General features: G+C 34.7%; 14 protein-coding genes, 1 long non-coding RNA gene and 2 pseudogenes across 19 annotated transcripts; 13 read left to right on the top strand and 4 right to left on the bottom strand.

Moving 5' to 3' along the window:
• The first annotated feature begins 2,138 nt into the window (after positions 1–2,138).
• Positions 2,139–6,215, top strand: LOC110629641 (annotated as a pseudogene).
• A 3,281-nt stretch (positions 6,216–9,496) lies between these two features.
• Positions 9,497–10,150, bottom strand: LOC110629432 (60S ribosomal protein L27a-3). The gene has a single exon (XM_021776399.2). It carries the CDS (start codon positions 10,084–10,086, stop codon positions 9,646–9,648), a length of 441 nt encoding a protein of 146 aa, XP_021632091.1. The 5' UTR covers positions 10,087–10,150; the 3' UTR covers positions 9,497–9,645.
• A 2,332-nt stretch (positions 10,151–12,482) lies between these two features.
• LOC110630098 lies at positions 12,483–13,830 on the bottom strand. Its single transcript, XR_002490345.2, has 2 exons — positions 13,549–13,830; positions 12,483–13,075 (listed from the first exon to the last, which is right to left on the bottom strand). It is a non-coding gene; the product is annotated as an uncharacterized LOC110630098 (long non-coding RNA).
• Positions 13,831–14,307: 477 nt separating this feature from the next.
• LOC110630097 lies at positions 14,308–17,239 on the bottom strand. Its single transcript, XM_021777413.2, has 4 exons — positions 16,709–17,239; positions 16,464–16,616; positions 16,159–16,364; positions 14,308–14,725 (listed from the first exon to the last, which is right to left on the bottom strand). The coding sequence occupies exons 1-4, from the start codon at positions 17,171–17,173 to the stop codon at positions 14,521–14,523; spliced, it is 1,029 nt and encodes a 342-aa protein (XP_021633105.1). The 5' UTR covers positions 17,174–17,239; the 3' UTR covers positions 14,308–14,520.
• Positions 17,240–22,558: 5,319 nt separating this feature from the next.
• LOC110629993 (ABC transporter B family member 26, chloroplastic) lies at positions 22,559–29,705 on the top strand. 2 transcript variants are annotated; one of them, XM_021777261.2, is made up of 18 exons: positions 22,559–23,141; positions 23,622–23,749; positions 24,066–24,108; positions 24,351–24,395; positions 24,521–24,643; positions 24,722–24,825; positions 25,199–25,253; positions 25,350–25,420; positions 25,571–25,673; positions 26,348–26,558; positions 27,029–27,102; positions 27,502–27,558; positions 27,641–27,715; positions 27,931–28,005; positions 28,085–28,366; positions 28,492–28,556; positions 28,627–28,687; positions 29,172–29,705. In XM_021777261.2, exons 1-18 carry the CDS (start codon positions 22,686–22,688, stop codon positions 29,250–29,252), a joined length of 2,109 nt encoding a protein of 702 aa, XP_021632953.1. In that variant the 5' UTR covers positions 22,559–22,685; the 3' UTR covers positions 29,253–29,705. The 2 variants fall into 2 exon arrangements, with proteins under 2 accessions (XP_021632953.1, XP_021632954.1); XM_021777262.2 differs by having other exon boundaries at positions 22,737–23,141; positions 23,622–23,760.
• A 724-nt stretch (positions 29,706–30,429) lies between these two features.
• LOC110629854 (filaggrin) lies at positions 30,430–39,313 on the top strand. Of its 2 annotated transcripts, XM_021777020.2 has the most exons (12): positions 30,431–30,972; positions 31,194–31,242; positions 31,883–32,293; positions 34,212–34,588; positions 34,666–34,860; positions 34,942–35,139; positions 35,365–35,439; positions 35,518–35,584; positions 35,712–36,768; positions 36,842–36,898; positions 38,645–38,719; positions 38,868–39,313. In XM_021777020.2, exons 1-12 carry the CDS (start codon positions 30,550–30,552, stop codon positions 38,911–38,913), a joined length of 3,030 nt encoding a protein of 1,009 aa, XP_021632712.1. In that variant the 5' UTR covers positions 30,431–30,549; the 3' UTR covers positions 38,914–39,313. The 2 variants fall into 2 exon arrangements, with proteins under 2 accessions (XP_043805422.1, XP_021632712.1); XM_043949487.1 differs by lacking the exon at positions 38,645–38,719 and having other exon boundaries at positions 30,430–30,972; positions 38,868–39,053.
• Positions 39,314–41,625: 2,312 nt separating this feature from the next.
• Positions 41,626–45,717, top strand: LOC110629855 (beta-arabinofuranosyltransferase RAY1). Its single transcript, XM_021777021.2, has 6 exons — positions 41,626–41,847; positions 41,926–42,269; positions 42,364–42,616; positions 42,690–43,451; positions 43,595–43,841; positions 44,173–45,717. Exons 1-6 carry the CDS (start codon positions 41,842–41,844, stop codon positions 44,601–44,603), a joined length of 2,043 nt encoding a protein of 680 aa, XP_021632713.1. The 5' UTR covers positions 41,626–41,841; the 3' UTR covers positions 44,604–45,717.
• On the top strand, positions 44,937–45,551 carry LOC110629856. Its single transcript, XM_021777023.2, has one exon. The coding sequence runs from the start codon at positions 44,937–44,939 to the stop codon at positions 45,549–45,551; it is 615 nt and encodes a 204-aa protein (XP_021632715.1).
• Positions 45,718–55,658: 9,941 nt separating the features above from the next.
• LOC110629843 lies at positions 55,659–59,397 on the top strand. 2 transcript variants are annotated; one of them, XM_021777002.2, is made up of 4 exons: positions 55,659–55,971; positions 56,115–56,781; positions 57,163–57,250; positions 58,339–59,397. In XM_021777002.2, the coding sequence occupies exons 1-2, from the start codon at positions 55,788–55,790 to the stop codon at positions 56,543–56,545; spliced, it is 615 nt and encodes a 204-aa protein (XP_021632694.1). In that variant the 5' UTR covers positions 55,659–55,787; the 3' UTR covers positions 56,546–56,781; positions 57,163–57,250; positions 58,339–59,397. The 2 variants fall into 2 exon arrangements, with proteins under 2 accessions (XP_021632694.1, XP_043805614.1); XM_043949679.1 differs by having other exon boundaries at positions 57,163–57,284.
• A 1,686-nt stretch (positions 59,398–61,083) lies between these two features.
• LOC110629335 (protein MAK16 homolog A) lies at positions 61,084–64,386 on the top strand. The gene is made up of 9 exons (XM_021776251.2): positions 61,084–61,324; positions 61,445–61,554; positions 61,667–61,785; positions 61,876–61,973; positions 62,923–63,010; positions 63,100–63,234; positions 63,418–63,529; positions 63,868–64,001; positions 64,110–64,386. The coding sequence occupies exons 1-9, from the start codon at positions 61,263–61,265 to the stop codon at positions 64,152–64,154; spliced, it is 903 nt and encodes a 300-aa protein (XP_021631943.1). The 5' UTR covers positions 61,084–61,262; the 3' UTR covers positions 64,155–64,386.
• Positions 64,387–65,353: 967 nt separating this feature from the next.
• LOC110630003 (plant intracellular Ras-group-related LRR protein 3) lies at positions 65,354–73,127 on the top strand. 2 transcript variants are annotated; one of them, XM_021777278.2, is made up of 4 exons: positions 65,354–66,090; positions 66,854–67,020; positions 67,128–67,679; positions 72,998–73,127. In XM_021777278.2, exons 1-4 carry the CDS (start codon positions 65,518–65,520, stop codon positions 73,092–73,094), a joined length of 1,389 nt encoding a protein of 462 aa, XP_021632970.1. In that variant the 5' UTR covers positions 65,354–65,517; the 3' UTR covers positions 73,095–73,127. The 2 variants fall into 2 exon arrangements, with proteins under 2 accessions (XP_021632970.1, XP_021632969.1); XM_021777277.2 differs by lacking the exon at positions 72,998–73,127 and having other exon boundaries at positions 65,356–66,090; positions 67,128–68,017.
• LOC110630004 (protein DOWNY MILDEW RESISTANCE 6) lies at positions 68,601–70,646 on the top strand. Its single transcript, XM_021777279.2, has 3 exons — positions 68,601–69,413; positions 69,498–69,825; positions 69,910–70,646. Exons 1-3 carry the CDS (start codon positions 68,842–68,844, stop codon positions 70,159–70,161), a joined length of 1,152 nt encoding a protein of 383 aa, XP_021632971.1. The 5' UTR covers positions 68,601–68,841; the 3' UTR covers positions 70,162–70,646.
• Positions 73,128–89,496: 16,369 nt separating the features above from the next.
• On the top strand, positions 89,497–95,536 carry LOC110629452 (annotated as a pseudogene).
• Positions 91,382–94,800, top strand: LOC110630081. Its single transcript, XM_021777397.1, has 7 exons — positions 91,382–91,415; positions 91,631–92,160; positions 92,212–92,271; positions 92,386–92,840; positions 93,391–93,947; positions 94,044–94,285; positions 94,387–94,800. The coding sequence occupies exons 1-7, from the start codon at positions 91,382–91,384 to the stop codon at positions 94,798–94,800; spliced, it is 2,292 nt and encodes a 763-aa protein (XP_021633089.1).
• A 119-nt stretch (positions 95,537–95,655) lies between the features above and the next one.
• On the top strand, positions 95,656–97,502 carry LOC110629454 (non-functional NADPH-dependent codeinone reductase 2). Its single transcript, XM_021776424.2, has 4 exons — positions 95,656–96,048; positions 96,362–96,605; positions 96,741–96,920; positions 97,055–97,502. Exons 1-4 carry the CDS (start codon positions 95,723–95,725, stop codon positions 97,277–97,279), a joined length of 975 nt encoding a protein of 324 aa, XP_021632116.1. The 5' UTR covers positions 95,656–95,722; the 3' UTR covers positions 97,280–97,502.
• An 8,458-nt stretch (positions 97,503–105,960) lies between these two features.
• On the top strand, positions 105,961–107,632 carry LOC110630483 (ethylene-responsive transcription factor ESR2). Its single transcript, XM_021778001.2, has one exon. It carries the CDS (start codon positions 106,084–106,086, stop codon positions 107,293–107,295), a length of 1,212 nt encoding a protein of 403 aa, XP_021633693.1. The 5' UTR covers positions 105,961–106,083; the 3' UTR covers positions 107,296–107,632.
• A 5,518-nt stretch (positions 107,633–113,150) lies between these two features.
• LOC110630176 (BTB/POZ domain-containing protein At1g67900) lies at positions 113,151–116,642 on the bottom strand. The gene is made up of 5 exons (XM_021777528.2): positions 116,437–116,642; positions 115,732–115,937; positions 115,584–115,653; positions 114,234–115,496; positions 113,151–113,932 (listed from the first exon to the last, which is right to left on the bottom strand). Exons 2-5 carry the CDS (start codon positions 115,788–115,790, stop codon positions 113,435–113,437), a joined length of 1,890 nt encoding a protein of 629 aa, XP_021633220.1. The 5' UTR covers positions 115,791–115,937; positions 116,437–116,642; the 3' UTR covers positions 113,151–113,434.
• Between the last annotated feature and the right edge of the window lie 5,540 nt (positions 116,643–122,182).

The following is a 122,182-nucleotide window of genomic DNA, read 5'->3' as shown; positions in this document are numbered from 1 at the left end:
CATAGCCAACAGCTCTCTACGAATGAAACAGATGAGCCAGTACAGATGCAAGAGGAAACATTGGAGCACACTCCAGCAGCATTAGAGGGACAAGCAAACGCATCATCATCATCATCAGTTCGAACTAGAGGTTCGAACTTGGGACATCCTATCCCATCAAACCCGTCTGATCGGCAATTGATCAGATTGAAACAAGACATGGAGCAAATGCAAGAGCAAATGCAAGAGCAAATGCGAGTGCAGATAGAAAAGCAAATAAAAGATCAGATGAAATCATTGAAGAACAAAAAAATATCTTCACCGCATAATCCAACTGCAGATTGTACTTCTCTATCAGATGGTTCAACAAATTCATAGATTAGTTTTTAGTTTTATGAACATTGTTAAGTATAATTGATTTATTTTAAATTTTATGACGATTGTTAAGTATTATGAATTTATTTTTAATTTTATGAACATTATTAAATATTATGGATTTATTTTAAATATTCTGAATATTATTGAGTATTATGAACATTACTTATAATTATTATGAATGATATTTAATTTATATTCAATATGATTATTAATTATAAATTATTTGATTATACAGGGAATATGTAAATAAAAACAGAGAATTATTTTTTGTGATTGAATTTTAACAGATTAGCGACGGATTAGCGACGGATTAGTGAGAAAATTTTTTAAAATACGTTAATATTTCCGACGGAAAATTTCCGTCGCTAAATTTTTCCGACTGAATTTTCGGTCGGAAAAGCCGTCGGAAATATTTCCGACGGAGTCTAGATCCGTCGGAAATCCGTCGCTAATATTTCTGACGGACTTGTAATCCGTCGGAAAAAATTAGCGACATGACTTTAAGCGACGGACTTGAGTCCGTCGCAAATCCGTCCCAGAAAGTTTCAGCGACGGATTTTTGACTTTCAGCGACGGAAAAATCCGTCACTGATAGTCTGTTTTTTTGTAATGAAAATAAAGTTGTTTGAAATCTGACTTAGAGGGACTTATATAGCTCTACAACTCACGTGAAATATAACATGTGCTCATACTAATAAAAAAGATAAATATACCCATGGCACAATATAAAATACAACAAACCAATACAATTTTGTTGCATTCTCTACATGATTAGTGGACATTTGATGTAGAATCCATTAATTAATTACATATGGTTGCAATCTTTTGGATTTGATCTAGAAAACCGTTGTTTAATCTCTTACTACTTTTAACGTTCTGTGTATTTAAACTGATAATTAATTAATTAATAGAGACCATAAGAATGTAAATTTGGTGAAAAATATATTTTGTGTTATTCACCAAAAGATTAAGGAAACACATCACATTCAAAATAACTTTATATAATTACTTCATTAAAATTTTTAATTAACTTCTTCATGATTCCAGATCTGCATGGAGTTTTCCCAACCTGAAAGCCAACTTCTCAGAAGAGGAAGTGCATAATATTCTTGCTATTTCTTCGATCTCCGATGAATTGTATCGTGAATTTTTTTTTATTTTAGATTTAAATTTAAATGTATGTATAATATAAATATATAAAATTTTATAAATTTCATTCAAACACCATCTCCTGAGTTCAATAATGTGGGATTTTTGTCTGAGTAACTTTCTAATTTCATAATAATTTTTGTATTTATTTAGAAAAACAAACAGGGATTTATGGACAGAGATCATCATTTTATATGAATTTATAATTATATAATTTATAATAAATTGTTATCAATAAATTTATATATAGTAGTATTAATAAAATTTTCAAAATTACTTAATATAATTACTTAATTTTTCATTTGATAAAAAAAATCTATTGAATAAGTTTTTTAGATGTTGCAAATAAAACATTAGAAAAATGTGAAAAATATTTAAAAAAAAAAACAGTTTAAATTTTCACTTTTAATAAAAGAACGTAAATATGAGTTGGCAAATTCTATGATATATCAAGTGCACCACCTTTGCACGATGGACCATATGGAGTCACTAAAAAAATTTAAAATTACCCATTAAACACATTTTATAGTTAAAAGTAAAATTAAAATTATTAATTTTTAAAAAATTTTGTCAATCATATAATAATTTTATTTTATATAATACAATTGGTTTGATGATGAGTTCAGGCAACACTGACCCCGTAGTTATTCACTAGGAAAACTCTACCTCTCTCCCTCTCTACCTCACATGGCGGATTCAAGAGAGCCGCTACTCTCTCCAAAACACGACCAAAACTACATCGTTCAACATCATGAGGATCAAGATCAGCTTCACTCACTTCTCATATCAACAACAAACACTATTTCCTTCGTCCCCGACGCCGACGACATCCCTCCTATCAACGGTATCCGTGATTTCCTCAGAGAATTCTACATCGAGTTCAAGAAACTCTGGTACCTAGCTGGCCCTGCCATCTTCACCTGCATTTGTCAGTACTCCCTCGGCGCCGTCACTCAAATCTTTTCAGGCCAAGTTGGCACCCTCGCTCTCGCTGCCGTCTCCGTTGAAAACTCCGTCATCTCCGGTTTTTCCTTCGGCGCTATGGTAACGACATCAAAAACTTACTCATTTTCATTGTTTTTCGCTTTTCATATGTATAAAAAAGTAAGCTTAGGGTTAATATTAGCAGCTTGGAATGGGAAGTGCGCTTGAAACCCTATGTGGGCAAGCATTTGGGGCAGGGAAGATTGATATGCTTGGAATCTATTTGCAAAGATCATGGATCATTCTCTGCACCACAGCCTCTCTTCTCTCTTTGATTTACATCTTCGCAGCTCAAATTTTGAAGCTAATTGGGCAAACAGAAGCCATATCAAAAGCAGCAGGGATATTTTCAATCTGGATGATACCTCAGTTATTTGCTTATGCAGTGAACTTCCCCATGGGAAAATTCTTGCAGGCTCAAAGCAAGGTCATGGTTATGGCTTTGATAGCTGCTGCTGCCTTGGTTTTGCATACAGTTTTCAGCTGGTTGTTGATGCTGAAGTTGGGATGGAGCTTGGTTGGAGCTGCAGTTGTGTTGAATGCTTCATGGTGGTTCATTGATTTGGCTCAGTTTTTGTATATTATCAGTGGAAGTTGTGGGCGAGCTTGGAATGGATTCTCATGGAAGGCCTTTCAAAGCTTGTGGGGATTTGTTCGGTTATCGCTTGCATCTGCTGTAATGATTTGGTAAGTTATTGCTTCCTAAATTTAACTAAATTTTTATTCTTCTTTTTTTTTTTGTCAGAAAATTTTTATTCTTCCAATTAAGAATCAAAATTTAATATGAGAACATCTTCTGGCAACCAACACTTGCTTGCTTGTAGATCAAATTATAAATTTCATTTATGGTGAATTTAATATATAAATATGTGAATTTTATTTAATTTTTATGCGATTAATTATTATTTTTATTATTATATAAATCTTTGTGCTATGATGCAGCTTGGAGATTTGGTATTTGTATGCATTAATACTTTTCGCTGGATACTTAAAGAACGCAGAAGTTTCAGTGGATGCCATGTCCATATGGTCAGGATCCTTTTTTATGCTCGTCGAAATATTACTTTACATATATAATGACGAATACTTTTATTTCAAATCAAAATTTTATTAAAAAAATTAATTAAATTAAATTTTTATAAAAATTTTTATTTTGAATATAGAAATTTAAAGAATTAATCAAAAGGGAAAAAAAATCACTGAAAGTAACTATTATTTTGAAGAACAAATTTTATGTTAAAGATATACCCTTATTTGAAATTGAATATTTTACTAAAATTTAATTTAATTTTTTATATTAAATTTTTCGTTTGAAATAGAATAGTTTAATTTTTTAATTTATAAAAATTTGTTAAAATTCATTTTGAATATTTTTGCGAAATAAATTCCTGATAGGGTTTTTCATATTTTAATGCTCCTTTATAATTTTTAAAAGAGACGCAAAGAGAAAAGACATAAAGATGTATAAGAAAAAGATATAAAGATAAAAAAGACGTAAAGGTAATTAAAGTTGATGGGAAAATAAATACAGGGACTTGCATGTATGTTGTCTTTGAATTTTTCGTCGTCTTTCCTTTATTGTCTTTATTTCCTCTCCCTTTTGTTTTGTCTTTTCCTCGTACTTCCATGCTTTTTTACCTAATTTTTCTAATGCACAAACCTTTCTTTTTTAATTTTATATAGAAAATATTTTTTTCAAGAAAAATTTTATAGAAAGTCTTTTATAAGGATTTTTTTTCAATTTAAGCAACAATATAAAATTTTTTTATTGCAAAAGTTCTATTACATTAAAAAACATAAATTTATCAATTAATACCAATCTCAATTTAATGATAAAGAATACATTGATAAATGCCAATAAAGTATTAAATTAACAATAATAATAAAGTAAAATGATAAAAAAAATTATTAAATGAATGGAGTATTTGATTATTACATTCAGGAGGACGTCAACTGCCCATGACCATGCAAGAAAATGACATTTTTCGCATTTATCTGCTTCTTAAAAAAAATAATAATTTGTTTAACATGCAAATTCGAAGTAGGAAATTGTCAGATTTTTTATAAAAAAAAAAAAAAAACTTATAAACAGAAAAAAAATTATATAATTTCGATATCTTGCAGCATGAACATCTTGGGCTGGACGATGATGGTAGCTATGGGAATGAATGCAGCTATAAGGTTCGTTATTTTCGTTATCGTGTATAAGTTCCTTTTCATATAAAAATAAATTTAATTTTTATATCAAAATTTATATAAAATTAATTAAAATATATATATAATAAATACATTAAAATCACTAAAAAAAATAAAATTTACTGAATAAAAAAAAAGTTCTTGAATTTTCACAGTCGTTTGTTTTTAACTCTTCTTGGATGATGCAGTGTAAGAATATCAAATGAACTGGGCGCAGGTCATCCAAGAACAGCAAAATTTTCACTAGTGGTAGCTGTTATATGTTCATTTATCATTGGAGTTAGCCTGGCGCTAATTCTCATCCTCACAACAAACCAATATCCATCTTTGTTTTCATCTGATTCTCAAGTTAGAGATCTTGTAATTGATCTAACTCCTTTGCTTGCTCTCTGCATTGTCACCAACAATGTTCAACCTGTTCTCTCTGGTAATTAATCATTTAATTAATTTCACTTTAATTTGTTCTTCTTTTGTATTTATAGTTTATTATTTTTGTCATCAATAGGTGTGGCAATTGGGGCTGGATGGCAAGCCATTGTGGCATATGTGAACATCGGTTGTTACTATGTGTTTGGAATTCCTATGGGTCTTATATTGGGATACAAACTTGATATGGGTGTTATTGTAAGTCATCTCTTTTCTTATATTTTCCAATACTTAACTCATCAATTTTAAAATTTTCATAATTAATTCATTTTCATGATACATGATATATTTTATTTATGTATTTATTTATTATTTAAAATCTAAATACATAACAACTAAATCGAAAAATTATATAATAAAAAACATATGATATAATAAATTAATAAAATAGAAATATTTATATAAATATAATCTAGCTATTGATTTCTCATTTTATGTTGTAATAATTTTGGTTTTTTAACACTTTTTGTTAGGGGATTTGGTATGGAATGCTATCGGGGATTGCGGTACAGACTCTTGCTCTTTTCTTAATGATTTATAGAACCAATTGGAACAAAGAGGTAATCTTCAAATTTCACAGTGCTTTTTATTGCCCTTGTTTGACATTGTCCGTTTTGAAAGAAAAAATAATAATAATAATAATAAATTTCAAATTAAAAATAATTAAATTTTTTAACTCCAAATAAAAAGAATTATTAATTAAATTAAATTCTTATAAAATCTTTAACCTAAATGAAAAAATAATGAAATTTGTTATTTTTGCTAGAACTAAAATCCATCCATATTTTAATATAGTATAGCGTTTGTTTGTTTAGATGTGTAATAATTAAAGAGAAAAGTACGTAAAAGTTTTTGTGTGAAATGCATGCAGGCTTCCATTGCTGAAGATAGGATAAAAAGATGGGGAGGACACAGACTTCCAAGGGAATAACGTTGAGAAAATGACCATGTCCGGAAGCCCAAAGTGATGGGAATTCACTTGCACTATAATTTTTGTTTAGGGACAATTTTCATTGCAGTTTTATTTAATTTGGTAATTCAAATTGAATTTCTTTTAAATTAAATCCAACTTTAATTAGTATTATTAAAATCCTGTAAGTTGCTAAGATAGATTTATAAATTATCACAACTCAAGTTTTACTCTCCAATCCTCATTTCAAAAAATAAAAATATTAAATAACATATAAAAGTTTCAAATTGTTTCAATAATAGTGACTTATAATAATAATTAATATTAAAATAAAAAAATAATATTTAATAAAATAAAGTTAAAAGTTAAAATTAATAATTTTATAAAAAATTTCTAAAAATTTGTGAATTATTGTCGTAAGGACACTTAAAAATAGGTTATCATGTTAAATTATATAAAGTTTTTTATATTTCAACTACTATTTTTTTTCAAACAAAAAGTTAAAAATGTCTTCATTACTATTTGGTTAAATGATCTAAAATTTATTTATTTTAAAGACTTTTTTTTTCGTTTAAATTTTAAGACTAATTTAATAAAGAGTCAATATAAGTGAAGAATAAACATTAGAAAAGCTATATAAAAATATATTTCTTTAACTCTGTCAATTATATTTTTTATATATTTTGTCCAATTCAATAAACATATTAAAAAAAATAAGAACTTAATTTTTTTAAAAAATAAAAATAAAAATATGATATTAAACAAAGAGAGAGAAATGGTTTATCTTTCCCATTAATACAATTTTTGTGCTTTATATATATTTAAAATTATTTATTTATGCCCTTTTATAATTACAAGAAAAATATTTTTTCCTGGTGAAATATTTTAATTTAATAAAATAATAAATCACTATCCTATAAATAATATAATAATAATGTCATGTTACTTAAAATATAAGATCAATAAACTTTAAATATCAAAATTACAAAGTACAAAAGATAGTCACAATATACTCTTCCACAGATGACATAACTAATATCAAAGCCGTAATTGATTATGAATAACTATTGATTTATTTTAAGAAAAAAAATCTCCAAAACTGAAATTCCAACACCACCACGCTCGAATATTGAAAAATTGGCACAATGCAGCTAAATAGAGGAAACTCTAGCAGAAAGATGAATCTAATTTTGACTATAGATTGATATATGAAGTCAGGAAGAGAGGTGGCGTGAAGAACACGTTAGCCTTATCATCAATGTTTTCTTTTAAAAAAATGAAAAATTAATCCCTAATAGTTTTTATTAGTTACATTTTAAATTTCTATAAAATAATAAAATTATTTAGAGCATAAAAAAATCAGCCGTAAATAAAAACATTTTTATTTTATAAATTATCAATAATATTTTTAATTTGTGTTTAATTAGTATTTAATTACTATAAATTTATAAATTTCAATGAGTTCATCTTTAACTCTTTAAAAGAGTACAAAAATATATGTATTGATCAATAATATAGTCTTCCCATTCCATAATTTTTATTTATTTTTTAAAATTATTTTAAAATTATTATTTACTCTGTAACATGTAAATTCATTATTATACCCCATTTAATTTTATTTTATTTCCAAAAAACAACTCAAAACATTTTTGATATTGCGTTTGATTCAATTTTATCATACAAAATTATATGAAATTCAATTAAATTTTAAATAAAATTCATTTAAAATGAACTCCATTATTTGGCATGACACAATTTAAAAGGTAGAATTCAATTGAATTATATATGACTCATTTTTTTCATTTCCTAAACTACTCCTAAAAATAAAATTAAAAAAATTATACTTTATCGAAAAATTTTATTTTTAAATAAATTTATAACAACTAATAAAAATATAAACTCATTAAAAATATATTAATAAATTTAAGATAAAATTTCATGATTGGAAGGTTTACATAATATAAACAGTCATCTTATTAGTTAGAGAAAATAAACTTAGATATTATAAAGTATAAAAAAATTAAAAAAAACATATATTTAATAACTATCTATATATAATAATAATAGATAAATTAAAAAAATTAGTTTTATAGTTTTCACTTTTATAACCAATAAAGTACAAAGATAAATTATTGACAAAAAATTACTTAGAATGGCCATTTTAGTCCAAAAAATATTTAAATTTTTGTAAAATTCATTTCAAATTCTATCAAATTTAATAGGAATTGATTTTAATTATAATCAATTCCATGGAAATGAATTTCTAAAATTGAATTCTATTTTTTATTCAAACTAAACACACAAAATATAAAATTCAATTGAATTCCATAAAAATTTAAAAATTGAAATTAAACCAAATATAGTCTTAGTATTTAATAAAATTTAATATATTTAAAATGAATATAATAAAAAAATATTATTTCTTAACATGCATAAAAAAAATAAAGTGAACAAAAATTATATTATTATTGCATGCAATCAAATGATGCTTTATGGCTTGACTGGAGTGGGAGTAAAATTAGCAATCATATCAAATGATATTCAGATGTAACACATGCTTGATGAAATTGCAGGAAATGGCTGAGTTATTGATTTGGGACGTTTTAGTATATGACAAAAGTATGCTAGACTCATAACAATATTGCAAAACGTGTGATCGAGTTGCCTGTCATACCTATCTAATCAGCTAAAAAGCTTGAAGGGCAGCGACGGGGAAACCTTCCTCTGACACTATGTTTGGTTGGAGTTAAAGAAGAGGTAATCGAGGAAAGGAGGGTATGTAAATAAACAAAGGTGAGGAAGGTACAAGTAAAAGTAAGAAAGGTAATGCTTTCCCCTCCTTCCCCCTCAAATGCCAACTTTTCTTACGCACTAAATTGAGGCGTAAGGAGGGAGAAGTGAAACAATTCCTTCAAATTTTATATATGTTTCCCCCCTCCCCCCTGTCATTAATTCTTCTCTTCCCAAACATGATGCGCTCTTTTCTTTGCAACTCTCCCTACCCTTCTTTATCCTTCCCTTAATTACACTCCACTCACCTCATCCAAAATTCAAACACAATGTAAAGATTAAAATCCAAAACCTAGCCCGCGTTGTAATTGTAAGTGCCACAAATATCATGCATAATTTTCCCCTTTTTCCTCACTATTAAACACATTTATAGCTATAGAACAATACCCAAATGGCAAAAGAATCCATTTCCCGTGCAGAACACAACGATGGCCAACAAGACCAGGTAAACAGGGCCCCTTGCCAAGATAGAAACCTTCATATAGAATGGTTAGTGAAATCGTATAGGAATAAATCCTAGCCTCCCAATTCACTTCAAAATTGCGCCCAGAACAAGCTAAGCATAATAAATTAGTAGAATTTCGGGACCAACTACGCAGCTAAAAGAAATAGCCTCACCACTATGGTTTATTATCAAATAACAAAGCAATCACCAGTTCCCAGATTCTGGGTATAGACAAACCAAGTTCTAAAGCATAAATAGCATATATAATCATCAATGGTACAGAGTCATTCCAACATTAACCTCTAAATATCCAGACAACATAACAAAAAATAACCTTTTAAAACAATTGCAAAACATCATTATGGCAAAACTTTAAACAAAGCCTGACCTAGGCAGTGAGAACGACAGCTCCACCAGCCTCCTTGATCTTCTTTTCAGCAATCTTCGAAACAAGCTTTGCCTTCACCACTATTGGCTTGTTCTCAGGCAAAGCCCCCTTCCCCAAAACTTTAAAGTATCCAAACTGGGTAACATCGACCAAAGGCACATTATCCTTGGAAGTCTTGTCCTTCACCTCTTGAGGAATCATGGACCAGAGCTTGTCGATGTTGACAATGGGGCAGTAGAACTTGTTGCGAAGCTTGTGAAAGTATCGCATACCTACTTTGCCGAAATACCCAGGATGGTACTTGTCGAAGAGTATTCTGTGGTGGTGCATCCCTCCGGCATTACCGCGACCACCGGGATGCTTCCTGTGTTTGCCGATACGGCCATGGCCGGCGCTCACGTGGCCACGCTTCTTGCGATTCTTCTTGAAGCGGGTAGTCATTTTGGGGGCGTGGATTTGTTAGGGGTTTGAGCGGCGAGGGAAGGGGATGAGAAGAGGGGGAGTCGAGGGTTTTGGAAAATTTATTCGTTTGAGGAAAAGGGAGTAGTTTTGTTTGACGATTTTGTCCTCTAGGGTTACCATGATCGAAGGATGCTCATAGGGGTAAAATGGAGTTTTAGAATTTATGGGCCTACACTGTTGTCTTCGCTCTTCATTCAAGTGAATTCTAAACCTTCAAAAACCTTCACATAATTACAGATAAATTATAAATCTGAAAATAGAAATTAATCTTATAAGAAAATCTCTCTTGGATAACTTTACTAATTATTAGTTTGAGGAGGTTGTTAAAATATTCAGGGAGCCTCCATTATTTTTTTCAATAAGTCATAATCAGTGTTATTCTTGTACCGAAAATACTACTTATTCAGGTTTAATTACTATTATTTAATGTATAAATAATATTAAAAAATTAAAATAGTATAATGATTTATTTAAATATTTTTAATTATTTATTAAATTTTAATATTAAAATAATCAATTAATATGAACATTATAAAATATTGTTAGATAAATTTTATAAAAAAAGAAAAAGAGAGAATTCAAAGAAGTAGAAGTGGTATCGATGAGTACTCCGATTTCGGATCTTCGTTTTTCATTGTTTTCGTTTGAATTTTTTTATTATTTGTTCTGACCATTCTTATTTTGTCTTTTTCTTTTCTCCAAGCGAGGAGAGTTAATTTGAGTTAGATTTTTTTTGTTTGTTACCATCATTCTTCTCAAAATTTTTTGTCATAAACAGCTGTGTTGGGATCTTTTCAAAATTTTTCGCCATAAAATATATTTCTAAATTTTTGATGTTGTTCTGACGAGAGATTCAATGTTTATAAATCTATTTATTAGGGTTTCGAATGATGTTTTTAACGTGGAGAATAATTATTTGCATATATGAGATTTCACCGATATATTTGATGTTCATGCTCGTCGGCCATTATCGGTTGGGTTCTACAATATCTCCTCTTTCGATTGCCTCTAATGATGGATTACTCCTAATATAGAAGGTCTTTGACTTGCTTGTGTATTACATGTTCATTGTCTCTGTTTTTTTTACTGCTTCTTCTTTTGTGTATTTTCTACATGGTGTTTTGTACAGTCTATGCCATTCTGATTGTGTCGATACATGTCGCTCACTGTTAAGTTTGTACGTGGTCCTTTTTTATGAGTTTGCTTACCTATTTTGGTATCAATTCTGATATTAGAAAATCATATTGACGAATCGGTGCTTATCAGTGAAATCAGTAAACTTACAGTTGCTAGTTGGGGCATGTAATTGGACCATTCGGTTTTATTTTTGATTTGTGTGTTTTGATTTTAATTCTTTTGATTTGAATTTTTCTTTTAATTTGGGTTTTTTATATTCCGTAACTTCTCTTTTATCGCCATGTGATTCTTATATAAATACAATTTATTTAATAAAAAGAAAAAATATAAAATTTATTTCAAATTCATAAAATTTTAAAATAAAAAATATTTTAATTATAATTAATTTCATAAAATTTAATTTTAAAAATTAAGATTTATTTTTATTCAAACCAACCAAATAAAACATATAATTCAATTGAATACAAAATTGGAGAAATTAGATCAAACTAAACATAATATTAATTTTAACCCACTAAATTTTTATTTGAAAGGTTATATTTTGAGGTAATTAAAAGTTTTTCAAAATTTAAAAATATTAAAGAAGCACAAGTTTTTAAGGTAAAATTTAAAGAAGAAAAAAACTTTTATTTCAACCCACTATAATCGATGGATCGTGAAAGTTTTCCATCACATACCTTAAAAAACTTTCTCCTATTCCCAATCTTCTCTTATTCCCCAATCATATTGTTGGACTCATCAAGCTCCAATCTGATGGTTTAAAGGCGTGTGCCTTGTTCCAAATGAAACGCTCCAGGAAGGCACACCTTCCTGTTCACCGTAAGCAAGTATTTCCATTGACAAAAAATAAAAATCCATTTGAAATTTGTAAATTTACCAAAATCAACTGTCAATAACCAGTGCTAAATAGTCTCTTTTAATTTCACTCCTCAGATGTCAGTATTCTCTTATCATCCTTCTTAGCTTAACTGCATTTTGGACTTCTTTATTTCAATTATCCTTTTTAAATATCCCTACAATTGCCTAGGGAGTGATTTTATATAATGTCTACTTAGATTAAATAAAGTGGAGATAACCTTTACTCACCTTTTTGTTGTTAATATTAAACCCTTATCCGATTTATGAATGTGAATTACACCCCCTTTAATTTTCCAAGAATTATATAGTTGCATTTGTTTTACATCTAGTTTGTTCGACTTCTTGTTTAAATAATTTTAGTCCCAATGGCTCATGAAAATTAAGCAGAGAAAATTGAACCAATAAAAAATATGCATAGTACTCCTTTAAAAGGAAGAGCTATTTTGGGCTATGGTATTAATGGCAACCCACCCAACAGACTATCAAAGTACCAATAACCCCAATGGTTGCAATTGGAAGTAATTCTAGAGAAAGAATATTCCTCTTGATTACTAACCCACAAAATGCATGTTCTTTCTTCAATTAACAAAGCAGAAAAAATTTGCAGTCAATGAACAAACCAATCTGCAAAATGAAAGTAAAAGTCCAACCACTTAAAGAAGGTTTTCTTAGGCCTTTTTTTTTTTGGCTACATATCATTAACTTCAACTGAACCTTACATGGGTTTGCAAGCTCAAAATATAATTTTGGGAATATTTGAAGCGTGGGCCCCTGAGGTGAAGTTTCTTCGTTTCTGCTCCATACAATATTCTCGCTTAAAGAATTTGCGGTTTCCTTTACTATATCTGACCAATCAACTAACATCTCATTTATAAACTTATACAAGGCACTATGCAGAAGGAACTAAATGCATACTTGATTGCTTAAAAAAAGAAAGTTTACCTGGTTTTGAAATACCCATCATCTGCTTCTGCTGCTAATCAACACAAAAAAAAAAAAAATGTTACGGATGAACAAGATATGATAAAAAAAATATTTTATTACAAATGAATAAAATTTTGAAAAATTGTCTATATTTAAAATCATAATTCTTAATACAGGCTCTAGCATAAAAAACAAAAAAAAAAGTGATTCTATAGTTTGTTGTTTCGGGTGTGGACTCCAAATATTGCCGCAAGACCAACAACCCGCCAAACTGAACGAATATCAAATTAAACTGAAAATAATCCCAAAACAATATCATGAGAAAACTGTTTATTTTCCATCTCTATACCGAAAACCATGGAGTAGCCAAAATGCTTATTCATTAACACAGGAAACGTAAAGAAAAAGCAATAGCTGTATGCGGAATATAATCAAGAAGAGAATTAACACAATAACATAAACATAGATATAGTAGAGAAGGAAAAACAATAGCAGCTGCAAGGGGATAATTAAGAGCTCAACTCTGACTTTAGTGGCCAATCCCGGGGCTTGGAACATCAACATACATTTTACAGTAGTCATGATCTCCTTGTCAGCTTCATCTCTTGAATTATCTTCCAATGCCTACATGCTCTTCCGTTCCTCTTCTTTCAACAGCAAGCAAAAGCACAATCCATGCCCATCCTGCTACCCACTTTACATTGAAACATCAGAGACAAAAGAAGCACACCAATAACCCAGCACTCCAAATATTGGAGTAAACACATATGCCCGCCAAATGGAATGAATATTAAACTAAATTGTACATACAAACCCCCCCCCCCCCCCAAAAAAAACATTCAATAAAATGGATCAATCAATTAATTGATAGATAAAAAGCTTTCATCTCCTTAGCTACCAAAGAGAGGAACATCCAAATCAATACACAAAAAATAAGTGACAAAATGATAGAGCAATAGATAAACATACAGCTGGGAAACAAGTGTCGAGCCTACCACCAGCACCACCCTCAATTGCATAAGAGAGGGAAAAGCAAGAATGAAGCAGAAGCAAGAGAAGAAAGAAGCGTGAAAGCAACAAAATGCTGCAGAGAAGTAAACACAACATCGTTCCTCCTCCTGCAGGCGTTGAAAGGGAGAAGGAAGCCCAGCACAAAGATAGTTCTCATGTTAGCCAGAATTAGAAAATATCCTCAATTTCTACTGTTAAAGTAACACTGGAATTTTGCATGAGTTTTACTGTACTTCATGTATTATCTATTATGAATAGCATCCAGCAAAAAAATACAAATACGTGTTTCTGTCATTAAAGGTTCATTGTAGAGGAATACAAAAGAAAGTTACCGAAACATAGGGTCATAAGAATAATAAAATCCACTTCTTTATGCTTTACACATTCAATAGTGATAATCAAACTGGCATTTGACAACATATAAACAATCGAATGAACACATCACAGCCAACAATAACAATAGTGTCTGTTTTGTGCAATTCATTATTGTAGAAAGAGGGTAGCTCCAACTAAGACCATCCATAATGTCAACGCCACCCAAAAAGCTCGGCTTTTCTCAAGTCCAGCTGGAGGTCGCCACACCAGAAAGTCCCCTAAATAGTCTCTTGATGATGGTAGTTGATTGGTTGTTGATCCACTTCTCCTTTGACCCTTGTCCTTGTTTTTGTCAGTCCATGTTGCTGCATAGCTGCATTAAGTACACGCACACATTGTCATTTCTCAAGCAGATAAACTTAAGGATACACGACAAAATTGAAGATTTATTCAGGTCGCCACATAAAACCAAAAAGGTAATTAATTCTAGACAAAGCTCAAACTGAGGGCAAGGCAATATGGAGAATACAGGATTAGATTAGGACTGTGCAAAGTTATCAAGAAGAATATAGATGAATTTGCAACTTGCAGACCCTGCAAGGCACTTCACATGAAATTAAGAGATTTTGACCTAAACATATTTCTTCAGCTGCAGCACACACATGATAAATGGATTTAGAATTGATGTTGACACTATAATGCATGGATGGACAAACAATTCATCAAAATGCACCTACCCCCAACATCCATCATTTATCATTATCAATAATAATAATAATAATAATTTATTAAGAGATTATAATAGCTCCATGCACATCACCACTTGTCTTGCTTTGGAGAATCCTATACAGCAATATGCAGAACCAATTCCAACAGCATGGTATTGCTAACTTAAAAAAAATTGCCAACTAAGGCATGCAAATGACAAATAGCTACTGATAATGTTTAAGCCCCATTGTACCATAAGTCAGGAAGCCTCAAATTGCCGAGAATCTATGCCAAGACATGTCAAAGACATAATAGAGAAAACAAAAATGGAGACAAACTGATTATGCCAAGGACTCATGGCAACATTAATTTGATGCAAAAAAAAGAAAGATTAATATGGGACAAATTACCACTACTCCAGTCAGCTGGGTAAGATGGCTTGAACAATAGAGAAAGTGATCAGTTGAATGCAAAAGATATCAATAAAGGTGAAATACTTAAGCTGAGAGAATTTCATAATTTGGTTGTGTTCCAAACAGATGTGACACTGGAAAAATAAACAAATATACATGAAGGTTACATCATAACACTAGAAGCAGTGCAATAGCCCCTCTTGGATCCCAACAAAACTAGATAGGACAGATGCACACTGATGTCAGCCTTCATAGTAAGTGAAAGAATGGTTAATATAGAAAGCTAGACCCAACTACGTAACTGATTCAGCAGCAGCGCAGCACTTATTGAACTGAAAGGCAAACATAATGTTTTATACCAGCCTTGATAAAAGGGAATTACTGCCAGCTTGAAAAGAGTTACCTATCTACCACAGAGCAGCATATATAAGAAAATACTCGGTAGATATATAAAGTGTTGGTTTAGTAAACAGAAATGAGCTTCTAGTTATTTCGCCAATAGTTTGTTTTGTTGCCTTGTAATAAGTTGTTAGGAATCTTCAAAATGCATATAAATTAAACTGTTTTGATTCATCTGTCATCAATGTAAACAGAGAACGCATTATTCCAGGAGAAGGAATGAAAAACTAAATCCATTCAGACATCGTAAATTTAGATGATTGGAAAAAGAAGCAGCAAAATTTACCTGTCATAACTGGAACCAATCAGTGGAATGGTAACCATCTCTTCCTGGGATATCTTGAGCTTAGGTGCTTGCAAAATATAGCGAAGATCTGCAGCTTGGCGTCGGATACTGAGACTGGGGTGCTGCTTTTCCAATTGCTGGTAAAGAGCAATACAATCTGCATGGCGGTTATTGGCCTCATACGCCATAGCTAACCATATTTGAATCTGAACAATCACATAAAAACAAAGTCCTCTAACTTAAGTCTGATAGAAATATTGTAAAGTGCGTCAGAAGATATCGTTATTGGTCTTCAGAAATCCAACCTCACCACCAAAAAAAGTGGGCCTTGGGATGATTGTGAGTGCGGCTTCAAGAAACTCAATGGCTCTTGCATACATGCCCTTTCCATAAGCCTTTTGTCCTAACTCAAACATCAACTGAGCTGTTGCTCTCCTTTCCGCCTGCTCCTGAGCCACCTGTTCTTGCATAATCAACCAAATCAGCCAAATTGAAATAAAAACAACTCCTTTTTTCAAAGACGATCGATTTGTATGGATAAGGAAGGAACCTTTTCGAGCTCTTTTCTCACTCTCATCTTCTTCTCTTCTTCAGTCTCCTCTCTATCCTCACTTTCGCTATCTTCCGCTTTGTTTTGCAACTCCTCTGCCTTCTTCTCTAACTCTCTCATCTCCTCAATCTCCTTTACTCTCTTTCTCATCTCCTTCTCCCAATCGAACTCCTCTTCTCCCCGCTCTCCGTTACCGTTCCCGTTCCCGTTCTCTTCATGGCTATCAAAATCCACGCCATTCATTTTCGAATTCGCTTTTCCTCTCGCCACCACTCTTTGACTCCTAGCTTCGCCGTCCGATTCAAAGCTCTTGCTGGCCAGAGAAGTAGCGTAAGTGTGAGGATCCCTCTTCGGAAGGTTCAAAACAACGTCTACAGCTACCGGACGGGTCTTCCGGTCCGGAATTACGGCCCAAGGTGAGGCCATATTTAGTAATAAAGCTAAATTTCCAACACTAGCGGACATGGCGGCGTCGGCGGAGAGGAGTCGAATAGAGAGAAGTGTGATATGACTTATAAGGTTCTTCAGCTGAGAATACTGTGGTGTAGATATTTAGCGGGCTTTTAATATGTAATGACTAAAATATCCTTGTCGTAGCCGTAGAGAAAAAATGTGAACGTGGCATTATGTGGACGAGAGCCGTGTCTGGAAACTGTAGCAGGCCGTCCATCGGCACACGGAAGCCGATCGTTGATTTATTGTGAACTCGTGTCAAACACGTCACTCCAACCACCGGTGATTCTACCATGTCGTTAATAGTTCATGTTCAACATGACAAATGGTTGAAGTGAACGTCTTTCCGGTAATATCAGTAGCGGATAGCAGGAATTTAAGTCATAGTTCAATTTAAAATAAATAATTAAAATAAATAAAGCCGTATTCTTTTCTATTTTTAAAACTACTATCTATTTTTTTATTATAGTAATATAAATAGATTATTATAATATTATTTAATTTTTGTTATCATGCAAGAAGTTGCATTAGAAATCCAAAATGGGCAAAATTCATACAACTGGCCCACTAAGACTCATAAAGCCATAGATAACACAGACAAAGCCCAGGAAGCCCATCAGAAAACCCAGAGAAATCTAAGCATCCACCGATATGCCACCGCACCGATTAAAGAAAGACCAACCGACAACAACACCCCGATATCAGAAAACACCTCCCGACAAACGCAGCACAACAATCAAAACATCATCGGGACACGAGAAAAACTTCAAACTAAAAGTAATAAAACCCATTCAGCATAAAGCAAAAGGAAAAAAAAAAACACAAAACAGAGATTGAGCTTCACCAAATCAATAAATAACATCGAAGGCCAACAGAGAGAAGAATTCAGCGCCACCGCAATTTCAATCCATCGTAGCGATGAAGGGACCGACTCGAACTCAACATGCATGTCGGTGCCTATTCCACTGACCTTCCCAAAATTCCGACAGAAATCGATGAAAGGGGCCGATGAGCAAACTTGACCACGCCAACAGCAGGCCAGCTCAACAAAACCCCAACATCAAACACATAATTAACCAAAACAAACAAACAGAAAACATGAGACACACTCTGACTAAGAGAATCGCCAAAGCGAGGACCACTTCCCGATTAGAATAAAATCTAGGCTTCCTCAGAGGAAGCCGATGAGAACACTAACAGTTGCGTTCTTTCTCTCTTTTGCTTCCTTTTCTCTCTGAATCTATTTATATTTAATTTTATGTTATTTTTTTCAGTATTCAAACCATTTCTTAATATTTATAAAATTTCTTAATAGTTATTATTCCAGCTAGAGGGTTGAGGCAGGAGAGTCGATCTCTCTCTATATCTTTATTCTGTGCGCCGAAGGTTTGTTCGGATTGATTATGCATAAAATTTTTCAAGGTGTTTTACGTTGTTGCAATGTGAATAGGCGGGCTCCGAGCATGTTGCAATGTGAATAGACGTATTCCGATATCTCATATCTTCTTTTTTGCGGATGATAATATGATAATTTACTATTTTTTAAAGCATCCTGAAGTTATTGTCATTATTGCTATTTATGTTTATGCGTTGGACCAAGAAATTAATTATGATAAGTTATTTATGTGTTTCTCTAAAAATATTAATTTAGTTATCTGTAGTTAAATTTATTCTATCCTTGATTTTCAGGAATAGCCAGATTTTGAATCATATTTAGGGCTGCCAACTTGTGTTTCAGTTTATAAAAAATCGTATGCTGCAAAAACTTAATTCTTGGAAGCGTCGAATTCTTTCCAGAGCAGACAATAAAGTATTACTCAAGATGGTTTGGCAAGTCCTTTCCAATTATGTCATGAATCTATTTTTATTGCTCAAGACATTGTGTAATGAACTTCAATAGCTTATGGCTCAATATTGATGGTCCAAAGGTATGAACAATAAAAAGAGAATCCATTGGGTCAATTGGCAAAGGATGTGTCGTCCTAAACACTTGGGTGGCATTGGATTTAAACATTTTTATGATTTTAATATTTCTATGTTAGACCGTAATGCATGGAGTCTTTTAACCAAACCTGACTTATTGGTGGCTAGATTATTAAAGGCTCAATATTTTTCGGACTGTTCGTACTTGGATTTAATGTTGGGGAATAATCCAAGTTATACTTGGAGGAGCCTTTGGGAATGGAAATCCTTAATTTCTCAGCGTACGTATAAAAGAGTTGGTACTAGTACTACTATTTCCATGTGGATGGATGCATGACTGTCTTCCATGACATGGTCAAAAGTGGCTAATGATATGCCTGCAGGTTACATTCCACTCTGTTATTAGATTTAATTCAGGATTACAAATGGAACTTGTCCTTAATTCAGTCCGTGTTTTGTGATGAGAATGTTAATGCTATTGTTGCGATTCTTTTAATAGACGGTCTATCTCAGATTATTGGGCATGGAAATAGGAGGCCAAAGGTAAATTTTTTGTGAAAAGTTCTTATCATTTTTTGACAACACAAGTTAATGTTGTTGGCTGCTACAGAGATGACACATCCTTGTGCATAATACTTGCTATTTCTGTTATAACGCATCTGAAACTATAATGCATGTTTTTGTCCCATACCCCTTTGCTCGAGATTGTTGGCTGCATATTGAGGTAGGCTGGGTTCATTCTCATGTCAATACTATATTTGAGTGGCTTTCTCTTGCGTTAGTTCCCGCATTGTTGGAACAGACTGGTGTGATTTTGATCACCCTTTGGGCTATTTGGACACAGCATAACCAGTTGGTTTGGAAACGAGTATGGAAGCCTCCTCAGCAAGTGATCTCTTTTGCTCGACATTTTTTAAAAGATTGGACTGCGGCACAAGCAAAGCCAGCAAGTTTAAATAGAGACGTGACTTTAATGCTGAGTTGGAAAAAGTCTCCTAATTTTAAAAATAAATGTTGATGCAACCCCTTTTAATCATTTTTATGTTGGATTGGGTATGGTGACCCGTAATAGGCTATGAGAGTTTATTTGTGCTAAGTAAATGGTGGTTTTTGGTGATGGAGCAAAAATTGTAAAAGTTTCAATTATCAAAGAAGCTCTTAGTTGGATTAAAAGTGAGGGATGATCCAATGTGATTGTAGAGTTAGATGTTCAACTTAGCGTTCGGGCTATTACTGATCCTAGTTACATGGATTACTCGGCCTTTGATTCAGTTATTGTAAGTTTCTAATTAATAAGACGAATAGTATTAATATTCATTATATTTCTCGATCTCCTAATGGCGTCGCACATATATTAATTACGACTGTCTATTATTTGACATTTCACCTCCTACTTGTATCATGTTGAGACTTGATCGTGCTTAATAAAATTTCTCTACTTTTACTTTAAAAAAATATATATTTATAAAATTTAATGTTTTACTGTTGCTATAATTAAAAAAATTAATAAAATAAATCATGTTCTGAAAATTTAAAATAAATAAAAATTTTAAAATAAAGAAATTATAAAATAAATATATAATTGGAAGATAAATTTTTATAAAAAGTGAATAAATTTATAATTAAATTATGATAATTTTTGTTGATATACTTTCAATAAATAATTTAAATTTTCATAAATAATTTAAATTTAGAATATAATTGTTTCATATAATTGGAATATAATTAAATTATAATTAAAAAATTAATTTATTTTTATAAATAATATATATATCTCAATTGGATTGGATGGAAAAAAAATTATCTAAGTATTTTTTTCTTAAAGTTTATGTTTTTTTTTTTTTTTTTCATTACCGTTTTCATAGTATCATAATCTAAAAACTTAATTAAGCCGTGAATGGCACCTTTTAATGAATTGAATTTGATGATTAATCAATTATTTTAGTAACTTTTACTATCACTGCATATAAACTAAAAATTGTAGTCGTTATAGTTATTATTATTATTAAAATGAAAATTTTAAAATATATATTATAATATTTAAATATAATAAAAAAATTTCATAAAACATATTTTATAAATATATATATATTTTTTATTTTATAATAATTATCATTAATTAATTACAGCAACCGACTCACACTCGGACTAATGAGTCAATACTTCATGAAATTTTTTAAATTACATGTTTAATTCATTTTCAGAGAAAAATTATTATTAAATTTTTAAAAAATTTAATAATTTATTTTTATTTAAAAATTATACCATTAATCTATATTAAATACTTATATTTTTAATCTATATAATTTTAAATATATATTATTTAATACCTATAAATTTAAATATTTATACTATTTGAATTTATTTATTAAAATCTAAATAAATTTACTAATAATTTTTAATAAATTATTAAATAATTTAGTTTTATAAAATATAAATATATTTCTAACCGTATAGTTTTAATATAAAAACAAACTAATAAATTTTTAAAAATCAAGAATTTGATAATTATTTTTTATAAATAAAATTATAACGCTAAATATTATTTTGTTAATAATAAATTTGCTTTTCTATTTTAATAAAAAAATTTACTTTTAATGTTTAATATTTATATATTAATATTTTTTCTTTTAAAAAATACTTATAAATTAAGTTACTCATATTTATTTTTTATAATAATTTTTTAATAATAATTAATAATAATTATTTTTATTTACTTTTATTTATATAATTAAAATTATATATTAAATTATTTAAATTTATAAAAAATAAATTTTAAATTAAAAAAAAGAGTATTATGAGTAATGAATTTAAATTATTTAATATTTTCATAAATTATTTAGATATAAAAAAATAGATTTAGTAAAAAATGAGTTTAATAAGTTATAAGTTGAATTAAAATTATTTAAAAATAAATCATAAATATATATATATAATTAAATACATTTCAAAAAAATTAAATAATATTTATATAAGTAATAAATTAAACTATTTAAATTTAAAAACAATTAAATAAAAAAATTCATTCAACGAAATTTTATCTATATAAATTTTGTCGGTTACTTCATTTAAAAAAAAAAATATCGGTTACTTTGACTTTTTAATTTGAAAATTTCACTTTTAATATCTATATTAATAAAAAAAATTAAATAAATAATTTTAAAAATTTTACTAAAAAAATAAAATTAAACCTTCTTAACTTTGAATCGGAATTAATTATAAAATTTATAAAACATTCTATCAAATATAATAATATTGTTTTCAAAAATATTAATATTTAATTCATAACAGAATAAAAATTTAATAGTTAAAACAATTTAAAAATATTTTTAAACAATCAAATCAATCACCCATAAATATATATTTATTTCAAAATAAAAATAAAAAATGGCATAAAAACAGGAAAAAAGAGAAATTCGATGGGTCCCACCATCTCTTTCTCTCCAGCTCTTTCGTACACGAAATAGCAAATTTCTCACGACTCCTCTAATTTGCCCCAAATCTCCTGCACCACAGGCACGCAATAGTAAACAGAGCGGAGAAGAAGAGAATAGAACACGTAGCACCTCTAGATTTTAAACTTTTCATCGCCTGAGAGTCCATGGCTCTGCTGCTGTGCAACGCAGTGGCACAGCGTCACTTCCTCTCTTCGCTTCACTGCAAAAATCGACGATCTCTCAGCATACGCCCAGCTGCCAATACCAAACTCCGATTCTCTACCTCTGACTTCTCCCGGAGCAGTGGATTACGTCGTTTGTGTCCTCTCAAGTCTTCTTCAATTAACGGATTCTCCATAGCTAATAATGGTCATGTAGAGCAGTTTGAAGGTGAGCAGAGAGAGGAAAATTTTGAGTTGCATGAGAGACTTAGGAAGTTTTTTGAGTTTCTTCCATCAATTTTGCCTGGCGGAAATTGGTGGAGCTTCTCTGAGGATGTGGAGGTTAAATATTTGGCCAAACCTGTGACCTTGTGGCGGGCGCTTGGTCGGATGTGGCAGTTGGTTGCCCGGGATCGTTGGGTCATTTTCGCCGCTTTCTCTGCCCTGATGGTTGCAGCCGTGAGTGTTCTGAAGCTCTCTGTATTTTCCCCCCACTTTTGGAACGCTTTATGTGATTCGAATTGCATAACGGACATCAAATTTTTTCCACAGCATTTTGTTTAGACATTTGGTAACATGATTATTGTCTGGTTGGATGTTGGAAATTTTTTTTTGGGTGTGAAGGATAACTTGATTGTTGTCTTTGTTCTGTGGATTCGGTTTTTTGCAGAATGCAACGCTGGCATAATTTCATGTTCTTGAAACGTAGGCAACATAAACATGTAAAATAAAGCCTCCTGTCACATAAGGTTCCCTGATAAGTTATATTTTTGGCTGCGGATGCTAGTCATGCATTGTGGTTTATACTGCTAAATTTTGAACTAACTTTTCTGTCTAATTTTATTTGGAGATAAACTGTCATAATATAGTTTTCTTAATGATTCTTTGTTTTGTTTTTTTTTCTTCTTTTTAATAACTAAATTATTCATGGGCTGTCAGGTTTCGGAGATCTCAATACCACATTTCTTGACAGCATCCATCTTTTCTGCCCAGAATACTCAAATTGCAGTGTTCCACCGAAATGTGCGACTCTTGGTGTTGCTATGTGTTATAGCCGGAATATGCAGGTCAAAATCTTGTATGGTCAAAAGTCCCTTCTGCTTTAAGTTGTAAACTACACAACATAACCCTTTTTCCACACCTGCATATGTCTAGGACTGATTGAAAGATCATACATATATATGTATATTGCATTTTCATATACAAAAAATTTTTCACTGTAGTATTAACACGCCATTAAGTTGGTATCTTACTGAAAATGTAGAAGCAATTCCGCTTTATATACAATATCATATCATTTTCTGTTCACTTTATTGAACGTGTGCGAGAAGGATACCTTGTGACTGCCCTACTGAACTTGTAATCTGTTTATGTGAATTTCAGTGGCCTACGAGGTTGTTTTTTTGGCATTGCGAATATGATCCTTGTAAGTTGCTCTCTCATTGTTTAGTCTTAAATTAATATAATCATCTTATGCTGTTTGTTCATCTCTAGATGCTACTATTTTCTGTAATTTTCAATTCTGCTTTACATAAACATCATGTCTGAGTTGAAGAAAATTTCAGGTTGACTCCAGTTTATACATATTGATAAAGATGTTTTGATTGAAACATAGTCCCCCCTGGAAGGATGATGACTGATGCTGACTTTTTCCTTTAATATCTGTAGGTGAAACGAATGAGGGAAGCACTATATTCTGCTCTTCTTCTTCAGGTTCATTGTACTCGATCATTTTGTTAATCTTTTTTCATCGGCATCCAAAAATGCTGCTCCAAGCTATATCTGCCTTGATGTTATGACTTATGGATTAACTTATATTGGTGGTACAATTGTTGTAGGATATATCTTTTTTTGACAATGAAACAGTTGGTGATTTGACTAGTAGGCTTGGTTCAGATTGTCAGCAAGTGTCTCGGGTTATTGGAAATGATCTTAATTTGATTCTACGCAATGCTGTACAGGTTGTTGCTTATAAAATTATCAATTCCACTTGTTTGCTTGCAATATGAGAATTTAACTCTTGTTTTATGCCTCTGCAGGGTTCAGGTGCCTTGATCTATTTGTTAATCCTGTCTTGGCCACTTGGTCTGTGTACGTTAATAATATGCTCAACTTTAGCAGCTGTAATGCTGATATATGGCATGTAAGATTTTTTTAAAAAAAAAAAATCTTTTTCCTTGCTTTTCCTTCATTACACTTGAGAGAGCTTTCTGAAAGGTCACCATCAGAATTAGTTTGTTGGAATGAGTATGTTTGTTGGGTTCCTCACAAAACAGGAAAGCACACATTAGCAATCAGCGAATGATGCTTGATTTGATTATCTTGTAGTTTAAGTAAATGTGAACTGAAGAAAGGACTATTTAAGTAATTGATTTCAAAATCTCATGAAAAAAGTGTTTGATGTTTGAAGGAAACACCATAGGATGTAAAATGCTTTGAAGTAAACTTATGCATCCTAGTTGTCAACTTATTTTCAGTGGATGCTTACATAATTATGTTTCATTATTACATGTCAGGTACCAGAAGAAGGCAGCAAAATTGACTCAAGAGTTCACTGCTTCTGCTAATCAAGTAGAATAAGATGAATTATCTCTAAGCTGTTGGAAAAAGTGCCTTTTTTATTCAGTTTATTTAGAAAATAAACAAAATATCATAATTCTTGTGTAGGTGGCACAAGAGACATTTTCTTTAATGAGAACAGTCCGTATTTATGGTACAGAAACTTTAGAACTTGAAAGGTAAATGTCATCTAGAACCGTAAAATTTTTTCAATGATATTCTCTATGTGAGCACTTCTACCACAGTAGAAGACAAACAAATGCCAACAGGCTGATATATATGCTAACCTAAATTTGTGCTGACAGAAAGACATTATATTTGGTTCATAGGTACAATCTGTGGTTGGAGAAATTAGCTAGTATAAGCTTGCGACAAAGTGCAGCTTATGGATTTTGGAATTTGAGTTTCAATACACTTTACCATTCTACTCAGGTTCAGCTTCTTTTTCGATTTTGTCAGAATTTTACTTAGAAGTCATTGTGCATTCCAGACAGAGGTAGCTTCTGTTTTGTGCATTTGGTCGCATAGTCTAACAACTTTGTAATGCAACTATTATTTGGTCCTATTGCTATTGTCCTTTTTATTGTTCTCTTTTCTATTTTAGTTCGTGGACTTTCATTGGCCTGGTGTATATGCATTAGTATGCTAGCTTGTGAAATTTGTTGCATCGATAGATTTGGTGTACTGTTTGATTCAACTGAACATTCTATCTTAGCTTGATGCTTTTTGGAATACCTCAGTTTTTTTTCCCTTTTATTATTTCTTGCTTGGTTTTGGACAGCAAGTCCTGCCATGTAGGTTATGTCTTGAACTGGCCTTGTTGATGCCAATTAAGTACTTGATTGTGACATAGCCTACATTCCTTTATCTCTCACTAATAGATTGTAATACCGTTGTATTTGAAATAATGAGTCAGTACTCAGTAGTCATGCTTGTATCTTTTTTACTTCTTTGAAATTAATTCTAGAATTAGCCACTTTAGTTTATGTCATATTGAGCATAAGAAAGGACTTTTGTTGTAGTCTATGTTTTAGGCAGTGCTTCTTTGGTCTTGTTTGAGTTATATGCAAATTCACATTGCTTATATTGGCATATGTATTTTTTAGGTTATTGCTGTGCTAGTAGGAGGAACATTTATTCTGGGTGGTCATATTACAGCGGAGAAACTTACAAAGTTTATATTGTATAGTGAGTGGCTGATATATTCTACATGGTGGGTGGGGGATAATTTATCGTCTCTTATGCAATCTATTGGGGCAAGTGAGAAGGTCTTCCAATTGATGGATCTCTTGCCAAGTGATCAATTCACATCAAAAGGCAAGTATTTCACCAACTATGCAGATGTTTTAGATGTTCACATTCTCTTATCTTGAGGAAGTCCTTTTCATGCTTTTTTATTAAAAAAGATTATTAAATCTGTGGAGATTGCAACATTAAAACGCACATGCATATTCATGTCCTTCTATGAGTTTTTAGATGGTTTTCCAGATTAATGAACACAACTAAGACAGTATATCTGTTCAATTTTGTTCTTAATAACTTCCTGCAAACATTTTATGCTGGTTTCAAGCTTCTCCAACTATGCACTTTTGTTTGGCTACTTCAGCATTAGGTTTAGCTCAACAGTGTTTTTTTTCTTGTACTAATTTTTTAAGCAAGTTTATGTTATACTGAAGATAAAAGGAAAGTTTGGCTTCTTAGTTTATTTTTTTTACAATCGCGCAGCTTCAGTAGTTTCCTCTCCTGCTGGCTTAGTTGTTTGGATTTTGGGTTTTACTGCTTTACAGGTCTGAAGTTGCAGAGGCTGGTGGGTCAGATAGAATTTGTAAATATATCTTTTTATTATCCGTCAAGGGCCGCGGTATGCATTTATCTTCATCGTCTGATTCCTGATATTGCACCACTCTCCTTTTCCTAGCATATCTTCCTTTCCTACTTTTGGATGAGTTAAAATAGTGCTGGTCCATACGTGTGAGTGTGCATAAGCACTAGTTTCCTCCTGATCTTTTTAATTCCAGTTTGGTAAAATAAGGTGTGCTTTTCCATCTCCTGCCCGTCCCTTATTGCAGTAAACTCTGTAGTTAGCAGGAAAAATAATTTTCTAACATTATAATTTTTGGAGTGATAAAACCAGCACAGAGCAGTCGTATCTTCCTTTTCACTTCTCATTTCCTTTAAATGGCTATATTACTTATATGCTGTGGATACTGTTCTGATGCTGTTGTCTGTTTTTAAAATCTGTGATTTGAAATTTGGGCAGATACCTGTACTGCAACATGTAAACCTGTCGGTGCATCCAGGTCAAATGGTGGCAATTGTAAGTGTCAGTTCTCTTATACATTATCTTGCATCAAATGTGATCATTGGAAATTACCTGCTGCTTTTCTTTCATTTTTCAGGTTGGTCTTAGTGGTAGTGGGAAAAGTACATTGGTGAATCTTTTGCTTCGCCTTTATGAACCCACTAATGGTCAGGTAAAATATTTGACTTTTGGTTGGACAGTATCAACTTAAAACTAATGTCTCAGGTGGAAGGACTCGATGCTTTATAATTGTGATCAAGAGTGAAAAAAGCTTTGAGGAAAAAATTGGTCACTCCAATCCTAATTGTTGATTGATGGCTTCCCTCTTGGAGATTTTCTATGGAAGCCTACTATTTAAATTTTCTAACAATTTGCTATTTATTGCAGATTTTAATTGATGGCTTCCCTCTTAGGGAGTTGGACATCAAGTGGTTGAGGGAAAGAATTGGATATGTGGGACAGGTTCGTCGTTAATTCCTAACATTAATGGGTTTCTGTAGATTCAATGAATTTCCTTTCTAAAAAGAAGAATTTTGAACAGGAACCAAAACTTTTTCGCATGGATATCAGTTCAAATATCAGATATGGGTGTACACGTGATATAAGCCAGAAAGATGTTGAGTGGGCTGCCAAGCAGGCATATGCTCATGATTTCATAACTAATCTGCCCAATGGCTATGAAACTCTTGTGGATGATGATTTGCTCAGTGGGGGTCAGAAGCAGCGAATTGCCATTGCTCGGGCTATTCTTAGGGACCCTGCAATTTTGATCCTTGACGAAGCTACTAGTGCTCTAGATGCAGAAAGTGAGCACAATATTAAGGTATCTACTTCAGCAAATATCCATAATCGCCCTTTCTCCTTTTCTCTGCACAAAAAAAAAGGGGAATTAATCTGAGAAGTAATATGACTTGCGGCCTTTATTGTGCCATTTGCCTCCATGTCTAGGGTGTTCTTCATGCCATTAGAAGTGACTTGACAACAAAGAGAACTGTCATAGTAATTGCACACAGGTAGGTCTCTGCTGCCCCCCTTCAAGTGTCAGTTGTTTGAATTGAAATTTGACAGGTTCATCTTCTTCAGGCTTTCTACAATACAAGCTGCTGACAGGATCGTGGTGATGAATGGTGGTCAAATCATTGAGGTTGGTATTCTGACTCTCTGTGGAACTCTTAAAGATTTATTCTATTGTTCTGTTTTCTGCTCTAAAAAGCAATACTTGGGCACACAAATGCTGCTTAAATAAGCATCACACTTTGCTGACGGGGGTAAAAGAACCTTGAATGATTTTATTCCACATTATCCCTCAAGAGTTTTTCTCTAGAGAAATTGTTGATGTTGGACCTTGTAGATCCTTTCCCCTTGAAAGTATAATGCACCTTAGGGGAAGTGCCTGAACAGCTTACCCCGCATGCAGTGCCCTTGAGTGTACCAACTGAGGGAACCTTAGTTCCTTGGTTAGATATGGGTTTTGAGTTTGTCTGTCTTGTTTCACTTAAATAATGTAAAGGCAACCTTCATATGTTGTATTTAGGCTGAAGCAACTGAAACCTGAATTATTTGTGGAGCATACTTAATGATCTTAGCCTGAATTACTATGAGCATAATTCTGTATTTCCACCACACAGATGGGCAGTCACAGTGAATTACTTCATCACGATGGCCTTTATGCACGATTGACTAGAAGACAGGCTGATGCAGTGGCATGATCAAATACTGCTTTCACATGTTCAATACTATTTCCTCAAATCCTCGGTTGATATATAGTATTGGGGCTGAAAGAGCCTTTTAACTGCTGACTTGTGCATTCGTTGTATTCTACCAAGTACAAAATGAAAAATCTTGGAATGAGAAAGCTGACAACAGAGACATCACTGAAGTCTGAAGCAATTTCTGCATTCTCCATCTGTGTGATGTGAAGCGTTCAAGGCAGCACAAAACAAGACTTTAACCTTTTCTTTTTCTTTCATCCCACCCTAATGCCTGAATTGTATTTTAAACAGTGCATATAGTTTATAGTGATGAAAAATGAAATTAATTCACATGGTTCATGGAAACTCATGCAAATTTTAATCATCCTTCATTATGATTGTATTCAGCTGTTTATTGCTGTTGAAATTTATGTTAATGTAAAGCTCACAAGTCTACAAAAGTTTGGATAATTGGCTGATGTTTACTGTGTGCTTCTTGAAAGGATTAGGTGGTATAAATGCATGCTATAAGCTGCAAAGTGTATCCATACTATTTGTTTATTTAACTTTAATTAACACATTTATTACATGTTCAAAAAGAGGGCAGAGGATATCAATGTTAGGGCATTAAAGTTCATTGGTTCCATCTGGTTACATAGCTGGGCGGACTGTAGACGACAAAGTAGCAAGCAAAGGAACCGGGGATCGTCTTCGATGGCTAGAAACGAAGGCACTGGATTCAGTGGCGGGCATCTTTTGGAAGTATGATTTCCTTATCAGGAAAACAAATGGAAGAACTTGCATGGAGGTTGAAGCGAAGCAATTTCAAAATTTGTTTTGTGATGAGATCCGAAATAAAAAAAAATCCCTCTGGGTTTATAGATTCGATAAAATTATTGATGTTAAAGGTGCAGAAACCATACTATTTGGAGGCTCTCTGATTGGCGAAGTAATTAGATGTTTGAAGGAAGATGTTGATGGAAAAAATGGTTAATAATGATATTAAGATTTAAATGTTTAATTCAGAAAAAAAGAATTATTTAGATTATTATTGTATTTGAGCATTGAAATGTTAAAATGATTATGACCTATTAAAATAAGTACAACATAAGGTGTATAAGGCCCAAGGCCCATGCGGAGTGGGAACCGGGTAATGAGCACTTGTTTACCTTCCAAAATAGATTCGCTGCGATAGACCACACCTGGACTATCGTGCATTCTCGTCAGTCGTCGCTTAACAGAAAATCTCCCTCAAAGACCCAAACCCTTCGAATTGCTACTCGTAGGGATCAAAACCCGCACGCCGGAGGCCAACATGGACGCTTACCAACAGCACCATAGATACATGAGACCACCGCCAACGCCACAGCAACCACCGCCTCCGTCGTCTGCGGATCCCCTCCACTATCTCCACCACCAAGCAAGACCACCTGTCCCTTCACAATCCACATGGTATTCCAACCAATTCCAGTATCTCCCACCACCACCACCATCTTCGCACTCTCCATCTCCTCCTCCTCCTCCACCTCCTCAGCAGTGGGCGGCTTCTCCTCACTCCGACCACGTCGCTCCAGCTCCTCCTCCCTCTGCATATCCTCCTCCCTCACCACCTCCTCACCCTTATCCTTCTCACCTTCCTCCACACCACCAGTTCCCTCCCCCTCCCCCTCCTCGTCCTCACTTGCCTGCTCCTCCTCCCCATTCTCAGATTCCCCAATCTTACGCTCAGGTTAATCAGGTAAATTAAATTTTCTTTTTCTTCACATTTCTGTTTTCATATGTTTTATTTGATGATACGGATTTTGGTAGGATCTCGACTTTACCTACTGGTTTCAGTGTTGATGGATTGATTTATGTAGCTAGGGTTACTTGCTTACTGTGCATGTACTCGTTTTGTTATTGCATTGTTTTTCTGGGCTTTGATTTGTGACTACTTGCTTTTTTCCCTGCTGTTTCTAGGAATGGGGAAATCCAAATTGGGGGCAGCACCAAAGCTGGGACTACCAAGGTTCGTCTATATATATGTCCATTTTATACCTGAAGTTTATATCATGATGCTAATGACATAGTTTAGATGGACATTCAAAGTTTTCGCGTTGATTTCTATTGAATAAATGATTTTGCGCCTTCCGTTATTTCAATAATTCTGAAAGTGAACCTTCTATTAAAAGGGAGTTTTATGGTATCTTAACTAGCGGGTTAATGAAAGTCAAGTCGTAATGCAATGCTGAATAAGAAAGCTGATGACAGCTTCACTCATGCTAAGGACTTGGAACAAAAAGGTTTTTAGCTGGGGCCTTTTGGCGGCTAAATTATTTTCCTATCAAATTTCATTCTCATGATTGCTATGGAAAGCAAATAATGTTTTAGGGTGATAATTCAACTGGTGCTGAAGGTGAAAAATTGCCTGTAGGTGGCACTTATAGTAGCATTGATCATTATATTAAGTGGTGTGCCCTGTAATCTGGGTATCACTTTCTATTTTATTGTTTGCTGCTTCTTTTGCAAGCACTTTTACTGAACATTCTTAGGTGTTATCTTCATCTGGGAACCTCTTTTTAGTGTTATCTTCATCTGGGAACCTCTTTTTATCTATAAATTCTAATGGCTATTGGGTTCATCTTTTGTGATGACATGTGTGTTGGCAGCCCATAACAATGTGGAGGACTGGGCTGCTAGAGCTAGAGCATGGGCAGCACAAAAAGCTGCAATGGAGGATCACCATCCTCAGACTCAATTTACACAGGTTGGCAGAACAGAAGAACAAAACCGTTTCCATGACCAGTTTCCACAAACGGTTGGTTCTCATTATCAAGATATTCAACAACAGCCATTTCCTTCATCGGGCTACCAACATTTTCCAACTTCAGCTGCAACTATGCACCAGCAACCGATAGTTTATTCGCAGGATAATGCATCTTTCAACTCTGGGGAGTCTTCTAATTTTCCTGAAGGGCATATACCCTACACTGTTGGTGGTGGAACTTCATCTGGACCACCGACTACAAGTCCATCTGTTCTTCAGCAGGAGGTACCTTCTAGTTATTCTTCTGTTACAGGTAAAAATTCATTTAGCATATTGTACTTGCATATGAAGCATGTATTCAAGAACTGCTTCTCTATGAGGAGAACAGTTCTTCATAGGTTCCACCTTTTCAGTTATGTCAGTTCTTACCAATTGGACCTTCTAGGGACATCATTCAGATGGAACTTATGATTTAGCATTTCAGACAAAAGTGGTCTGGATGTTTCTGAAATTTGACCGAGATTTTAAGGCTTCATTAGATTGTACCTTATCCTTTTAAATAAATTTGTGTATTAGTAAGCAATTGATATCTGACAGTGATTTCCGTGAAATTTCATTTGAATCATGGTTTCATTTTGTCAGTTGATAATTTCAGTTTGGCTGTTCTGTTTCTTCCACATACAATGTTCTCAATGTTTCAAGAATTGTATTGAAGTGAATGAGATACCTGCTGTTACGTTTTGATTGTAATGCATATGCAAGCTGTAAAATTTTCTTGGGTTATGTAGTATTTTTAAACATGTTATAACTTAATAATTTTGGAAACTATGACGGCCATAGACAATGGGCTAGATACTGTACATTTCTAACAGTTGAAAAATTAAAGTTGTATCTCTAAGTTTCAATAACTGTGTTGCACAAAGGATTATAGATTTGACCTGCTTGGATGATATTCCATATTGTATAATGAGTCCAGTGCCTACATATTACTTGTTTCTTTTCTTTAGCTTTTCCTTTATTCCTTTTGTTTACTTCTCCAAAATGATAAAGTTGTTGATTCAATCGTTAAGTTATAACTTATAAATGTGGGAACCTTTGCTCAAGGCCATTTTCATGGACAATGCCAGCATATTCTTCTTCAAATCCATGCTGCTCCATTCAGGTGGCAATTGTAATCAGTTGATGGTTTCATAAGCTGAACTTCAGACTAATATTATTCAATTGAAAGCACTTATGCATGCTTTAAGTGTTTAATGTATGAAGATGCTCATAGACTGGTTTGAGAATTCAATTGAAGAGTAAACTGATCAAATTTATATGGCAGTACTTCGTTTCATTAGCAAACAAATTTCAATAGTCAGTCATTTAGTTGGCTAGGCTTGAGTTATAGCTTTTCCCTAAAATATGCTGGAACTGAATCCTTTGGAGAAGTGCCACTGATATGAAAAAGTGTCGCGTCACATTTTACTGTATGAACCAACTAGTTAAAAATTTTTGCAAACAAAATTGCTGAAAAATTACTGGCGAGGCTGAGCTATAAGCTGAAGACAATACCATGTTAGAGCAATGCTCTTTTTCCTTGTTAAATTATTTGCCAGATGGAAGTATAACATAGTTATAAAGCATGTGCAGGATGAATGAGAAATTGGGAGAAAAATACTACCATCTTGATCATCCTTTTGCTCTAGAACACTTATTTGTACCCATGAGATCAATAACGCTGAGTGATGTTTAAATTGTCTGATTACAGACACAATTTATGATATTTGTTGTGTGTTTTTCCAATAAATAAAATGAGGCAACAAAGAAATAGAATTTGTTTTTATATATTTTTGGACTGGTTTTTCTAAATCTAAATGAATGACTGAGCTATTCCAAGGAATGTGAAAGAGAGGGAAATGTATATGTTTATATCTTTCTTATGGAATATGCTGGCACAGTTGCTTCTTATTGGATGCAAGCAAGATGCAGTGGCAGTTAAATAAATTGTAAATATGATGATTAAAGAATTTTCTTTCCAGTGTCTGCAGTACATAAAAAGGAAGATCTAACTCCCTGTACGTAAATTTTTTATGTTTGGATGGCCTTTGGAGTTTGTACAGAAAATTATTTTCTTTTAAATTAATTAACAAGAGAATATTGGTGACCAAGTTGAGCTTATATTGGTTCTTGGGTTTTATTTGTCCTTTTCATTCTTAAATTTGCTGTTTGACTACTTAACTATCTGACAGGTAAAGAAGAGGCTACAGACCAAAAGGATCAGCTGTACAAATCATTACCTTTGCCCATATCATCAACACAAGAAGGGCATCATGTGCAACCATCACTGCCTGCTCTTGGTGGATCAGTTTTGACTGAACAGCCCTTTGCATTTGGCAATCAAGGAGCTGATCTGACTGCTGATCTTAGCAACCAGCCTTTAGATTTTACATCCAGTATTAGCCGTGATCGTGATCCACACATGCAATCCAGTTATTCTGCTCATCACGAAGGAAATGTAAGAGGTCTTGGCCATGTTGCACCATTACCTTCTATTAATTCTTGGACTCCTGTGGCAACTGGTTCTGCTTATCCTCCAAACCCTCCGGGTCTTCCATCAGGGCCTCAGGTATTGATTGTGGCTGTGGGGAGCATAATTTCAATTTTATGTACTTATTAATGTGCTAATGCTTGGTACATTTTCAGCATGACCCTTTAGCAGGTATACCTTCTCCTGTTTCTGGACATGCTGCACCACCATTTGGAAGTTTCCATGGAACAAGTTTTCAGTCAACGATTCCATCTGCTGGTGTGCCATATGGTCTTGGTCCAGGAAGTGCACTTCATCCTACAGCAGGTTTTCCAGGTGATGTGTATGGTGTTTCTGAACGCCCTAAAAAGGTGAGTACTTGTCTGGACTGGTTTCCTGTTAATGAAAATTATAGTTATTTTGGTTGTCATGCTATTGTTGAAAATTTCCAGGCTTCTGTGCCTAATTGGCTTAAAGAAGAAATAATCAAGAATGCATCTGTTATCACGAGGTCTTCTCTAGAGCATCCCAAGGAGGAAACTCAATCCGTTGACGATGACGGTGTTGATAAATCTTTTGGGAAGGGTGATCAGGCAGATAGCAGAAGTATTGATTCTTCTAGGTCAACTGAAGAAGAAGAAGAGGATGAGGTTCTTGTTTTGTTCTAGTATTTTGTTTTTACCTTTTAAGTTATTTGATGTTCTATTTTCCCAAAAGTGAAACGCTTGCTCACACCCCCCACCCCCCGGTGCATGAACAACTGAAAAAAATCCCCTTGAGAATAAAATTTCTACGAGTTGTCTTCCCATATTTTACCCTGTATTCAACTTTGGAAAATAAAACAGCCTCTTATTTTTGTCTTTTTGTCTCTGCAGGATGATGAGGAAGCTGCTAGAAATGCAGCCATTAATCAAGAAATAAAACGCGTTCTAACGGAAGTTCTTTTGAAGGTTAGCAGCATAAAATCTACTGATCCTTAATTTACTTTTTCCCATCATAGTTGTGACTTCCATATTACTTAATAGCAGGTTACTGATGAGCTGTTCGATGAAATTGCTACAAAAGTTCTTCATGAAGATGATCCAACTGCAGAAGGTGAATGTTCCTTGATCTCTGATCTTTATTTTCCATGCATTTGTTTTTACAAACAGCACCTGAAGTTTGCTAATCCATTCTGTTACTCTTAAGATCTCATCTACAATGCTAAATTTTGGTTTTCCAGTTGAGCACAATACTGTCACTTCAAATCATGAGGCAGCTCCATCTCCTCCAGGAGTCCCAACGCTAAAGGCATCTGCAAAGGTTCTAGTTCCAGTTAAAGCAAGAGAGTCTGAAACTGAAGATGCAAGTGAAAAATCCAGTTCTGGTGCCCCAGGAAATGTACTGGGTCTTGCTAACTATGCATCTGATGATGAAGAAGAAGATGATGATGAAATCAAGAGTTCCAGTATGCCAAATTTAAGGAAAAATGGTGTTCTTCAGCAATCTAGCAATAGCGTTCCAAAGTTTTCACAAGACATGCATGATGTGGCTGAAAATGGCAGCTCTCCTCTAGAACGGGGAATGGGCAGTAGAGGACAGACAAATTTGGAGGATGTTTTGAGGAAAACCAGCTCAATTGAGTCCAAAAGTACAACCAGTGCTGCTTTAAGTGAGTTGAGTGAGCCCAAGGTGGTTCCTAGAGGCATGGATCTTGAGATCAATATTGATAGTCAAAAAAGTACACACGCAGCTAATGGGTCTGGAATGAGAGCTGCTTTTGGAGAAAATGTTGAGGAAGATTCTCAAGTTAAGGAAACCAGGATGAAATTGCATGAAGATAATCGACATGAAAGTAAAAGGAGTTATCCTGGAAAAGATATTAAGGAGGCACAACATGGGAGTAGGGCAGATGAGAAAGAAGATGGCAAACGTAGGAGACAGGATGAAGCACATGTGAGAAAGGAAAAGACGGATAATCAAAATGACTCTAAAGAAAGAATGAAAGAGAGAGGTGATAGGACTGGAGAAAATGCAAAGGAATCAGAATCAAGAAAAAGATCTTCTCATCTTGATGTGAAGGAAGATAGGAAAGAGGCAGAGAAGCTTCACAAATCAATTGCCAAAGAGGATAACCGAAAAAGAGGACGAGCGAAGGATAAGGAGGAAGATAGAGCAAGACATAAGCGCACCAGTGACTCAAACAGATACAAGAGGAGACGTTCCTCTTCAACTAGCAGTAGGGGCAGAAACAACAAGGACAATGATTCGAGTGATGAAGTGTCAGATGATCCTAAGAGGTTTGTCTCTGATATCTTTTATATTTTCTCATTTTATCCTTATTTTTTCCTTATCCTATGTTCTATACTGCAGAAAGCTACATTCAAGAAAGCGGAACTTATCACCTTCCCCTGTCAGGTCTAGGAGAAGGTACTGCTTATCAGCATTTCTTTTCTAGTATCATTGTTATTCAAGTTGTACATGCAATAACTAAGCCTTAATGCCAACCTAGTTGGGTCAGCTACATAGGTCCTTTTTCGTCCTTTGATTCTGTTTGACACTAAATATTAAAAAATTGCAAACTTTGATACTTCCATCACATCACTTTAAGTTAAGTCCCTCTCTTTTCCTTCTCAATCCTTTCACCACTAACTTACCACATTTCTTACTGGGGATTTAAAGTTCTACGTAAGACATGACTAAACCATCTTAATCAACTCTCTCCCAGTTTATCCCACTACGTGCTACATGCACTCTTTGGTGGATGTGCTCTTTTTTAATTTTATCTATTATCGTAATGCTAGACTTCCATCTTAATCTGCAACTTGTTAAGTTGCCAACTAATTGGCTTTCCTTTTTTTAACAGTAGCAAGCAACTAGGTTTGCATACTTGGATGACAAATCAAATGTAGTTGCATTGATATAGACAATCATTTGAAATCCACTAACTGTTGTCTGACTACCTAAATTTTCTTATTTTGGGTACTTATTGTATTAATTTATATATCGTGCTCCTGTAAAGTTGTTTGTGCTTCAGTGTGTAGTTTTGGTGAACCTGATATTATTGTTTGGGCATAACTTTTTGTTTGGGTAATGGTGAATGGATCAATTTGGTTGTTTCTTATCTCAAATTCTATATCTACTGGTGCAATTATTGAGTTGATTTTCTTGCTATACTGTTTCTGTTGCCAAATGCATGCATTGAAAGTCGCTTTGCCAAGAACATTTTTGAAGCCAGAAAATAAATATCCGCGGAAATGTCATTTTGCTGCCATAGGAATGAAATTGCTGTTGTCTGTGACATTTAATGTCAGGAGCAGTTCTCTTTGTATTTTCAAGATACATGACCTGACTTTCTCTTTGAATTTCTGAACACTTTTTTATTATTATTATTTTTTATATATATAGTAGCTTGATCATTCATTTCTTTTCTTTTTTATTTATTTCTTTTTTTAACACCTATCAAGTAGTTTCTTTTTCTCTGTACTGCATAAATGGGCTAACCTTTCTCTGTTACATCCACAAAATTCTTACAGTTGATGTGATAATTGGCAGATATTTTAAACTATTTGTAACTTGCAGCCACTAGGGGAGTGCCATGCACTTTTTCTGGGGAGTGCCATGGACTTCTTCCTTTCTGGCCAAAAAGTTCCTATGGTTCAAACCACTCGTGTAATATTTTTACTTTATCATTCTATGTTTGTCCTTAGTACCTGCATTTTATTCTTCCTAGCTATTTGCCCCCTATGTTGTGCTTTTGGAAATAATATAGTGGGTTGATAAGAGCTAGAATGTCAAGGTATGGTTAGCTGGTAGCAACACCTCCATTCCAAGACGGGTTTGAATTCAAACCTTCCTTTGTCTACCAAAAAGAAATGGCTGCAATGGATGTATTATGTACGTGTCCTCATATCTATGGAGCACTATGTTTGTTTCATGGGTTTAATATGATATGTCTTGATACTTCATGAATAAAATTTCACTTTTGTCTGAATTTACCAATTTGGATAGATGGTGGTATCTGATTATATAGATGCTTTATTATGCCATTAGTAGCTGAGAAGTGTATGTTCAGGACAACTATTATCAAGTTTGAGTTATAAAGGCTAAGAATTTCTCTCGAGTTATGAACATCTAACTCACCAAACAAGTATGATGGGTGTTTTTCATTTCTAGACAAGTTTCGCGGTCACCTCATAGCAAGCATTCTCAGCGCAGGCATTCTCCCTACTCTTCTCTTGAGCCCACCAGGTATATTGCCCTGCAGTCTTTAAGATTAAGATTGTATTAATGTTTTTGAGACGTAGACAACTGGATGCTCAACAGGTGAAAGCATCAAGCTTCCAAAATTTTTGCTGTTAATGTTCCCTGGTTAAGTTACTATATTTGTTTCTTGCAGGGGAAGAAGGTCAAGGTCCAAATCACCTGTGAGGCGGCACAGATGATTCTAGGGGAGCGGATATCTTGGGGTGATGCTGGCCAAGAAATGAAAAATACTTCAGTCAGAGGTTCTCGAAGATCTATGGTGGTGTGAAAATTATCCAATAGACCTAAAAGTGGAGACGTGGCCTATAAGCAAATTTTAGCAATGGAGGTACGTGTATAATCTCTGGTGTTGAGTCTGCTCCAGGAGGTTGAATGGTTCCTGCAGAATCAGGTTGCAAATTTATTCCAAGGCAGGTTTTTAATGTGTTCTATGGGGGATTAGTGATTTTTAAAAAAAAAAAAAAAAAAAATTGCCTGTTTTAGAAATGTAACATGTTTGTGTAGTTGAACAGCAGGAAGCATTATTGCTATTTGTTGTATGATTTTGGCCTTTGCAAGGAATGAAATTCTGTTGAATTAGCTTTAAAGAGTTAAATAGATAGCCGGTAACATGAATATGCATCTGTTGTTCCATAATGATTGCTGTTGAAGAAGTTGTTTTCTTGTCCATGAATTCAGAAAAATATAAATAAAAAGGGCGGAAATTCTGATAATGGAGCTTCCATTGATGTGTTGGCTTTGTTCACTTGTAATTATATTGAAATTTTGCATTTATATTTATTAGTCTAATATGTACTCCGTACAATTTTCTATTTAGTTATTAAAGAATTGAAATTATATCTAAATAATAAGATATTCTGAAATCCAGAAAATAGGGTTTCTAGGGTGTAAGTTTGAGTCCGGGAAGGTGCCTTCCTTTATCTTTTTCTCTTTGTCTGTCTCACAGCTATAGTATCACTTGTCATTGTCATATAGATCCGTACGTACGAAAACGTACGAAAACGTCAGACGTCTGTCTCATGTCTGTTTGTTTCACAGTTATAGTATCACATGTTTCTGTTATACAGATCTGTATGTACGAAAGCGTCAAATGTCTGTCTCATGTTAGGTGGCTATTTAATTCATGTTAGGTGGCTATTTAATTCTTCTCACACGCCTGTGGACAGAGCTGTGAGGGAATGGAGTGTACTCATTTTTTCCCATGTCTTATTATCGGGCCGGCTTTTTTTTTATCGGGCTCGAACTTGCAAATGACCCTACCTATCATTTAGGCTAGACTCCAAATCAAAGCCGCTAGGTAGGTCCATTTAAGAGTGTTTCAATTTCAGGACCTGATCTGCTTTTATGAGTTTCAATTTAGCCTGAGTGGGTGTGAAGTCTAATGGCTATCAGATATGATATGATTTCAATGGTGACCTTTCTCCATTTTGTTTGAAAAGATTAAACAGCATTGACGCTAGTATCTTTCCCCCTTTTTGTTTTTTTTTTTTTTTGGTTTGAAGCATTGAAAAACTAGTTTTTGGTAAAAAATAATTAAATTATTTTAAAGAGAGTATATATATATATATATATATTTTTTTTTTTTTTTTGGTTTTTTATAAAAAAGAAATTGTTTCTAAATTTTATTAATTGAAATTTTTATATATGAATTCCACAAATAGAGAGCTTAAAGGACAGCATTATTATTATTACAGAGTGAAAAATAGAAAAAGTAAAATCATTGCTTGTATATCATTCGGAAATTGAATCGGTTAATAATAAGAAATTATGACCAAATAAATGAACAAATGTTATTATAACCTTTTTTATGCTTATAAGTAAATAAATGGCATATATTCCTAAAGTTTCTACCCTTATAAATGTAAATGTAAAAGAGCGTACACGTCTGAAGGTAAGAAAATTTTTAATATATATATATATAAATAATATTCCCTATTTCTAAGTGAATGTGAATAGTGTAAATGTGAAAAAGAGAGTGCAAAATAATTTTTTTAAGAATTTTCTTATGCAGAATAAAAGTTACATATATAGAACATAGTTTGGCACCTCACGTAATTCTGTTTGTAATAAATATTTGGTATGCTCGTGTTATTAATAATCTGATAACATGTACACTTGCAGAGAAGCTAACTCTGCGGCGGATCGTCGAGGAAATTAAAATAATAATAATAATAAATTAATTAAAACCTTGTGTGGCCAATGGGTATGACCTAATTGTCGATACATGGTTTTGAGGGTTTGCAGATCTTTGATGGAATTAACCAAATTTGACGATCAAATTCTTATGTTTTTTATGACTTAAATTTATTAATTAATTAATTTATATTTATCTAATTATTTACATTTACATACTATTGCCTAAAAATATTTCAAAGAAACCATATTTATATCACAATTTTTTATTTTTATACAATTAATTTATAATTTTGATATTACTTACAATTTTAACTATAAACTTAAATTAATCCCTGGTTATCTAAATTAATAATTTTTTTTATTTTTTAATTAATTATACTTTTAGCATTAGATTTTTGTGTTTTTTTTTCATTAAAGAAAAAAAGGAAAAGAAGGATGCGAAGACAATGGGAGGCTCGTCGCCCATCGCAGACAGAGTTTGACTATTAATTATTCAGTGCTATGGACTACCACGTCATATTATTTTTAATTATAATTAAAATATTTATTATTTTATTATTAAAATATTTATTATTTTATTATTAAAATATATAAATTAAATACAAATAATTATCAATTTATTAAATATTTTTATTCACACGTCCTAATATAATTAGAAGAGAACTTGTGTGACAAATACTTTCATTTTATACTATACAATTTTCTAAGTTTGACAAATCTGAAAATGGTCATTAATGGAAGCTGACGTGTCTTTTGACGCAATAGCCTCACTTCACATGCCCCATGACCTTCCTCCGTCTCGGTGCTGCTGAACTGCCACTTCTAGTGGCGGCCTTGTGAATTAGTTTTTCTTCCATTTTCTTTTCTGTTAAAGTTTCACTATTTTCTCTCTCTCTCACGCATAAAACCACCTTCTCCATTTCCGTTTTTAACTACAAACTCCATATTTATTCTTTCTCAACTACTCATCAATGAAGGTTCCTTCTTTTTCTATCAATTCATCTTCTTTCTTTTCTCTTCACTCTCTCTCATTCTTGTTTTAATTCCAATGGCAGGTGATTCGAGTTGGGCTCTGGTCGGTTTGGCTTTATGGGTTTGTGCTTATTTGTTTTTCCTTGTATACTACTCAGAGGCTACCTCCATTTAAGGATGAAATCCAGAGAACATCCAATTTCAATCACAACGGTTTCAGCCATGTGAGAAATCCCAGAATTACAATCTTCTCAGCTCCTGTCCCCTTTGCTGGTTCAGCTAGGGCTAGACAGAGTCTTGCTATTCGGTCTTGGCTTGCTTTGTCTTCTCAAATTACGGTGATTCTTTTCACCCAAAACCCTTCTGCTGTTTCTTTCGCCTCTGCCTTTGATTCTCGAGTTCTGATCGATCACAGTGTTGATTTCACGTAAGCATTCCGTTTTTCTTGCTTATTGTATTGGGTTTCTTCAGTTTTTACTACTATACTTGTCACAGTAAATTGGACTTTTGGGTGTTCATAGGTTTCTCGGTACCCCATTCTTTCATTCCATGATGGAAAGATCGCTAGCATTCTCAACAGACATATCCGTTTTTATCAACCCGGAAACTATTCTTTTGCCTGATTTTGTTTGCACCTTGAATTATGCTTATAAACTTGATCGTGATTGGCTTCTCGTGGCTTCATCGCAAAATGTTTCTTACTTCCCGTTCCACTTGGATGATTCTGGGAAACACTGGCTGAGAAAGGATGGCAAATGGATTAAACCCCAGGAGGTATGGAGGAAATTAGTACTTGAGACTGAAAGTTGATCGTCGGGAGAATTGACATCATTCTTAATTCTATCAGTTGCAGGAGATGCTTACTCAGAAATGGCTGGGGAATCATTGTGATGATAGAATGCTTATGGCATGGAACAGCAAGAACGTACCTTTACATAATGGAGTGCTTCCTCCTTTCTTGTACGGCAAGGGGATTCACAATCATTGGGTCATAAATGAGGCCGTGTTATCTGATTTCAGGTTTGTATTTGATGCAAGTTCAACAATCTCAAGTTTCTATTTGAATGATGAAGAACATAAGTCAGAGAAAACCTCAAGTTTTTCAGATGCTAAAAATAGAAGCTGGGAGAATGTTGGCAATTCCCATCTGGGTGCTACTTATGGGTTATTGTCTTTCCATGAAATTAATTATTCTAGCATAGTAAAACTAGTCAAGTGTGATGGGCACTATCTATTTGTTGACTTAACAGAAGACATCACTTACCCATTTATGGATCAGGGACTGAACCTATGGAATAGAAGAATTTTGCATTCTAGAAGAAAGAAGAAAACTGTGGCTTGTGTTAACCATATCAAATCACAAGAAAGAGTGTTAAACTGCTCTCTTAGAGATCAGTTAAAGGAGTTAGCACCATTAGAATTTCCATTTTCCTTAGAATCACTCCTTTCAGGAACTGCAGATGAGAACAAAACAGTTGTGCTTGCTGTTGCTGGATATAGTTACAAGGACATGCTAATGAGTTGGGTGTGCAGATTGCGCCACCTCCAGGTCACAAACTTCTTGATTTGTGCTCTTGACCATGAAACATACGAGTTCTCTGTCTTACAGGTATTTTTGAGTCAATGCTCTCTGTTTCTTTGAGTCCCATTTTCTATCCTAATTGCACAATTAATGACCTTAAGGTTTTTGGATTTCCACTCCCCATCAGGATATCTCCATCTTTGAACTAAAGAATTTCTGTTTTCTGCCAGGGCCTGCCTGTTTTCCATGATCCATCAGCCCCAAGTAACATTAGCTTTGATGATTGCCACTTTGGAACCAAATGCTTTCAGAGGGTAACCAAAATGAAGTCCAGAATGGTCCTGAAGATATTGAAGCTCGGTTACAATGTACTTCTGAGTGATGTAGATGTGTATTGGTTTACAAATCCATTGCCAGTTCTTCGTTCTTTTGGTCCTGCTGTTCTTGTGGCGCAGTCTGATGAATACAATAAAGCAGGTGTTTCTCTACTCTTAAGCGTGGAGCTATTATGACTAATCCACAATGGCAAGAAATTATGGGCTCCACTTCTGTTCAATGATTAGAATCAAAACAGTATATTAAATTATAAGAGTGTCTTGTTAAAGTTTGATGCAGTTTACTAAGTATTCATCTTTCCCATAATCCTGTTCTGCGTTTGGTATATTTAGAAGAAAGGCTATGCCACTTTTTTTTTCCTGGGAAGAAAAAACATAAAATAAGTGCTTTTCAGCCTCAGTGTCAATCAGTTTACCTATTAATAATATAGCATCAATCCCTTAACTGTATTCTGCTGTGTTCTCATCTGCAGGTCCAGTGAACTTGCCTAGGCGTTTGAACTCTGGCTTTTACTTTGCTCATTCTGATGGTTCTACAATTGCTGCATTGGAGAAGGTGGTGAAGCATGCTACAATATCTGGCCTTTCAGAGCAGCCAAGTTTCTATGACACATTATGTGGGGAAGGAGGTTCCAATCGTATTGGTGATGATAGATGTGTGGAACCTGAAACAAATTTGACTGTTCATTTCTTGGATAGAAACCTCTTTCCTAATGGTGCATACTTAGACCTATGGCAGAAGAAAAATGTGAAAAATGCCTGTGCAAAGAAGGGCTGTCTCATTCTTCATAACAATTGGATAAGTGGAAGGTTGAAGAAGCTGGAACGTCAAGTTTTGTCAGGTTTATGGGAGTATGATAGTAGTAAAAGATTGTGCTGCAGAGGTTGCATGGTGCTGAGTTAACTGGGATCTTTGAGACTTCTTCAGTGAACTTCTGTTAATATTTTATCGTCTTCTGTCCATTCATAACTTTGATTTTCTCGTGGACGAGAAGAAAAGGATTTATTCCTTTCCTCTATGTTATGAGTGTCCTAAGCCTCGATTTCATCTTGGTTTAAGTGGAAGAATACTAATTTAGAAAGAGCCCACCATGAAAAACAAAAATATATCCACCTTGGAAAAAAAAAATAATACTGAAATACGTCTAGCCGGCTGCCGGCACAATGCTCCCCTCGTATGCCCTGCTGTTGATGAATATTATGAATGTTTGGACCTGACAGCTTTTGATTTCTGGCCATGCTGAAGGCCTTTGTTCATTTTTTAGGACGAATCCAAGGCTCTCATAAAGAGTCTGGAAAAGAAATTGGAAAATCTCCTTTATCACTGGATATGTGCTCGCAGTCAAAGGATATTTCTGTCAGGATAGTTCATGCCGGCGGGCGAGAGGAGTTATATCAACATGCAGTTCCAGCATCTCACTTGATGGAAAAATATCCTGGGATGTGTGTTGCCCGGCCAGAAGTTTTCAGAAATCCACAAGAGTCCCTGTTATGGCCAGATGAGAATTTGTTACCTGGTCACAAATATCTTTTAATCCCATCTACTACTGCTCAGAAATTGAAACGCAAACAAATGGAGAAGACAAAAGTCGCAGACTACGCTGGAAGTAAAAATGAGATGTCAGATGTAAATATCACTTGGGAGGCAGGTAAAGACATTACAGAGGAATCTGTTTCTTCTGCAAAAGAATTTTATACCTCCAAGGGCAGGTGGTCAAGAGACTCGAAATCTTCAGCAAAGAGGAGTTTTAGAGCAAGGAAGCCTTTTGTACCCCCTCACCCAAAGCCAAGGATTTTGCGGGGACCAGGGTGGGAACCAAGCCTTACATCTGTACAAGAACTCTCTCCATGACTATTTTATCTACCTCATGGCTTGTATCATTGTGGTATGTGGTCCTTCTAGACATTTATTTTTCATCTTTTTGTTCTGATCAGTTCCTAAATATTCAATTTTCTATAGTGTTCTTTGTTTGCACAAAACAAAAGGATAGAAAGGAATAGAATGTGTGTTTATTCAATGTTCTGCTACCAAGTTTCAGCCTGTGTTTATGATTGTGGCAGCTGCATGAACTATTTTTCCATAATCTCGGACTCCTGCTGAATTTGAAGTTTTCTTTATGTTATTATGTGCGAATTTTGGCAGTTGGCATCCAATAGAACCAACTTGCTGAAACGCTGATCTCCATACAATTGCTATCAGTGTTGCCTTAAGAGTCATAACTTCAGGAGTTAGTGTAACAAATTCACTGCAACTTAAGGAATTTAATTTAAGGATTTGTGGATGAATTCCATTATCTTGTCTTACCGAACTGCAGTTTCAGGAATTCAAGGATAAAAGAAGACTAGAAACTCTTTATCTTTTATCTGTTGGCCACTTAAATGAGCAATTTTGATGTTTCTACACAACTGTTGCTAATGTCTTGTTCCTCTTTTTTCTACCTTGTCTTGGGATAGCTGAATTAATGCTCATCAGGGTAAACCAAATTTCAGTGCACAGAGAGTTCTTCAATCTTAGCAGCAACAAAATCATCAGGATTTTCCCCATCATCATTGTATTCTTAGCTGCATCATCTTCTGCATCTTTTATTTTTCTCCCTCTGTCCTGAAAAACGGCAGTAGTCCAGGCTTTGGACTTGCCTTTGTTCTCAGTAAACTTGCACCACCACCACATCAGAATTTGTCCCCATTACAATGAGTAGTAGAATATCATCCGTGTCTGGATAGAAATGGATGGAGCAAGACTTGGGTTCAATGTCACAATGGCTCCTGCATAGGTAGCTACAAACTCGCCAAATTTTTCTGACTATGCACAAAGATCATCGGATCATCATTTTCCTCTGGGTTTATAGTTGGCTTTGAAATCATCAACATTACAGTAATGGTGTTCTTGTTGCTTGGAATGTAATGAGTTTGGTTCAAGAAAAGTGGGAAAGTAGAAGATGAAGACAAGATTCACGAGTGGTAGGGAGCTTGAGTATTGGCCTCGTCCCATGAAGAACTGAGTGAGGCTACTAAAGAATTCTCACAGGCTAATTTACACAAACACATCAACTTAAGGGGTTATAACAGTAACGAAAATTCTTTTCACTTCTATTTAAATAACTAAAAGCTATCTCATGATTTTAGGTTATTGTACTGACTATAACACTTGTTAAATTATATATAATCAAAAAATTCAACAAATTATTTGATTAATTTTTTAAAAAAATTAATAAAATATTATACATAAGAGAAAAATATATATATTTTTTAATTTAATTTAGTATACCGTTTGTATAAATTACCTGATTTTCATGAGGATTGAACTTCTTTTGTACAGATGGATTTGGCAGTGTGTACAAAGAAATACTACCAAACAACGAAGCAATTGCAGTTAAATGCATCAACCAAAATTCAAAGGAGGGGCTAAGAGAATTCATGTCAGCCAAGAAAGTACACATGCGAGGATGGTGAAAGGAAGGCCAAGTTATGATTTCAAGCCCAAGTTAAGCTTTTGGCTTTTTCACTTCTTCTCAATTTTCTCGGCAGCCAAACAATAATCAAATTCCTCCGCCTTTTTTTGCCTTTTATTTTCCTAAGAAATCGGCTACAACAAATTGTGGGCCTTAAATCTGAATTCTTCAATCATATCAGGTAGCCTTTTTAGCAATAAAACCTTTTATCTTCTGATAAAAAAAATCTGAAGAAAACAAAATCATATTAGGCATATTTATTATAAAAAATTATATATGATTTCTTTTTTTTAAATAAAAATTTTATAAATTAAAAAAATAAATTCTTTCATTTTAAATAAAAAAAAATTAAATTAAATTTTTAAAATTATTTTTTTATAAAATTTATTTTTTAAATAAATACATTTGAATCAAACAAAACCATTTTATAATTTGAATAAGGCGTTAGGTCTATGTATAATTTTCAAATGCACAAGATTTTGAAACCAAACGAATCCTTAGTAAAATTAAGAAAAGGAAGGAAGAAGGTTTCAAAGTGGGTGGGGTTGTCGTTTTGGTTTGCAGATGTTATGGTCCAAATTGTCGACATTTTCCAGCATTTGAAGTAAGAAAATTCAACAGTCCATGCTTGTGCTTGACAGGTCGCTTGCGGGACCATCACCAATCTTCAATTCTAAAAACCCTCCCACACTCACCAACATGGGCAACTTTGTCCCCATTTTGTTCCTAAATCTGGGCTGCATTTTGTTGAGCTCAACGAGTCGAGTCAAGTCGAGATCCATCCTGCCCATTTCCACATCGGTGGGAGATTGTACTGTCTCGATCCCATTCCCATTAATGCTTTAGTCCCCACCCCACAAAGATGCCTGCAAAATCATCCGACTGCTCTTCTAATTTATTTTTAAGATTAAAAAAAATACATACTCATATAAATAATAATTTTTTAACCATTAATTATTAAAAAAAAAAAATGAGTGTAGAGCTCATATAGCTGAAAATCTAGTGTTCGTTTTATAAAATTGAATTACTCAAAATTTATAAAAGCTAAGTAAAATATTAGTTAATGGTGAATATGAATAAAATGTGAAATATGATAAAAGTATAAATGTGGTATAATTTAAAAGGAAAATAAAAAAAGTTAAATTAAATGGAGAATTTTAAGTAAAAATAAATTATGAACTTTGGATCAAATAATGTGAAAGTAACGGTACCAGTCTATACAGGACATTGGCCATTGAACAAACACTTGGTGTGCATCTATTGTCTTACCCACAAGACCAGCCTAGCTTGTTCTCTCTGGTTTTAATTTCCTCCACCATTAAGACCACTTCAAAAGCTATAGATTGGGACTTGATCAATGACGTTGACGTTTCTCTGTCCTATTCTAATCGTAGGTAATTTACCTTGGATGGCGAGGTGCCCATTTCAATCGTTTGATATTTGACATGTATCTTCACAATATCTCTATCGTAATCAATTCATTTGTAATTAAAACATTTTTTTATACAACTAATTAAATTAAATATGTTATTTCAATTAATTGAACTCCATTGAAATTTAACTTACCAGTCCAAATTTGTAATTTTACTATTTATAAATATATTCAATAATATATTATTATTTATTTAATGTATACAGTTTTATAATAATAAAATAAAATGTTTATTTAATTAAAAATAATTAAAATTTTAATAATCAATGAATTGATAAGTGAATTTTTATTTGTGTGTGAAATTTTTCATATTTATTAAAATATATTTATTATTAAATTAATTTTGTGAGTTGTCCATTTTATTATAATTACTTTTCAATATTAGAGTGATGGACATATTTATAAAACAAAGTGTCCAATAATTCAATTCCAGGACTTCAATACCAAGCATTTGAAGTATTAAACAAATGGCATGATATCAAAATCAGACGGTGATGGGAGGCCCGACACAAACCAAGGGAAGGCAGCCCCAACAAGTCATGTGGAAGGTAAAGAACAGTGGAAGAAAGTGGGACCTGTGGGGCCAATTTGCGTTCTCATCATGATCAGATGCAAATCAAAGATCGTACACACCAAATGTTTAGGTACATATGCACATACATTAGATTTCCACCACACAGGGTCTTAATTCCCAACTTGGGCATGTGATGAGATTCCCAAAATATTGCTGAATGAAGATAACTTGGCCATTCTTTCTGTTGACACGTGTGGCATCACACGCTTCTTGAAAATACCACGAAACAACAACTCACCCAATAAGTAAAAATTGGGTGTTGCGTGTTGGGCAAAGGACGCTCCCTCATCTCCTTTGACAAGTGGAGGAGTTGGGTCCATGCCACGTAGAATTAGATTATATGGTCAGCATTTTAATCGCATATCCAATCCTAAGATACGTTAAAAGAATAAAGGTAGAAAATCCGAATTTACTTTCTATTTAAAATCAAATTTAGTTGTTATTATTTTCAAAATGTAAGAATTTTTTAATTAAACTTTGTTATTTTCAAAAAACAAAAATTACATATAATCACATAAAAAATATAATGAGAAAATCTTTTAAATATTTTTAATTAAATAATTTTTATTCATTAAATGAATTTGGTCATTAAATATATGAAAAAAATAAAGAATGCACAAAGAAATATACCCTTGTGGTGGAATATTTGGCCTTTTTGGCAGAAAAGCAGAGAATACAAGTATAATACTCAATAGAATAAAACTGAGATAGATGACATGTAACGGGAACGAACCATGCAAAGTGAATGATTCTCTCATCAAAAGGATAAGGAGATAAAGCTTTGATATGGTCAGCACATTACCTTTTGGAAATTGCTCAAAAGTACTGGGAATTTTAGGATATGCAGAGCAGCCCAGATTTCAACCACGAACAGAAACGATTGGTTCGATCGGATTCATAGTTTCAATTTTCAAATTAATTTCAATTTAAAATGATTTCAATCCAAATAACCATAATTTAACAAATAATATACGTGCATATATTCAATTATCTTGTTATTATCTATAGTTATATTTTTAATAATTAGATATAATTAATTAAATAAAATACTTCGAAAAAAAAAAGTAAATAAAGGATGATGACAGCTACTTGATTATGACAATTAAGGATAATGATGATAACAAGTTCCTTATTTTTAATAAGAAGGTAAGGATGGTCATTCTTCAAATGCTCAACTTAGCCACTTTATTTGAGGAACAGCCAACCTAAAGATAAAATTATTAAATTTTTGTTATCAAGACCTTTCCCTCGATGATACTATAATTATATTTTAAAATTATTAAATTATTAATTTAAACCCCCATGTCTATATCCATTTAATTAAAAATTAATAATCTTAATTTTAATACTAAAAAAAGTCACATGATAAACTTTCATTGGTTATGAAAGGATTTGTTAATATAAAAATTATCATTTTTTAATAAAAATAAAATAATTATCACGTAGAAAAAATATTCTAAAATTTATTTATTTAAAAAAAATAAAACGAGACTACTTATATATATATATTCAAAGAATCTCGTATCCCCACCATTCATGCTTCAATTTTTTTTAATCAATGTATTCAAAATTGCATTTAAGATGGTCTTAAAGATAAGAGTACCAATATAGATTGAAAACAGTCTAAAAAGTACAAATTAAGCTATTCCGATTAATTTAATCAAATCCTAAAATTAAATTAAATTCATAGTTAAAATCAATCAAACTCAAAAGAAATAGAAAGATAAAACATCAAGAATTAAAATTTTTTTATTAAAAAAGCTACGTTAAAACTAGCCATTATACTGCTAATATTTTTATTATTCTAAAATTTAAATACATATAATTTAAATATAAAAATCAAACTGAGTAACAATAGAATCCACATCATCAAAAATAATGACGTGAAATTGAGATACATATATATTAAATATAACAATAATTATGATCCGCAGTATTCGGTTCAAATTAAGAAAATCGATCGAATTGAATCGATTTAAAATTTTAGTTCGATTCTTTATACATTTTCGTTCAGTTCGGTTTTTAATTTCAGAACTTTTTGTTATTTCGGTTTGGTTCGGTTTTGATAAAAAAAAAATCGAAAAAACCGAATCGAACCGATTAGTAATAATAATATAATTTTTTAATAATATAGAGAAATTAAATCATATTAATATTAAAATATTTAATTAAATTTTAAAATATTAACAATAAATGGTAAAAAATAAAAAAAATTATTAAAAATTGAAATCGATCAAACCGAACTTAATCGAACCGAATCAGACCGGTTCGGTTCGATTCGATTTCTGACCAAAATCGATTCGATTCAATTTTTATAAATACTAAAATTTTGATTTTCAATTTATTCGGTTCGGTTCGATTTTAAATCGAACCGATCAAATATTCACCCTAACGATAATAATTTCAAAATATTATCAATCATAATATGTGATAATTTGATATCTGAAAGAGAGTAGAGTTTTAATAGATGTGTGAGTTTAATCCTTCCAGTTTACTGTTTTTTTTATATATATTTTTTTACTTTTATTTTCTAACGAGGTGTCATTATTGTATAAAACTATACGTATAAATGCAACAAAGATTGACCCAAAAACACGATTACAAAATCACGAAATACAGCCAAAACATCGCGTATTCTTTTTCCCTTCTCTCTTGCTTTCCTTTTCTCTCTTTCCTCTCTTTCATACTTCAACTCAATCAAAACCCAAATGCAAAACTAGATAAATTCCAATACTTTATCATTTCTAACCCTTTTTAAATCACTATTAGTTTAAATTTAATTTCATTTTACTAGAAACCTGTATATTAAAATAATTTTTATTAATTGTATTATGTGAGAACTAATAAAATAAAATAAATATAATAATAATAATTAATTATAAGTACCATGAGAAGTATTAGATTATTAAATATTCATTCGTTTGGAAAATAGTTTTCAACAAAAAACTGATTCTCGGATGCCTAGTTCCAATTTAAAAGCATATATTTTTCAATAAAATAACTTAGTTTTTATTACTTAATTATAATTTAAAAAATAAAATGTATTAATAATTATCTAAAAATATTTCTCAAATATGGGAAATGATTTTATATTATTTTCTCTAATTTTGAAAAAAATAAAAAATAAAAAATAAAATACCCCACATATACATATAGATTTAAAAAATTTAATTTTCAAAAAATTGCAAGTCCTTTAGGATATTTCCTAAGCCTACGCAATGCAACTTCTTTGGTAATTTCAAGATATTACACTTCTCCATACAAAAGGGACCACACAAGACAGAGCCATCCTGTAATGTACATTATATAATCCAATATTATTTATGGCCCACGGTAAAGATTGAAGCAGACTTTAAAAAAAAAATTAAATTAAATTAAAAATATAGCAATACATGCATGTACGGATTCAAAACTATAATTTAACCGTTATCAAAACGACAGTAATTTTAAATCTTTAGTTCTGTATACTTCACTGGGGATATATAATCCGGTAATGTTGATGGATGGAGACATTACACATAAGTTACCCCAATCATATTCTGACAGCTGGTTCTCCCACTAGACCCCACCCACACTGTCACACTCCATCTCTTCTTGCAAATTAATTTAATTATATTGCATTAGTGAAGTGTATCTTAAAATTACATCTACATATTACATAATATTTTTATTTTAAATATTAATAAAATTAATTTTTTTAAACAGGTATTAAATAGTAATAAATATTTATAATAATCGTTTAAGATAAAATAAAAATTAAAATATTCAATCATATGATAATTAACTTTTTAAATAAAATTTAGTTAATATATCTGTCTAAAAATTGATTTGATCAGAAATATAATAAAAAAAATAGACTGAAAATGTGATACAAATTCTAAAATAGAAGTTAATAATTTTTTAATTTCTCATGATTGAGATAGTGACCGGTTCTGAATATCATTAATTAAAAAAAATAAATTTAAAATATTTATTTTTTATTAATAATATTATATATAAATATAAATTTATAAACTTTTTACTGAAATTTATTTATTATATAATAGAATATAAAATATATGATAAAATTTATTTATTTAGATAATTTAGTCATTAAATATTAATATTATTAATAAATCAATTTTTATATTTTTAAAACATAATTATTTTTTTCATTAACGAAATAGTTATTCTGTTGTTGTCTTTTTGATAAATATAAATAAAGAGTGAGAGGTAAAATTTTTAAAATTTTATTTTATTTTTAAATAAAATTTTTTATTTAATTTCTAAATATTATCATTATTAATAAAATAATTTTTATATTTTTAAAAATTTATTAAAATATTTTTATTTTTTTATATTTTTATTTTTTCTTTTTATCAATAAAATAATGTTTATTTCTCTTTTGTTTTTTAGAAAAACCGATGAAGAAAAAGAAGAAAAATACATAAAAAAAAATGAAGATGATGTAGTAGAAAAATGCCTCATTCTCTTGAAAAAAAAAAAAAAAAGAATCGAAGAAAAAGAAAGAGAGGTGGAAAGACGATGAAGAGGAGATTGAGATAAATAGAGTAATTTAATATTTTATTATATTTTTAATTAAATAAAAATTATTTTATTAATAAAAAAATATTTTAATAAATTTTTAAAAATAAATAAATTAATTTATTAATAATAATAATATCCATTGATTAAATAATATATCTCTCTATTTATTTTAATATAAATTACAATTATCTATTAAACCATACATATAAAAAGATTTGTTTGGAATTATTTATATTTAATTATAATTTGATTTAATTTAATAAAAATTTAAAATTTATGCGCTATTTATATTTATAAATAAATAATCATTGTTAGATATATTTATGTTTCATGTAAAATGAATTTAAAATAATATTTATATAAAATACTTTAGGTCCATTCTCTTTTTTTTTTTAATGTTTTGTCCATTCACTAAATGTTTTTCACCCTATTAATTTAATTAAATTGAATTTTAATTGTAATAAGTATTGATATAAGATACTAATAGTTCAAAATAGACAAGTAACAATTTGATTAATATGAAAAAATAAATTTTGACTGGTTTAAACTGTCCGTCAAAACTCATCATATGAACTATAAGATGAGATTTTATGAAAAATTATTTTTAGATAATACAATTCAGTAAATTTAACTATACCTATAATCACATAATTCTCTATTTACTGATCAATATTAGTTAAATTTTTTGGAGATATGACAATTGAATCATCTTTATAAAATATAATGATCACATAAATTAAAACATACTTTTCTTATACAATTATTTTGAGATATTCACTAATCTCTTTGGTTTATTAACTTAAACGTTTGAATGACTGTTGTAATTGTCAATCATCTTCCATTATTTTTTTTTATAGATTGATTAGTTACGATATAAATTCGTTAGTCACATAAAGTGTGTTTTGTATTTTAATTTGGTGCTTACAAATTCAATTCAAATTTAATATATAAAGAAATTCAATATATATTATGTATAAAAAAGTTAAAATAATTTGCAATATAAAATTTTTTGAAGTATATACTTAGAAGAAAAAAAAATTATTATTATTATTATTATTTTTGATAATGCTCGAAGTATTTTATAAGACTTAATACAAGCCAACCCTGAAAAATAAAAGTTGGGAAACTCGATCTTAAACTCTCTAAACGATATTTAGGAAATCTCTCAGCCATTTGAATTAGATGATTTTGAGAAAAAAAAAAAAATCATTTACTAGTAGGGCAAGTGCTGAATTGGATTCGTCCCGGTTTGATTCCCATATGGCTTGATCATCACTCCTGGAAGGTTGGACCATACATGCTGATTGATGCTGTGGTTCAACGAACTTGGATTTAGGAAGAAGCCGTTAGTTTGAGGAAAAACAAAAGATATTTAAAATTTCTGCGACTATTCTAGTCAACTGAAAATAAAATTATTTTTCTTGGGTTGCTTTTACCATCTTATTTAAGCTTTTAATTTTTATGATGCTTGAAAAGACTAATTTATGTGGAGTCTTACTAATTAATGTTCCCATTTTTCTCAATAGAATTGTTATATTTAATTAATTGTCAATTAACAATTAAACTGAAAAATAAGTAAATTAAAGATAAGAGATTTTTTTATTAATTAATTTTTTAAAGTATTTTAAAATTATAAAATATAAACAATATTTTTTAAAAAATAATTTTAAAAAACGAATGGAGCATAACTGATTAAAATGTATCAGGATTTAGCGGGAATGGTTGCAGCTGAAATAAAAAATTTACCGCGAATAACCTAGATCGGGGGAGTACTTTTTTTTTCTTTTATTTGTTTTTCCCGGAGCATGATGTGGACGCACCGCCATTTCAAACCCTAACCTTTATCTCCAAGAGGTGGGGCCATGCCAGGAATCTAACCGCCGTCAGCTGGACCCCACACCCATTTTTCACAGCGAACTCCAGAGCTGTAAGAAAGTAAAACCAGAAGGCTCTATAAATAATGGGCGAAGAGGACTCTGCTTAGGCTTGAAGAGGCAACCCCAAATCTCCTTCAAAGCCTCTTCTCTTCCGCCCTTTTCAAGTCTTCCTTTCTTTTTCAAATCTCAAAAACTGGACCCCATTTATTTTCTACCTCAAAACAGCATGGTCGGACCTTCTCTTGACACCACTAACCGCCACCTCAAACAGCCCTCCTCCACCGCCACTACCATCAAGTTCCTTTGCAGCTATGGCGGCAAGATCATCCCCCGTTATCCTGACGGCAAACTGCGTTATTACGGGGGCGAAACTCGTGTCCTCGCCGTCGACCGATCTATTTCATTCTCTGGTTAGTCCCAATTTATTTGTGTTTTATTGTGAAAGGATTGATTGAATGCGTTATACGTTGTGTTTATATTGTGTATGTGTGAGAGATAATTTGATTAGAGTATGATTTAGAATGGAATTTGTTGGCTTTGGTGATCTATACAGAGCTGTTGTTGAAGCTTGAGGAGTTGTGTGGGACGAGGGTGAGTCTCCGTTGTCAGTTGCCAAAAGAGGATCTGGATGCTCTGGTATCGATCACATCCGATGAGGATCTAGCTAATCTCATCGAGGAATACGATCGTGCTGCAACCCCAAAGATCAGGGCCTTCCTTTCCACGCCTAAAAAAATATCGTCTCCTTCTTCCCCTTCGGCGTCATCGTCGTCATCCTCTTCTTCATCATCATCACCTTCTAATAGCTATGCTGCTACTGTTGGTTCAACGGCTTCAACTTCTACACATAGATGTTACCATCAGATCTCGAAGCCGGTTTTGTGTCCCGTGAAGAAGATTCTTCCCCATCCTCACTATTGTTACCATGTTCATGGAAACCGTAGCCATGCCTACATGGTTCACAACGGGAATCACTGGCAATAGCTGCTCCGGAACTGAATTGAGACATATGCGAAGAAATTGAAATATAAAAAGTGAAAGGAAGGGAAAAAAATATATTAAAAAAAGAATGGAGCTACCGGAAGTATATATATACATATGAAATTGTAATTTGGGGACTGTAAGTCGTTAAAAAGGATTTGCTTTTCGGCCCGTGGAAATTAATGAATTTTCAGTCCAATTCCGAGTTTGGATGCCCAGAAAAAACCAATTATTTGATGGTGAGTTGTTTTTTGTTTTGGTCCCATTTCATATCCATATTTTGCATCATCGCCGCAAATTTCCAGGCGTCGTTTCCATTCGTATAGAACGGCAGATACCCTCTGTAGTTATTTTCAGATTCCTCCATACTTGAGTGCTGCGTCCGTTTTCTCCGTTATCCTTTAGGTGCTCAATCTCGTCCCTGCCATTTGGTCCATAGTCTCGTGCATTCCGTTTTCACATACCGTCTTCGCCTCCTTTTGCATCTCCCTCTTTGCTCGTCTTTGTTTTGGGTGTACTGCTTACTGATTTGTTTATTGTTTGATCAGGATTTCTTTTATATTGCTTTACTTGTTCTCTTCTTTTCCTGCTTACGTTTTGTTGGTAAATTTGATTGGCAGGTTAACGAGGAGATTCTGGTGGATAAACATGAAGGATGGTGGAGAATCATACATGAAGGATTCTCCTTTATGGAAAATGCATTCATGGGTAACTCTTTAGATTTCTTTGGTCGATGACAGAAGTAATTTGCATTTCTGCATTAGTACATTAATTTGGTATTCTCTCACTTGAATTTGCGGCGAAAATTGCTTGTCTTTTCTCCAATCAATATTCGAACTCATTTTATTTGTATGCATTGCATATCTTAAAAGCAACTTCAAGAAATTGATTTGGCAATTCCTGAGATCGCACTTCTTTCTCGTTCCATCCACATGAGTTGTGCATTAAATTTTTGATTCATTATTCTAAAAAAAGCACCTGTTTATTCTCCATTATTTATAAATCGCCCTTAGCCAGCACTTTCTTCCTTCTGAGTTTTCTTCCTGCTCTCTTTCTCTCTATTTCTTTCTTTTTTCTTTTCTTTTTTTTTTTAAAGCAAATCCTAAATTTCTTTATAATTATGCTAACTGATTATGAATAAGTGTCTTATAATTATTCTAGCTAATTAGGAATAACTTTTTGTAATTATTCTAACTAATTATCCTAACATCTGCGTAGTCGACTTCTTAAAACAAATACATATTTATATACAAGTATGCACATAATTGAGCTAATTAATAAGGAAAATATACCCTTATAATTATACTAATTAGTTAGGAAGGGAATTAGATAATACACACGTAGCTGACTTCTTATAGCGTACATATATATACACATGGATTTATAAATTTTCAGAACGACTTTCCTGTCGCCTCTCCCCTAAAGTAACCTCAAGGTACTACGCCTTAAGGTCGCCTCATGTTTTAGTAACACTGCGTTACACTTCAGAATTCGAGAAGTATTCTGGGAACGTAGTGGTCAGAGGCCTTGGAAAATTGGGGCGGGTGCTCTTTTCATCAAGTATGCATGGATGCCAGGCTATCTTCAATCACAATTAAGGGGTGATTTGTTTTCTGCTTAAATTGGAGATTCATAGAACATTGAATTTAATCTTCGTCTTTGATGTGTCTTTATTCTTCTCCTACGTCTAAATTTTGTCTACCACATTATGCTGTTAATTATTCTCTCTTATTTTATTTGTGTTCGGGAGTTATGGCAATTACTAACTGGTGATGAGTGGCTTTCATTTTGACCAGATATTATCAATCCCTCATCCCTCCGCGAGGAAGTTGGCATGGCACGCATATCAAATCAAAAGACACTGGTGGCTTTCTTTAATTGCGTGGAGATAATATCCAGAAGTGATAGCGATGAGATTCAATTGAAGCCATGTCTTCCGGAATTTATTGAACATGAGAAAAGACATACCATAAGAGGACCAATAACATATTACTTGGCCAGCTTAAAAAAAATGTTTTACATGTCAGAAATACCATAATACTTAAAATACTGGATATTAAAGCATGAAAAGTAAGATTATTGCAATTACATGAAAGGGAAGGGAAGGACAGGACCTTTTATGCTCCTCATGATTATCAATGAGAAAGACTGAGGAGGTCCTGTTGCTGCAAGGAGAATGAAAGCCGCCTTGATATTTAGTTCAAAAGAAGGCTCTCCGCTAACTTGGCCCTCAAAAGACAGGAGACATGGGTATAAGGGAGATTAATTTACAAGACGGACAAAAAATAATGGAGTTTTCGATTTGTAATTTTACTGGAAGACAATGAATGGGGGGGAATTAAGGTTGCGATGCCCCACCACTGATTGCCTTTTATTTCTTTCGAGCATGTTCATATGAAGAATGCCGCCGTGAACATGGGCTTGCTTCTGATACATATAGGAAGATGATGGCAGTAATCAAAGTGGACATATAGTGCATGAAGTGGATCCCACAGAGGCTGCACAGTGTTCAATCCCCATCTGAGACTCTGGGTCACATTTCACATGTAAGTTTACATGAAGCTGGAAGTGACGAGGATAAGGTGGAATCGCAATTGGGGGACCCCTCGAATGTTCAATTTCAAAGCGGGTATTATCAGGAGAGAGACTACCTTTTTCCCCCTAATATTTTATTTCTTGAATGATTGCTTGGCTCGAGCAATTGATATTTTATAAGATGATCTCGTGTGTTTTTGTTATATTGACTCCCTCAAATGGGTATAGAGAACAACGCTGAATTGAATTATATTACATCAAAGGATTAAGAGAGAAGGAATCATTTGATAGACACTCCTTTTACAAGGAATTGAGCAGTATTGTTTTTGTTCTTTTTGATGTGAGTGGACGAAACACTTTGTAAAGATGAGGTTGAAAGATGAGAATTTTAAATGCAACCTTTGATAGCCAAATTGCATTGAAAACCTTGTAATGCTTGGATGACTGAAAGTGAATTCCCTTCCAGAATGATTTTGGAGAAACCTCTTTCTTTTGCTGGAACAACATCTCTGCATGCTAAAGCCTTTAAAACGGGTGGATCCTCAATACTAGCACATCTCTTGCAAAGCCATCCTATGGGCTTGTCATCAGAATCCCTGGCAATCGCCGCAATTGAGTCTCGATGGGTCCTCATCCACTGCCCCATCAAAATTAATTTGAATGAAACCTGAAGGAGGTTTTGTCCATGGCTGCATTGAGAGCTCCATCCAACAGTCATAAATATTTCAGCAAAGTATTGAAACTTTAGTTTCAAAAGAATTCAATGTTTAATAAAATTATACGAAATTTTAATTTTTTTTAAATGAAAAAATTTATTATTTTTTATTTTGAAGCAAATAATTGATAAAAAAAAATCAATACAATTCAATCCATGGAGTTTTTGTAAAATTCTAAATTCTTAATTCTAAGAGGTACGGGCAAAAACAAATTGAGGTAACAGTTGTATATATATATATATTTTTTTATTTTTTTTTTAAATGGAGATTTAAAAATTAAAGAGTAAATCCGAAAACTGTCAAATTTTATCACCAGACTAAATCTGATCATACTAAATCTATAAATGTAACTTGTATATTATATCCCATAATAGATATTGCATGATATTGAATGAATTTTATATTGGATAGAGTATACTAATTTTTAAAAATTATTCTCAATTATTGAATTTAATCTATCATCATTATCATGATCGAGATTTTAATATTGAATTTTACACTTTGTGTACGTTTATGAAATATGAAATGTAGTTTAAGATTGAATTGAAAATTTAAACTTCAAACCTGTATTAATAATAGTTATTCTATGCAAGGTTTTTATACAAGTTACTTCATGTCTTAAAAAAGGGAGAAGACAATATATCCAATTCTCTTTCCTAGTTTCTCTTCTCTCTGTATTCTCTCTCTTTCCTTTTAGGGTTCACTCTTTTTACTCAGCTGTATGTTGGCCTCTCCTATCTGCCCGGTCGTGGGTATCCCTCTTCAACGAGTTGTGTTTATCTTTTTAATTTTGTTTGAAGTAAGTAACAGCGTAAATCTTTTTATTTATTTAAATTAATAAATAAATAAATTACTACCAATTACTTTCTCTTTCTACTTTTTTTTAAAAAAAGAATTTTTACAAAATTTTATTAACTTCATGAAGCTTTCTTTATTATTATTATTTTTTATTTTTGTTTGATTAAGAAAAAAATTTATGGGACTGAAATAATTTTATAATAATTAATTAATTTTTTTAAAAATAAAGATTAAAAATTGAGAAGTAAAATTTAAAATCTCTTAAATTTATTGTAATGCATTTACTATCATATTAAATCTGATTAAATTTTATAATTTCTATCATATTAAATCTGATTAAATTTGATAAAAAAGGTTATATATGTATGATTTTATTTTTTTAAATAATTTTATTTAATTAAATCAGATTTAAGTAAATAAGACAAAAGAAAAGATCAATCACATGAGCAGGGCCATGGGCCTAACAGCCCGTCCAATCATTCTGGGTTTTAGGGTAACTAAAACCTCCAACTGCTGGCTCTCCATTGAGGAGGCAGACATTGAAGCTTCCCTTCGTAGTATACTTCACCAATTTTTGATTTGCAGACAAATTGAAACAGCTAAAACCCTAATTCCCAAAACCTGGAGGTATTGACAACAAAGAGGAGGAGAACGACAAGTGAAACTAAAAGATGCAGCACGATGAGGTTATATGGCAAGTTATCAGGCACAAACACTGTAGTTTCATGGCCAAGTAAGTCATTTTCTCTACAGCTGCTGATGCTTTTGCTTCCCGATGTTTTATATATCATTCTGGTCACTTCAATTTTTGTGGGGACTTCTCGAATTTGATTGGTTTCTGTGGGTTTTCCAGAATCACGACTGGGAATTTCTGTAGAAACCCATACAATGTGACGGGGATTTGTAACAGAAGTTCTTGTCCTCTCGCTAACAGTCGATATGCCACTATTCGAGATCATGATGGTCATTTTCACTTACCCTTTTATCCTATCTTCTTGTCCTTGCTTGGATTTGTACCTTGTTTTATTTTCGATTATGTGTTAATTTTCCGTGTGGTGCTTCTTGTGCTCCGCAGGAGTTTTCTATCTATACATGAAGACAATAGAAAGGGCTCATAAACCAAATCAGTTGTGGGAAAGAGTTAAGCTTCCCAGAAATTATGAAAAGGCTCTTGAGATTATTGATAAACATCTGGTATGGAAGATTAGCTGCTTGGCAATAATCTGATAACGTCTTGCAGCTTTTTTTATTTTTTTTTAAAAAAAATCCTATTTCAATTGACAGAGTTATTGGCCTAAGTTGCTGGTACACAAAGTAAAGCAACGGTTAACAAAAATGACTCAGATGCGCATTCGAATGAGGAAACTTGCCTTGAAGACAAGGTTAGCCCCATGTTCTGCTGAAATTTGTTTCTTATTTCTATAATTAATTGTTTATGAGCGGGAATTTGGTGGACTGTACTAGTGCACCAGCTTTTTTGTCCTGGCAACATTGTTATAGGCTGAAGTTGGAGTTTAGCAACACTTTAGGTACATGCTATATTTTTCCTGAAATTTCATGTTATATTGTACCTTTGGGTTGTTATGACATGATAATCAAATGCAATTTATCGCATTTATTTAAATATAAGTTGAATATAATAGTCCATGAACACATGAATATCTAGAGTGAATGAGGTTGTTTTTCCCTATCTTCTTTAATGATAGAATCATAGAATTGTATTCTTTCTCTTACACTGTCCATGTGGCAACATTGAAATCTCGAAGAGCTTCTGCATGGTCCTTCCTCTGGAATATTATCATTGACTCTTGACCTAACCGCCTTTGTGTATGGATCCTGCTGATTTGCATTTTCTTTCCCCGTCTATCTACTTTGATAATGGACATTTAACAGGAATTGAATAAGAGTCGTTTTCTTAAGTGATTGATGCTTATGCTGAAAGATTTAGAAGCATGAAGTTGTTGTGGATTTCAGACAGTATAAACATATTGTACTTACAGTTGTTCCAGACAATAAAATAGGTTTGCATGGCTAGCTCTTTATACATGAACTTGATTCATAAAATATGGCACTCAGATACTGTGAAATTGTGCCCCTTTTTTGCACAACCAATTATTAGAAGAATATCCAAGTTATGCTAAAAATTGATTTCAAGTATGAGTTGGACGTGCTTTGAGTTATGAAACTGAGAAAATTTGAGCTTATTTCAGCTATGCATTGGTACATTCAGCTGCGCTTATGAACACATTAACTTGGCCTCACTAGGTTGGATTGCTACTCAATGTGTTCCTTCTCATTTTTACCCCGACTATCATATTGGCTTTTTTACAGAGAAAAGATCATGACAACACCAAGAAAACTGGCAAAAAGGGAGGCTCGAAGAGAGGAAAAGGCAGAAAAAGCAGCCTTGTTGGATAAGGTTGTACTTCCACTTAGATTTTAACTCGTACAATTTTTTTTAAATGTGTTTTTGTGAACCAGTTATTTATTTATTTATTTTTTATGCAGAGTATCGAAAAAGAATTGCTAGAACGCCTTAAGAAAGGAGTTTATGGTGACATATACAATTATCCTGCGGATAAATACAATGAACTGCTTGATATGGATGAACTACAGGTTGCAGGTGAAGAAGAGGAGGAAGAGGTAGTTCTTTAAGAATATATGACCTGCTATTTGGTATTAAGTCCATTGTAGAAGCTTATGAGCAGTTTAAAAGATTGAAAGGCACTAAAACTATCAATTTTATATTTTTAGTTCTTTTGTATAGCCTACCAAGATATAGTTTCTATGGTTAAAATTTCTTGTGTTTATAAATGGAATAAGCAGGAAGCTGAGGTCGAATATGTTGAGGGCTATGATGATCTTGAAGAGGAAGATGATATAGAAGATTTTGGTGACCTTGGAATCGATGGTCCCCTTGCATTTGATGGTGATAATGGTAAGTATGTTATTCAATGTTTTCTGTGGAGTATTTTCTCATGAATTATATGCATGAGTCTGGAAGAAGAAATTCAAATCCTATCTGCTAATGCACTTTTCTCTATTCTTTTGGAAGTATCCTGTTTGTTGTCAGTTATATTCCTTATTTGTCTGATGTTTATTCCTTTGAGGAAAATTGAAATTAAAGCACGAGAACTATGGCCTTTTGACATTAGCAATTCATACATACGGGAAAAAAATCTTGCATTTCACAACATGATAGCAGTTGCCTTTCTTTTGGCAATTGATGCCTTTCATAAAATGGGCCTTTGGGCTCATGGATGCTTATTGATACAGATGATGATGATTTTGAGAGGCCAGAAAAAGTGGATCACAAGAGAGTGAGAAAAGAATCTGATCGGGCTTCAAGCAAGCCTGAGAAAGATGAATCTGGTGCTAAATTGAAGAAAAAAGCAAGGGTACTTGTAGAGGTGAGGGCTTGCAGTAGCAAAAGTTTCCCATGTCATTTCCTGTTATGCATCTCCTCCTTGCAATGCTAATATCTTGAATTTGTCATGAATTACTCCTTTATGTATCAGGTTGAGCATGAAGGTGGTTCTGAAAGACAAAAAGCAGTTCACTGAGTGTTGAAGGACAATTTTTATGAAACAAATACTCGTATTCATCAGGTTAAGTGTAGATTATCAGAAAACTGTACTTGGCAGAGAGGAACTTGCTCAAAGGCTTTTGAAATTTTGGATACTTAAAAAATATAGGACTCATCCAACACCCTTTCTCCTCCTCCTCCTTCTTCTTCTTCAGGATTATTATGTTGAATCAATTTACATAAATTTGTTAGTTGCAGTTTCATTTATAGCTGAGGTTCTATGTTTTTGTAATATAAGATTAAGATCCATCACTCACTTGACCGATACCTAACCTCTTAATTAAAAAATCGTAAACAATTGATTTTCTAATAATTTTTATTTAAAACAAAAAAATTCATTTTTTTTTTAATTTTAAAAATATAATTTTTTTACCTTCTATTTATTATGAATTATATATAATTTTATTTTTTAAAAAATGAAAATTTTATAAATTAATTTTTTTATTTCCAATAAAAAAAATTAAATTAAATTTTTATAATTTTTTTTTTAATTTCAAATGAGACATTACAAAACAAATCATTCTAAATTAGGAATGACAATGGATATTCTATTTTTGGTACTTTAATCAAACCTTAATAAAATTTTACTTGAATAGTATGTTATCAAATTTGAGACAGTTTAAATTTAAAAATTAATACTCATATTTAATATATAAGTATTAAAATTTATTTACATAAATAATTAATTTAATTAACACATATATTTTTAATAATATTTATAATTTTTTACATATTTTCTATTTCAAAATTAAAATTTATTTTAAAAAATAATATTATTTAATTAATAATAATTAAATTTAAAATAAATTTTAATCAGATTATCAATATGACTGGAGTAGTACAATTTTATCGAGTATTATCATTTTTATACTTATTCCATACAAAATGACAATTATCTATCAACATGGAATTCGTATTTGTAAAAAGTCTAACTATACTTTTTATTTTTTTTTCACTCAATAAACATTTACGCTTTTAAGTTCAAGTATTAATTAATAAAATATTATTTTTATAAATAAAATTTACTTTATAAATTTAAATATCAACGATTATTTATTATTTTGAATTAATATATAAATAAAAAAATTTGATTATTAGAAATTATTTTTATAATAATTTAAACTAAACTGATTTGTTTTTTGATAAAATGTCGAGGAACTTATTTGCTTGTCCGCAACCGAAACTAACCGCTGTCAAAACTTTGCAGTTTCTCTTCCCAATCTGAAAACGCGTTGAATTTCTGAAGCCCACTGTTTCCATTTCTCTGGTGCTTTCTGGTCTTTCATCGTTTTCTATATCTATACTCTGAGAGAAGCATTTCAATTCGTTTCTAGGAAGAAATGGATCAAACCCAGAAGGATTTTCCAATCCTCTCGTATCTTCTGTTCCAACTTGATCCCAACTCTCATCCACCGCTCCAACAAGAACTTGAACAAAGTCTCAGAACTCAATTTCCCCATCTCAACAATCCAAAACTTCTCTCCTCACTGACCCAAGCCATTCCTACCTCAGTCTTCCAGACCCAAGTCCTCCTCAAAGCGTTAGGTCCCCGACCTGACCCGGAAACTGTGTCCACGGCCCGAATCAAGATGGCCCGGGTTGGAGAATCGGGTGAGATGGACAAGGAGGTGGAGATATACAAGGCGGTGGTGAGGATGGATGAGATGCACGAGGAGTATGTGAGGCAGTTAAGAGAAGTGGAGGATAGGCTCGTTGGGATTTATAGGAATGCTGTGGGGGGATTTGAGAATGATGAAGTGAACGAGGAGGTTGTTGCGATACTGAAAGCAGCAGAGAGTGGTGGTGTTGTGGAAAGAGTGGATCTTTCTGGGCGGCAATTGAGGTTATTTCCTGAGGCTTTTGGTAGGCTTCATGGGTTGCTTCTGCTCAATCTCTCTCACAATCAGCTAGAGGTATGTAATTTAATTACAAATCCTCTTTATAGCTATTACCCTTCTTTAGCTTGATGCTTCTAATGTAGTATCATTAAAAACAACAATAGTAATTGTGTAGTGAGGTGAGACCAATGTCTTCGATTAGCGTTTCTCGCTATGTACAAGCTCCTATAATCCAGTACATGCATTTATTTGGAGTTTAGGAGAGTAGATATTAGGGAGGAGTTGTGTGAATCAGGTCTTCACTTGATGAACTCTTCAGCCTGAACCTGTTATATCTTTATTCATTAGAAGATGTTGTTCCATATTGGTTTGAGACATCCATTTAATACTAAATATAAGTACTTGGATTATACTCCTTGTTGAGCTAGCTTTTGGTTGGAGTTAGACTCTATTCTTTTTTTCTTTCAACGTGGTATCAGAGACTGTGTTTTAATATTGAGCTACTCACGGATGTTTACAGCTGCAAACTTCATGTACCGGAGGTTCATGCCTGAGTGTTTTTGGGGGGGGGGGGGGGTGTTGTTCCATTTTAGTTCAAGACATGGATATTTTGCTCTATATATGTACATTTTGTGTCTGTAAGTTGTAGTTTGTTTGCTGGACTTGAGCATTTCTAATCATATCTTGATTATCATTCTACTCATTTGTTGTCTTAAAAAGCTAAGAACATTCTGGAGATTCATGAGAACCTCCTTTTGGTTGATTCAGTTGTTGATAAAATTGCTAAATTGGTGCATACTTTCTCAGTGTTTGTTGATTTCCTTGTTTGCTGAAACAGGTCATTCCTGATTCAATTGCAGGACTTGTGAAACTTGAGGAGCTTGATGTTTCTTCAAATCTTCTTGTCTCATTCCCTGACTCTATTGGATTGTTGCGAAATCTTAAGGTCCTAAATGTGTCGGGAAACAAGTTGAATGCACTCCCTGAAAGTGTTGCTCTTTGCAGGTGATGCTCTTTTCCTGTTCTCTTTCCTTTAGATGTATCTTTTCTTTTTGCTTATACTCTTTTTAACTTGTATGGATCCTGAAAATTTGATTGAACTATTTTTTTAGTTCTTTGGTGGAATTGGATGCTAGCTTTAACAACTTGATGTCTTTACCAACAAATATTGGGTATGGGCTGGGGAATCTTGAAAGGCTTTCTATCCAGCTGAATAAGATCCGTTTTCTTCCACCATCTCTTTGTGAAATGAAGTCTTTGAGATACTTGGATGTTCACTTCAATGAGCTTCATGGCCTACCACACGCCATTGGCAGATTGACAAATCTTGAGGTCCTGAACTTAAGCAGTAATTTCAGTGACTTGACTGAACTTCCTGAAACTATCGGTGATCTAACTAACCTGAGAGAGCTCAATCTGAGCAACAATCAAATCCGAGCTCTCCCCATCTCATTTGGTAGGCTTGAAAATCTGAACAAGCTGAACTTGGATGAAAATCCACTTGTAATTCCTCCAAAGGAGATAGTGCACAAGGGTGTTCCAGCTGTCAGGGAGTTCATGCAAAAGAGGTGGCTCGACATTTTAGCCGCGGAACAGCAGAGGAGAGTGCAGGAGTCGAATCAGCAACAAGCTCAAACTGGATGGCTGGCATGGGGCAATTCCATGTTGCATAACATAGTGTCTGGGGTTTCTGGAAGTGTTTCAGAATATCTAGGAGGAACAAAAGCTCCACGAGATCCATATCTGGACCAGCAGCTTTGAGTTTTACTCAACTTATGGTTTGTTTCTGCAAATGCTGTGTGTATAATTTTGGCAGCATGTAAAGCTGGTGAATTTGCCTTTCCGTCTCTGTTAAGCTGTTGCATCTCTACGAACTTTGAATAAAACTGTGTAATCTGTGCTACTAAGTATCAGCTTATGTGATAGAATACATGTCATTACGAAGGACTGCAAACTGCTTAAAATTAGCATGAAAGGCAGGCTAAGGCCATTTTGGTTTAAATGGTTATTTCTTTGAAAAGTTCACCGTTGAACTGGGTTAGGAAGTAACCTACCTTGAATTGTAGTAAGAAACAAATAAAATTTTAGCAGTTCTTAGAAAAGTTATGTTACTCCAACTAAATAAATCCTAAATTGAGGTTATGTTTGGTTGGGACTTAAACTTATATTATGTTTAGTTGGAGGTAATTTAGTAAGGAAGTTTAACTTTTCGAAAAGTATAAAATGCTGACTTGTTTGGTTGGTATGATTTTATTTTACCTTTGTATTTCTTTTATAATTAAGAATTTAGGTGAAAACTAATAAAAAATTGAAGGTTATGTTTGTAGAGTCATAATATAATTTTATTTAAGTTATATATTCATTCAAATAAAAAAAATTATTATCATAAAAAAAAGTATATATCGTTATTATGTGAATTGATAAATACTTTTCAAAATTGGAGTATTTAGTTAATATATAATTTTTTTCTATTAAATTGAATATTATATTTTAAATTTTATATATATTTTTGGAGTAAGGATATTTATGTTATTTTTATAGTCATACTCCATTTACTTTTTGAAAATTTAATATACTAACTAAATACATTCAAATTATACTTCCTAGAAATAACTTTTTTAAAATTTATTTTTCAGAAAATTAACTTTCCTCTAAATATGTTATTTTGAACCAAACGAGGCCTTAATGCTTGGTTGCTGCAGCCAATTCTGAAGGGAGACCGTTGGATATGCATAGGATCACATGATCTCTGCCTAATTTTCAAAGTAACTTAGGTGGAATAGTTATTTAATATTTTAGGTATTATTTCTATCATTGCAATATATTATGTTATTGAGCACAATGAGGGGTATACCTCCTCTGTCCTGCCTTTATATACACCACCTTTCTTTCTGCACTATAATTTACACTTTTGCATTCAGAGGAAGCCACACATTCTCTACAGAGATGGGATCCTTTCAGTTGGCCAATGGTCCCTCTCCTCTTTCACTTTCTTCTAGTTTCATTCTCCCAGAAAACAAAAGGCCATATCTTTCCCAGGTATCTACTGTGGCCTCAATTCCAGTCATTGACCTTAATCAGGAGTTGTCCCAGTTGATTCAACAAGTATCAAGGGCATGTGAGGAATATGGGTTCTTTCAGATCATCAACCATGGAGTCTCTCAAGAATTATGTGAGAGAATGTTGAAAACCATTTCTGAATTCTTTGAATTGCCACCTCAAGAGAGGGCAAAGTTCTTTACCACAGATCACACTAAGCAGATCAAGCTCTTCAACTACAATCTTAAAGTTGATGGGCAAGAGGACAAAGTTTCAATGTGGAGTGAAACCTTCTCGCATCCTCTGCATCCTCTAGATGATGTAGCCCATCTTTTGCCAGAAAATCCTCCCCAATACAGGTACTTCTTCTTCTTCTTATCCTTTTCAGTTTCAGCAATATCAAAAGTAGCATAGAATTTAGCTAAATAATTTGATTGTTGCAGGGAGGTTTTTGCTGAATATGGAATGGAGATGAATGAACTAATGACCAAGCTTTTGAGGTTGATGTCTCAAGGGCTAGGCCTAGAGAAAGATTGCTTAAAGAAGAAATTAGGTGAAAATCCCATTCTAAGAGCACAATCAAATTTCTATCCACCATGTCCAGACCCAGAGATGACCTTGGGGCTGGCTGTTCACACTGATCTTAATGCACTCACCATAGTCAGACAATCAGAAGGAGTGACTGGCCTTCAGGTCATCAAAGATGGGAAATGGGTGGCCGTTGATCCCATTCCTAATTCATTTGTCATCAATCTGGGTGATCAAATTCAGGTAGCATTGTATCTTTCTGGTGTACAAGCACCAGTGGCCCAAATGGGTATATTTTATTTCTTAGTTATTCTTTTTATCATGTAGGTATTGAGCAATGGGAGATACAAAAGCGTACACCACAGGGCTGTGACTAACAAGGTACACCGAAGAATATCGTTGGCGACATTTTATGTGCCGGGAAAGGACACTGTGATTGGTCCAATCGAGGATTTAATCGATGAGAAACATCCTCCGGTGTATCGGAGCTACCGGTATGCATGGTTCCTTGAAGAATTTTACAGGCAAGAAGGAACAAGGAGGATGGTGAAGGAGACTTTTGAGCTGCTGACTTCATGATACCATATAAAAATAAGTTATACATAATAATATTTATATAATTTGTTGACCTTGGAGATTTATTGGCAAGAGATGATACTATATAAATTCAACCATACGATCAAATATTAATATCTAAAAGGTAGTCAAACTCTTGATTTGAAAAAATGGAATTTGCCTTCTCGCTATCTGAGAAGTTTTTTATCCTATTTTTTTAAGGATTTTTTCCGCGTTGTTCGCTACGAGCGCTCGCATAAATGATGATATTGTTTTTGAGGAGATGACAGAGGAGATGAAAAAAACTTCATCAGCCGGTCTTGTTAATCAGACCCACCGGAAGAAATAAGTACACTTAGTTAGAACTGCCGTGGATTGGATAATCCATGGGCACTACAGTTGTTGGAATTCTATATGAGAGATAGGAGACCAATTTTTATTTTTTTAATAGAAACTTTTTGTTTGTCTTCTAAAATTTCTGAAATAAAGACTCGTTTGGATTATGATGACTTTGTAACTGTTCATTGTATAGGGCATAGTGGGGGCTTGGTGTTACTCTGACGCTCAGTCTCTCATATTTCTGTTTTGAATTTATTTTCACATTGCATTAATGTTGAAATTTCTATTGACGGTATTGGCTCTTGGAGGCTTACTGGTTTTTATGGTCAACCTAATCACTTGAGACGAAATGAAACTTGGAATCTCCTTCGTAACTTAAGGGATTAGCCCCTTACCTTGGGTTTGTCTCGGTGATTTTAATGACTTACTTGCTATCCACGAGAAGAGAGGAGGGAGGCCACAACCACGTGCTTTCATTCAAGGTTTTCGTGAGGCTGTTTGTGATGCAGGTTTAGCTTATTTTCCTATGGGAGGATATCCTTTTACGTGGGAGCATGGTAAGGATTCTGATCATTGGATTGAGGAGAAATTAGATAGGTTTTAGTATCTAACGGTTGGAGGTATAAATTCACTTATGCTTAGGCATATACATTAGATATCACTACTTTTGATCACTTGCCAATCTTTCTGGAGGTTCGGTCTATGGTCACTCGCGATCACGCTAGGAGATTCAAGTTTGAGAATTATTGACTTCGTTTTCCACAATGTAAGGAAATTGTTCTGAACAATTGGAACTCTGGGGTGATAACGAATTTGGAGGATCGGTTGAAGGTTTGCGGGTCGGCTTTGTATCACTGGGGTATAGATCTGAAGGAGATATATAGGAAGGAGTTGGAAGAGTGCCAGAATATAATTAAAGTACGACATAGCTCTCGTTTGGGGCGGGATCGTAATGCTATTCATGAAGCATATCGAAAGTTTTTTCAACTGCTACATGACCGTGAGGTTCAGTGGAAGCAGAGGGCGAAAGATTTTTGGCTTCGGGAAGGGGATGCTAATACACGTTTTTTCCATGCTATGGCTACAGACAGAAAGCAGAAAAATAATGTGCTTAGGCTTCAGAATTTGGAGGGAGTCTGGTGAGAGGGTCGAGCTTGGAAGATTTAATGGTTGGCTACTTTAAAGACATTTTTACATCACGCATGGGCAATATGGAGCCTACCCTTGAACATGTTACTGCATGTGTTACGGAGGAGATGAATCAGAAGCTGATGGAGTCTTATTCAATGGAGGAAGTGAAGGCTGCATTGTTTACCATGAAACCTGATAAAGCTCTAGGCATTGATGGTTTTAATCCTGGATTTTTTCAAAGTCACTAGGAGATTGTGGGTCTCGAAGTGTCTAAAGTGTGCATTAAGTATCTGCAGGAGGGGTCTTTTCCTACCTCCTGGAATGAAACAGTTTTGGTTCTCATACCAAAGAAGCAAAAACCTCAGGTAATGAGTGACATAAAGCCTATTGCATTATGTAACGTTATTTACAAGATTATGAGCAAAATGATAGTGAATAGGTTGAAGGTTATGCTGGATATTATTGTCTCTCTAACACAAAATGTTTTCATTCCTGGCAGAAGTATTCAGGATAACAACATTATAGCCTTTGAAATAATGAATTATTTCTGTAACGACCCGAAAATCGGACCGCTACCGGCGCTAGGATCCAGATCGACTTAAGGCCGCCGGGACCCGTAACAAGCCTGACATGTAACCTGTAAACCTGTTCAATCCCATACATGATCAACAATCATACATAAAAATTAAAAACTTTTCTGGCATTCATTCCTCATACGCCAAACTCAACCTGTGCATGCACTAAACATAGCCATAATCATAAACTTGACCCCTCTGTGGGATCTCATCAATGCCCCAATGGGCGATACATCATAAGTTGAGTTGGTTAAACATAAACATCATTAGACATTAAGATCATGTATCGACAAGGGATTACAATAAACTATGGTCAAGCACACTTCTAAACCTCAATATCATTATACATAACATAACTATTTAACTTTACATCATTATACAATTTACCATGTCCACTATCTATCTATTACAAACATAAGACTTTACTCTTCTTGACTTCTCTGTCTAGCCCGTACCTGCAATCCTGGGGGATTAGGGAAAAGGGGTGAGCTACTAGAGCCCAGTGAGCAGAATAATAGAACACAACATTTAAATCTCATGCCATCATGTAATGCAACACATCACAACAAATCACATCTCGGATGGTATTGTCACCAATAGTCCTCCACATTCCAAAGTGCCGGGACGTAGAATGGGTACAACCGGTCTTTCTCTTAACATAACATATCATGCATACCAATGTGCCAGGGACGTAGAATGGGTACAACCTGGACTTTCTCTTACATAGTGCCAGGGACGTAGAATGGGTACAACCTGGACTTCCATACCATACATAGTGCCAGGGACGTAGAATGGCTGGCATGGGGCAATTCCATGTTGCATAATATAGTTTCTGGGGTTTCTGGAAGTGTTTCAGAATATCTAGGAGGAACAAAAGCTCCACGAGATCCATATCTGGACCAGCAGCTTTGAGTTTTACTCAACTTATGGTTTGTTTCTGTAATGGTGTATAATTTTGGCAGCATGTAAAGCTGGTGAATTTGCCTTTCCGTCTCTATTAAGTTGTTGCATCTCTACGAACTTTGAACAAAATTGTGTAATCTATGCTACTAAGTATCAGCTTATGTGATAGAATACATGTCATTACGAAGGACTGCAAACTGCTTAAAATTGGCATGAAAGACAGTGTAACAGCCCGAAAACCGAACTGCTACCGGCACTAGGATCCAGATCGACTTAAGGTTGCCGGGACCCGTAGTAAGCCTGCTATACTGTCTGTGTACCTGTGAAATCCCATACATGAGCATACATTTTCTGTTAAACCAGTAAAACTTGTCTTTCCTCCAGGGCTTAACCTGTGCATGCACTATATCTGGTCTATCAACTCATAGTGTTAGCCTGGTTTTCTCATAGACATCATCAATAAAGGAAACATACATACAGAAACTGACCATGTATATACAACAAGGGATTACAACTCTCTAAGTCAAGCACAAGTCTATACACGGTACACTATCTCTTTATACAATTTCATGTCCATACTAGCTATTACATCACTTTTCTTCTTCCAAACCCTGCTGGACTCCCTCTGGACTCTGAACCTGCAAATCTGGGGGATAGGGGAGAGGAATGAGCTATACAAGCCCAATGAGCAGAACGAAAAACATGAGTTGAAAACATGATCTCATGGAATGCACTACATCACATCATCTCAGGGATCAGACATGACCACCAACAATCCCACTCAAGGATGCCTGACCTAGCCAGGTCTTACAACCTCCGTCTGCCTGGCCCGGCCAGGTCTTACACTCTGCCTGCCTAGCCCAGCCAGGTCTTACTATCTCTGCTGCCTGATCTAATCAGGTCTTACCTACAGATGGCTGCCTGGCCCGGCCAGGTCTTATAACAGAGTTTGGGCTATTGGAGTCGCCTTGGTCTATCCACAGCCTCATACGCATCGTATTATGCAATGCATCATATTCGTGAAACTAATGCAATCATCCTACTAGACTCATTATGATGCATGATATATGCTCAAAGCAGTTTAAGTCTGAAAAGAGAAGTTCCACTCACCTCTGGCTGACTCTGTACTAACTCTGCAGGTTCTGAAACCGTGCTCACTGCTGACTTCCCTGATTCCTCTGGTCCGTTCCTACACAAATGAGGGACCAAACTAACTCAAGACCATCTCTAAGAAATTCCCCAAAAACCCTCTCAACGATCCCCAAACAATCACATAAAACATGCAAAAGAAAGCTGGACAGGGCACTTTCGGCGGCAGGTTCGGCGGCCGAAACCCCTCTCCAGAGACGATACTCATGCATGTTCGGCGGCACCTTCGGCAGCCGAAAGTCTCGTCCAGAGACGAAACTCAACCTTCGGCGGCACTTTCGGCGGCCGAACCTTACCTCCAGAGACGAAAGTCCCAAGCTTCGGGGGCAAGTTTTGGCAGCCGAAACTGCCTCCACAAGGGGTTCGGCGGCCGAACCTTCCTTCGACGGCCGAACCTGGTTTTGCCCGATGGGCAGAACCCTGCTCTGTTTCATGCAAACTTTGCCCAAAAACCTACAACATGAATATCAACTACTCCCAACTAGCACATACACATATATATGCACAAAGGGGTCTCATACTATCCTAAAACCCCAAACAAACATAGCACATAACACTTAAACATGCTTGAACATCAAAGACCACCAAAAAACCTCACCTAAACCTAATCATGCATACTACCCCTCACCCTTTCATAAAACCTTGAAAAATCACCAAAGAAGTTCAGGATCCACCTTTACCTCCTTAAGAACTTGAGGATGAGTGATCCTATCGTGGAGATATGAAGAAAACCTCTTCCAAAACTCCAAACTTCCAAACTTGCTATTTTTGCTCAAAACCTTCAAAACACACCACAACTCTTAAAACCCTTGAAAGATTTGGTGAAAAACATGGAAAACATGAAAGTCAACTTGGGAGAGGCTGGAACTCACCTCTGGCTGCAAGTGGAGGAGAAATATCCTCCTTCCATCGACCTTTGGCCCTTAAATAGGTGGTTGGCCAGACCACCTTCGGCAGCCGAACGTGAATCCGAAACCATGCAATGTTCGGCGGCCGAAAGTGACCTTCGGCGGCCGAACCTTTGCATTTTCCCTTATTGCTTTTCTTTCAAAACTCATTTTCTTTCACACGGAAAAACATTCAAAACCTCTGTAAAACACACCTGAAAACATATGTCTTACCCTTCTCGAGGGTTCCGACACCCGAGATTCCACCAGACGACAGGAATTCCGAGGCCGGACTCGAGCCGGGTATTACATTCTCCCCCCCTTAAGAACATTCGTCCCCGAATGGTCCTCAAACAACGAAACACATAAACACAGAGATAAGGGGCAAACCTAACCTTAGAACAGATATGGATATTGTTGGAGCATGGATTCTCGTGTCTCCCAGGTGCACTCTTCGAGATTATGGTGGGTCCACATGACTTTCACCATTGGTATCTCCTTGTTTCTCAGCTTTCGAATCTGGGTGTCAAGGATCCGCACTGGCTGCTCGACATAGGTGAGATCGCTTAAAACTTCCACCTCAGGCTCACTAAGAACCTTCTCTGGCTCTGACACAAATTTTCGTAACATCGAAACATGGAATACCGGGTGAATCCTTTCCATCGATGCAGGTAAATCCAGCTTATACGACACAGGCCCGATCTTCTGCAAGATCTCAAAGGGACCTATGTACCGTGGAGCCAATTTACCCTTCTTTCCAAAGCGAACCACTCCTTTCATCGGAGACACCTTTAGCAACACCATATCCCCCTCCTGGAATTCTATCTGCTTCCTACGGATGTCTGCATAGCTTTTTGATAGAGCATATTTTAGTCCATTTTATCATTATGTTCTTGATGTTTATTTACATCTTTTCTACTTAATTTTGTGGTTTTAATTATGTTTTGCAGATATTAGGTGTAAAGAGATAATCTGGAGAAAATGCTCTTAAAACTGCTAAAAAGTGCCAAATATGGAAAGTGCCAAAAAAGAAAAGTTTCCAAATAAGGAAAGTTTTCAGAAAAGGAAAGTTTTCAAATGAGGAAAGTGCAGAAGCAAAAGCAAACAAGGAAAGCTCAGTCAGAAGATCATTTGAAATTCAAATCGCAGATCTTTCTTTCCTTGTTCAAAGATGTGCACACACTGCAACAGTCATATCTTCCTATTTAGGCAGCAAGATCTCAAAGAGATGCTCTTCCTCTTCTGCATTCAATATTCAAATTTCAAAAGAGGCTCCACCTAAAAAGGAATGTATGGACAAGCATATCTTCCCCTTTGAAGATCAAAATTCGTGCATCCTTCCTATTCAAAAACAATCTGCGCGCTTTCCTCTTTTGAGAGCCATCTGCGCGCCACCTTCCTTTTCTGCAACAACTTGGGCAGCAAGTTGCACATGGGCAGCACCTTGGGCAGCCTATACACTAATTAGGAAGTAAGATCAGCATCTAAACTTATTTAGGAAGCATAATCTGCGCCTCCTTCCCTTTCTGAGACCAAACCGCGCGCACCAACTTCCTCCTGCAGTGCATTTTCGCGCAGCCTTCCTTCTGAAGCCGAAAAGCGCGATTCTTTCCTTTTCAGACACATCTTGGGCAGAAAATACCTCTTGGGCAATAAGTATGATCTAGGGCAACACTTTTCAACTATAAAAAGCCACATAGGAAGCCTCTACATGGTCTTTAAGCTCCCCTTGGGAGACACCTACGAAATTCACATCTCTTCTTCTACCTTTCTTCTTTTCTTTTATTTTTAGTTTTGTTTCAGCCATGAGAGGCTGAAATCTTTTAATTCTAGTTGAGGATTGGTTGAAACTAAGGTTGTTTAATGGGTTGTGAGATCTGAACATAAATTATTGTCTTTGGTTTTGTTCAATATTTTATGCAATTGATGCTTTAATTACATGATTACTTTGTTGTTTTGATCAAATTGGCCATTTGATTTTAATTGCAAAGTTAATTGATTGTTAGTTGGGATTATTTTTAGTCCGTAATTGCTGGAAATATTCTGACCTTAGAACACTTGGGATAAAACCCAAGAAAATTGCATGATCTAGCGTTATCTCCATACGTTTGGGTAGCTAGGATTGGATCTCTCTATTTCTTTATGCAATTGACAATTGTTTTGATGCCTATGGCCCAAGGACGTTCCTTGGCAATTTGTTAATTAGTAATTAATTAGAGGACGTTCCCTAATTAATTTAATCATAAGGAGAGACATGGTGGTGAGAAGCGTCTTCCACCCCCATAACTAATCTATTGAACCAATCAAGATAATTTAAGTTTCAATGATCAACCCAAACAACCAAAGTGGATCCATATCTTCAACTAGGCTTTTCTCATATTGATTTACTCTTTTATTTTAATTATTTGCTTTCTATTATTACTCTCATTATTAGTTACTGCAATCAATCTCAAACCCCCCCCATTTTACTTTTATTGCAATTTATTTTTATTCTGCTTCCAGTTTATCTCATTTGATCCCACTTTCAGTCTTTTATCTCATCTTTAATTTATTATTGTTTCAGTTTATTTTATTGGTCTTGTTAAGAAAAATAAATAGGTAATCAATTCTCTGTGGATTCGATCCTTTCACCACTATCTGCAGTTGTAAAATTGTTGATAACCAGAAAGGTTATTTTTGACCGGCTTCGACAACCGCGAGTCAAAAATTGGCGCCGTTGCCGGGGAGTTGATCTAACTTGTTTACTTTTCTTTTAGGGCCAAATTTGCACTCAAGGACATTCTTCCTTAAGATTCCAAAAAAAAAAAAAAAAAAATTGAGCACAAAAAGCTTCCATCGCAGATCTGAATCATGGATGAGGTAAGTACATCTAATCTTTCTTCTCAAATTCCTAACCTAGCCTCAAGTGTGAAAACCTACGTCTTAGAACTACGGGCTCGACGACTTGAGCTATCTCAGCCATGTAGGATATGTGCATATGTGGGACATCTAGCTTCTGAATGCCCTACACTTTATGAGGATGACCAACAAGCACATGCGTTTGGAAGATACTATGAACAGCCAAGGCATGATCCCTACCCTGACACATACAATCCATACTGGGGAGACCAACCAAACTATGGCTATGCTGAGGCTAACTACTACCAGGATTATCAAGAATATCAAGCCCAACCAGAACCTCCAAGTTATGACCAACAACTTAAGGAGATGATGGAGACATTTACAATTTCTTTGCAAAGCGTCCAACAAAGGATGCAAAACATCCAACAGTGGATGGAACGATGGGAAGATGCAGACATGGTAAGAAAAGAGGAAGAGCTTCAAGCTGATGAGATAAATGATGAAAGTTGGCAAGTACAAGAACAAGCTACTGAAGAGGCACAACCAGAATACTGTTTGTCCAAACCAACTGATCAAACAGAACCTGTTGATAGTTTAGATATCATTGATTGTTTAAACAAAGATGTTTTTGATATAAAAGATGATATACTAAATGATGATCCTTGCAGGGAAGAGAGCCAAAAAGAGCCAGAACTGAAAGAAACTAACTATTACATCCAACAGGTGGACTGCGAACACGCACAGAACAAAGGAGAGCCAATCACACCTCTTCAGATCAATCTTGCGCAGTCAGAAGGAACTCCAACTGAACCACCTCAGCTTGGACCGCAGATCAATCTTGTGCAAGAAGGAGTACTTGCAATCATCTCAGGCGCGTCCTTTCAGCTTCCAACACAAATCAGTCTTCCACCTCAGTTAGGTCCTATGCAGAAGGAGGAAACTGAAACTCCTTTCATCCTTCCAATGCAAACAGTCCATGCCCAGGAGGAACAAATGGTAGTCCAATGGCCCAAACCAAAGGAGCATGCAGATCAATGCCTGCCCAAACCTCCAGATAAGGTAGAATTTGTTTTGCCTGAACTTAATGCCAAATTGCAGCCACCCATGGAGAAATATCAATTGAAGTTGGAAGTGCTCAAAAATGCAAACATAAAGGCTAGAGGCACACCTCATCTGAAAGAGGAGAAGCTAATCATGTTACTTCATGAGTACATGGAAAAATTAGGATGGGCAATGACCCAATCAAAAGGAGTGCTACACTTTTTGCTCAATGCAGTTGGGACTCTTTTCTCTTCCCCAATTACTTGAGCCTTGATCAAGTGGATCGCACCATGCACACCACACCCAGGGGAGTACTCAGTTTCCTTTGTTCTTTTATGTTTCTTACACATTGAGGACAATGCATGATTTAGGTGTGGGGGTGCATAATTCTGAATTTTTTAATTTTTGCTTTAATTTTCAGTTTGAATTTTTATTTTCATTTTCAGTGTGATTTTTTTCAATTTTTCGTTTTGCTTTCAATAACACACACAGATAGCCACAGTTTTTTATTTATTTATTTATTTTTTTTTTCCGTTTTTGAGATGCTTTACTCAATCTCATAAACTATGTTGGATGAGCTTTTCTTTCCATGACCCCATTGATGTGATGACTCTTTAAACTTATGTTGAATCAATTGCAGTGAGTTATATTCATGTTTGAGAATTACCTTTTGAATTGAATCTTTGAGCTTGCCATGGTGAAAAATATATTGATGACCCTCAATTGATGAGAATAAATTAAAAAATTGTGTGAATGAACTTAATGTGACTTGATTTAGCAATTGGTGTTGATTTGCCCAAATTATTGAGAGAAAGAAAATTCAGCAAAGGCAAAGACCTCAAAAGCACAAATCTAAGATTGTTCCAATGGTCAAAAGACTATGAACAGAGCTAGTAGCCACTTGGAAAGGTGACCAACTGAGTAACTGGGGGTGGGTATCACAAATATGTACCTTCACGTAAAAAGGTTGGTGACTTTTTCAAGCAAGATCTAAAGTACAAAAGTCTGAATAAAGTACTTCAAGGTAAGGGCAAGTCACTCTGAAAGCTAGAAAAAGTCTTATCTGAACAAATAAATGTGCATGTATGGTCTCTCTTGAGGAAAATAGATCCTAGCCATGGTAAGTAAAGGGAAACAAGGAAAGAAGGTGAGTAATCTTCATGCATATATTCTTCACTGCAATGATTCAAAATAGGAGTCTAGAGTAAGAGCTTAAGTGGAAATAAGGATCAAGTAGCAAAGAAAGCTTGTTTGACTATGTTTATTTGCTTGAGGACAAGCAAAAAGCTAGGTGTGGGGGTATTTGATAGAGCATATTTTAGTCCATTTTATCATTATGTTCTTGATGTTTATTTACATCTTTTCTACTTAATTTTGTGGTTTTAATTATGTTTTGCAGATATTAGGTGTAAAGAGACAATCTGGAGAAAATGCTCTTAAAACTGCTAAAAAGTGCCAAATATGGAAAGTGCCAAAAAAGGAAAGTTTTCAGAAAAGGAAAGTTTTCAAATGAGGAAAGTGCAGAAGCAAAAGCAAACAAGGAAAGCTCAGTCAGAAGATCATTTGAAATTCAAATCGCAGATCTTTCTTTCCTTGTTCAAAGATGTGCACACACTGCAGCAGTCATATCTTCCTATTTAGGCAGCAAGATCTCAAAGAGATGCTCTTCCTCTTCTGCATTCAATATTCAAATTTCAAAAGAGGCTCCACCTAAAAAGGAATGTATGGACAAGCATATCTTCCCCTTTGAAGATCAAAATTCGTGCATCCTTCCTATTCAGAAACAATCTGCACGCTTTCCTCTTCTGAGAGCCATCTGCGCGCCACCTTCCTTTTCTGCAACAACTTGGGCAGCAAGTTGCACATGGGCAGCACCTTGGGCAGCCTCTACACTAATTAGGAAGTAAGATCAGCATCTAAACTTATTTAGGAAGCATAATCTGCGCCTCCTTCCCTTTCTGAGACCAAACCGCGCGCACCAACTTCCTCCCGCAGTGCATTTTCGCGCAGCCTTCCTTCTGAAGCCGAAAAGCGCGATTCTTTCCTTTTCAGACACATCTTGGGCAGAAAATACCTCTTGGGCAATAAGTATGATCTAGGGCAACACTTTTCAACTATAAAAAGCCACATAGGAAGCCTCTACATGGTCTTTAAACTCCCCTTGGGAGACACCTACGAAATTCACATCTCTTCTTCTACCTTTCTTCTTTTCTTTTATTTTTAGTTTTGTTTCAGCCATGAGAGGCTGAAATCTTTTAATTCTAGTTGAGGATTGGTTGAAACTAAGGTTGTTTAATGGGTTGTGAGATCTGAACATAAATTATTGTCTTTGGTTTTGTTCAATATTTTATGCAATTGATGCTTTAATTACATGATTACTTTGTTGTTTTGATCAAATTGGCCATTTGATTTTAATTGCAAAGTTAATTGATTGTTAGTTGGGATTATTTTTAGTCCGTAATTACTGGAAATATTCTGACCTTAGAACACTTGGGATAAAACCCAAGAAAATTGCATGATCTAGCGTTATCTCCATACGTTTGGGTAGCTAGGATTGGATCTCTCTATTTCTTTATGCAATTGACAATTGTTTTGATGCCTATGGCCCAAGGACGTTCCTTGGCAATTTGTTAATTAGTAATTAATTAGAGGACGTTCCCTAATTAATTTAATCATAAGGAGAGACATGGTGGTGAGAAGCGTCTTCCACCCCCATAACTAATCTATTGAACCAATCAAGATAATTTAAGTTTCAATGATCAACCCAAACAACCAAAGTGGATCCATATCTTCAACTAGGCTTTTCTCATATTGATTTACTCTTTTATTTTAATTATTTGCTTTCTATTATTACTCTCATTATTAGTTACTGTAATCAATCTCAAACCCCCCCCATTTTACTTTTATTGCAATTTATTTTTATTCTGCTTCCAGTTTATCTCATTTGATCTCACTTTCAGTCTTTTATCTCATCTTTAATTTATTATTGTTTCAGTTTATTTTATTGGTCTTGTTAAGAAAAATAAATAGGTAATCAATTCTCTGTGGATTCGATCCTTTCACCACTATCTGCAGTTGTAAAATTGTTGATAACCAGAAAGGTTATTTTTGACCGGCTTCGACAACCGCGAGTCACTTTTCTGTCTGCTTACAGCTGTTCTGATCCTCTCTCTGATGATAGGCACTAACTTGCTGGTAATCTCAACTAACTCTGGCCCTGCAAGAGCCTTCTCTCCTACTTCTTCCCAGCAAATAGGTGTTCTGCACTTCCTCCCATACAAAGCTTCATAAGGGGCCATCCCTATGCTAGCATGATGGTTGTTGTTGTAGGCAAACTCCACCAGAGGTAGATGCTGCCTCCAAGAACCGCCAAAGTCTAACACACACATTCGCAGCATATCTTCTATGGTTTGGATGGTCCTCTCTGACTGACCGTCTGTCTGTGGATGGAAAGCAGTGCTGAAATCCAATCTTGTACCCATAGCAGCTTGCAGACTCCGCCAAAATCTGGAGGTGAACTGAGGTCCTCTATCTGATACAATCGACACTGGAACTCCATGCAGCTTGACTATCTCATTCACATACACCTGCGCTAGCTTGTCCACAGAATAGTTACTCCTGACTGGAATGAAGTGGGCAGATTTAGTGAGTCTATCCACAATCACCCATATGGAGTCTAGTCTGTTGGACGTCGCCGGTAACCCCACTACAAAATCCATAGCTATGTTCTCCCATTTCCACTCTAGAATCGGCAGTGGGTTAAGCATTCCAGTCGGCTTCTGGTGTTCTAGCTTCACCCTTTGACATGTCTCGCAAGCTGACACAAACTGTGCCACTTCCCTCTTCATTGCTGGCCACCAATACACCCTTCTCAGATCTTGATACATCTTGGTGGCTCCAGGGTGAACGCTATACCTTGCATTATGAGCTTCCCTCATAATGTCTTCCTTTAAACTGCTATCATCTGGTACACATAATCTCTTCCCATGACGAAGAATCCCCTCACTGCCAAATCTGAACGCTGCACTATTGCCAGACTGAACAGTCCTGGCAATTTTTACTAACTCAGGATCTTCGTGCTGTTTCAGAGCCACTTGCTCTAGAAACACTGGTGTAATTCTCATCTGTGCAATCAAAGCACCTGTACCAGATAACTGCAACTGAAGCCCTTCATCCATGAGTCTGTAAAAGTCCTTCACCACCGGTCTTCTCTCTATTGCAATGTGGGATAAACTGCCAAGTGACTTCCGGCTTAAGGCATCAGCTACAACATTAGCCTTACCCGGATGATATTGGATCTTATAATCGTAATCACTGAGCAATTCGACCCACCGTCTCTGCCTCAAGTTTAACTCTCTCTGACTCAAGATGTGCTGCAGGCTCTTATGATCCGTATAGATCTCACACTTTACCCCATAGAGGTAATGCCTCCACATCTTAAGTGCAAAGATAACAGCGGCCATCTCCAGATCGTGTGTCGGATAGTTCAGCTCGTGCTTCTTAAGCTGTCTAGAAGCATACGCTATCACTTTGTCATTCTGCATTAACACACAACCTAATCCCACTCGGGATGCATCCCAGAACACTGTGAACTCATCATCACTGTTCGGCAGAGCTAACACCGGTGCTGAAGTTAACCGTCTCTTTAACTCTTCAAAACTCTCATCACAATCCTCTGACCATATGAACTTCTGATTCTTCCTGGTCAGTCTGGTCATAGGAGCAACTATCTTCGAAAAGTCCTGAACGAACCTCCGATAATAGCCTGCCAAACCCAGAAAACTCTTGATCTCTGTCACTGTCGTGGGTATAGGCCAATTGGCTACTGCCTCTTCCTTCTTAGGATCTACTGCTATTCCTTCCTCTGATACGACATGTCCCAAAAAGGCAATGCTCCCTAGCCAGAACTCACACTTGGAGAACTTGGCATACAAGCCATGCTCTCGCAAGGTTTGCAAAACTAGTCTCAGATGCTGGGCATGCTCCTCCGCATTCCTGGAGTACACCAAGATATCATCTATAAAGACGATCACAAAACGATCCAAGTACTCCCGGAAAACCCTGTTCATGAGATCCATGAATGCTGCAGGGGCATTAGTCAACCCGAACGGCATCACTAGGAACTCATAATGCCCATATCTGGTTCGGAAAGCAGTCTTGGAAACATCTCCTTCCCTGATCTTTAACTAGTGGTATCCGGATCTCAGATCTATCTTCGAAAAACAACCTGCTCCTGACAGTTGGTCGAATAGATCATCGATCCTGGATAAAGGATACTTGTTTTTGATAGTAACTTTGTTCAACTGTCTGTAGTCGACACAAAGTCTCAGAGGTCCATCCTTCTTTCTGACAAATAATACTGGAGCACCCCAGGGTGAGGTACTCAGACGGATGAAACCCTTAGCTACCAAATCCTGTAACTGCTCTTTCAACTCTCTCAACTCTGCTGGTGCCATCCTGTAGGGAGGAATAGAGATCGGTCTGGCACTGGGCATCAACTCTATCTCGAACTCTATTTCCCTATCAGGTGGTAGTCTTGGAAGCTCTTCAGGAAACACATCTGGGAAGTCTCTAACAACTGGTACTGAGGATGGTTCCCTAACCTGACTGTCTAGCTCTCTCACATAAGCTAGGAACCCCTGACAACCCTTCCTCAACATCCTATGAGCCTGGAGGGCTGATATCAAACCCCTAGGTGTCCCTCTCCTGTCTCCTCTAAAGGCACACTCTGACCCATCCTGGTCTCTGAGACTCACTACCTTGTCCCTGCAGTGCAAGGTAGCACTATAGGTAGATAACCAATCCATCCCTAGAATGACATCAAAATCTGTCAACTCTAGAACCACAAGGTCAGCTGGAAGGCATCTATCCTCTATAAACACTGGACTGAACTGACAGACTGACTCTGCCAATGATGGGTCACATCTAGGTCCACTGACCCAGAGAGGACACGCTAACTCGGATACAATCAACCCCAATCTCTCTGCGGCTCTAGAAGAAATGAAAGAGTGAGAAGCACCGGGGTCCATCAAAGCATACACCTCTGAACACCCAATGATGAGATTACCTGACACCACTGTGTTCGAAGTGTCTGCCTCCTGTTGCGTCATGGTGAAAATCCGTGCTGGAGCTGACGGACCTGCACCTCGGGAACCCATCCCTGATGAAGAGGCTGCCCCTCTTCCTCTACCTCTGCCACTGCTTGGTGGACGGACTGAAGCTGCTGACTGTACAACACTACCTGAGGTCATCTGCTGGGATGGTGCAACCAAAGTCGCCTGAGGACATTCCCGTGCATAATGTCCCTCCTGCCCACATCTATAGCAGGCTGTAGATCCCAACATACAAGCTCCACTGTACGGTTTCCCACACCTATTACAAACTGGAAGATCTGTGCCAGAGCTAGAGCCGCTACTCATGCCCAGACCCGTCTTAATCCTGCTCCAAAACTTGCCTCTCTTTCCTCTGAATTTATCCCATCTCTTTTTGCTCGCACTTGCCGTACCAGAAGCCTGTGCCTTTGCTTGCTTGACTACTCCCTGACTGATGGCACTGGCCTCCATCTTTCTAGCAGCATCCACAATGGAGTGGAAACTCTCCTTCTCCGCATGAAGAATCAAAGAGAAATACCTGGGATGAAGCCTTGTGGCATATCTCTTTGCCTTCTTCTGATCCGTATCATACGCCTGACCCACGTATGGTAACAATTCCAGGAACTTATCTGTATACTCATCAACGCTCATCTCCTCCGTCTGTCTCAACTGCTCAAACTCCACAACCTTTAGCTCCCTCGAACTGTCAGGGAAAGCCCACCCAGCAAATTCGTTGGCAAACTCTTCCCATGTCATACTGTCTATTCTGGGGTCCACATAGTTCTTGAACCATTCTCTGGCTTTCTTGCATTTTAAAGTGAACCCTGCCATCTCAATGGCCCTGCTCTCATCTGCTCCCAACTCACTTGTTATCATTCTCACTGCACTGAGATACTCAAAGAGATCATCTCCCGTATTGAATTTAGGAGCATCCAACTTTAAGTACTCAGTCATCTTCACCTTACTTCCCCCTGAAGAACTGGGTTGTGCTTCAACAACAGGGGCTACTGGTTCAGGTGGTGGTGGTGGAGGTACTGGTTCTCTGGCTTCAGGCGATGCTGAACTGGGATAAAAAGGTGGGGGTGGATACATATGATATCGTGGATAAAAGGAAGGATAGGGCATATAGGGCATGTAGGGTGGATATGGGGCAAAGCTGGAGTAATCCGACGTGCCTCCCATCAGATACCCTGGGCCCTGTGGAAAAGGTGGATAGCCAAACCCCGAGGCCTGTGCGCCTCCCTGGGACTCCCCCATACCTTCTTCTGACCTTCCTATACCCATACTTACATCTCTACTCTGAGCTTCCTCCACAGAAACTCTCTCTTCTTCTGATCTTCCCCCTCTGCCTATTCCTCTTCTGCTTTCGTCAGAAGACCTTCGAGGGTCTCTTGACGTTCCCTCCCTGCTTGACCTATGAGTCCTTGCCCTTGGCAATGCAGGAGGACGAGCAGCTGTACCCTCACTCTCAGGTGGGACTCCATTCAATCTCGCGGATCGACGAGTTCCTCGCATCTTACCTCTCTCTGGAAACAACACATAACAGAGCACATAAGCAACACATAGAGGAAAACAACACATGCAGCAGGACATTGCACATCATCATATAGACAGGACTAACATCCTATCCTCGTGGACATGTTTTCCTATTGTGCTTGACCCACCAACTCTAGCTCTATAGGTCCGACCATGTGAACCTAGGGCTCTGATACCAATCTGTAACAGCCTGAAAACCGAACTGCTACCGGCACTAGGATCCAGATCGACTTAAGATCGCCGGGACCCGTAGTAAGCCTGCTATACTGTCTGTGTACCTGTGAAATCCCATACATGAGCATACATTTTCTGTTAAACCAGTAAAACTTGTCTTTCCTCCAGGGCTTAACCTGTGCATGCACTATATCTGGTCTATCAACTCATAGTGTTAGCCTGGTTTTCTCATAGACATCATCAATAAAGGAAACATACATACAGAAACTGACCATGTATATACAACAAGGGATTACAACTCTCTAAGTCAAGCACAAGTCTATACACGGTACACTATCTCTTTATACAATTTCATGTCCATACTAGCTATTACATCACTTTTCTTCTTCCAAACCCTGCTGGACTCCCTCTGGACTCTGAACCTGCAAATCTGGGGGATAGGGGAGAGGAATGAGCTATACAAGCCCAATGAGCAGAACGATAAAACATGAGTTGAAAACATGATCTCATGGAATGCACTACATCACATCATCTCAGGGATCAGACATGACCACCAACAATCCCACTCAAGGATGCCTGACCTAGCCAGGTCTTACAACCTCCGTCTGCCTGGCCCGGCCAGGTCTTACACTCTGCCTGCCTGGTCCAGCCAGGTCTTACTATCTCTGCTGCCTGATCTAATCAGGTCTTACCTACAGATGGCTGCCTGGCCCGGCCAGGTCTTATAACAGAGTTTGGGCTATTGGAGTCGCCTTGGTCTATCCACAGCCTCATACGCATCGTATTATGCAATGCATCATATTCGTGAAACTAATGCAATCATCCTACTAGACTCATTATGATGCATGATATATGCTCAAAGCAGTTTAAGTCTGAAAAGAAAAGTTCCACTCACCTCTTGCTGACTCTGTACTAACTCTGCAGGTTCTGAAACCGTGCTCACTGCTGACTTCCCTGATTCCTCTGGTCCGTTCCTACACAAATGAGGGACCAAACTAACTCAAGACCATCTCTAAGAAATTCCCCAAAAACCCTCTCAACGATCCCCAAACAATCACATAAAACATGCAAAAGAAAGCTGGACAGGGCACTTTCGGCGGCAGGTTCGGCGGCCGAAACCCCTCTCCAGAGACGAAACTCATGCATGTTCAGCGGCACCTTCGGCAGCCGAAAGTCTCGTCCAGAGACGAAACTCAACCTTCGGCGGCACTTTCGGCGACTGAACCTTGCCTCCAGAGACGAAAGTCCCAAGCTTCGGGGGCAAGTTTTGGCAGCCGAAACTGCCTCCACAAGGGGTTCGGCGGCCGAACCTTCCTTCGGCGGCCGAACCTGGTTTTGCCCGATGGGCAGAACCCTGCTCTGTTTCATGCAAACTTTGCCCAAAAACCTACAACATGAATATCAATTACTCCCAACTAGCACATACACATATATATGCACAAAGGGGTCTCAAACTATCCTAAAACCCCAAACAAACATAGCACATAACACTTAAACATGCTTGAACATCAAAGACCACCAAAAAACCTCACCTAAACCTAATCATGCATACTACCCCTCACCCTTTCATAAAACCTTGAAAAATCACCAAAGAAGTTCAGGATCCACCTTTACCTCCTTAAGAACTTTAGGATGAGTGATCCTATCGTGGAGATATGAAGAAAACCTCTTCCAAAACTCCAAACTTCCAAACTTGCTATTTTTGCTCAAAACCTTCAAAACACACCACAACTCTTAAAACTCTTGAAAGATTTGGTGAAAAACATGGAAAACATGAAAGTCAACTTGGGAGAGGCTGGAACTCACCTCTGGCTGCAAGTGGAGGAGAAATATCCTCCTTCCACCGACCTTTGGCCTTTAAATAGGTGGCTGGCCAGACCACCTTCGGCAGCCGAACGTGAATCCGAAACCATGCAATGTTCGACGGCCGAAAGTGACCTTCGGCGGCCGAACCTTTGCATTTTCCCTTATTGCTTTTCTTTCAAAACTCATTTCCTTTCACATGGAAAAACATTCAAAACCTCTGTAAAACACACCTGAAAACATATGTCTTACCCTTCTCGAGGGTTCCGACACCCGAGATTCCACCAGACGACAGGAATTCCGAGGCCGGACTCGAGCCGGGTATTACAGACAGGCTAAGGCCATTTTGGTTTTAAATGGTTATTTCTTTGAAAAGTTCACCGTTGAACTGGGTTAGGAAGTAACCTACTTCTTTGAATTGTAGTAAGAAACAAATAAAATTTTAGCACTTCTTAGAAAAGTTATGTTACTCCAACTAAATAAAACCTAAATTGAGGTTATGTTTGGTTGGGACTTAAACTTATATTATGTTTAGTTGGAGGTAATTTAGTAAGGAAGTTTAACTTTTCGGGAAGTATAAAATCTTGACTTGTTTGGTTGGTATGATTTTATTTTACCTTTTAATTTTTTTTATTATTAAGAATTCAGCTGAAAACTAATAAAAAATTGAAGGTTATGTTTGTAGAGTCATAATATAATTTTATTTAAGTTATATATTCATTCAAATAAAAAAAATAATTATTATCATAAAAAAAGTTGTATATCGTTATTATGTGAATTGAGAAATACTTTTCAAAATTGGAGTATTTAGTTAATATATAATTTTTTTCTATTAAATTGAATATTATATTTTTAGAGTAAGGATATTGATGTCATTTTTATAGTCATACTCCATTTACTTTTTGAAAATTTAATACACTAACTAAATACATTCAAATTATACTTTCTAGAAATAACTTTTTTAAAATTTATTTTTCAGAAAATTAACTTTCCTCTAAATATGTCATTTTGAACCAAACGAGGCCTTAATGCTTGGTTGCTTCAGCCAATTCTGAAGGAAGACCGTTGGATATGCATAGGATCACATGATCTCTGCCTAATTGTCAAAGTAACTTAGGTGGAATAGTTATTTAATATTTTAGGTATTATTTCTATCATTGCAATATATTATGTTGTTGAGCACAATGAGGGGTATACCTCCTCTGTCCTGCCTTTATATACACCACCTTTCTTTCTGCACTATAATTTACACTTTTGCATTCAAAGGAAGCCACACATTCTCTACAGAGATGGGATCCTTTCAGTTGGCCAATGGTCCCTCTCCTCTTTCACTTTCTTCTAGTTTCATTCTCCCAGAAAACAAAAGGCCATATCTTTCCCAGGTATACTGTGGCCTCAATTCCAGTCATTGACCTTAATCAGGAGTTGTCCCAGTTGATTCAACAAGTATCAAGGGCATGTGAGGAATATGGGTTCTTTCAGATCATCAACCATGGAGTCTCTCAAGAATTATGTGAGAGAATGTTGAAAACCATTTCTGAATTCTTTGAATTGCCACCTCAAGAGAGGGCAAAGTTCTTTACCACAGATCACACTAAGCAGATCAAGCTCTTCAACTACAATCTTAAAGTTGATGGGCAAGAGGACAAAGTTTCAATGTGGAGTGAAACCTTCTCGCATCCTCTGCATCCTCTAGATGATGTAGCCCATCTTTTGCCAGAAAATCCTCCCCAATACAGGTACTTCTTCTTCTTCTTATCCTTTTCAGTTTCAGCAATATCAAAAGTAGCATAGAATTTAGCTAAATAATTTGATTGTTGCAGGGAGGTTTTTGCTGAATATGGAATGTAGATGAATGAACTAATGACCAAGCTTTTGAGGTTGATGTCTCAAGGGCTAGGCCTAGAGAAAGATTGCTTAAAGAAGAAATTAGGTGAAAATCCCATTCTAAGAGCACAATCAAATTTCTATCCACCATGTCCAGACCCAGAGATGACCTTGGGGCTGGCTGTTCACACTGATCTTAATGCACTCACCATAGTCAGACAATCAGAAGGAGTGACTGGCCTTCAGGTCATCAAAGATGGGAAATGGGTGGCCGTTGATCCCATTCCTAATTCATTTGTCATCAATCTGGGTGATCATATTCAGGTAGCATTGTATCTTTCTGGTGTACAAGCACCAGTGGCCCAAATGGGTATATTTCATTTCTTAGTTTTTCTTTTTATCATGTAGGTATTGAGCAATGGGAGATACAAAAGCGTACACCACAGGGCTGTGACTAACAAGGTACACCGAAGAATATCGTTGGCGACATTTTATGTGCCGGGAAAGGACACTGTGAATGGTCCAATCGAGGATTTAATCGATGAGAAACATCCTCCGGTGTATCGGAGCTACCGGTATGCATGGTTCCTTGAAGAATTTTACAGGCCAGAAGGAACAAGGAGGATGGTGAAGGAGACTTTTGAGCTGCTGACTTCATGATACCATATAAAAATAAGTTATACATAATAATATTTATATAATTTGTTGACCTTGGAGATTTATTGGCAAGAGATGATACCATATAAATTCAACCATACGATCAAATATTAATATCTAAAAGGTAGTCAAACTCTTGATTTGAAAAAATGGAATTTGTCTTCTCGCTATCTGAGAAGTTTTTTATCCTATTTTTTAAAGGATTTTTTCAGCCGTTTTCTTAATTTTTTTTTTTCAAACGTTGTTCGCTACGAGTGCTCGCATAAATGATGATATTGTTTTTGATGAGATGACAGAGGAGATGACAAAAACTTCATCAGCCGGTCTTGTTAATTAGACCCACCGGAAGAAATAAGTACACTTAGTTAGAACTGCCGTGGATTGGGCAATCCATGGGCACTACAGTTGTTGGAATTCTATATGAGAGATAGAAGACCAACTTTTATTTTTTTAATAGAAACTTTTTGTTTGTCTTCTAAAATTTCTAAAATAAAGACTTGTTTGGATTATGATGACTTTGTAGCTGTTGATTGTATAGGGTATAATGGGGGCTTGGCATTACTCTGGCGCTCAGTCTCTCATATTTCTGTTTTGAATTTATTTTCACATTGCATTGATGTTGAAATTTCTATTGACGGTATTGGTTCTTGGAGGCTTACTGGTTTTTATGGTCAGCCTAATCACTTGAGACGAAATGAAACTTGGAATCTCCTTCGTAACTTAAGGGATTGTAGCCCCTTACCTTGGGTTTGTCTCGGTGATTTTAATGACTTACTTGCTATCCACGAGAAGAGAGGAGGGAGGCCACAACCACGTGCTTTCATTCAAGGTTTTCGTGAGGCTATTTGTGATGCAGGTTTGACTGATTTTCCTATGGGAGGATATCCTTTTACGTGGGAGCATGGTAAGGATTCTGATCATTGGATTGAGGAGAAATTAGATAGGGTTTTAGTATCTAACGGTTGGAGGTATAAATTCCTTTATGCTCAGGCATATACATTAGATATCACTACTTTTGATCACTTGCCAATCTTTCTGGATGTTCGCTCTATGGTCACTCGCGATCACGTTAGGAGATTCAAGTTTGAGAATTATTGACTTCGTTTTCCACAATGTAAGGAAATTGTTCTGAACAATTGGAATTCTGGGGTGATAATGAATTTGGAGGATTGGTTGAAGGTTTGCAGGTCGGCTTTGTATCACTGGGATATAGATCTGAAGGAGATATATAGGAAGGAGTTGGAAGAGTGCTAGAATATAATTAAAGTACGACATAGCTCTCATTTGGGGCAGGATCGTAATGCTATTCATGAAGCATATCGAAAGTTATTTCAACTGCTACATGACCGTGAGGTTCAGTGGAAGCAGAGGGCGAAAGATTTTTGGCTTCGGAAAGGGGATGCTAATACACGTTTTTTCCATGCTATGGCTACAGACAGGAAGCGAAAAAATAATGTGCTTAGGCTTCAGAATTCGGAGGGAGTCTGGTGTTTGAGAGGGTCGGGCTTGGAAGATTTAATGGTTGGCTACTTTAAAGACATTTTTACATCACGCATGGGCAATATGGAGCCTACCCTTGAACACGTTACTGCATGTGTTACGGAGGAGATGAATCAGAAGCTGATGGAGTCTTATTCAATGGAGGAAGTGAAGGCTGCATTGTTTACCATGAAACCTGATAAAACTCTAGGCATTGATGGTTTAATCCTGGATTTTTTCAAAGTCACTAGGAGATTGTGGGTCCTGAAGTATCTAAAGTGTGCATTAAGTATCTGCAGGAGGGGTCTATTCCTACCTCTTGGAATGAAATAGTTTTGGTTCTCATACCAAAGAAGCAAAAACCTCAGGTAATAAGTGACATAAAGCCTATTGCATTATGTAACGTTATTTACAAGATTATGAGCAAAATAATAGTGAATAGGTTGAAGGTTATGCTGGATATTATTGTCTCTCTAACACAAAATGTTTTCATTCCTGGCAGAAGTATTCAGGATAACAACATTATAGCCTTTGAAATAATGAATTATTTCAATAATAAAAGGAGATGTAAGGATTATTTTGCTGCGTTGAAAATGGACATTAGTAAGGCTTATGATAGGATAGAATGGCGATTTGTCCAAACAATGCTTCAAAGTTTGGGTTTTAACCGAAACTGGATTAATCTAGTTATGCACTGTATTTCTACTGTGAAATATTCGGTCCTATTTGGGAGTTTGTTGTTGGGTCCTATAGTTCCATCCAGAGGGTTAGGGCAAGGAGATCTGATCTCGCTTTACCTTTTTATTCTTTGTGTTGAAGGTTGTCTCGTATGATTTCAGCTAAGGTAAATCATGATTTGATTACAGGATGGTCTATTATGAGAAGAGCTCCTATTATTTCACATTTATTTTTCACAGATGACAGTTTAGTTACTTTCCAAGCAAGTAGCAAAGAGGCACGTGTGGTGAAGGAGATTATGGATGGGTATGTTGAGGCGTTGGGACAATTAATCAATTATTCCAAGTCTTCTTTGTGCTTCTCACGTAATACACCTCTTGATATGCAACATGATGTATGTTCTATATTGGAGGTGATGGAGCAAAAAGACTTGGGGGCATATTTGGATTTGCTAACGCGAATAGGGATTAATAAGCGTGAGTTGTTTCAGTTTATGAAGGATAGAATATGGCAGAAACTCAACTCTTGGAAGCAAAGATGTCTATCTAGGGTGGGAAAAGAAGTGATGTTAAAAACTATTCTCCAGACACTTCCAACGTATGCTATGAATTTATTTTTGGTGCCGCAAACAATTTGTTATGAATTGCTGCGACTTATGGCTCGATTTTGGTGGGAAAGAGGGAGCTCTCACAAACGAGGTATGCATTAGGTAAGCTGGGAACGGATGGCGAAATCGAAGTTTGATGGTGGGTTGGGATTTAAGAAATTGCATGAGTTCAATTTATTTATGTTAGGGAAGTACACATGGGCAATTTTCACTAGAGATAATTCATTGGTGGCAAGAACTCTCAAGGCCAAGTATTTTCCGTTTGGCTCTTTTTTAGATTCGGAGATTGAGAGTAATCCAAGCTACTTGTGGAGAAGTTTGTGGGAGATTAAGAAGTTGATTGCGTCAGGTTCTCTTAAAAGAGTTGGACATAGTAGAAGCATTTCGATTTGGGAGGATCCATGGGTGCCATTAAATTTGAATGGTAAGGTTTCTACTCCTCAACAGACAGATTGTGATGTGTTTTTAGTTTCTAATCTTATTCAACAGAGATGCTGAAAAAGGATTTGATTCTGTCTATATTTAATTAGGTTGATGCTCATAATATATTGTCTATCCTTTTGAGTATCACTGGGCAAGCAGATAATTGGGTATGGAAATTTGAGAAACGTGGATTATATTCGGTTCGAAGTGCTTATAGATTCTTGACACAGACTACTCACTTGAGTTGCTCAGTTGCGGTTAGATCAATGTGGAAGAAACTCTGGCATATTCGGGCTCCACCGAAGGTTTTAAATCTGGTATGGCGAGCTTGCTGTAATGTTATTCCATGCTTGGTTAATTTAATTCGTAGGAATGTTCAAGTCAGTGAGTCTTGTCCTGTTTGCTCTAGTCAAAGTGAAACGATAATATATGCTCTAATTACTTGTCCTTTTGCTCGTGATTATTGGATGATGACTGAATCTAGTTGGCTCTTCCCCCACATGCAATCGTTTAGTGATTGATTTGTTCGGGTATGCAATTCAGTTTATGTTTCTACTTTACACATGGTAGTTATGGTAGTTTGGGCTTTATGGAAGAATAGAAACGCTGTGGTATGGAAGTAGAAAAGTTGTCCACCTCATGTTGTGATTAGGTGTGCAAAGTCTATTCTTCAAGATTGAGAGGCGGCTAAAAGTTGCAGGGAGTTGGTTGTTAATGCTCTGGTTTGCGTTCAATGGAAAAAGCCATCTATTGGAAGTTTTAAGCTAAATGTTGATGCTGCATTATTTCTACATTAGGCTATAGGAGTGGGTTGTGTCTTAAAGGGATAGAATTGTGAGTTTATTGCATTACGTCAATAACGAATTTTTGATAATTTTAATAATTCTACGGTGAAATCATGACTTTTAGGGAAATTTTAAACTGACTTAAGGATGGTGGTTGGTTCTCGGTTATTGTGGAGTTAGACGCTCAACTTTTAATTCGAACTATAACTGATTTTAATTATTAGAATTTGTCATCATTTTATAAAAGTCTTGTTTTTTTATTGTAAATCTCTTATTTTAGAGATAATTTTTATTTTTATTAACTTTTGTTCGTGGTCTGCTAATGGTGTAGTTTATGCACTTACTTGACCTGGTCATGATACTCTGGACCTAATTAAGGTTTTTTTCTCCTCTTCTGATTATATTTTTGAGTCGATCATTTTTGAAACTTAATGAAATTTATTTTTTTTTATTCAAAAAAAATCTAAAAGGGCAAAAAAAAAATTCTGAGAGGGGTGATCTGTATGATACACTGCAAATACTTCGGAGGAAAATATGAAAATACTTCAAATTGGAGGACTTAAATATAAAATTTCTCATTCCTCTGCCCCAGCCAAAAGAAAGGAGAGGTATACTGCATCCACCAACACCAAAACTTGTAAGATTCTCTCTTCAAGGCATGGACAACGCACAGAAGAAACCGAAGATGACACTGGCTTCCTACTTCGGTCACCAGGAAATGCCGGTAATAGGCATGGGGACAGCGGCGGACCCCTTCGATGAAGCCACAATGAAGACGGCGGTCCTGGAGGCGATCAAGGTTGGCTACAGGCACTTTGATACTTCTCCACTGTACAGGTCAGAAAAAGCTGTCGGAGAAGCCATAGCTGAAGCTCTTAGCCTTGGCCTTATTGGTTCTCGAGACGAGCTCTTCATCACTTCTAAGCTGTGGTGCTGCGATGCTCACAGCGATCTTGTTATCCCTGCTCTAAAGAATTCCCTCAGGCAAGAAACAGATTCTACCATTTTTTTTCCCTCTCCATTACTGTAAATTAGCATATAAGCAACTTGAGTACTATAAATTTTGCTGCATAACTTGCAGAATTGGCTATCTTTTTATTATTATTATTTTAATCCTAATCGATTCTTAGTGATTAGACAAAGGACTGAGACCTGATGGGGATGAGAGTTGTGAGGAATAAATCCTTTAAAACTGAATTGGTTTGGATCAATGCAAAATCAAACAAAAAATTTCAGCTTTAATTTGCTTATCCTTGTCCTGATAATCAGTTTGGATTACATAATCCAATTGGCACAGGGTTCTTCAGCTAGAGTATTTAGATCTTTATTTGATCCATTGGCCCATCAGTTGTAAGCCAGGAAGATTAATGTTCCCAATGCCTAAGGACGAGCTTCTGCCAATGGACTTCAACTCTGTGTGGGCAGCCATGGAAGAGTGCCAACAACTTGGCCTCACAAAGGCCATTGGAGTTAGCAACTTCTCTTGCAAGAAGCTTGAACACTTACTTGCCTTTGCTACTATCCCTCCTGCAGTAAATCAAGTAAGTTTTGTTCATTTTCATTTGTCTTAAACTATAGTTTTGTTCATTTTCATTTGTCTTAAACTATGTGTCGAAAACTCTATATGAGGATTCTATATTAAATTGAAACCCAGAAATGGATGGTGAGTTTTACAGGTGGAGATGAGCCCTCTCTGGCAACAGAAGAAGCTCAGAGGGTTCTGCAAGGCCAATGACATTGTAGTGACTGCTTACTCTCCTCTAGGAGCAAAGGGGACTCGCTGGGGCAGCAGTTTAGTTATGGACAATGAAGTACTAAATGAGATTGCAAAGACTCGTGGCAAGACTGTTGCTCAGGTATCTATTTTAAGAGAGAAGGGGGGGAGGGGAAAAGTAAAAGCTTAAAGAACACCCATTTGTGCACAAATTATCTATGTTTGTGATCTATATGAATTATAAACAATTTTGATTTTAATTATGCATGTGGGCAGGTTTGTCTGCGATGGTTGTATGAGCAAGGAACGAGTTTTGTGGTTAAGAGCTATAGGAAAGAAAGACTGGAGGAGAATATGAACATCTTTGATTGGGCACTACTGAAAGATGATCATGACAAGATTAATCAAATCCCACAACAAAGATTACAGCCTAAAGAACAACTAGTTTCAGCTAATGGACCATACAAGTCCCTTGAAGAACTATGGGATGGAGAGATTTAACGTCATCTTGTTCAAATTGTAAATTGAACTCCAGAGAAGTATCTTGAAAAATGATGCGAACTTGTGTTGTAGAGTACTTGCTCCTTTAGCATCGTCTTTTAAGCACCTAGAGCATGAGTTGTGTAACATGAAGCAAGAAAGCTAGAAGTTTCTTCTCAACTTTTCCCTGTATTCTGCCTCTCAACGGCAACCTCTGTGAATATAAATTGTCGGTGAAACTGAAGACCGAGGACAGGGCATAACTTCTTTTGCTAATGAGCCTTCCTTCAGCCAAAAGTGGAGGCATCATAGAAAATTTAATAGGAACCCATTTACCTTTAAAGCTCACCGGTCAATGGTGACCATTTGTCACAGAACGAACAGTTACTCGTACGGCTAATGGACCATACAAGCTAACGTGGACGAAGACTGTAGAGCTTAATTAAGAACTGTTAGTTTCAGGTAATAACCATGCAAGTCCCTTGAGGGTGAGTGTGGGTGCACATGGCTCATATTGGACTTAAAATTCTGTTAAAATTGTCCTTATTTTGATTTCAATAGAGTGGTTCAGTTTTATTCCTAGGCCCATGTATGTGGGCTCTTATGTCCGTGACTTGGGCCGATTTCAATAAATTAACGTGTAATAAAAATTAAACGGTAATTTCAAAGAAAAATAGTAATAAAAGCGGGGATATATTAAAGAGGTGACAGAAGAGTGGAAATGTCAGAAGAGGAGGATAAATGTAGAATGATGGATGTATATATTCTCTAGATATACTTGGGGATTTGGGTTTTTCCATGTAAATAAAAGAGGGAGGGGTCGCTGGGGTTGCGTAGCAGAGATTTTCAGGCCTTTTGGCATAAAGGTTTCTCATTTTTAGGGGACAAATGCCTCAGAATTGTCTGCTTGCAACTGCCAGTTTTCAGTAGCCTGCTGCTCTCTCTCAGCTTTCTCTCCTTTAAATTATACATCTCTTATTTTTCTTTTAACTTAATAAACAATTATATTTTAAGAAATTTGAATTTAACCCATATAATTAATATATATTTCATAATTTGAAATAAAGTTAAATTAAATCTTTTTAATATGATATTAGAGTGAATTGACAAATTTAAGGGAAATAAACAAGAGAAACTGATAAAAATCTCTTATTACAATTATATTTTTTTGTCAATATTTTTAATAAGTATTTAAATTATTTATTTTAATATTTTTAAATTTCAAAATTATTACGAAGAAATGAATAGATAATTAATGCAGAATTGAATGCGGTGGGAATTGTCTTTAAATGGTGTGTAGGAGTGGTGGCCCATGCATGTGGTAATTAAGGATGTGAGAGTGACTTCATGGTTCATATGCAACTGAGTTTGACCACTCAATTCCAACTAACCCTAACTAATTACTTCAAATTCTTACAAATATTATACGGTTTCCTCGTATTTTATCTGCCTTGAGTGTTTGGGTTGGATTGAGAGTGACTTTCAGCTGAGACCCATTTCAATATTAGGAGGGCCATAAATCAACTCAAACTCAGACACTACTTGTTAAGTTTAGGCTGAACTTTATTGAAAAATATTTTTTATATATAACAGTTTTCACAAAAATTATTTTTTAAATATAAATTATTTTTTTACAAATGGAGAGTTTAAATTTAATAATATTTCAATGGAAATTTATATTAAGGAAGTTCCTTTAATGTTTTAATTAAAACCTGGAATTTATATTTGAGATTTTGGAAATTTTTTAAAATTTTTTGATAATCTCCATTTTTAATCTATCAATTTGATGGATGAAGAATAATTTATCTTTAAAATTTTAATATACATTAAAAAAACTTTTAGTTGTTTTAAATAATAAAAGATGATGAATGTTGATTTAAAAACCGTATAATGCTTCACTTAAAAGGATTTTATCTTAAAAACCTTATTTTACTTTGTATCTAGTATCTCTCAAACAAAGCATAAAGAAGGAAAGAAGTGAATGATATTATGAGATTCGTAGCTTTGAGGAGGAGATCAAACTTGCAAATGCACAAGAACTACACAAAGATGCAACATACAGAATTTCCACCATAGTTCTAGGAAGTTGCTCGATCAAAATCTTCTCCTCGCAACGTGGCACAACTCAACAAAACAAAATAATAAAAAAAAATGTATATATAATGATGAGGCGAGATTCGACAGGGTGACTAAATGCAGACATCTAGATAGAGATCTGATTCGATTGGTCGATTGTTGATTTGAAATTGGACTGATAAAGGGTGAATACTTTGGAGATTTTATACGGCTCCCTTCATAACTTATTTTAAGGAAAACACCTGCAAGATATGGACAAAAGGGTCAAAAGTCCACCAGGAATGCCCGGATGAAGACTCTCTAACACACAAGTTAGGTTTGAGACCTTTCAATAGTGTAAAAGAAAAAAAGGGGAAGAAAGCCATCAGGAGAGGGAAGATGGTTCTAGGGTTTTTTCCTATGTCTACCCCTCAGAGAGAGAGTCCCTTACTTAGGGTCCATTTCCGAGGCCAACACTCATCTCATTGGTTTTTTTTTTTTTTTTCATTTTCTCAACTCGGCTTTTTGGTGATGAGGGTTTATTTTCAAGGCCGACACTCGCCTCATTGGACTTCTTTATTTTGTGGTTATGGCTTCTAGACTTATTAGCCTTATTCTTACTTTTAAAATTTATCTGCAAAATGAAAATTTATATAGAGTATATGTAATAAAAATGCTCGTTGTTAATTTGAATTGCAAATATTAATTTTATGCAACCATATCATTTCATATGATTTAAAAGAATCTAATAAATATTCCAATGCATAAATCACTTCACAACTTCCAAATCATAAACTAGCATGCTTTAAACAGATAATTTTTTTTTTCAATGGATTCATGCTAATATTAAATACATAAGAGAGTTTTTTAAGCTATTTCAGTGTATTTATCACATTCGGGTTCACATACACAAGACTTTAATATAAAATTGTAAATTTTTTTACTAGTTCATAATAGCAAAAATATTTTAAGCTAAAGAAAGTAATTATACAACTTGGGTAATTTGTGCCCATCACTCTTTTTCCATGATTGAATGGATCGCCTTTGTGTTACTCTTTCTTATCACTTCAGCATCTTCCTCTATCAGATTTTCGTCGTGCGACTTTTAGATGCGGCTAGTGATTTCTAGGTCTTTCACTCTCTTTCTTTCTTTCGGTCTCCTTTATTGTTTGGCTGTTAGCTTTTCTCAATTTTTCATGTGGATCTCAATGGGTTTTGTTTGGAAACTTCAACGACATAATGGTTTCTTTTGTCCCCACAGACGGCGCCATTTGATGAGGTAAGATTTGGCAGGGTTTTGGAGATTTCATACAGGTCCCTCCTTGGCCGATTTTGAGGAAAAGGCCTACAATGTATGGAGAAAGGGGTTAGAAGTCCACTGGAGATGCCCCGATGAAAAGCCTCTGACGCTCAAGTTAGATTTGAGACTTTTCAATTATATAAGAGGAAAAAGGGAAAGAAAGCTATCCGAAGAGAGAGGATGGTGCTAGGGTTTTTTCGTGTGTGTTTGTCCCCAAGGGAGAGAGTCCCCTTGTTTAGGGTTAATTCAATGATATATATAGCTCTAATAGTTTTGACGCCCCATGGTGCTTTGTCTCTATCATACTAGGTAGGGATATTTTTGTGCAGTGTGTCAGGCGGCATATTAATAATGGGTTGTAAGACAATAAATACAGAGTTGCCTAGTTTATACATTCTGCATGTGCATTTATGATTCTTGTGCTTTACTAAGGGGATGACTAGTACGTATGAGGTCAGCCTCTTTATCCCGGCTTAAATAGGTCGTACTTGATTCATCCGATATATATAGATTAGTTCATTTCGATTATTGAGGTCGGCCAAATATGCGTTCAATAACTCATTATAGTATGAGTTTTGAAGAGATGTATCCATTTTTTCCGGACTTTGAGGATGTCGGTCTGTCTGTTTTAAATTTTGATAAACTTAAGAGTGTTAATAGTCTAATCCTTTGTATCCAATAGGTGGGGACTAGATAAAGAAATGGAAATAGTCTCTTGTCTCCTTAGGGCAAGGTGGAAGGAAAATCGCAGTTGACAAAAAATTGATACTCTTAGTCTTAGAATTTTTTCCTTTAGAAAAAAAGGAACAATTGTAGTAAGAGCTACCCAGCTGTTGTATGCAGTTACCTAAATAAATAAGCTTTCTCCCATTCTAATCAAACAATATTTTGCATGTAAAACAGATATTTTATAATTTAATATTCAAAACTTTCAAAAATTATAATTAAAATTGTTTCATTTTGAAATTATAATTTGGTCCAATTAAATACTAACAAATTTTGTGCTGATTAAAACTATGAAATAATAAAAAATATAAAATAGATTATAAATTTATAAAAAATTACAGTAGTTAATAATTTAATTTTAATTTTAATTAAAACAATATCATCTTTTGCTTTCATTTTATTATACAAAGTGAGACTACTGATTTTGTATTTAATTGATAGATTAATTTTTTTTTAATTTTTTGGTATTGGTTAATTTTTATTAGTACATGGGTGCATTTAGCATTATGTATATATTTAAGGGAGTAGAGAAGCAATCCTGCAACATATTAATTACTAAGCCCTAGAGTGGTAGACCAGAAAGCAAAGAAGACATTTGCAGTCACAGTAGCTAGCTAGGTCTCTTCACTTTTCACTTCCCATGCGTGCTCTGCTCCAAATGCTTCACACGCGCGCACCCACATACTCAACTATATTGAATTTCTCAACATCTGCCATGGCTCTCTTTTGACATTCTGAAAAAGGTTTTGGACTTCAGAGATTAGATGTTTCAGACAAATTGTGAAACTACTTAATTCATCAACTGCAAAAGCACATAATTCAAAGTAAACAACTTTTACATGAAAATTATTCCCAAAAAAAAAAAACTACCAATATTAAAATCTGTCAACTTTTTAATTAATAAGAAAGTGAATTTTTTTTTGCGATTACTGTTTATCCATAGAACTTTTCAGCTGATGAGAAACATGGATGTATGAGAAGAAGAAGAATGGAGGAGGAGAAGCATGGTTATATATGTTTACTTGGTAGACAATGCGAGTTTATAGTTTCAAAAAAGAGACTGAACCCGACAAGCATTTTCGATACTGGTCTCATCCAAAGATTTTGTAGCTCGCCAAAGAGCGATAGAGTCAAGAGGGTACTTTTCTTTTCTTTTCTTGTACATGCCAAATGTCAGAAAGGAGTAAGAAAGAGAGAAGAAGAAGAAGAGAAGCATGGATATAGACGTTGCCACGCGGTACTACACATGATGGAAGAGAAGAGCTTGGAGAGATGAGCAGAAGAATCGACGGGGATCAATTAGGGTTCTGATCCGCGTTATACGTTGATGGTGAGCTTTTTTCTGACTATAAGGACGACGTTTTCGTAGAGTAGTAATAGGGTTGCCTGCTCATTTTTGGATCTCGAAAAGGTATAGGACCTTCAAAATTGTAAGATGGTTAATTTTCTCACATACATATGCATTAGCCTGCCACATGCACATAAACACACAGCAACTTCTCCTTCCTCATTTGGTTAGAAAAAAATAGAGATTTTATTTTAAAAGGGTGGAAGCCGTAAGCAGATCTTGATCCACTGGCAAAAGTGGAATTGGTGGGGATATGCTAATGTACGAAAATAGTGTAATTGATGGTTGCAGTGTTGATTTTAATGAAAGCTTCAGCTTCCAGTTCTTGTTCCCTGCCTTTTCAGAACTCTACTATTTGCTTCTGTTTAAGCCATAGCCATATGCCTCCTCCACTCTGCTACATTTCGCCACCACAATAACACATGACCATTACTCTACTTCTATGAGATATTACTGATCACTTTTTCTTTAATCAACGTCTTAAATTCGATTTCTGAATATATAGAAATTTAAGAGAAAGTGATTTATTTTTTGATGAGTCTGTCCAAAAGAGAAAAAATAAATTATAAATCATCATGAAATCACATCACAAGTCTTAGGGATGCATTGGAAAAGGGGTTAGAAAGAAAGGAAAAGGCATGCACAGATGGGACATGAAAAAGGAATTGAAGACATTCCCTATATCCCCAAAAATATTATAATATTGTTTTATATAAAAAAAAAAGAGTGAGGGGGTGTGTTAGTAGAAAAAGCTGAAGTGTGTATTGATGAATTTAGGCTGACAGGATCTCATCTTGTCGTTAAAAATCTTATCTTTCATCTTTTCTGTTTTGGCGTCTCCGTCCTTCTCACCACCACCTTCAGTTCTTAAATCTTAACCCTCGTTAGTCTCTCTCTCTCTCTCTCTCTGGTTATTATTATAATTATTATTTTGGCTCAACTTGAAAAACAACAGAACAACTCATACTTTAGGCACTAAGCTTCCAACTGCGACTAAATGGAGTCTCTCTCTCTCTCTCTCTCTCTCTCTCTCTCTCTCGTGTCAATTACACAAGCTGATGCAAGGTCCTGGGTTTTCCTATGGATTTCTCTCTCTCTTTTTCTTTTTTTTCGTAGCTCATCACCCACGTGCATTGTATTATCTGTGTCTTACAATAAGGGATTATCTCAAATTATTTATCATTTTAAAAATTTTAAAATAATATTAATTATTATTTTCATATATATTATTACTATTTCAGTTATTTAATATTAATATATGAAAAAATATATTTATTTAAAGGATATTTTAAATAAATTATTATAAATTTTTTTAAAAATCAAAACTATAAAATAGTTTATTATTGAAAATTACAAAGAATTAGCCGAGAAAGGTTTTTTTATTTTTGTGAGCTAAAGCATAAAGAGAACAAACCCTAATCAGACAGATGGACTCCTCAACTCCATGTGAATATCAAACATCAAATCAAATCTCCTTGGTTTTCAAACCCTAATTTACTTCCCTCCTTCACTATTAATTAATTATTTTTAATTTTACAGATTCCAAATATTTATTATACCATTGGAAATTCAAACACATAAAATTAATTAATTAAATAAACCAAATAGGGAGGAACAACTTCTGAGCGCCGCCAGTGTAATCATTCAGATTTATAATTACAAGGATCAGAGTTTGTAGTTCTCAAATTTCCAGAAAATTTACTTTTTCTACATGGGAAAATAAATTTAAATATATATATAAATATGGATATTTGTTCTACTCTGACCCAAAAGAACTCTTATTAATATGAATATTCTTATCATATTTTCGGAGAAAAAAAGGAAAATAAATTAAGTAAAATAACTAGGGAAATACTTATTTTAAAAAAAAATCCCAAACAGAAAGTTAATATAACAAAATTTTAAATTTGTATTAAGGGTTTGTTTATTTTCTAAGATATATATAAAAAAATACTTATTTTATTTTTGGTGTTTAGAACTAAAAAATTTTCTAAAGCTAAATAAATTTGTGCTCTCATAAAAAGTAAATTATTTTAAATAAAATGACTCTTTTCATCATTTTTTATATTTAAAAAAATATTATATATATATTAGGTGCTATATTCCACTGTCCTTAAGATAGATTTATTTTTTAATAATATCTAATTATAAATTTTAAATAAAAGATAATTAATTTATGAATTTATTAATTTCAATACTTAAATTCTTTAATGATATTATTTTTTAATAATATAAAATTTTTTTTCTGAGATTAAGAGCGTATGTAATATAATTGTAATTTCTGTAATTAATATGTAGTTTGTCTATTAATTAATTAAAATGAAATTAGAATTACGTTATGCTCAGAAAAGATGCCATAGCTCATAAATAAGAACTAAATCAAATTAAATTAAAATTTTTTATTTGAAAGAAATAAAATAAAGAAAATAATTATATCTTTATAAATTTATTTTTTTATTATTTATATAGGGATATGTATAGAACAAAAAATATTGTTTATTTAAGTTATATTCTCGAAATTATAAAGAAAATAACTAAAAAAAATAAACATTATTTTTTCTTCCGTCCTTAATGGTTTTTTTTTTTTTCTAAAAGTGGAAATCGCTCATTTTCCTCCTAATTACTTTCCACATATTCAATAAAGGGATTAGTCTTTTTTTTTTTTTATAAAAAAAAAATTATGGAAAAGAGAATTGTTGTCATTAAACATTATCAATCTACATCAATCATATCATCAAGAGCCCAAAACGATAAGGATTAAAATAAAAATCTCCTCTGGTATATAAATCCTCTTGGAAATAGCTCAACCTCCCAATTATCTTAGCTGGCACCAATACAATACAAAACAAAACAAAACCGCTTCCCTTTCTTAAACTTGAAAACCGACAAATTACCGTTTCATCATAAATCTTCCCTAATGTAATAACCCATCTAATTATTACAATCTTTTTAGCCCTAATCACTACTCCACTACTCCACTATTCATTTGTAAGTTGCTTTTGATCTTTTTTTTCATGTGAATGAAAAGGAGCTCGTTATTGTCCTTTATATCCAACGGTCAGAATAGTGTTATGTACACGAGAACTAGGGCTTTAGGGATGATCGCAGGGCTCTAGATCAAGGACGGTTGGCCCTGTAGAAAATCCTAGTCGTTAAAATATTATTGAATTTGAAGGTAGCATCCATGCATGGCTTAAATCAGTTCACTTTTCTAAGCGATCCCTAACAACTCCCACAACTTTTTATTGCCTTATTATATGTTTACCTATAAATACACTACTTCACAGGGTCCAGGTGCCAAACTCCATCATTTCCATTCTATTCAAGCCCCTTCTTCTCTTTTGCTTTTTGGCCTTTCGTCCTTCTTCAACTGTTATTCTCACTCGATCTCCTCTTATGGAGGAAGCTCTTAGGCGGCTTAGTGGAATGACCCATGTCCAGGAATCCATTCCAGACAACCACAAAAAGTCCACAAATGGAGCCCCAGCTGTTGCCTCCGCCGCAGCCTCCACCGCGAACAAGAGGTCGCTGAAAGAAAGTGGTGGTGGCTCAGGTGGTACCATGAGGTACCGTGGGGTTCGTCGGAGACCTTGGGGTCGGTATGCAGCTGAGATTAGGGACCCTCAGTCCAAAGAAAGACGTTGGCTTGGTACTTTTGACACGGCTGAGGAGGCTGCTTGTGCTTATGACCGTGCTGCTCGAGCCATGCGTGGTCTCAAGGCTCGCACCAATTTCGTGTACCCTACTTCTGATCCTCACTCTTCTACAGACCACTTTGTCCCTCCTGTTGGTTTGTCATCAAAACAAGCTCAGGCGTCCATCAGAGATATTCCCTCTCGCCAGTGCAACTCTAATTCTTCAAATTGGCCATCTTTTGGAAACCCTGACGTTGGAGACTTCTCCGGGTCTGCTCCCCAGAGGAGTAATTCTGCTTCTTTTAACATGCTTCTTCTTCGAGATTTCCTTGATCCCTCTTCTGGTTCATCTTTGTATAATCATCCACAAGCTCTATACGATCAGTTTCCGCACATTAACGGATCCTGTAGTTCTCTGTCCAACACTTTCCCCAGTGGTAAGAATCCCTCCAATGATTCAAATGTCTCTGACACTTTTGCAGGCTCTTCTTTGAGTGCTTTACCAATGAATGATGATAATCAGAGTTATAACTCATCTGGAGGCTCTGGTAAGCCAAACTCTCAGGTTGATTACTTGGAATTCTTTCCAAGAGAACCATCCGATTCTGGTTTGTTACAAGAGATCATTCAAGGTTTTTTGCCAAAACCCGCGTCTGAGAAAATTCACTCGTCAAGCAGCTCCTTAAATTGCACTGGAGAGTCCATCGTTGCACCAGGACCTGAAATGTCTACCTCCTACCCATCGCTGGATGAGTTTCGAAGGAGCATCGAGAGTGAGCTCTTAGTTAAAAATGAGAACTTGGGTGTCTATCTTGGCCATTACCATGGTGGTTCTGCACAGTTTAAGAGTTCCCATGGAATTAATTCTCATGTGGTTCCTTACGGTCATGTTGGTCTGCAAGAGAAGCTTCATCATCAAATGGGTGCCGACTCCATTCTTCAAGATATTTTCCAACATCCAGATTTTATGTGAAGGGTTGAAAGCTTTCAGTTAGTGCAACTTGTTAGAAGTTCACAAGATATTCTATGGTTTATGTCGAACAAGCTTATTTTCTGAGCATTAGAAATATATTAAACCCAATGCTAATCTAAGGTTTCTGGAAAATCATTTGCTAGCTATCTAGTTTAAATTTAATTTTTAAATGCTACCGTATGTAATCTCTCCTCTTGGGAATTTAAAACTTGAAGCAGTGTTCTGCCTAATGATAACAATGTGTTTAAGTTCCGTATTGTGATCCTCCAATCGTTCCTTCTCTTCCTTTTTCTATGGGCATATTTCTTGTAAGATACTCTCTGCGTTTCTGTTTTGTGGCTTTTGCGTTTGACCTTGGAAGTGAAACAGTAGTGTTGATTCTGCTTAGAACAAGCGTTTTGGATTCCTCTTTTCATGTAAAAGAAAGAACAGCAATGTCTAGGGATCAAATGTCTGATGATCCTGTGTACCTTTATTTTCTTGCTAAGAGCTCCATTGTCAAAAGAAATGAAAACCCTAAAAAGGTAAGGCCAACTTTTTAAATTCCTGGGGAAGTGAAGTTGCCAGGTTCATATCCATAATTAATAATGTTGTCTTATTTCTTATACAAGACAAAACATCACTTCTCGTTGTTCACTGGTCTGCAACTCTCTGTATCCCCAACTATATGATATTATCACATGTTTTGCACAAGAAATCGAACAGATTCTTTTCTTTTCAAAAGAAAAATAAAATGACTATATAATTTCCTTTAAAAGTGAAAAAAAATATAACACCACCAAAGGCTGGCTTGAAGGAGTTCTCCTTCTTCTCCTTCTGTTCTCCAGCATCTGTATTAAAGGAAATGTTATTATTTCAAAGTAGCATGAAATTTTTAATTCAAAATTTTATTTTTCAACAGGTTGAGCACAGTGCATCTAGTTGTAGCCAGGCCCCTGCTATTTCAATAATTTTAAGCTTAATTATAGCTAGCGATTCCTTTTAGAAACACAGCCGCAAAGCTCAAAAAAAAGTTGTGGGGAATGGTACCCATGTATTTAATGATAACCCAATCTTTGAGCTTATACAATTAGGTCCTTTTGAACAACCTTATACTATTACATCTTCCACTGCTGTAAATTCCTGGAAACCATTACCACCTTTTAAGCTCCTGCATTTACTATGATTAAGTCTCCTGCATTTACTATGATCAAGTCTCCTGCATTTCAATGTAAAACCAGCATTCATGCATGGAAAACAACCAGAGAGATCATCTTAATTCATCCGTAGAACTGGGGTTATTTGTATAATTTCATTCATCGCACGTGTGTAATTTTACCTTATTGTCCTTATATAAAATTTTTTAAAATTATTTTCTTTTCGATCCCGTAATTTTTATGGCATCAATTTAATTTACATTCCTTCCATCAAAATTCTTTATACATTTAGAATGCATAATTTTCTATCCATATTCTTATTATTTTCTCATAATTAAAATTATAGTATATAATTTTTGAGTCGAACGAATCACAATTTTAATCTATGAAAAATATATTCAAAATTAAATCTCATAATAACCTAAATCATATAAGAAAAACGACAAATTTGAATTTTAGAAGCTTAACTAAGTTTTTTTAGGAGATAATTAAGAGAAGTTAACGTTAAGGCAAAAATGTTAGGACCGAGTGCGTACAATGATGAGGTCCAATAGTGGAATAGTGCTCTAAGTTCATCATATCATTGGGCCAATAAGGCCATAGTATAAGTATATGAAAACATATTTTCTTGAGAGTAAAACATTTCGCTTATTGCACTCGCATATCTAATCTAAAAATAAGTACATTAGGATAAGTATGAGAAGTTTTATATTCAATTCCCTCAATACCCTATATCGTAGTAACTTTAGCAAAAAAAAAATATTTCACTTAAATACTATTATGATATATATACACTACTCGTCTAAAAGCGTTCGAAAGGGATTAGACTAGTCCGAACTCTCTAGCGCTCTAGTTTTTTATATTTGGTCCCTCAACTTCTTGGACGCTTATACAATACTTTACATGAGCGTGCTTTAACTACTTAGACTTAATGTGTGTTAGAGAAAATATGTTTTTAGCCAATTAAATGAGCCTGACCGTCTATTATCAATGAGCAGAGCAGACTAAAAAGTTTATATCAATAGAATGTTCGTACAATATTTTATATGCACGTGCTTTAGCCATCTAGACTTAAAATACGTTAAAAAAAGTATATTTTTAGCCGATTAAGAATTAAATGAACCAATTGTTCAATATTAATGAGTAAATTTAAAAAATACAATGGTATACTTTGAAGAGACATGTGTCAAATATACATTGTATGAATAGAAGTATAAATACCTTTGTCTTCATCGAGAATATAACTTTTATTTTGTCTTCTTGAACTTCATAACTCTCTCTACAATTCTACAGCATAGACTCTCCAAACATCTTAAATATTTAAGACGTAGAGCTATTACTCCAGCCATTGATTACATCCATTTAGCACTACCCTCCTTATTCATATTACTTAATAATTTCTTATCAGCCACATATTACTATCTTGTTAATCGATAGATTTACCAATTATCTATAAAATAAAAGAGTAAATTATCATCCATCAATTAAATTAATTCATGAAATTATATTACTTTCCATAATTATACTTAAGACAGAGTGAAAAACTTGTAGCAAATTGCGAGAACTATGAAGCCAAACACTAGGAATATGTCTGCTATGAAGAGTAAAGAGTGTTAAAGGTTGTAAAGAGTAAAGAAATTTAAATTATAATTTGATCATCTGAGATCCAGAAAATAGGGTTTAACAGGATTCTGTAAACTTAGCCAAAAGCTCCCCTTAGAGGAGAGTGTTTCCTCTCTTTTATCCTCTTTCTTTCCCCTCACGCGAGATGGTCATTCCGCTATAGGACCACCGACCCCTTGGTGCAAGTCCGTACGTACGGATAACTCCAGGACCCTCCCTGTGTCAGGCAAGCATTTAATTCCCTTCGGCGCGCAAGTGGACAGGGCTGTGAAATGACTGGACCCACAGTCTTTTCTTCTTGTGACCGAGTTTGAGAAAAAAGAACCGGAACATAGGAAAGGGCTGGCTTTAAGGCTGAAATGGGCTAGACCGGTTCAATTGAGTGACTTAAATAGGAGTCCGATCAGGAGGATGAACGGATTAGGCCTGACTTATTCGGAGGCTTAGGAGCCTCCTGATTGTGGGCTGCTGCTATCGGCCCGGCCTCATAATGGAATGAAGAAATTCAGCGGTCATCATAATTCATTAATGAAAATTTACTTGATATGATCATTTTCTTTATTTTAATTTTTTTTCATATTCATAAACTAAATACTATTTATTTAAAAAAAATAAAGGATTCGAATTAAATGATTTAGTTAATTTGGTGAACTTTGAAATCATTATAGTCATTATGAGTAGTCCTCTTGTTGGCCCATTGGCAAAGTCAGAAATAGAAAAGGTAAGAAATTGGGCCTGCAATTGATTAGCTGAATTCTTTTAACCTCCAACCATATTTGCCTTTCTTTACTTTTTCTTACCAAACAAACAAGATAATAACAAATTCTTTGAACTCAGAATTTGAATTTGAAATTTAGTAAAAAAGCTCAGTATCATCTAATTTGATCTCTTGCGCTGCATCCATCTCTTTCTTTCTCTATATATATCTTTCTTTACTGCACCATCTCCATTTTAGAGTTCCAGAGGCTTTAGGATTCTTCTAGGGGTCACAGGAAAAGCCTTTCCTTTTCTTTTTTTTTGCAGGATCAATAAATTAATGGAGAGTGGTCATATAATCAGCAAGACTAACAATACGAAGGTGGAGATTCCATCATCAGACCATGATAACATTTCTAGTGACGTGGTTGCTAAATGTCAAGTGACTATGCCTCAGCTTACAAAGAACAATTGCTTATGCTCTCCAACTACCCATGCTGGTTCTTTCAGGTGCAGGCTTCACCGTGGCCCGAACCTCCGACGAACAAAAGGCATCGACTCTGCATTGTCTCTCCGGGACTCGGCCTCTAAGGTTAATGCCACAGCTGATGATCCCGCAGCTACTCATTAATGCAAGTATATATGCATGAGGCCCAGTAATTCATCACATAATTGTATCATTTGCGTGTGCACTGTTGTTTGCTTAGTACATTACTGTTTCTCAACTGTTTGAGTTTAAAAAAGATTTGGTTTAAATGGTTGACAATAAAACTCGTTGGGTTTAAAGAATTTGATTTAAATTAACACTCAACTACTTTACTAAACAGTTCCAGTAGTAGGAGCATCAATCCCAAGCTTATTCAACACAGGAAAAATGAAGCTTTTTACCATTTGATTCTAATTAACTTAGCATTTAAAATAAAATTGAAGCTGTTTCAATCAAATGGGATTCTTGCCATTCAATCACAAAGCATTGAAATCTTCATCTGAGGCTCAGAATCAAAGCCTTGTAAATGCGGGTAGGAGCTTTTGGCTCAACCAAGACATTGGAATTGATTGACATGAAGATATTTGAGCTACCAACAAAACATACCCCACCATCACATTTCTTGGCCAGCTTATTTAATTTTATTTATTTATTTAGTCAGCTATTGGATTTGTACATCAACCTGATATAATGATGAACAGCTGCAAACTGCAAATGAATTGCATTTTCAAGATCAGCAGTTAATGGCAACAACCAGTTTTGGTCCCTTAGAACTTTGAACTTTCCCACTCGAAGTCCAACTTATTAAATGCTGTAGGAGGAGAAAAGAAGACGAGGGAAAGAACTTGGATGGTGAGAGGTGATGTAGTTGCCTTTTTATAAAAAAAAAAATTAGTGGAATGAATAAAGAAATAAAATTTAAGGTTAGTGATTACTTTTTAATTAATAGAATAAAATAGAAAAAAATATCATATTTTGTTATTTTATTTTGACAGAGAATATTTTTTAAATATAAATTATTTTATGTAAATAAAGTAATAAATTGGATTGTGAATCAAAAGAGACAGACAATCTTTCTTAAGCAAGATAAGCCAGCTTTAGAAGATTATACAATAAAGTAAAGAAGAGACAATAATTGTTAAGGAACACTTCAATGCAAAATGGGAAAGAAAAAGCAGAAAAGAAAGAAAGAAGAAAAGCAAAAGAATCACAAAGACACAATGTAGAGATGGAGAGCAAGAGACATGCAGCTGCTTGTGAACAGCATTTTCTTTGAGGAAACTTATGATGACTATAATGGCTGCAATCATGATCTCACCAAAATGATGTCCAACTCACAATGATGCAGCCCAATGCTCCATAACTTAGACCTATATTCAAAAATCTTTTAGTAGGTACTGAGATTATTTATATTTCAGCATGCATTGTTCATCTCCATTGATTATAAAGGTTCCCATCAGACAAATTTGTAGCTTGCAACTAATAATTTTGATGATTACAAATCAAATAAAATAATAATTAAACCACCTCAAAGCTGCATAGAATTTGAAGAAAGGAAATTACCCATTTTCAATAGCATTAGACCAGTCAATTCCTTTACTGGATGACAGAAAAAGGGAAGGATGATGTTTTTGTTTCGCAATGTTGAGTTCTAACAGTGTTTTGATCAAGAAAATCAGTTTGGTTTTCATTATTTTTAAATTTCAGTTTTCAATTATTCGATTTATTCATAGTAAGAATTCCTTGATTAGCAAGAGTTCAGAAGGCTATGGAATTCCATTAACAACTGAAATTTTGAGCTTAAAGAAAGGAGTAAGACAAAAAAACATTTCCAACATAACATCAATGCATTGTCAGATAAAAGACAAAGTGAAAACTAATTGCAGTGATGAACAAGTGAGGATCCAGGGAGATGCAAGAAGAGACAAAGGCAGATTTGTAGATAAATACAAGAATATTGACCCCACTATTACAGATCTACATTCAAGATTTCTGTTCTAGTTCTGAAATTGAGATCCACCAAGAGATTTTGCTCTCATGTCCTGAAAATCTTGATTCTTATTTTATTAGATTACATCAATAATGCATATTAAGATTCTTTCTTTTCATCTAGGATTACAGAGGACAAGAAAAAAACCAGCGTATAAGTTGCACTTGAAATTACCAACTGTTGCCTGGAAATAATCAAAATTCTCATTCAGTTCTTTTCACTGGCACTTCTATTGATGGACAGTAACTTACTGAACATCCCTTTTGGTCGTGTAGGAAGACCACGAATAGCCTTAAACTTGGAAGCTCTCCCAAGCCCATTTGATTGCAGATCATTTAAATCCAAATCATCATCTTCAGCTAATTTCATCCTTAAACTAGAAATCTTCGACTTGGGTGATTTAAGGCCTGAGACACTCCACTGATCCTCTGCAGGAAAGCTTGTAGTGGTGCTTAATGCTGCTGTTGGCCTTGATGGGTCAATATTATGTGAAGCTAGAAGTGCCTTGATGTTGCTAGGCAGCTCAGTGACTTTGTCTCCAGCCATGGCTGCTCTAGCTTGCTCAAAGAAGAGAACTTGCACTACCACCCTCAATGGGAGTAGCTCATTCTGTGCAGCATGCATGCAGGCTTCAACAGATAATTTCTTGCAGTCTAGTGTTCGACATAACCGTTTTCTTTCGGTTTTGTTTAGGTCTGAATGTGCCTGGAGTTCACATAAGAGACTCATGATAAATTTCAAACTTGTAACAGAAATACTAATTTACTAATTCACAACTATACCACACAGATTATAGCCATTCATACTAAATTTGTTAGGTCTGCCTAATCCTAATTGCATATAAAATTATGAATATGTCAAGATCCTGAGGTCAAAAGAGTTGGTTATCTAACTGATAATGGTGACCCACTTCCAAGAATGTGATAGTGAAATATGTCCTAACATCAACTATGGAGTGAATTATGGTAAATTTGTTGAGAACAAGAAAGGAAATTTTTCCTCTTACCTTGAGATAAATGTCAATAGCTCTGTAGAGATCATCATGATCAAGCCTTGCGAAATCCGGAATGGACTCAGCAAGTGCAATGAACTTTGAAAGAGGCAAATTTACATCTCTGGCAATCTCTTGAAGATAACCATCTACAACCTTTGCTACTTTCAATTTTGAGCTATGTGAAGCAGAAGAAGACCTCCTGCTCTCTTGAAACTCCAAATCAATATTCTCTGCTGAGCGAGACCTTCTCCTTTCGAATCCTAACTTAGATCTCGGAGGACTAGTCGGTGGACTTTGCCCTTGTAACATGAATTGCTCCAGTATTGTCATTACCAGGTCTACATCATACAAAGTTTCACTTGCATACGAGAAAGAGGGTATTAACAAATCATTTACTGTTGCTTCCTCTAACTGAAGTCCCACTCTTCTAGTCAATTCCATTTTTGAAGAAGCGGAAGCGTTAAGGATATTGGCTGCTTTCAACAGTTTCAGCAGGAAACTGCAAGATACAGCACCTTTATCTGCTGGGAGCAAACTTACTATTGATTCCAAAAGCAGCCTATGTTTTGAATTCATCTCATTCCCCGAGTCTGAATCCGAGTCTGATGCTTCTTCATTGTTATCATTCCTTGGTCTTGATATGTTAGGCAGCCATCTCGCTGCATAAATTTTCAATGCATTTCCGACGAGATTAGAGGCTATCTTTCCACCAGATTTAATGGCTACCATGGTTCTCCAGTATAGGTCTATGCCTAATTCCGCCATGTCTTCAGCCCACCACCCTTTGTTCGCCGGTTTATGCCTCTGACTCTCAGTTCCATTACAAGATACATCGTCCCTTACTCTTCTAGAGTGACTGTGTGACAAACTTATCTTTGAGGGATGAGTCAAGACCTTTGAGGCAATAGCTTCTATGCATCTGCTTGTAATTCCAAGATCTTCTGACCATAAAGGAAATGCTTTAGTGCTCTGTAGAGTAACAATCGAATCCTTCCACCCATTTAGTATGCAAGAATTAAAGAAAACTTCAAGCTTGTATATTAGGTTCCCCTTCTCTACATCCTCTGTCATCTGCAAATATTCAGCAGCACATCTCGCGGCGACAATGTTGTAAGCACTGAGAGTGATTGTAATACCATAACAGAACTTTGCACAGAGCTCAAATGCCTCAACCCCACCTGGAAAATCTGGTAGTTGGATTATTTGATGCTGTGAAGATTCTGGGGTTTCAGAGCATATTCTCTGTAGACGCAAGCACTTGGAAAGCAGAGGAAACTGTAAAAACAATGAACTTACAAGGAATCAGCACAAGACAAAACCTCAGATCATAATCAGAATAGGAAAAAAATCTTAAAATGTTACCTTGTGAAGCAAATATCTACTTCCTTTCACTTGAATTATGAGATCACTAGAGACTTCAGAGGAGACAGACCTGCATTAAGGGAATAAATTCCTGTCATCTTTTCCAGGAAATACATGTCTTCTAGCAAAACCACCGAAAACTTCTTACCTGACAGCTTCAGAAGTGTAGAAGGTGTCCGGCCGGGATCCAAGTTTCATAAACTTCATAGCTAATCCTTAAAATCTTTCTTCCTGATTTTATGTGTTCATCAGTTGTACTTTAACTTCACATTCAATGCAAGAAAAGCCACAGAAAATTCCTTCCCCAGCAAGCTAGCAAGCAAGAAATGTTCTCCACTCAAGACCACTGGTTTCCTGATTAAAAAAAAGAAGTCTTCAACTTAGCAAAAGAACAAACTATACCTCAATCCCATTTAAAGCTGTAATTTTCACTCATTTATAGTAAAAAGAAAAAGGGATAGAAAATTCATGGAGCACATAGAGATACCCAACAAAGAAAGTAATGCCAAAAGATTGAGTTGTAGGTGATATAAAAATAGAATTTAAGGAAACCCAGAAGATCAAACACTCCAAAGTGCATGTCCAATCATTCAAACTCTGTAGCCCATAGGATTTGGACATGCAAACAAAGAATCAAAAACCACAGCAAACCCATAAAGATCAGATACAGCTCACCCACCAAATTGTCTTCCAATCAAACACAAGACAGTGAAAGAAGAAAAAAGAAAAAGAAACCATACCTTCCCTAGAACAGAACACACACAACTACTTATCATATCCTAAAACCCTTTTCTTGAACTAAAAAAAGAGGTTATTACAAAAGAAAAATAAAGAATGGTCACAAAGTTACAACCTTAAATCCAAGATTCTTGATATGAATGGCAAAAACAGGAGCTTAACAAATGTAGGAATCTATGGTAGTGCTATTTTTCTTTCTTCTTTGTAAGCTGAAACTAAGAAATATGGCTCAAGGGTTGAGGCATATTTTCCATTTTCCTTGGCCAAAGCCAGCATGCGATGAGAAAGGCGACTCCCACGTGCTTATCCTGCGCCCACTTGTGTCCTTTCCTCTCATCATTGCCATAGCAAATCTTTTTATTTTTTATTTTTTACAGTACCTTCTTTGGATTATTTTATATCCCAACATCGTACGCCTCTCAAATTCCATTACAAACAAGAAAAAGAGAGTTGCAGTGAAACATCATATTTTTAAAAAAATTTACTAAAAAAAAAAACTCAAATCAGTTCGTTCCTCAATTTTTAAAAATACGTAAACCTTCTCAATTGTTTTGACTATAACATACAAGAGAGAGACTCTTTGGCTACCATTTACTGGCAGTTGGGAATCATATTTTTCTTTTATTAGTGGTGTTCAATGATGAAGCATATTTTCTATTACCATGCATGAGATTTCTCTTTTTTCTTTTCTTTTCTTTTCTCTCTCTCTTCTATTTTTAGGTTCATATTAATTAGATCCCAAGTTTTTTTTTTTTCTGAGATTATCTATCCCAGGTGTACTAGCAAAAGGGTGATGTTAGATGAGGTAAGATTTTCTTTTTTTCTGGTACTTAAGAAAAAAAAAGACTTCATAATTGAAATGCTAAAATATTGAGTTGTGCAGTTGAGAGTCACTTTCAGCATTTCTCACATTGGATTTATATTTAAAAGATAAATGGAAATTCTTACTTAAATCAGATTTATATAAATAAAATTTTATTATTGTATAATCACTTAATTAATCAATAGTTATCTAAGCTATGCAAACCCCACATTACTCATGAGCAAAGCTGGATTTCCGGCTAACCTAGCTATACATCACTTGAACTTATGAAATGAATGCTCTCTTTTTTTCCTAGCTTATAGATTTCCCTTTCCACTTCTATTTCTTAAATCTTGAACAAGAGAAGTGATTTTTTTTTCCTTTTTAATGGGTTTTTAAATTGAAATATTGGACATCAAGATTTGAAGTTTTGAACATTAGAAGCAAGTAAAATGGAGAAGATCAAGAAATCCCTCTTTTTCTCCCATGAGCACATTCTTGATTCAATTATAATTGGATTAATAGTCTAAGATAATCTAGAATCATTGTAATCTTGAATCATTATCCTTTTCAAAAAGCCTTGTCTGCTATGGTCCACCCACCAACATCTTTCAAGGAAAAAAAAATTGGCATTTTCATTTGTAGTTTTAATTATTCTAGTGCTTAATTGTGTTTTCAATATCTTGTTTTGCATAAAAAGCTCCCATACCATCCAAAGGCAATAGTTATTCAAAATAGCTTTTTTTTTTTATATAAATGATTTCGACTGAAGTCTGAATTTAAAATTTTATAGTTTTAAAATCGATTTCAGTATCAATGTGTTACATCCCACTAATACTTTATAATTTATAGTGCAATCGCTTAAAGAATGATAACAAACTACTAAATTACTCTGAAATTTAAACTCAAAATCTTTTAGTTTTAAAGATGATTTCAATATCAATGAGTGACAGTAACTCGTTAGTATCTTAGAGCACAATCGCTTAAAGAATGATGACAAACTACTAAACTCCTCCAAAACTTCTTGTATAGCTAGGTCCCTTCCCTGGCTTTTCTTTTTGGCAATCAAACAATATATAGGTTTTGGTTAAGTCATGGTCTTAAAGAGTTGTAAACGTCAACAAAGCAATAGTGTCCCAAAGATTGCTTACCAAAGTAATGTCAGCCCAAAATTAGGCATGTTCAGAAAGCTAGAACAAAGACCCAAATCTGTGTTGGCTCAATCAATGTCCACTAGAGACCAAGACCCAGAAGTTGTGTAGGCTAGATCACTGCCTGCTGATCAATGCCCATTAGCCATTTGCAGTCTCTTATTGGCAATCTTGATATTTGTCAAGTGAACGGTGGGAATTGGTTGAGTGGTGAAGGTGGGCAAAGTGCTAAGCCAAGTGGGCATAAAATTTGATGTCAACCAAACGTGGGAAAGAGGATGATCCACAATTGCTGTAATGGTCCTTCTCTGTGTTACCTAACGGGGTGGCCAGCCGACAATGGTCTCTTTTGTGGGTCCCTATCCCCTTCTCATGGGCCCCATTCGCGTATATCCTTTCTTCCTTTGGTGGGTCCTCTTTGGCTTCGCATATGGGTAGATAGATTGGGTGGTGGGTCTCTTTACTCTTTACAGTTTGCATACAGACACTACCCTTTGAGTCTTGACCTTTGGCCAAAAACACATTAATCATATTTTTCCACTTCATGTTAATAGCGATTTTGGATTTTTTGAGCAGAGATAAGGTCAATTAATCAATTTGTTCTTTAAATTTAGAGATTGGGAATGATCAAGAGAGCTGCTAGGTTGTTGCCAAGCACAATTATAGGATTTTATTAGTCTCTTTTGGGTTTTATTTTCTCTATATGATTTGTTTTCCAAAAGATTCAACTGAATTGGAAATTAATAGATCATATATATATATATATATAATATAAATCTTCAAAGAAAATAATTGAAGCTTATAATTAGAGACAGAATATCAATCCAAGTTATTGCATTAATAATACAAGAAATGTAGGCCCAAATCCCAATGATAATGCTATTAATCAGGGTTGATTTTGATTTCTGTTATATGGGCTAACATTATTTAAAATAAAAAATAATTAATATTTATTAAATTTAAATGATGATCACAGTTGAAATGAAATTCTAAAAAAACATCTAGATTTAAAATTTATCATAATCCTCTAAAACACATCGATCTAACGTCGCATATTTCACGCTCAAAATTAAAGTAGGCCGAACTGACCACACGGGTAGATTTATTAGAGAATAGTCTAACCTAATAACATGATAAAAAGTAGATGAGCAGATCCAGTCATCTTGCAGTTCTATCAAATGCACGCTGAATAAATTAAATGGTTGTCTGATAAAAAAGGATACGCTGGCACATCCGTATATATAAACTTGAGTGACAGTAACACTGTAATTATACAAACTTGAGTGACGATAATACTGTAATAAAATGTCGATTATGTGTCGATAGATAATAAGAAAAAAAAATAAAAAGAGAGACGTGATCTCCTCAGAATAAACTCACTCATATATTTTTTTTTTTAGATTTTACACGATATCTAAATCATTTCAAAAATTCATACATATATTTAAGACAATTTTAGGTTACCAAAAAAATCCTAGCATGAGTGGAGATTATGGGCAATTGGGCCATGGCTGGATTATAATCCCATCAATTTAAATCACTTATCACTTTCCTTGTCTCGTAAATCCTCTCTTTTGAGTGCATGAAATTTTGTACGTATTAATCTGAGGCTTAATCCTTTGCTTTGTTAGGTGTCTTATTTATCGTTGGCTTCTTCCTGTTTCTTAATAGATAATTTGTATCATTCCTATTTTAGAACCGTATTTAGTTTAAATTGAGAAAATTAATTAAATTAAATTAAATTAAAATTTTGAATGCATATATAAAAACAAAAGTTAGTTTGAGATTTGGCAAGGGCCATTCTTGTCATTTATTCAAAGTAATGTTGTGGGGTCTTTGTGTCTGCTTAATGATCTCTTAAAGTCTTCAGATGTAAAAGTGGGTTACCCCACCACCCTTACTTGTTGCTTTTTTCATATCCAACATTTTTATTAATTAATGTTGGAAATAAATCTCCACAATTTAATTAAACTGTTCCAAATAAATAAATAAATAATCATTGACACAACTTTTGAATGATTAATTCCTTCCATTACTCCATTTCAAGAGATTTGAATGTTAATTAATTAATTAATTTTTATATTCAAATTAATCGAATTAACTCAAATTATATATTTCAAATGACATAAGTAAATAAATGCAAATGATAAGAAAAGTTGAGCGAATACATTCGAATAAATATGAGAGATTTCAGGTTCGAATTCTCTGCTCCCTATTTAAAAAAAAATAAGTTGACCGAAAAACAGTGTATTGCTGGGTTAATTATAAACAAATACAATCTTTATGGTCTGATTATTGTCTAAAATTAGGTAGTTAAAAGACAAGTAATGGTTGATTTCCAAAGACAATTAGTCAAAAAATTAATCTTAAAAGCTTCAAAATTAATTTGTAGTAGTTGGTAATTAAATCATGACATTAAACAAAACCCTAAAACTTCTTTACCAAAATTGTCAAAGATTCGCGTGCATAGGCACTATGAGTGTCACTCCACAAACTATGTTTCAGCTTTAGCTTATTATTATTGACTCAGTAAAAAAATTAAATAAAGCGAAAAAGAAAGAAAATTGATGTGGGGATGTTTTAGTGCATGATTAAAAAATTATTATATTGTAAAATTATTATATATAATAATTAATTTATATCATGCATGCATGTGTTCTTCTGCTCCTACTAATTAAATCTTATTATTCAATTTCTTAACCAATGACTTAATTTATCAAGGACCATCTTACATTTCAATTATTTAATTTCATTTAAAAAAATTACCCTACCTATGAAAATTGAAAGAAGCCAAAACTAAAGTCTAGTTTGGACAAAAGGACAATGTATTACTACTTATTCCAAGCAATTTAGTCAAAAGGTAATAACTTTTCTTGGATTATAATTGTCCTTATTAATTTTGAGATCTGGAATTTAATCTTTTACTTTCATCTATTTTTTTTTTAAAAAAATAGTGAAATTTAGTATTGACCCATATAAACAATAGACAAAAGGCAAATAGTAGTGGGTGAAGATAAGCATAAACTCTACCTTGATAATGATGATGAGGTCATTGGAATTGAGTCTACCCTTTGTTTGCTTTTCTAGATTTTTAAGTTTTTCAATCATTACATTACTCATAACTCACAATATTCTTCAATTCTTCTTCTTTAGTTTTGACAAAAGAAAAAAAATATATTAATGGAAAGTTAATCTCTTGCTAAGACATCAATTTTGTAACTTTGCTTCCCACTTTCTTATGAAGTTTCATGTGTCTTAGAATCTAAATTTCAAGAATTGTATGGGGTGATATTCAAAATTTTCAAATCCCAATGGACTCCTATTGATACAATGAAGTTTTTTATTATTTAAAGAATTAGATAGTGAATTTTTTATTATAATTTATTTATTTTATATAATTATATGATTAAGTGTGATCGTAATCAGCATACCTCAAAATTATTCCCACACTAAAAAAGAGAAATAATCATGGTGATCCCATCATTCTTGAGATGATCAAAGGAGGAAAAAGTGGTTGTCAATTTTTTTTATTTTAATTTTAATTTTTAAATGTCAATCAAGGGTCTGGAATATTATTATTATTTTAATATTCATAATTATAAAGGGTTTTTTTTTTTCTCATAATAATTGACAATTGGACTTTGTGGGAGACATTGTACAATGAGTGGTGGATTTAGGTCACCGCCCAAAGGTGTGGTCTTCAATATTTGTTTGAATAAGGACACATGTCCTCAGAGTTCATTCCCAAAAGGCATAGATTTAGGACCTGCATTTAGCTTCTGTATATAGCAGCTATCTCTAGGGTTAAATTGTGCTGTCAAATTTTTGTTAGAAATAAGGGGATTGAGAATTGGAATGTTAAATTTGATATTTCTCAAAATTTAACTAAATAAATTTTATTATTGGAC

Source organism: Manihot esculenta, chromosome 13, assembly GCF_001659605.2.
Source record: "Manihot esculenta cultivar AM560-2 chromosome 13, M.esculenta_v8, whole genome shotgun sequence".
Lineage (NCBI taxonomy): Eukaryota > Viridiplantae > Streptophyta > Magnoliopsida > Malpighiales > Euphorbiaceae > Manihot > Manihot esculenta.
The sequence above is the reverse complement of the archived record's forward strand: the minus strand, read 5'-3'. Positions and strand labels throughout refer to the sequence as shown.

What these genes read in the sequence shown, in the direction of transcription:
- LOC110629432 (XM_021776399.2), bottom strand. Translation starts at nt 10,086, where the DNA reads ATGACTACCCGCTTCAAGAAGAATCGCAAGAAGCGTGGCCACGTGAGC.
- LOC110630097 (XM_021777413.2), bottom strand. Translation starts at nt 17,173, where the DNA reads ATGTCCGCTAGTGTTGGAAATTTAGCTTTATTACTAAATATGGCCTCA. An exon ending in TGAGAAAAGAGCTCGAAAAG is followed by an intron (nt 16,617 to 16,708) that starts GTTCCTTCCTTA and finishes ATGCAAGAACAG; the next exon opens with GTGGCTCAGGAGCAGGCGGA. An exon ending in ATTGGTTCCAGTTATGACAG is followed by an intron (nt 14,726 to 16,158) that starts GTAAATTTTGCT and finishes TACTTAATGCAG; the next exon opens with CTATGCAGCAACATGGACTG.
- LOC110629993 (XM_021777261.2), top strand. Translation starts at nt 22,686, where the DNA reads ATGGCTCTGCTGCTGTGCAACGCAGTGGCACAGCGTCACTTCCTCTCT. An exon ending in GAAACTTTAGAACTTGAAAG is followed by an intron (nt 25,421 to 25,570) that starts GTAAATGTCATC and finishes TTTGGTTCATAG; the next exon opens with GTACAATCTGTGGTTGGAGA. An exon ending in GTCATAGTAATTGCACACAG is followed by an intron (nt 28,557 to 28,626) that starts GTAGGTCTCTGC and finishes CATCTTCTTCAG; the next exon opens with GCTTTCTACAATACAAGCTG.
- LOC110629854 (XM_021777020.2), top strand. Translation starts at nt 30,550, where the DNA reads ATGGACGCTTACCAACAGCACCATAGATACATGAGACCACCGCCAACG. An exon ending in CCAAAGCTGGGACTACCAAG is followed by an intron (nt 31,243 to 31,882) that starts GTTCGTCTATAT and finishes GTGTGTTGGCAG; the next exon opens with CCCATAACAATGTGGAGGAC. An exon ending in GTCTTCCATCAGGGCCTCAG is followed by an intron (nt 34,589 to 34,665) that starts GTATTGATTGTG and finishes GTACATTTTCAG; the next exon opens with CATGACCCTTTAGCAGGTAT.
- LOC110629855 (XM_021777021.2), top strand. An exon ending in GATCACAGTGTTGATTTCAC is followed by an intron (nt 42,270 to 42,363) that starts GTAAGCATTCCG and finishes GGGTGTTCATAG; the next exon opens with GTTTCTCGGTACCCCATTCT. An exon ending in TGATGAATACAATAAAGCAG is followed by an intron (nt 43,842 to 44,172) that starts GTGTTTCTCTAC and finishes TCTCATCTGCAG; the next exon opens with GTCCAGTGAACTTGCCTAGG.
- LOC110629856 (XM_021777023.2), top strand. Translation starts at nt 44,937, where the DNA reads ATGCTGAAGGCCTTTGTTCATTTTTTAGGACGAATCCAAGGCTCTCAT.
- LOC110629843 (XM_021777002.2), top strand. Translation starts at nt 55,788, where the DNA reads ATGGTCGGACCTTCTCTTGACACCACTAACCGCCACCTCAAACAGCCC. An exon ending in CCGATCTATTTCATTCTCTG is followed by an intron (nt 55,972 to 56,114) that starts GTTAGTCCCAAT and finishes TGATCTATACAG; the next exon opens with AGCTGTTGTTGAAGCTTGAG.
- LOC110629335 (XM_021776251.2), top strand. Translation starts at nt 61,263, where the DNA reads ATGCAGCACGATGAGGTTATATGGCAAGTTATCAGGCACAAACACTGT. An exon ending in AGATTATTGATAAACATCTG is followed by an intron (nt 61,786 to 61,875) that starts GTATGGAAGATT and finishes TTCAATTGACAG; the next exon opens with AGTTATTGGCCTAAGTTGCT. An exon ending in GTGAAGAAGAGGAGGAAGAG is followed by an intron (nt 63,235 to 63,417) that starts GTAGTTCTTTAA and finishes TGGAATAAGCAG; the next exon opens with GAAGCTGAGGTCGAATATGT.
- LOC110630003 (XM_021777278.2), top strand. Translation starts at nt 65,518, where the DNA reads ATGGATCAAACCCAGAAGGATTTTCCAATCCTCTCGTATCTTCTGTTC. An exon ending in TCTCTCACAATCAGCTAGAG is followed by an intron (nt 66,091 to 66,853) that starts GTATGTAATTTA and finishes TTGCTGAAACAG; the next exon opens with GTCATTCCTGATTCAATTGC. An exon ending in GAAAGTGTTGCTCTTTGCAG is followed by an intron (nt 67,021 to 67,127) that starts GTGATGCTCTTT and finishes CTATTTTTTTAG; the next exon opens with TTCTTTGGTGGAATTGGATG.
- LOC110630004 (XM_021777279.2), top strand. Translation starts at nt 68,842, where the DNA reads ATGTTATTGAGCACAATGAGGGGTATACCTCCTCTGTCCTGCCTTTAT. An exon ending in GAAAATCCTCCCCAATACAG is followed by an intron (nt 69,414 to 69,497) that starts GTACTTCTTCTT and finishes TGATTGTTGCAG; the next exon opens with GGAGGTTTTTGCTGAATATG. An exon ending in ATCTGGGTGATCAAATTCAG is followed by an intron (nt 69,826 to 69,909) that starts GTAGCATTGTAT and finishes TTTATCATGTAG; the next exon opens with GTATTGAGCAATGGGAGATA.
- LOC110630081 (XM_021777397.1), top strand. Translation starts at nt 91,382, where the DNA reads ATGACAGAGGAGATGACAAAAACTTCATCAGCCG. An exon ending in CTATGGTCACTCGCGATCAC is followed by an intron (nt 92,161 to 92,211) that starts GTTAGGAGATTC and finishes CCACAATGTAAG; the next exon opens with GAAATTGTTCTGAACAATTG. An exon ending in AGGAGATTGTGGGTCCTGAA is followed by an intron (nt 92,841 to 93,390) that starts GTATCTAAAGTG and finishes TTTGTGTTGAAG; the next exon opens with GTTGTCTCGTATGATTTCAG.
- LOC110629454 (XM_021776424.2), top strand. Translation starts at nt 95,723, where the DNA reads ATGGACAACGCACAGAAGAAACCGAAGATGACACTGGCTTCCTACTTC. An exon ending in GCTCTAAAGAATTCCCTCAG is followed by an intron (nt 96,049 to 96,361) that starts GCAAGAAACAGA and finishes CAATTGGCACAG; the next exon opens with GGTTCTTCAGCTAGAGTATT. An exon ending in GTGGCAAGACTGTTGCTCAG is followed by an intron (nt 96,921 to 97,054) that starts GTATCTATTTTA and finishes GCATGTGGGCAG; the next exon opens with GTTTGTCTGCGATGGTTGTA.
- LOC110630483 (XM_021778001.2), top strand. Translation starts at nt 106,084, where the DNA reads ATGGAGGAAGCTCTTAGGCGGCTTAGTGGAATGACCCATGTCCAGGAA.
- LOC110630176 (XM_021777528.2), bottom strand. Translation starts at nt 115,790, where the DNA reads ATGAAGTTTATGAAACTTGGATCCCGGCCGGACACCTTCTACACTTCT. An exon ending in GTAGATATTTGCTTCACAAG is followed by an intron (nt 115,497 to 115,583) that starts GTAACATTTTAA and finishes TTGTTTTTACAG; the next exon opens with TTTCCTCTGCTTTCCAAGTG. An exon ending in CTATTGACATTTATCTCAAG is followed by an intron (nt 113,933 to 114,233) that starts GTAAGAGGAAAA and finishes TGTGAACTCCAG; the next exon opens with GCACATTCAGACCTAAACAA.